The 140,075-nt window shown below is 53.5% G+C and overlaps 1 protein-coding gene across 2 annotated transcripts; it reads left to right on the top strand.

Moving 5' to 3' along the window:
* Positions 1-2,351: 2,351 nt before the first annotated feature.
* ETS1 (ETS proto-oncogene 1, transcription factor) lies at positions 2,352-69,347 on the top strand. 2 transcript variants are annotated; one of them, XM_067310002.1, is made up of 8 exons: positions 2,352-2,425; positions 47,665-47,784; positions 48,311-48,511; positions 51,930-52,007; positions 52,708-52,956; positions 56,521-56,781; positions 68,422-68,540; positions 69,071-69,347. In XM_067310002.1, exons 2-8 carry the CDS (start codon positions 47,667-47,669, stop codon positions 69,284-69,286), a joined length of 1,242 nt encoding a protein of 413 aa, XP_067166103.1. In that variant the 5' UTR covers positions 2,352-2,425; positions 47,665-47,666; the 3' UTR covers positions 69,287-69,347. The 2 variants fall into 2 exon arrangements, with proteins under 2 accessions (XP_067166103.1, XP_067166102.1); XM_067310001.1 differs by lacking the exon at positions 2,352-2,425 and adding an exon at positions 23,778-23,920.
* The last annotated feature ends 70,728 nt before the right edge of the window (positions 69,348-140,075 follow it).

Below are 140,075 nucleotides of genomic sequence, written 5' to 3' on the forward strand. Positions count from 1 at the left end.
GTTTCGCCGACGCCGTCAGCCTGCGTGCCGTGCCAGGCTTCTGCAGCAGGACACCCAACATCCGCTTCCATTTCCGCAGGTACCTCGAGGATGATGAGCTACTACATGGACACAACCATCGGCAGTCCGGCCCCTTACCCGTTGGCTCGCCCTGGAGTGATGGTAAGAGAGGAGACTGGGTTAATTTTTTAATGGCAGCGGAGAGTGGGTTTTCTCTCGGCTGGCCGAGGCGGCTGGTCAAGTGTAACGTGTATTAGTATGTAAGTGCGTGCGTGGGGCTGGGGGACGGGGCTCCCGGCGGAGCAGCCGCGCCGTGGGGCTCGGGGGGGGCTGCTCTTAGTGCCCCCGGTTGCAGCGGTCGCCTGAATACGACCTGCTTTCTCAGAGCATCTTATATATAAATATACATTATTTAGCCAGATATTATTTAGGCTGTTATTTAGAGAAATCGCGTTAACAGGCATTTATGCAGAGAAGCGCTGGCTGATGTTTCGGGCCCTCGACCAGGTCAGAGCTACAGCTCTGAGGCGAGGCGTTAGGCCACGCAGACGACTCGCTGCACAGCCAAGTTTTCACCAAATTAGGGACAAAAGGCCCTTTTCACACAGGAAAGATCCCTCACGTGGCTCAGCACCTCTCCTCTACGCAGGCCCAAGCACAGGCTCGGCATTTGAAGCGTTAATGGGAAATGAAAAAAAATTATTTTCCCTGGAAAAGAACGGTATGAATTGAGGGAAAAACAATATCCTGGATTTATATGTGTGAATATACATACACATGCATATATATATACACATAGACATATAGTATTTTTAATACATACATATGTATGTATATGTATATATGTATATATACTGTGTGTATGTATAAAATGTATATAAAAACCATCTAAAATATTTGTTTTATATATAGGTATAGTTTACACTTGCATATCTTATATACACACGCATATAAAATATGTAATGTATATATTAAATATATATAACATATTGTGTGCGTGCGTGTATATAAAATATGCATATCTATATTTTATATATATAAGAATATAACAAAAATGATATCCTGAGGTTATTTTTATAAAGTCTAATATATTTTTATATCTAAAAATATTTTTATATAATAAAATGTGTGTATATAGATACATTTCTCACAAAAATAGGTTATAATTCTTGTTACATACAACGTGTGTGTGTAATATATGCTATATATATGTATTACAGATAAGCTCTGTATGCATATATGCACATTTAATATATAAACAGATGCCCTACGTGTGTTTATAACCCTATATAAATCGTATAAGCAGTATATAAAATTTGTATTGTGTTTTATTACACGATATACAGTTATTTAATAATTATATTTTTTAACTCTGTCTAGCACATGTGCAGTAACGCGTACATAAGCGGCCTTCCGCTCACCTGGAGCCGCCTCACCCCGCGGAGGGTCCCTGTGGCGGCGGGGGAGGGGGGGCGGGGAGGCCTCGGGGAGGCCAAAAGGGGGCCTCGGCCTCCGAGGGGCCTCCTCCGTCCCCAGGGCCTGGTGGTGGCGGCGGCCTCCCCGCGGAGCCCCCGGGGCCTTCCAAAGAGCGGCCTGGCCGAAGCGGCCCCGCAAGCCTCCCCCGGGGAGGTTTCCTCCCGGGAAGCAACTGTATCACGAGAAAAGGGAGCAGTTGCAACAAATCGCAGCTTCCAGGGGGCCGCGGGCGGAGCGGGAAGGCGCTCGGCGCAGCCAAGGCCCGGCCAAGCGGCGGCACCTTCGCCCTCACCCCGCACGAGGTGGGAGCGGGAGCGGGAGCCGCTGGAAGCCGTGGGCTCCTTCCTCCCTCTGCTGGCGCGCGGCGGTCCGGCCGGAGCCCCGCATCCCCCGGGAGCCTCCGTGCCCCCGGCCTCGGCACGAGGCTTCCTGGCTCCCCGCCGCCCTCAGCGATCCGAGCTGGCGAGCGGCGGGCGAAGCGGAGCCGGCGCCGTGGCTGGGATCTGCCGCCCGCTCTGGATTCCTCGGGTCCGCGGAGCTGAGCTTGCTGTTCCCGGAGCCGCCCGCGTTCGGCTGAGGTTTCCTTTCCCTTCGCCCTGTGTTGCTTGGCTCGGCTTTTGGAAACCAAAATGCAAACCGTCGCTCCTTTTTGTTGTTGCTTTGCATTTGAATGGCGATGAAAACGCACGTTTTTGTGATTTTTCTGTGAGAAGGGCTTCTTCGGAGACCTGCCGCTGCCGGGGCGGCTGCTTCTGCGCTCGCCTGCCTGCCGAGCTGATGTTTTCCTCTCCCCCTTGTGCTCAGAAGCAAGGCGCTGCCGGCTCCTATGAAGATCCTTGGATGACCTGCGGGTTTCAATCCACCTGCTACCAGCAAAGGACGTGCTACCCAGGCTGGGATGAGGCCGCCATCCAGGAAGTGCCCACCGGCTTGGAGCACTACGGCACAGGTAGGACCGCCTTTCCGCGAAAACCGGGGAGAAGGAGGACGTGAGCACGTGAGCGGGGCAAGCGTTTGCTTTCCCTTGTGGGTGGGCCTGGGCAGCGTGTTTAAATGGGAAGAGGAGCTCCGGTGTCTCTGAAGTCCTGCTCTGTGGGTGCATCTGCTGAGGGATAAGCAAGATGCTCTTGCTTATTTTACAACACCAGCTCACGTCCTCCTTGACTCATTTTTCCTACCACACTCTGCATTTGCTTTTCTCCCCAGGCCTGACTTAACATAAGGCAGGCTGTAACAGCTGTGCATTAGGAGCATTTTATCCTCTAGCTTAAGTAGCAATGGGGAGTCTAACACAGTATCGCCGCTGGAAAGCAGACTCGTACCTGTCTCACTGCTCGCTCCTGGCCAACACTGTGTGAGGGTCCCCCCCAGTGGAGATGGGGCTAGAGAGCAGAAAAAGCCGTAACGCTGCTTAGCCTAACTAAAGGTTGTTCTCCTGCCGGAGCGGTGGAAGGGATGTGGTGAGTGCTGAAGGCCGGGAGGTTTGCTCCTCCCCTCCTTCGCGCGGGTGCCTGGCTGGGGGCAGGCCTCTCTGCTCTTCCAGGTGGTGACTTCTGCTGGGTGTGATTGCGTGCGTGTCCCTTATGGAATAGGAATTGCAGTTCTGGTTACAGCAAGGCTCCTCCGTGGGGCCTTGGCAGGCACTTGGTCTCTGAGAGGATAATGTGCGCAGGAGCAAGTCGGATCTGCCCACCAGCTGGGTGCATCCTCAGTGTTTCCAGCTTTCCTGATAGCATTAGCGCAGCCTTTAGCTGGACTGACTTCTCGCGGGTTGCTTTTGAAAGGCAGCGTGGCCTCCACGGAGCGTGGCGGGGAGCCTGGGACTCCTGAGCTTTAATTCTGGTGTTACAATAACTTGCTGGGTCTGCTTTCTGGGTCTCTTGCCCTTGTAGCTCAACTCTGTTCTCTTGCTCCCAGTGGTGGTAGGGGGGTGTTCAGGTGCTGCAGAATAACCTCAGCTGGAGCTGTGTGGGTCATACTGGGCTATCAGGGCTGCACCGTTGTGCAGTTAAGGCAATTCACTGACTTTGACTAGATGAAAAGATTCTCAAACGTATTCATAAATTGAAAGTCGTTACAAAATCGCCAGTGACTAATTCTTGCCCTGCACGTTGTTCAGCCCGTGAATCTTAAAGCTGAGCTTGCAGTTTGGGCTGCTTCTTGTATTACCAACTGACTCAGTGCAGATCTCAGAGTGGGCAGTTGGTACTCATGCTTGCAAGGGGGATGGGGCAGGGTTACCCAGAGATTAGGCTTTAGCAAAGAGCTTTGGACCTTGGTGCAAGCCCTATTTCCACCATGGAGTGTGCAATGTTCGCTGACCCTTATGATTTGGAGGCTTCCCCTGTCCACAGCAAGCAGGTCTGGGCTTGATAGTGGCTTTAGGAGGATGTGCCTCCAGGCCTCAGTTCCGCATACGTACCATGGCAAAAGAGAGGGCTGAGGTACACTGTGGCACAGGCCAACTATATAACTAAGTAAAAGAGCTCAAGTTGCATGAATGTGACCTTTGCGAAGGGCCAATATGAAGTTTATGTTTCGCTTAAGTCCCACATAAGCCTATCGCGAAGCACTTAAATCCCATGTAAGCTTTTGCATGGCATGTGCTGGTCTTCTGTGACTTGTTCCCGGCTCGTTAGTTATGCACATCGGCCCCTTGGGAGGGAAAAAGCCCTGATGTTTAGAGACTCTTTGCAGCTAAAGAGTTCAGCAGAACCAGTGACTATTGCGGTCAAATGTGCAGTTTGAAATCTCTCCTTGGCAAATATTCAGGCATTTCAGATTTTTTTTTCCTTTGGTGAACACTTGCGTGTTAGCCAGAGATGGACACAGAGAGCTGTGCCTGTGGTTGGAGCAAAACTCCGATGTCTATTCCCAGCCGTTCTTATTTCAGCTATTTGCTCAACTCCTGTGGGTGACCTCTCTCAGCATGATGTCAACTCTGCTCTGATGAAATTTGCCCTTGCAGCATTTGGATTTACTCAAACATTTTGCAAATCTGTGCCTGGAAAGTTCTCTTTGCATTTTTCCCTACCCTCTCCCCTTTTCTGTGAAAGTGCTCTCTCCAGGGACCAACATATCTACAACCCAGATCTTCATTACCCCATGCTGGGTCTGTGAAATCTCTTGCTGCAAAGTTTGGAGCCTGGTTCAAACCTCAGTAAAGTCAGTAAAAAAGCTGCTGTTGACTTCAACAGGTTTAGATCAAGCTTTCAATACATGGGAACTGGTAGAATAGGCCTCTAAGTCTCTTTCAGTACCTAAGAATGACTTTTCAGTTCTTCCGGTTGCAGTGCAAGGTACTCTTTCTCTGATTTTCTTCTTTGTGCTGTTGTTTCTTCAGTCTAGGGCATTTTCTAATTTTAAATGAGAGGAAACTCTCATTTGTATAAACTGCTAGGAACGTTCTTTCATTTCTCCTTTGTGCTTCGGTGCGCATTAGAACCATTCATTTGTCATCTATTCTTCTGATGTGCTGGAGGCTATTTTGGTTTTCATGGTCTTGGTGTTGGTAAGAGAAACAAGTCAACAAGGAAAAATGCAAGTGTGAATATATCCTCTCACAATAGAAACCCACAACACTTCTAAAAGTTGTAGAGTTCCTTGCATTTAGACAAGATATGTTGCCTTTGAAGCTTGGGTGAGTTTATTTACACTGTGCTTGAAGTCAGATAAGATTATTCAGTGATATGGATAAGGAAAGCCTGACCTGGATCTGGTTTGATCATGCAGACAAGATTTGGTTAGGAAGAGAGATTTTTTTTTTTGTAATTTTTTTTTAAGGCAAAAATTTGCAAAAGGAATATATTTGGTTTTACTTGTTAGTTTGCTACCACAATCTGCAGTGTATAGCATTACCGCCCAGAAAATCGGCCCAGATTGGGTCTGTAGCAAGTAAGGAGTGCATCCCAAAGATGAAGGAAAATAACTGCAAGACTGGAGCTACTGCTTGTTTATGAAAACTAGCTCTATCCCCTTGGATAGATGGGAATAGGAGTGCAGAGGAGATAGCGCATTAATCGAGCTGTCCGGCGGCCCAAAGTTAAGGGTGCTGTGTGTCTGCCGTGAGGCTCGTAGGCAGAGCTAAGCGGCGGCGCTGCCGGCGGCTGAGGGACGCTGAAAGTCGCACCTCGCACCAGGACGTCGGCGTGCTTTAGGGCAGAAGCGCCGAACGGAGCTTGTGCGCCGCTGGGTCGTTGGACCCCAGGAGATCAGCTCAGGCCGTTTCCTAGCTAGGAAACAGGGTTGGCTTTGTCACGCTGCGGAGGAAGCAGCCGGCTGCCTCCTCTCCTTGCCTATCTGGCTAAATATATTTAATCCCTTGGGTAGTAGTATCCTACTATTACCAGCTGGTAATAGCGTCTGAGATCTCTGCTATGGCTACACTGGTTATCCAGGGCTCCTCAGGGAGACGTGGCCACAGGGGCCCAGAAATTGCTACCAGCTACTGACACAAGTGGCTCACTTAAGATAAGAGATCATAAACTTGTTGCCCACCTGTTCATGGCCAAAACTGAGGCCTTGCGGCAGCCGGTAGCAGAACAGACCTTTCCCTCCTGTTGTCCAGGCATCTCAGGCAGGTTGGAAGATGCCGTGGGTCTCTCATTTGTTTGGTATCCAGAAGGTTAGGCATAAAAATGAAGCGGAGGGAAAGGTTTGATAACAATATTATGATTTTGACACTGACATAGTCCTTGCTGCGCTGCCTTTTTGAGCCAAGGTCATTTTGACAGCCCTTTCCACTATGAACTGGTTTATTTTCTGTAGTGATAGGGGAGATAAAACTGTTTTTAATGGCAAGAGGAGGATGAAATGACTCTAGATGAAGAAGTTTCTATGACTGTTGCTGTGCTGAATTAGTACCTTTGGACTGAAGATGCTCTCAGCCTTTCAGACGGTACGAGAGCATTTGCGGGAGCGATCCTGCTCTCACTGAGGAAAATGGGATTGGCTTGGGGATTTGCATAACAAGAAATGAAATTGAAGTCTTTACTAGAGGAGAACAGCAGTGCTGTGAGTTTGATTCTGCATCCCTGGCTAGTGCCACTGTGAAAGCTCATTTCAGTTAGACTTCCCGCACCAAGACACTGTCATGGGTAAAAGGCATCACCTTAAGCAGACCTGCAGCACCCAGTTGAGGCCAGATGCTGCAGGAGGGCATGGTGCATGGAGACTTGAGGTACCCGCTGAGGGTCCAGATGCCTTCTGGCCACGTTAGCTTGGTGCCATCTCTCAGCCCAGGATGTGTGGGGCTTTTCAGCTTGGGGATGGCACGTCCCCAGTGCAGCAAAGCTGCATCCAACCCCATGGTGCTTTGTGGGCATCTTACCTTGGGTCCCTGCGGGCCGAGCCATAGCAGAGTCGTGTTGGGTTCGGCAGAAAAAGGAGGCTTTTGTCTGCAGCAAAGCGTTGCACGGCATTGCATCGCCCCGTGCCCGTGGCCTTTGCCCCCACCCTGCTAATTTTGGCGCCGATCTTCTCTCCGAGCCCGGCTCTTGGCTCAGCCTGGACGGCCATCAGGAATCCCGGGGGGATTGCCTGCCTGCATCTGCGACGAGCCCGCCCTGCTCTTCCCCACGTTGCTCCCTCTTCTGCTGCGCGACCTGCTCTTTCTCCCTGCCTGGTCCCTAGTGGAGTTCCCCAGAGGAAAGTTGTTTCCGTGAGCGTTTTCTGGGCCATCTTCCAGGCCCACGCTCGGAGGAATGGGGGTTTGCGGAGGGGGGGGAGAGAGAGAGGGGGAAGGCGAAAGCCGACCGGGCTCAGCCCGATGGCTTCTCCAGCTGCAGCACATTTTCCAAGTGAAGCTTAAGGGGGGGAAAAAAAAAAAAAAATCTGCATTTTTTCATGTCCTTTTATCCTATTTTTAACTGCGGCCTCCTTCCTTTTCTCAGCCTCCTCCAACACTTCCCCCCTCCCCCAGCGCCGCTGCCTCCCCCGCACGCTCTCCGCCGAGATGAATGGGCGCCTTTTCACGGCGCAGGCACATCTGCTTGCGGCCGGGGCACCCGACAGCAGTTCTCAGGCAGCTCGTGACGGCTCTCCCGGACCGGCCGGACTGTCCTCTCCCTCCTTAATAAATGAGGAGTGGGCAAGGGAGGAGGTGGAGAAAGGTGAAGGGAAATGGAGTGGGGGGGGGGTGGAAAAAAAAAAGAGCCGCTCCAGCAAAAAGACGGGGTGAGCTGCCATGGCGGCGGGACGAGCGAGAGCCGCCGCCGCGGATGCTAATTCGTGCCGAGGCGAAACAAAAGCAGCGCACAACATCCTCCGGGTAGCTGCCTCTGCCCAACCTGCTGCTCATCGCTCCCCCCCTCCTGCATCCGCAGCCCTCCCCGGCCGGGCGCTGGCGGGCCGCAGCGGCTCCGGCCCACGGGAATGAATGAGCCCTTTCTGCTGGGGTCTGCTGTCGTCCTCCGGCCGGCGAGGCGGCGCAGCCTCTCGCAAGCGCCGCAGCCTTGGCGCTGCTTGTAGCCCGGCTGGAAGAGGTTTCTTTGACCCTTTTTCTTTCTGGCCAGCTTTGGGTGTTTCGCTGGCTCCGCTTTAAGTCCTGTCACACCTGCTGTAAATGGGCGCTCTGGGTCTGTTGGAGGACATGTGCAATTTTCTCCATTAAGAACATGGACTCTGATCCAGCAGTGAAAAGCAAAGATCCCTCTCTTCCTTGTGGATGAATTGCCAAACCATGGGTTGCCTGTGGTGTCCGAGTCCCTTTTGGCCCTTTCCCCAGGGGCAGGGGTGCCTTCTACAGGATGCTGAGCAGCTACGGATTTGCCCTTCATAAAAGCGGGTGCTGAGCTCAGTGTCTGACCTGTATTGGACCCTAGTTGTTTCACAGGCGAGGAAAGCAGGTGAAGGCCACCCTATGAGAGCTAGCTGCCCTCCCTCTGCATCCCCCAAAGTAACCTGCAAGTCAGCACTGGGAAGGTTTATTTGCACTGAAGCAACAGAATGACAAAAATCCAGGCTTTCACTTCTCTATTTGTTTCCTGCCTGACTCTGGAAAAAATCCCTGTCTCTCCTCTGAAAGCCAAAACCCAAGGGAGATCCCTGCATGTTGGGTCATCACCAGAGAACGAGCGCTGAGCTCCTTTCCCACTTGAGCTGGAGGCAGGAGCTGCGCTCTTGTGTCAGCAGGGATCAGCGCTGCGCAGGGAAGGATCCTGCTGGGAGCAGGGTGTTGCTCCTGGACGAGGCTGGGCGAACGCTGGAAGGATGCTGCCCGTTTTGGGGTGATGCTTGCATATTTGTCAGGGGCTTCCAGAGTGATGACAGGGGGTTGGGAGGGGGGTGGATGAGCAGCAGCACTGGCAGCTTCAGGATGCCACGGGGAAGGAACAGCTCGACGCGGAGTCAGGGAGGACAGGGGCTGGTCACTGCTCCCACAGTGCCCTTGAGGGTGACTGCAGAAGATGTCTCATTTTGGTCGTGGAGCGTGATTGATCCCTCTGTAGGGATGGGCTGCATCACCCTCTGGATGTACCTGTTTCTTTGCTTTTTCTGGAGGAGGAGGCTATCCTGCTCCACCAAACACTTGCTTCAGATGGGCCACACGAAGCACAGATGCTTTCCTGAGCTTTCCCACCCTTCTTGGCCTGCAGAACGGTGCTGGAACCCAGGAGGGCTCGCTTCTGGGGGCGCTGGGCAGCCGAGAGCCCTCTGCGGAGGGCTTGGGTTGGCTGGGACCAGCCCGTGTGCGCTCGGTGGGCTCTGCTGTGCTGGCACGGAGCAGGGCGGGCAGCGTGAGCGGGGCCGGCTACCTTCTTCCTTCTCTCTCCGGATGGAAAGAGCCGGCCGGGTGCTGCTTGGAGAGCAGCGTGCGTCTGTGCGGGGCAGGCGGCGGGGGAGCGGGGAGCGCGGGGGGCTGGGACCCTGGAAACAGCCTGTTTCTCTCAGCTCCTGGCAGCGTGAAGCACCTCTCTCTCCCTCCAGATGTTCACTGTGTTTATAGCTGCTGAGGCAAGAGACTGAACTCTCTCATTAATACGCTTCTCTCTCTCACATTGAAGCCAGAAGTCTCAGCTCAGAGGTTGCAGCTGGAAAGGAGCGGAGGGTGAGGGGTGGGAGAGGGAAGGGAGGTGTATGCAAGCCTCCCATCCCATTCAACTCCCCCTCTCCACTTTCCTCCCCCCAAAGCCTCCCAAAATACACATGCCCCGAAAAAAGAAAAACACTAGCAGATTTTTTATTTCAGAAAGTAAACACTTAGGCCATGGGGGTCTGGAGGTTATGGGAAAAGAGGAAACCATTGGGCTAATCAGGCCGGGACACACTTCCCCTGCTGAAATAAACCAGAAATCATTGCATTACAGGGCGCCTTCGTGGTTAACCCTGGTGCTGCCAACGCAGCTGAGCGCTGGGGAGCCGGAGAAAGCTCTTAGCCTGCCCACGCATTTTCCCCTGCTCCCTGGTCGTTAGCCAGAGCGAAGTGCCGATGCAGCAGGGGAGCCAGCTTTCTGCAGCAGCCCTTTGGCGTGCTGGCCCTTTGGGAACGAGTCGTTGGGAATTTTTAGTAGGAAATGAAACCTTTTTTCTATGGTTTATGAGCGTTCTTATAGAATTTCATAGTTATTCTTGCTTGAGAACTCTGCCTGTTGGTTCCAAACATCCACAGAAGAGGAAATCTTGCTCTGCTAGAATCAGTGAGATTTTGAGGCAGTTTCTGCAGAGCTTTGCACAGTTTTCAGGGAGCTTTCTTTTCCATCCTCATTAGATTTGCATTAGGGAGATGAATTACTAGGTAAGCTCTTTGGGAAGGAATTCTTCCTGCTTTCTTTTCCCCCTGGGTTTGTAGAGCGCCCAGTATATGGGACCCGGCTGTAGGACGGGGGACCACTGATACTCCTGCGGGACAAAGAATAGCTTTAGTGCTGGTGCCAGTGAGGTAGCAGGCCCTTTGTACCAACTGTACAAAGAGACCCCAATTTCCTGTCTCTAAGCCTGGCTTTGGACCTCTCCTGGCTCCTTGCGCAGTCTTTGAGTTGCATACTATAAATGGATACTCAGTACCAGGACTCCCACATTTCAAGACCACTGTGGCTATCTGCGTTTCAGGAAGGTTGGCTCTCTAAGCATTTAAGTTTATTACTGTAAATGAATATTAGAAACTGTCTATTATTGAAAACCCGGGTCTGTTCCGTCAGAGCTCCTTCGTGTGATTAATGTGCTGCTAACTCCCTTTACATCCCGCCAGGCTGAGGCTTTCAGAGAAGTCCGGATGGGTTTAGCCCCCAGCTCCTCACTGCATCCAGGCACATGGGCTGCTTTGGACACCCCTGTCTTAGCACGATGCCCACGCTGATAAGTCTGTGACAGAGTCCACAGCTACACACTTTTCCACCCTAACCTGGTGCTTTTGCTGCAAGCCTTCCCATTGCTAGCAATCACTGGGAATAAGGAAAGTCCAGCATGGAGCCCATAATAGCCAAGGGAAAGTGATCTTTCCAATGACACTGCCGAAGGAGGTTTTTTAACTCATTTATTATAGTGTAAGCGTTCGCGGTGAAAGGTGCCGTCACCGGTTCCTTGAGCCATCAGCCAGGCTCTTGCAACATTCCCACCAGAAGGCAAATCCCCAGATAGTACGTGATAGGCGAGAGCTGCAGACCTGCCATGTCCCACCCCGCTATCTCAAGAATGCATTTGAACAGGAGCTGTTGCTGCAGCTTCTGGAGGTTGCAGTCTCAGATGGAAATCAAGTTCCATGGAGATAGTCCCACAGGGCAAATCGCAGAAGTTTTGGAGTTGGTGTTCAGCTCAGATAAGCTCTTGAGAACTCAGATACTTTATCTGTACCTTATCTGAGCTATTTGCATCACTTGAGGCGGAGAAGCCGTGCTGGAAAACGTTTGGGGCAGGGGGCAAGTGTTCTTAGGATGGTCTGTTTTTTTCGTTGTTACTTCTAGTGCTCAGACACCTCCAGGAGGATTGGACTGTCCTTGTGCCACATGCAGCTCACAGAGTTTATTTTCTACGCAGACCAGATGAAAAGCAGGAAAGAGAAATACCACGCTCAGAGTCGCACAGTAGCAGGGACAGGGTTAGGATTTATGCTCCCTGCAAGCCCTGTAAGGGGGTTGAATCTCTCTGCTCTTTGGCTAAAATTGAATAGAAATAGGATTGATCTGCCCTTGTGAATGGGAATGCTTCCTCCTTTTCAGAGAAGAGCTGGATCTGAGCTTTTTCAAATGGGATGTGCTTTCCGTGCCTTGTTTCCTAGACCCTGTTTTGTGCACATGAAGCTTGCTCTAGACCTTGTCTAGAGCTCCCAGGGGGAGATCTGGGGCCTGTGCTCCCTTCCTGTTCCCTTAGCACCTCTCCAGCCTGTGGATGAGTTGCTCCTCTTCATTCCTGCTCTGCAACAAATCTCACTGTTTGCCTCGAAAGAGCCCTGGAGCTCTTGGTCTCTATAGAGCAACGTCCTCCTTCTTTCCCAGAGTGCAGGGCAGCTTCGTTCACCTGAACTTTCGGTCTGGGAGGGTGTTCCCCAGCCTCTATGATCTTTTTATGGAGGAAGGATTCTCAGGGATAAGAACAGAGGATTTAGGAGACTTGGCTGAGGTGACTGGGTCTAACAGCTGGGCTTTGAAAGACCTTGGCTACATCACTTAAAGCTACTTTAACAGAAAGTCGTTAGGCACCTAAAACCCATTGATTTCCATTGCAGTTAGAAGCCTAAATCATTCAAAAGGCTGTCCCTGAGCCACCGCGTAGCAGTTTCTCATGTCGAAGATGCAGATGATTAATTCATTACGCATTTTATTGCGATGCTTAATTCATTGAGGTCAGCCTAGTGGCTGGAAGTCTCTGGAGAATAGTGTTTTACAAGAGCTCAATGCTGTAAAATATATATATATAGAGAGAGAGAGAGAGAGACATCTTAAGCGATACCAAGCTGCTAGTGTGGCTGTCCCCTTGAAGCTATGTATAGTCCGCTGAGCACGTGCTGAAGTTTACATAGTCCACCGGATGGGCCTTCCCCTGTGGGGTTTTGTATCAATAGGCTTTGAAAAGTTGCAGCGGGTCAATTGTTGGCTTTTTCACAATGGATTAAACACAGTTTGTCTCTTTGCAGCTGGCGCAGGGGAAGGGAGGCTGCCTCTCTGGCAGCAGCCTGGGCTGGCGAGGCTGTGCGCGTGCGCGTCAGGAGGACGGTTTCCCTATCCGTCAGCAAGCCGAGGAGCCATGGGAGAGTTGCAGCGGGAGGTGTGCTGGCCTGAGAATAACTCGCGTGGGGTGTGGGAAAAGCTCGCGATAAAGGGTGGAGGTCGCCTGTGAGCTTATTTTCGGTGTTAGACTTCCAAAAAGAGATTCTCAGTTCGTTTGAGCAAATGTTGCTGTTTCGTCCGCTGGCGGACTGCTGCCCCCACTTTTCTGGCACGTGCAAACCTTGATCGGGGCATGGATGATCTCCTGAAAGCCAGGCTGAATGCTTCCGGGCCGCGTGAGCCCCGCGCCAAAATGTAGCCCTGGCCATGCTAGTATGGAGCGGATTCAAGGCCGGGATCTTTGAGCTCTGCGGTGTCTGGAGCTGGCTGTGGGGCACGGCGCAGCAAAAGCACTTGGAGGTATTCATGTTTTAAGCAGTGCAAGTGGGAAGCAGCAAGATAAATTGCTCTATCAAAGCATAGGTTTGATCTGAAGAAGAACTGACCCAAATGACTTCTCCCTAAATCGGCAGCTGTTTTTCTGGGGCCAGAAATTGAGATAATGCTTTTCTCCCCTGGTTTTCATGATTCACTCTCCACATCCTAAATTCAAGGGGGCCAGAGGGCACTCGTTTTTGCCAGACTTATATCAGCATTGAGGTAGAATAGGAAAAAAAGGGATGAAACGCCCCAAGGGAGCCTGTGCATGGAAAATTTCTGACTTGGTCAGTTCCAGACATCTCGCAGAAGATGCACTTGGGAGCTTTCAGCCTAGTTTTGCCAGCTCAAGAGGCTTGAATAATTACGGAAGGTAGTGATGGAAATAAAGCTGGCATCTTAGCCCTGGACCAGCTCTCCCCCGTGCTGCAACCTGGGGGTATCTGTATCTGCTGTGAAATGTCTCCGGAGCTAATCAAGCCTCCTCTTTCCCTGCTTTGCATCTAGTTACTAGCGAACCCTCCGAGACCAGATGCTTCCTTTGTCTGGCAGCTTGTGTTGTCTTTCTGTCCAGGCAAACAGCTATGACGTGAAAGTAGTAACAGTTTCCCGTGCTGTACAGTAATCAAAATGACAATATAACGAGGCAGCGCAGTAGCCTGCCTTGCCTTATGCTTGGTGCTGAGTTCCAGGCTGGGTGTCAACTTGGTCTCCTTTTTCGACAAAATGCTGCTTTCTGGCTTTTTCTGTTGTTGCTGCCAAAAGTGACTGATTGCTCTGCAGAAATCAATATTTTGTCAAAACAAAATGCAAACATTTCCAGCCAAAAGTCAGCATTTTCTGGTGTTGGCTCTGCTGATGCGAAAGCAAATCTCCGTGGGAAGTGCCAACGTGAAAAGAAAATGGAGAAACATGTTGGACTAGCCTGCAAAATATTTCCCCCTGGCTCTCAAACTCAGACGTGTATCGAGGCGGCTGCAAGGCAGAGAGCAGTTGAATGCAGGGGTTTAATCTGGGTCACTCTTCGTGGTTGTTCAGGCCAGGTCAGTTTAAGCAGACAGATGCCCCCGTAGCAAGAGCTGATGTGACAGCATGCACAAGGAGCCCTGCTCAGTGCAATTTGTGCCATCCAGTATGCCTGTACAGTAAGTATCAATGTTCACTCCCTATTTTCCGACTGTCAGGATGTGATGCTTCATTTGGGTTAAAGCTCCGAGCTAAGGAAGCCGATTTTTAAGGTTTCATAAATCTGCTCTTGTCTCGTTGCTTGTTCTCCTATCTTTCTTCCCTCTGCTTTTGCACCTGGTAAGACCTTCTGTCTCTCCGTTCGGTGCAGCAGATACTTCCATAACGGTCGGTCTTCTCAAATCCCTCCCCCGTGGCCTTCCAGCGCTGCAGCAAGCGAGGTACAGTGGCACGGTATCACGGTGGGAGGACTTTCCGCTCCACGCCCACCTGAAACGAAACGGTTTTATCGGGGCTCTCCCACGCCTGCCAAGTGCATCTCGACGCTCCCCTCCCCGCCGCCGCTGCTCCTCACTTCATTAGCGCCGGAGATGTTTATAAATGGAAGAGATAATATTTTTCGTTTCCAGTTTGGGTTTCCAGGGCAGCCACTTTCTAAAGCACTTAGGAAGTTTAGAGAAGAGGAGGTTATATAAACGATTTTTCCCCCCTGGGCTCTTATTAATCAAGTGGCTTGTGGAGCCATTCCCATAGCTTTGGGATAAAGGGCACTCGCTGGGTGAGGGGAGGCAGTCAGCTAATACAAGACATCTTTTTTTCGCTCTTGCCCTTTTTTGTACATTTGAGATGAATGAAGCAGTCAGACCTGGCTGTTTGGGTTTGAAAGCAGTCAAAGAGCTGAGCAGTGTGCTCTTAGGTTATATTCAGACTGTGTTTTGGGCTTGAGCCTTGTACTAGCCCATTGCAGGCCTTCAGGCAAGTCACGTAGCATCTTCCACTGATATTTTTACCTGGCCTTGGTTGATATTTCCCTGTAATTTGTTGTAAAATGTTTGCATTGCCTGACTTTAGAGGATGTAGGATTTCAGTAGTGATGGGCAATGAGTTATTCCTTGTGCTTTTGCTGTAAAACCCTACACACAGGCATACACATGCACTAATTAATACTTTTCCTGGCAAGCTCCAATGCATTTCTAAAGCTTCCCAGCATTTTCCCACCCAGGCTCCAACAGCAGCTGCTGCCCAGGATGGTTGTGAGCAGCAAGGGGATCTCGTGGGTTTGCCAAACAGGAGCAAGCTTCACGTTGGCTTCCCTCTGTTCCCATCAGCACGTAACCCAGCTCTGTCTCCTCCTCCGGGTCCTTCCTCCTGCCATCTCCCCTTGACGAGAGCCAAGGACTGGGGTCTTTCCGCTTTCCTTGGGTGGAAGGAGCTCTGGCTGTAGCAGCAGGTCCAGCTGTTTCAGGGCTGGAACCGCAGGTCCACAGGAAATCAGCTCGTTAGTCTGCTGACCCACCTTCCAGCTTTCCAGCCATGCTCTCCTCGTGTGAAAATAATGATTTAAATGGCCAGGAGTGGAAAATAATGATTTAAAGGGGGTAAAGGGGATATTCGCAACTATTGCTGACCGTAGACTTGGCAGAAGGAAACTGTATTTCTTCCGGGTCTGGGGAGCGTGTGAGATGTGGTGGGGGAAAGGTGTTGAACATCTGGAGTGATTTAGCAGGCTTGCGCTGTTGTGCAAGGCCGTTCGCTTACCGTGGTGGCCAGGCCTTGGCTCGCGTACAGACGTAACTCGCCCCGAAGAATCGCGATGGATTGATGGAGAGCAAAGCCACTCGCTTCTGGTGGCTGGAGCAGGTGCAGGTGGGGCTTTGCAAAGCGTCCACGTGGACCTTCTCCAGGGACAGACGGTGGGCCGCACTGGGGCATGCCCCCGGCCTCACCAAAACATCGCGCAGGCCATTTCAGGCAGCTCCTCTGTTTTTTGGTCCATCGTCTGAATGAATTTTCTTGACTTGCCAGAAATAATGTTCCAATTGGAAGGAAACGTCAAGTACCGTGTTAAAATGCAGAGAAACATATTTTGTTTCGTCTCACTTTTGGTGCTAGAACATGGTGTAGGCTTCCTAGCTAAAACTGCAGGTTCCTTTCAGCTCCTCTGTGTCCAAGAACCATGCCTCCCACCAGAAACCTCCTTGAAGAAGTGAACAAACTGGGTGAAAAGTGGGTTTGTTAAAGGATTATGTTTAATTGACTTTTTTTTTTTCATTTTGAAATTTCCTTCCATGTGAAAGTGCAAAAATGGAAAGTTTTAGCTCAGGTTGAATGACACATGATTTTCCTCGCTTTTATTTTCTTTGCGCTGCTTTAGCCCACTGAGAAGAGTGTGAAAAAAAAACTGGTTCTCATCGGCCCAGAACATATTTAGAAAAAATATTTACATATACTCTTTTCCTCCAACTACTAGCAAAGCAAAAAAAAAAAAAAAAAAAAGATCAGCTATTTGCACAACTTTTGCTGTAGGCAGTCGGGAAGCGGATGGGGAAGCAAACCAGTGTGTGTGCTGAACCCCTTGTATCTCTAGATCTCCATTCAACAGCTTTCAGAAGATAATTAAAAAAAAAAAACTGAAATAACTGGTGATGATGATAGCTGTATAATGGGTGACGATATTTCCACCGCGGTCGGAGGCCCCTACCGACCAGCTGTCTCTTGGCCATTTTCACCAGCAAGGATTTAGGACTGAGGCAAGCTAATCAGGAGACCCTCATGGGGAGAGAGGCGTGTTATTTAATTAGCTTTACAATGGACTGACTGGGAGGCACGTGGTGGCTCTAATAGAAGGAGATAGATGTCCTTTTAGCTGGGCTAATTGTTAGGAAATAGCAGAGGCTTTGTTCAGCCTCAGCATGTGGCCTGTGATCTCTCAGAGCCCAGGGGCTGCCCGCTTATAATTTTAGACAGATCTATTCAAGCCTGCTCTGTAGCGCAGGGCCGAACAAGACGGGTATTGTTGGAGAGCCAGGATCGCTGTCCAAGAAAACCACCCCGAAAAACCCAAACACGTGTAGAGCGGAATATTTCTCTGTCGTTTATTCACTATCAGGCAAGGCTGCCAAGTGGAGACAATTGCGAGCGAGGAGGTTTCCAGCGCCGGGCGAGGGTTTTTCTCTTTGAAACACATACACAGACGAATCCTTCATCGTGTGGGTGGTGCGAGCGCCTTCGCGAGCGTGCTGAAGGAGCGTCCCTGCCAGCGGAGCGTATCTGGGGCAGGGATACTCCTTCTTTTTTAGGGCTTTAATTGGCAGGGTGGCCCCCATCCGGCAATTCTCACACTAAGTCGCCAGCCTGCTCTGGGCATGGTGTGCATGGGCTAATCGTGCCCATCTCCCAGTTACCCTGTCTCCGTAGATTCGCTGTCTGCACGGGTTGTCTCATGATCTGCAGGGCTGAACGGTGCTTCAGGCCGGAGGGGTCTTGGCCATCAGGGACGGGGTGTCCGTAGCTCCCAGGGTGCTGTGTGACAAGTGACGGGAATCCCAGGTGTCTCTTTTGGGAGCTGTCCTCTCAAAGCCTTCCTCCAGCTGGACACCCACAGGTCCCCGTTGCTTGCAGGCCTGGGCTTTTCCTTAGGGACCGCCGAGCTGATGCTCCTGACCCTCTGTGAAGCAAGAAAATGTCGTTCCACTAAAGACGCAGGATTGTTGCGCAAAGGTTTGTGAGGGGCCATGTGGAAGTAGTGACCAGGAATTAAACTTCCATCTCTTGAGCCGCTCTGTCCCAGCTATGGAGTTAACCTTAGGGCCACCGCGCTCAAGTGGTTCCTTTCCCTGAGCCGACCACTTCCAACTGGCTGCGTGCAGCAGAGCTTTTCTGGTGGCTGCTGATTCTTAGGCTGCGAATTTGTATACTAGAGATTGGTTCTGGACTGAGCTTCCCTGGAAGGTGCTTGTCTGGTTCCTGGCACCTTCACGAAAATGAAATGTGGCTGTTACAGGATATCTCTTGCAGTGATTTTTTTTTTTTTTTTAAGATTGAGAAAGTAGGGAAGGGTTAGCAAATAGCACGTAGCTGTCCAGGAAATCTGCTTTATCGGGGTACTAGCAATGATCCCATTGCACATGGTAGCATTGATATATCTGAGAATATAAAATGCACTTTTTCTGGGGAAGAAGAGACCTGACCTAGAGGGTGGGATGAAGGAAGAGGCTGCGAATAATGCAAACTCTCCTTCATGATCCCTCACCTGTTTCCCAGGGAAGGGATTCTCAGGGCCGTCATAAATCAGCTCAGTAACCTCTGTCACCAGAGATCAGTGAATGCCGAGGGTGAAGACACGAGCGGAGATGCGTTGCTCAGGTCTGAGCTGACTGTATTTGTTTCTGTTGTGAAGGAGGCTGCCCGACAGACCTGGCCAAAGGAGAGAGATCCTACAAATAAGATTCGATGTGTATAGGTCCTGCGGGAGGAGAAGTGGCTGTGTGCGCTCAGAGTAATTCTGAATGGCAAGCGTTAAATAGCAAAAATCCTCAGGTTATGATTACCAGGAATTCAGTGCTGTTACTCGAGGAGGAGAGGGCAAGCGTACTGAGAGCAAACAGCACCGCAGAACAGCTTACACAGATTTTCCATCCAGCCAGTTCTTCCAGCAGGGTAACAAGTGAGTGACAGCACCCCCCGCCAACGAAATTCAAGGCAGAATAACATTGCTCGAGCCCAGATTAGCTAATCAGGTTAGGAATCAGCGTGGGAGCTGGGAAACCAATCGCAGGAGGCACTTGAAGATGCTTAAGTGGCTTGTGAGATTGCTGATTGAGGTGCCCGCGGCGTGCCGACCGGAGCTGTCACTCCGTCGCAGCCATGCGGCGATATGCGTGCGCTGGATTTCCTAACGCCTAGCTGGCCACAAAGATGCTTTTGTGAGCCATCTCCGCTGGGAAGCTAATGAGAGCAGGAGCCTCGGAGGCTCGGAGGCGGCTTCCTCTGCTCTCGCCTGGAGGGCGATCAGAGGACCTTATTGTGGCAGCGCTGCCTTGGCTGCTCGGGGCTGAACCGGGGCCGCAGCCCGCGTCTCTGCGGCGTGCACGGAAGAGGCTTGCTCCTAGCGCAGACAGCGCGGCGGACGGGGACCCTCCGTGACTCCGGCCCAAGTGCCATGCCGCAGTAAGGGCTCCCAGAGGCCGCAGCAATCCGGGGCATGGAGAGGCCACCACTTTCGTGGTGGTCACCATCTCCTGACCACAAGCCCCTAGACCTGAGAGCAGCCCGAATCAAAGCTCTGGGAACAGAGCGCCTTCCCCACGGACAAAACGGGGGCACGCACAGGCCGTGCTGACTAACGGGCTGTATTTCCATGCCTGCCCCTTACCCAGAAAGGGGAGGCCGTAGGCACCAGGATTAGTAACCCAGCCTCCTTTTACCAACGTAAAACAGCTCGCTCCGATACTTCCCAGCTATCACGGCGCTTGAAAGAGTTTCTCATATAATTTTAAATTCCAGGAAAGGTATCTCCCTGGGGAAGGGTCATGGCAGCTGCTTGCTCTTTCCTCTCATTGCAGCCGGCCACCTCCACGCCCAGAGCCACCTCCCTGCTCTTTCCTTTCTTGGAGCGGTGGCTGCTGCTCTTTCCAACAATGACCCCCTTACGATAAATCCTTTCATGTCTCCGTTTCTCCCTGGAATTGCACGACACTTTTTTTCCCCTTTGCTCCTGATTTTTGTCTCCTGCCCTCTGGATATTGTTTACTTGACAAAACATCAAACTGAGGCCCTGGCCACTCGCGGTCATTAAAAATCCCATGGCAGTTTTGGGGAAGGCTCCAATTTGGCTAATTACATTCTGCCATAAATATCCCCCTGCAGTTTTAATTGGATATGGTGTTCTTCATTTCCTGTCCATAACAGCTGGGTGGTGTTGCTCCGCGTTATTACGTAGCCGTTGTATTTCGCCCCAGAGGTGGCCGCGTTTTGGTAGTAGCGGTGCTAGGAAATGGCTGTCTTGGGGCTACCAGTAATACCTAATTCTGAGACTGCCGTTATGTCTGTATTGAAAGTTGGTAGATTGGCGGGAGAGGAGAAGCTGTGACGGCTATAAAACATCTGGAGGAGAGCCAGCAGCTGCCCGTTTGCAAAAGGGCTCTTGCAGGACCAAGTTTGGTCCTGCCGCACTGAAAGGGTCGGCCCCAGCTAGGAGAGCGGTCGCAGAGCAGCAGCGCTGCCGACACGGAGAGTTCGGAAATCATGGCAAAGGCGCCGGTCTCTTCAGACCTTTCCGCAGTGCAAAATTAATAATTATTCTTCTTCGTTTAACCCAACCGCAAGGTTAGGCAGCGGCCTGGGAACAATGTGGCATTATTGCCTGTCCTTTCTTTGTTCCAAACTGTTGGAAAACAGTCAGGCTGCATTGTGGAGGCAGGGCAGATGGTTATCTCCCATCAGCAGCCGAATCTTTTGACTATATTAATGGCAAGAGGGCTGTTCTCCACAACTCAGCATCCTCCCACGACAGGAGAGAGCCTTAATAGATATTAACGTTGCATGATGGCAGAGGGAGCGAGCGAATGGAAAAAGGAGGGTGAGACTTGGATGTTCAAGAGGAAAGATTTTTCTAAAGGCTGAGAACGGCAAATAGGAACCAGTTGCTGAGGCGAACTCGTGTTTGGCAGGTCTTGGACTCCAAATGGTCACATCCCAGCTGAAGAAACTAATCAATGGATTCCTTCCATGCCTTCTGCGAACACTGAGCCATTGAGCGGCTCAGCTGGAGTTCAGAGCCAGGGCTTTCATGTTGCAGGCTCTGAAGTGAACACAAATTAAGGCAGCAGCTAGCACTGAGGGCAGTTTGAAGCAGAGATTCAGCTGTCCGGGGAGGAAATTTCTGTCTGCAGCCTCTCAGTCCTTTTCCCCCTCCCTTCCTCCACTTTGGGGGGCTTTGCCCCGATGCTACTTTTGGAAGCTCGTCTAGTTTTCCTGCACAGAGAGGCTACATGAGCAAAATGATACAGAAGTTTTGGGGAGATGGGGCACGGGAGGAATGGGGGAGCTCAAAGCCTCGCCGCAGCCGTGCTGCACCAAGCTGCGACTTAACATCATCAGCTTTGCAGGATCAGGACTGAGCTGGGATGCCAAGAGTGTGTATCTCTTTCCTCATAAAAAACACACAAGCTGCAAGAAGCATCTTTATTAGAGTCTTTGTACTAGTGCAGAAGAGAAGAAGCCTCATTACAGGTGCGCTGGAATTTGGCCAGTCCTTAAGGCTGTAACACTAGCAGGAGAGTCCAAGCCAAGTGCATCAGCCCATGGGAGCAAGGCAAAGCCCAGGTACCGGCGAGGCAGGCGCAGCCTCCTCCGGTGCGACTTGCTAGTCCTGCTCTCGTTGACGGTGTCCAGGTCCCGCTGGCTGCTCCTGCGCTCCAGCCCAGACCATCTCCACTCGTGAGAACGTTCTCCTCCGAGATGTCAACAGCTCGGCCCCGTCAGCGCCCGCTCAGGCGAGACGCCGGGGCCTCGGTGCACGCCTCGGCTTGTGTTTCAGCCCGGGGATTGTGGTTTGCTGCAGGAGGCAGCGCTCGTTCTGAGCAGGGCGGATTATCGAGCAGCGCCGCGGCGGGGGAACGGTCGGGTCATTTCAATACGGCTGGGACCGCAGGTGCGTTCTGATGGCTTCAGCATCGCAGCCAAAAGCCTGCAGCCGGCTGCGTAGCGGGTCCCCGCGCCCCAGCGCGCGCACACACGCACGCACTCTCCCACGGACGGCCCCGCTCGCAGCGTGCGCGCGTGTACCCGGAGTCTGCAGCCCGGCAAGCGAAGCGTAGGGAGGGAAAGATTGTCAGGCTGGGATAGCTGCATCAGGTTTCTCTTCCCAAGCCTGCTCTGGAAGGAGTCGCATAGGAAGGCAGCTGTTTCTTCTGAATCCGCTTTTGATTTTGAACTGGAAATGTTCTGCTAAAAGTCCTCTCTAGAGTCCTTTCTTTCAGTCCCTGCTGCCCATTACATACTGTATTGGGAAGAGAGGAAGAAACAAAAATGAAGGACAGGGCTAAGCCCATTATCTTGTACAGGGAGAGGCAATGGGAAGCAAGTTTTCTCCTTACATCTATTCTTTTTTCACTTCAGATTTGCAGGTTGGTCCATATGCTAGGTTTTAAACAAGGATGTTTAGCCCTTGTGCCCTGCCTTTCCCCCTGAGCACAGCTCAGCGTGCTTTTCGAAGCCCACAGGAATTAGTGGATCACTAAAGGTGGAGAGCGGTGGAGAGACTTCCCTTTGGTCACACGGTTAATCATTCGTCCCACCCTGCTGCTGGAGGACCAGGTGTTCCACAGCAGTGAGGTACTGAACTTGCAGAAGGATGGTAAATCGGAAATACAATTGCATGTAAATGGGTGAGACACCTGAAAGACAAACTTTCAGTTGGAGCTAACTGCCTACCCGGCTTTGATAGCTTTCGAACTTCCTCCTGTCTGCACCTTGAGCTACCAGACTCTGTACAACTGGCCTTTCGTGTGAGAATCAGACTCTTGATTTCTAGCCCCTGAACCCCACAGCTTCTTTTAGCTGCATGAACATTTCTTCTATAAATATGCGTTAGGCGAATGAGAAAAGCACCACTGAAAAAAGCTAGAAGTAATTCTGAGCTGCGGAGTTTGCATCTGCAGCTGATCTTGAAGCAGGGTTGGAAGGTTTCTACCGTACTTGCAAGTAGGACCCAGGTTCATCCTATCGGTTAGCAGGCGGCTTTGAACCCTGGCGGGTGACTCACCCTGCTGCTGTATTCCCTCTGTTTACAGCCGGGATGTTCATTTGAGCCCATCTTTGATCAGAGGAGCCCGGGCTCTGCCAGCGTGTCAGAGACTGTTAGGCTTTCTGAGTGAGAACCACAAAAGCTGGTTGCTAATGACTTTTTTTTTTTTTTTTTACACTTGTACCGGTAAATTGACATCTGTGAGTCATAATCTCCTTTCTGTTCTGCCGTTTGTGGTCTCAAGTTTTTGCTACCTAAATATAATAAAACATATTTTATGTGAAAACCGATATTCTTCAGTTCGGTTAAGTTCGTGCCTCGCCGGCCCGATAGCGATCTTGCATCTTTAAAGCAGCTCCGAGGCAGCGCGATCCCAAAGCTTCCTCGCCTCCCACCTGCGCGGAGCCCGGGCGCACCCCGGGCGAGCGGAGCCTCCCCGGGCGCGGGCTCCCAAACGGGACCCGGCTTCCCCCCGCGTCGCCGGGCCCTGCGGCAGCGGGGAGCGCGGAGGCGGGCGCGGGCGGCTCCGCGGGGCGCGGCGCAGGGCTCCGCTCGGCTCCGCTCGGCTCGGCCGCCGGGGGCCGCCCCCGGGGCGGGGGCAGGCGGGTCCCTCCTCTCCTCTCCTCCCGTCCGCTCTCCCTTCCCCTCCTCTGCTCTGCCTTCCCCTCCCCGGCGCTGTCACGGCGCGGGGCCGGCCCCCAGCGCCCTCCCCTCGGCGGCTCAGCTCGGGCCGGGCCGGGCGAGGCGGAGCGGGAGCGAGGGAGCGCGGAAGAGGGGCGGAGGAGAGGAGGGAGCGCGGAAAGGGAGGCAGGCAGGCAGGCAGGCGGGGGGGGGGCCGGAGGAGAGGCAGGAGCGAGGGAGCGCGGAAGGAGGAGAGGAGGCGAGAGGCAGGAGCGCGGAAGGCGGAGAGGAGGGAGCGAGGGAGCGCGCAAGGCGGCGAGGAAGGAGGGAAGGAAGGAAGGAAGGAAGGAGGGAGGGAGGGAGGGAGGCGCCCGGGCGCCCCGCTCCGCGCACGGCGGGGCGCAGCCAGCCGCCCCCGGCCCCGACGCCCCGCGCCCGGCCGCAGCCATGAAGGCGGCGGTGGACCTCAAGCCCACGCTGACCATCATCAAGACGGAGAAGGTGGACATCGAGCTCTTCCCGTCCCCCGGTAAGCGCCGCCGGGGGCTTCCCTCTCCCGTCCCGGGGAGAAGCCGGCTGAATCCCTTTTCCCCCCCCCTCCGGTTTCTCTCCAGCTGTGTTGCAAGGCGCTGGGTGTGTGTGCGGGGGGGGGAAGACAACTATTTGCTTGGTGAGTTTGGCTTTTTTTTTTAATTCTTTTTTCTCCTTTGGAAAAGGAGAGGAAAAAGGAAAAGCAGCGGCCGGACCCCGCAAAGTTGCGGCTCAGCGCGGCCGAGGGAGGCGAACTTGCTTTCGGGGCAGTTTGAAGACTTCCCCCCCCCCCCCTTCTCCTAACTAGCCGTTGCGGCTTCCCCCCCCCCCCCCCCCAGCCGCCCTTTGCTCTCGTTCCTGGCCCCCGTAGCGGGGAAGGGCGCAAGTGCCCCGGGGCCGCGGGGCGCAGACCCCCCCTTCGCGGCTGTGCCGTGCGGTGCGAGCGGTTCGGGGAACGGCGCTGGAGCGGCACCTCCTCTGCGCGCTACGAGTGTACCGCGTTTCAACCAGAAAAGCCCGCTGCTTTGATTTTTTTTCCCTTTTTTCTTTTTTCTTTTTTTTTTTTTGGCCGCTCAAGGGCTGGCGAAGTTGCTGGACGAGAGGTGCTGAAGTCACCGCGGAAGATGCGTTGCTGAAACGAGGCGTGCTTTTTTTTTTAAACTGTGCTAGCGATACGCTTAGCTCCCGCTGCCTGTGGTTAACGCTAATAGCGGAGCCTTTACCATCAGAAGGGCTGTTGTTTGCATTCTAATGTTGTTCGGCTGCCTGCTGACCCCGAGCGCTAAACTCCCTTCTGCCCGGCTCCTGCTGAGGCAGAGGATGGTCCCTCCGTCGCAGGAGGGCCTGCAGGGACAAACTTTTCCTCCCCGGAGGTACGAGGGAGGGTTAAACGCAGTCCCCTTGCTGCCCTGCACTAATTCCCGCTGGGCTGAAGGGGATGTTCCTGTTTTGCGCAGTGCCGGCGCACTGAAGAAAATAATTGCAGTGGATGAAAGAAAGTTAGGGCTGTGCACTCCGCCAGTTAGCGAGTTTCTAGGAAAGCCCGAAGGGGGGCTACCCCCCTGCCAGTTGATACCGTTTCAAGCTGCATGTGGGAAATAAAATGACAGCTGAGTGCTGGAGTACAAGGGGGGGCCGGAGCAGCGCAGCGGTTAGCGCTCGGAGCTAAAATAGCAGCTTGCGGAGGATCAGCTTTGTGTGCCGGCAGCTCCAGTGTGCCAGCGCCCGCGTGGGTTAGCCGGGGTCACACGCGTGTGGGGTCTGCCACCGAACGGCCACACGGCTTCTCCTGCAGGGATGGAGAGGGTCTCACACTGGACCCATCTCCTTGCGTTACCTGCGTGCAGGGCCATAAGCTGATGGTCCGTTATAGCTGTTTTAGGAGGAAGCCGTGGGCGCTCTGTGCTTCTGACAGCTAAGCTGCTCCTGCCTTTCAGATGTGGGCTCTGAAGGGGCAGCGTTGGAAATGCAATACCTGACGGTGCCTAGGGATGCGGGGAATGCTCCTCAAAAGCCCCTGTGCAGGTTAAATGAAAGACTCCCGCTGACTCCAGCGGAGTTAAGGACCTATTTATTAAGGCTTTGGTTAAAAGAACCTTTACCTTAGGAGGCTTAATCCTGTGCTTCAGGTCATGACTGCCGCCTTCTTGCTTGCCGAGGAAGCAAATGCAGCGGGGAGCAAGGGCTGGGTCACTAGGGCAGGGTTGGGAGGATGTGGGGTTTGTTTGTTTCTCTGCTCGGGCCAGCGTCTCTGTTCAAATTTAAACGTCTCCTGGCATGGGTGAGGGCATGTCACTGAGGCGTCTTTGTCGTTTGGGTGTGCGGGGCTCCCGGGCAGGAGCCCGGGTTAACGTAACTGCCTCTGCCTAAAGTGAGGGCAGCGCTCTGCGTCCTGCGCTGCCTGAAGTTCATTTTCTTCTCTCTTCGATAGCCCTTCTTTTGCCTCTTGTGTCAGCAAGCAATTTTTAGAGTTGACCCCGAGTTTAAACTTTGGCAGGAAGAGCGCTGAGAAACAAAACCAGCAAGGTAAAAAAGAGCTGACTCCCTATCGACTTGAGTTGCAGTTGCTTCTGTTTTGGTGGTTGTACTAACGCTGTGAGCCAAAAAGGTCAATGTTGTCAATTAGCTGGCTTAACCTCATTTCCCCCGTAACTTTTTTGGAGAATGCTGCAGCTTTCTGGCTTGGCTGGATTTAATGTTGAGACAAGCAGTATGGATGCGGCTGGCTTACGATGCCCTGCGTGGGGGACAGAAGCGCTCTCTGCTTGTGCCTGGTTAGGACCACGTCCGAGGACTCACCCGTCCCTTGGTCTCTTTGCTGAATCCGCCACCAAACGTGCCCGTTCTTCTTCTTTTTGAAAAGGGTCGTAGCCTCGCTGAGGATACCCTGCGTCCAGCTGCTCGTTTGTTTACATGGCAGCGAGCAGTCATCTGATGCCGGATTTGGCCACGGTTAGTCAGGTTTGTGTACAGGTCCGCAAGAAAGTCAGCAACTCCATCATTCATTACCAGTCCCCACCCGTTTCATCTTCTTGCTTCCAGCTGCTCGGCTGGATTTGCTTACGGTGTCTTTACGGTGTCCACAGGGTTAACCTTGCATGGGGAGAAGTCTTGCAGCCATAGGTTTTCAGCTGTGCAAAATCTTTAATGTGCCAGGTGCCTGATGCCCTGTGAAACCGCACCGCAACACTCCCCTCTCCTCTGAACCCACGCTTGCAGGCAGCTTCCAGGCGTAAAGGTTAGCCGGGATCTGCAGTGCATCCAGAGGGTTTAAAAATAACTTGAAAGGGATGTGAAGTTGTACAAAGCTTCCAAAGTCGAGTCCCCCCGCTGTTGCCAACAAGGAGGCGTGAGCGAGGTGAGCAGCTCAGGAGCCAAGATGCCATGGTGGTGGGTGTCTCCTGTGATGCACAAACTGTATTTGAGTGGGGTTTTTTTTGGTATAACGGTCTGGCACAGTGTATGATAACATCAGGTTTGATTCCAGATATATGACTGATCCACCAGTGGGTTGGTGGGACTTAGTTTACCGGCTTTTTTTTTAATGACAAATGAACAAAAGTTTATCCATTGGAGTAAAAACTCAAAACACCGTGCAGCTCAAAGCAACGTGCAAATCCACCCTAATGGCAACTTAATGCTGCAGTTGGTAAATGCCGCCCTCTGCAAATCGATTTGTTTCCTTTGGTTCTGCAAAGATCGGTTTGTTATCTGTGGTCAGGGTTAAAAGCAGCTCCGCGGCCCTTGCTGGAAGCTGGCAGCGTGTAATTGGGACTCTGAAGTGCTGAGAGATAACTACATTTCTTGCTAATGAAGCTGCTGACTTGCTGCCCCGGGGCTTCCCGCAAGGTAGGCAGAAATGGCTCCTGCGGTGGCCCTGATGCGGAGGCAGAGGTGCCGGGCTCCGCGGCCTCCCGCTCCCCTCTGCTTCCTTTCGCCATAGGTGCGTCTCCGGGGTTGGACTCGCGAAAAGAGGAATTGGGCCGTGTGCGCGCGGCGTAGCAATCCCCGCTGCTGGGAGGAGGAAGGGCTCTTGCGCTTCCGTGCTTCCCGCGTGCATCCGACGGACAGCTGGGAGCCAGGCGCGTTGCTTGCCCCGGGCCGCTGTGGGAGGCATCCCAGGGGCGCAGTTTTGCCGGGAAGAGCCCTTCCCTCCGCCTAGCGCTCGGGACAGCGGGGGCTCGGGGCTGAAGCAAGGCGTCTCCCGCTGCGGTTGCTGCGGGGTCTGGGGAAGTGGCCGGCTTCTCCGCATTGCGCGGCGTAATATTTGGGTGTAGGACCTGCCTGCGCCATGCGGCTTCCCCTTTCCCTCGCCAGGCCGCTTTTCTCTTTGTCCTTCGCTTTGGATGCGGACGACAAGGGAGTTCGTACTTAAATCCTCTGGCGAGTGCACGCCCTCCGCCACCGTGCCTTGCTGCAGAGAAATGGCAAAGTGCTTTACAGCTCCAAATGTGTCCTCAAAACAAGTCTTCGGATGGGATTTTCAAGTTCGGCCTGCGAGGGAGGGCATGAGAGGCGGAGGAGAGGGGAGCAGCTTGTGCAATGAGGGCACAGGAGCGCTGAGAGTGGGTTTGGTGACTTCTGGCTGCCAGGGCTCCCCAGCATCTCTCTCATCCAGGGAGCATAAGCTTCCAAACATGCCTTCACTCCCAGGCTTTGGGAGTCAACTAAATAGCCCCAGATTGCTCTTTGTGCCCTGGGATTATTTATTATTTTTCTCCTTTCACATCCCATTTCTTAGGGGAAAAAAAAAAAAAGGTGAAAGCCCAGAGCACTGATTATTTGCAGTGAATCCTGGCTCTTGTCCAGAATCATAAATGCTGCTTGCTGGGATCTCGCCTTTTAATGCAGAAATGCAACGGACTGGGGCTGAGCATGGGGCCCCTTAGCAGAGACAGGCGCTTCCCCGGGAAGGGGGGAATTCTCTCTTTGCTGAGCGGTTCACTGAGCTGGTTGGGGCTGCAAGAGTGCTGCACGGTGACTCGGATCATCTTCTCTTCTGAAAAGGTGGATTTGCCTGGAGATTTTTGCACTAGAAATGCAGCAAGGCGTGGGGATGGGAACAGGTCCTGCAAGGTGAAGCTGTTTCAGGGCAGTGGATTTCAGGCCAGGCCACGTCTGACATCTTTTTGAATGCGGAGAGAAAGCTTTTGCTTCTGCACTAACGTCAAGGGTGAGAGCTGCTCTTTGGCTGTGGATACGTCTGTGCGGGATGAATCATCAGGCAACAGGAGCGAGAGTCTAATAAATTGAGGGCTTTGGGCTCCGGTGGCATTTTCAACGCTGATTGCCTGTGGAGGAGGTGAGAATTTGAACTGAAAAAGAGCAATTACCTTGCTATCCACTTACAAAATGCCCATCACTGTGGTATCTGCCTAGGATGGGGGAATGGGCACTTCCCAGGCAGGGAGGGGACTGGCTGCCCCTGCTTCCCATGATCTCCACCTTGCTGTCGGGGCAGCTTCTGGGGCAAAGCTGTGAAAAGAGGGAAGCCGATGCAAACCTGACAAACACAAACTTAACACGATGGTGTTTGCTGTTGCTCCAGACATCCTTCTTCCACGCATTCCTACGGGGATACGCTGACTAAAGGGGATATTTCCAAAGAAAAGGACCAAAGCCCCCTTCCTTCCCCTTTTTTCAGCCTAAACTCCCCGAACCATGTAACAACTGTGTAATTACAGTGTAGTTACATGAAGCGGCCTCTAATTTGCCATGTAATTACGGTGCGCTATGCTTTGATAGGCCTGATGAAACGAAGGGATAACGCGGTCCGCTGCAGGAATGCTGCGCTTTAGCGCTCCGAAGGGAGCTGACAGGGGGGTTGTATGCCGTCCCGCCGTCCCAAAGCCCCAGCACGTTGCTGGCAGGCAGGCGGCAAGTAGCCAGAGCGGGTGCGCTGGGCCGTGGGCTTTGGGAACCGGCCGTGCGTCGCGAAGGCGCTGCTTTGCGCGCAGAGTTAAAAGTCTGGGCGATGCCCCTGACTGCGCGAGCGAGCCGAGAAGCAAGCGCCCTTGGTCCGAGCGGGAGGGGACGGTGCGTATCTGTCCTTAGTGTGCGATGGCCCACGCGTGGGCTCCATCACGGAGCTCCACCTGCTTCTGCTGGTGGCCCGGAGCCTCCGAGCTTTGCAAGCTCCAATCTGCCAAAGCGAGCTCCCGTTTACCTCCAGTGGCTGAAGTCCTGCAGATAGACCTCGAGGTGCCAGTTTGATGCTGGAGGCAGAATCGAAGGTGGCTTGCTGTCCTCCAGCGGTTACTGTGTGGATGAGAGCAGATACGACTCAGGCACTTGGGGGAAGAGGTAGGTGTGAGCAAGACCAGCCTTTTTTCTGAAAATTGGTTAGTGATGTAACCTTGTACATCTGTCATCCGGAATGGCTGTTTTTAGTTGTACAGTATCAGCTAGGATTTTTGGAAGGGAAGAGAAGAACAAACCCAGATGGATTCGTCCCAAACCAGGAAAGAGGGGCTTCTCCTTTTTGCACCACCAGCTGGTACTTGCGCTGGCACGTGAACTGCCGCAGGTGAGCAGATTGCACGACTTCAGGAAAGCCGGTGCCGTTGCTATCCCTGGAACAGATCCAGGAGATGGAGCTGCTGGCACCTTACGGGCCGCAAAGTTTGCTCTGCGGAGGACCTGTGAGCCTGGCGGGATAACCGGAGGGAAGGAGGACGGGATGATCTGCTTTGCTTGGGCAGCAAAAGGCCCCTGCAGCCAGGTACTGACTATTCATTGCGCTGTGAGCGTGGGCATCCCCACGGAAATTGTGCGGATCGGCGTAGCTGCACTGAAGCCCGGAATGCACGCTTTGATCCAACGAAAAGCCTCAGCGCTGCGGGAGCCAGCGGGGCAAATCTTTAGCTGATAGGAACTGCACAGTTGTCTCGCTGCCAAAAATCGGGCCTGCATCCCTCTTCTTTTTTCCTTTTACCCACGACATAGTTGTGCATCTCAGCTCTTTTGTTCCTCTTCCGTGACTAAGCTGCCCACTGCCTTGTGTTGCTTGTGTTGCTTTTTTTTTCTTCACTGTGTAGTTTATAATCTTCCAACTAGATACAGAAAAAAATTTGTTTGCAGTGCTGGCCAAGAAGGCTCTGGTTTCACTGGCATCAGGCCATGCTTACATCTCCAGTCAAAATACTGCTGGTTAAACAATAAATATTTATTGATTCTCTTGCAAGCTCCTACATTTTTCCCAGGTGCAGTGGAATTTGGGGGGCCACTTGAGTCCCTAAAGAGGCTTTATTTTAGCTCGAAATGGCTGGGCTGGCTTTCTGCGGATTTGACTTTTGCTCCTAGCGATCACAAAATCGTGAGATGGCTCCGGAGACGGCGGCTCTCCGGTTGTCCTGGCTGCGGAGGTGACCCCGGGCAAGCTGGTGCCTGCGCCGCCCTACGTCCCCTTACGCTCAGCCTGCAGGTCAGCTCCGTTCTGCCGTAACCCAAGTTCGAGGGTCGGCGCCTGCCCACGTGCCCGTGACCCCTCTCGGCCCTGGTGGTAATGACGTGAAAGTGTGCAGATCTGCAAGTCGCTTTACCTGCCTGAATGTCTCCTTGAACCAGGGAGCAGCCCCTGACCGGAGGGGATGCCGAGTTCAATGCCTGCTCCAAAGGGAAGGCAGATAAAAATATGGGGGTGGTTTCAGTTTGTGCCTTGTTGAAAGGCTCAGCGTCTGCATCGCGAGACCCGCTGGATCCACGAGCACGTGCCAGAGTGGATTTATGGCTGTAACGCTAACAGTCTGCAAATGTTTGCATGCAAAACCTGAATTTCTGCAAGACCAGCTATGTTTAGACGGGGACAAAGCTATCGCTGCTTGCGTTCAAAAGTGCTCTGAGTTAGTCTGTTCCCTGGCCAAATGTGGTGGGTGGCACGGAGTGAGCAGTGACTCTGGCCTTGCTTAGCTCTGCAGGGGAAGCCAACGCAGGGTGCGATGCCATCGCTCGCCTCTTTCTCAACTGCGAAATGAAACCACACTTTTTCTTGTTTTTTCACCACTCAACGGGCAAAAATATGGGGCCTGGTCTTAACCCCTTTGGTCTTCTCCCACGTGACGGCTCTCGAGTCATCGGAGCAAGCCTGGCTGTAGCTGCAGGCGGTACCTTTTTCCTTGTCCCCTCCCCTGGCCTCGCTGATGGTGCACAACTTTTTGGCACGCCTCGAATCGCCGTGGACGCCTGCTGCCGGCCTGCTCCGGGCCGCTCTCCGTGTTCAGCCTATACCTGGCGCTTGCAAAAAGCCGGGGCGCCGCGCTAGCGCGGGCGTGCGTGCGGTTCCTGCAACCGCGCAGCCCGTAGAGGACCGCGAGCCGCCAGGAAAACACCCTCCTGAAGCTCAGCTGCTTGCAAGTGCAAAGGATAAATAGAAGCTCGCTTTCCCAGGGAGGAAAATTCCCTGTGGGCAGCCGGGGTTCGGGGATAACCTCGGAGGCTGGCGGCGTTGCGTGGCCGCCTGGATGTTTGCATCTTCGGTTCCCTCCGAAGCGCCTTGCAGCTTAATTGCAGATTTTAGGGGTCACCCTCTTGGCTTGAGCTGCTCGAAGCCCGTTGCAGATGTTGCAGGGCGGCACCCTCTCCGCAGGGAAGCAGGAGGGGCAGAGACAAGTCTCGGGACAGCCGGGATGCTCCAGCTGTGTAATTTCTCCTATAATGCCAGAAGAGGCAGAGGCCTCCGCCTTAGGTGCCGAGAAAACCTTATTATTCGAGCCCCGCTCGCTCGTCCCCCTCTCGCCCGGCGTCCCCGACGTTGGCGTTGCTCGCACGTGCCCTCCCGTGGGACGGAGGGGACCTTTCCTGCGGAAGGCCACGGAGCTTGTTGACGCAGGACCTGCCTCCCCTCGCGTGGAGCGGGCTTTAAATCGGCTCCGCGTGGGTTATGTGCGTCGTCGCGCTTTCCCGGCGGGCGATGGCACGGGGTGGGGGGGGATGCGGGTTTGACGAAAGAAGCTGGATCAAAAGCTGAGCAACGCTCCCCTCCCCATGCCCCCTTCCCCCCCCGGACCCCTTTAACGTATTTGCCACGAGTCCGAGGCTCTCTGCAAGCGGCCGGCGGAGGTGGGATGGACGGAGCGATGGACGGAGGGACGGAGGGGCATCGCATGGGCCGGGCAGGGGGCGAATCCGCCGCTCGGCATTCCCAGCGCGAGGTGCCGGTCACGTCCCGCTGGGGCAGGGAGGAGGCGCGCGGCGCGGCCCCGCGTGCCGGCCCTCCCGGGGCAGTGTGCTCCGGCGCTGCGGCCGCGACGTGCTGACTGAGAGGAAGCTGCCGCTGGACCCCGGGAGCCGGAGCGGGCCTTGGGAAGCGCCTAGCGGCGTGGGGCTTTTTTCTTTTTTTCATTTTTATTTTATTTTATTTTTTCCTGTCAGCTCCATCTCTCGCAATAATCAGAATGTGGCTTTTTGACCCACATGAAAGTTGGTTTTTTGTTTTTTTTTTTTTTGGTATGTATCTGCATGTGTTTGTGCAAAACCGCTTCGTCTTGGTCAATGTTCTGGAAGTTGAAAAGCAGCGAGTTTTTTTTTTTCTTCTTTTTTTTCTTCTTTTTTTTAAACCTTGCAGTTTTCAGCAATTGTTTACCGAGACCCGAACCCTCGCAAGCAGCAGCTCTGCAACGCAGAGCACTTCTGGCTTTTTCCGCTGAAAAATTACAAAAAAGGCGCGGTGGAAAGCGTCGAGCTCGGCGCCTCGCTTTTCACGTGCCGTGTTTGAAACTCGCTGCTGAGTGGCAGAGCCAAGCGCTTTCCCTTCCGGGGCGCTTCAAGGCGCCTTGTCCCTCCGCTCCGCTCTCCGGGCGGCTTCGCCAGGTCCGGCAGCGCCGTTACGTCTCCTCCCCGCGGACAAATCCGGGCTTGGTGTCCCCGGGAAGCGCGCTCCGCCGCTGGGCTGGGAAAGTTTAGCTTTCCGACGTCAGCGGTGAGGTTTCCGAGCTGTCACGGTAGCCTTGGCCCAGCGGGGGACTTAGTCACTGGCGCTGTTTTCCATCCCGTTAAGCGGCTCCAGATTCGAAGCTGGCTCCGAAGCTCGCGACTTGAAAGGCCCCGGCCGGGCGCGCGTTTCTCTTTCCGCCTGTAGCTGCGCGACGCTTGTTCCCGCGTCCGGGTGGCCGAGCCCCGGGCAGCGGCTGCCCTACGGCGCTTAGGGAGCAACCCAGCAGCGAAAGCAGCAGAGAAACGGTGGCAGCCCCCCTCCCCCTGGCTCGGAGCTATTTTGGGGGGTGAACTGTCCCTCCCGGCGCCCGCCCGACCCGTCCGGCATCGTCGGGGTGCCAGCGCAGGCTCCCTCTTTTCTGGCGTCCTTGCGAATTTGCTGACTGCCAGTTGCAAGTGCTGATCGGGAGCCAGCGTCGGGCCTCTGCGTATCTTAAAAAAAAAAAAAAGGAGGGGAGGGAAAAAAGCACCCGGAGGAGAAGGAAAAGCGCAGGGAGAGTGTGCCTTTAAGCAGCTGCGCGCCAGCGTGTGTAAGCGCGCTTGCGAAGCCGGTGACTAATTCGGCGCGTTGGGAAGCGGCGGCCGAGGGCGTGCGCTGCTGCGCACCCGGCCGCTGCGCTTCGCCCCGGCTCAGCCCGCCTCGCCGCCGCTCCCCCCCGGGGCAATTCCGCATTTCCTTACTCATCCGGAGGGCACAGCCCTGGCGGTCGCTTGACTCAGCGGGCCCGGGGCCGATGGGAGCCGCTGGAGCAAATTCCAGGGAAAGAAAGCGTCTCCTGCCTCGTCTCGGAAAAGGTTGTTCCAAAAAAGATCCCCGGCTGGTGACGGAGCTGCCGCTTCCACGCCGCGGAGGTTCCCACTCGGGAACTGGAGACGGACTAGGAGACCCGGCGGCTCGAGGGGGGGCCCGGAGCCAGTGCCTGCCCCCTGGGGCACGGCGCGGTGGGGATCGTAACCTGGCTTTCCCAGGCTGGCAGCCCAGGGCTTGGCTTTGAGATACTTTTTGCGTCATTCATCCTTTCCCCCACCTCTTTCCCAGGGTTTTTAACCCGTTTCTTCCCCCCTCTCCCGGGCAATTTTGGATCAGTGTTTTTGCCAGCTGCCTTTCGGACACCAGCGTACCTGCGGCGGACGGGGGAGCTGGACGGGGAAAAGCCGGACTTTCCCTGCTCCATGAACGCCTGATGCGGACGCCGCAGCGTGAACCTGGAGGCCTGGTCCCATGCCCAGCGTCCGCCCCTGGGGACGGGGCAGGATGAGACCAGGTTGCTGATCCAGGGTCTTGCAAACCTGCAGTTCTCCGGCAGGTCGCCCCCGGAAGGCGGGCTGGCTCCGTGCTATCCAGCCAAACCCCTGCTGAAGCTTCCCCGGGCTCCTTGCCGTTGGGTCGGCGGAGGATTCCCGGCGTTGCTGGCAAGGGCTCGGGGCTCCCGAGTAGCCAACCGCCACCCCCTCCGCCCCCTTCTCCGTTTGCGTCTCCTCCTAATAGCCTCTTGGCCTGAGCAGCCGAATTCAATCAGCCCTTTCACCATCTGCTCCCAGGCACTTCTGCTGGGGAAGGCTCGGGGCCAGGGAGGCTGTAATTCCTTAATAGCTTCCGGATGCTGCGTGCACGGTGGATGCGAGGGCTGCGAGCGTCTTGGCCTCGCTCCCCCCTCCTTCCCCCCAGGCTTTGCTCAGGCTTCCAAGTTCGGGCTTCCTCTGGGCAGATCCGAGCACCCCCAGCCGCTCCGACCTCTCCCTGCCGCCCTTCGCTCCCCCGGCTGTCCGGGCTGAGGCCAATAGGTGACATAATCCCTATCCCGGACAGCCCGGCGTGCGGGCCCTTGGCTGGCGCCCGGGGTTGACTGATGCTGATGGGGGTCCTGGCTGCCTTCCCCAGCTCACTCCCACCTTCCCGGGGTTCGTTTTGCCCAATCGCTCCGCTAGGTCCTTCCCCGGTGGGAAATTTCCTGGAAGTCGGAGCTGAAGAAGCCCACTGTCATTGGGGTCGTTTTTGGAAAAGCCTCAAGCTCATGAGCATGGGGCTTGGCACTGCTTGGCGATGTGGAGGTAGCCCAAAAGTGGCAAAGCCCACGAGCGTGGCCTCCTGTTCGCGCTGGCTTTCGGGAGACCTGCTCCTCTCACCAAGCTGCTGTCTGGAACATGACGTGGGAGAGGGACGGAGGAGGCTCCCTATCAGGGCTGTTCAGCTGCCTGTTGTGCTTGGGAAAATCCCCTTGTTCCTTGCCTTTGTTTCCTTGTCTGCTTAAAATTAATAGTGCCAGAAAGAGAATAATTCATGGGATGTTGTGAAACGAAACCAGTTTGGCACCAGTGTTTCTAAGGCACTTGGTTCAGCGTGGGCTGGAGATTATTGGTTCCCAGGTTTCTCTCGGGGCCATTTCTGGCCTCCACCACTGGAGGAATTGAGCAGCTTGTTTTACTCTTTGCTTGCTGTGCTCTTACCCCCATTGTACAGATGGGGAAACTGAGGCAGGGCCAGATTCATGCTTCCTGTGTTAAACTGAGGTGATTTACTGTGCCCTTGATTCCTCCTATGGCTGATAGTGAGGGAAGGTCACCTCCAGAAGATGTCAGCTCTCTGAGGAGCATTAAGGAGCAGCCACGTGGTGAAGCATGGCCTTGTTGCTTGCCCTCTCCCTACCTGGAGGCCAATGTCAAGCTGACTCTTGGGCACCGTTCTCCAGCAATACATTCATTTGCACGGCTTTCATGCCAGCCAAAAAATTCCCCACATTGGTGGCTGCTGGGAATCATCTGTTGCCGTGTCAAGCAGGCCTGTGCAAATGTTTAATGTGCCGGGGGTGGGCATTGCGCTTGTGCAGTTCTTGGCCCACGGGATGGCACAGGAGAGCGTGGTGCTTGCTGCGATTGTGGGCTACCTGTGCTCATAAGTGATGCTCATGGAGGTGGCATCCAGTGGCATGACAGACCAGCCCCATCACAAGTCGGTGGGGTGGCTTTAGTGGAGTCGCCACCCTGATGGGTGCCCGGTGCTCCTGGTGCAGGTCCCAAGGCATTGAGGAGAAGGGGCTTGCTCAGGCACGAAAGAGGCAACCTTGCTTTGATCATCTTTGGCTTCTTCTTGGATCTAGCTGGCTGTTTTTCCTGCCCTGTCCGTGATGTTGCGCTGAGAGGTTCAGCTAGCATCGGGAAGACACCTGGAGCCAGCAGCGAATATCATGAGCTGCTCTGGTTTTGATTTAAGCTGCAGGGAGCTACTGTGCATATTTGTGAGCCACTGCGAGGGAGGAAGGATACCTTCAGAGAGGTGAGGTCAGGATACTTGCAAGTGCAAATCTTCATCGGCCGTAAATCCAGTGATGCAAAGAAGCAAATCCATGTATAGTGCAGGGGAATTAAAGGTATGTGGATCATTACTCTACCTGCGATCTCTTGGCAGCAGCTAACAGAGTTGACTATTTGTTCTAAAGAGTTATAAATAATTCTGTTGGTTAAAACGATTGATTATCCTTGGTCTAATATTATTTAGTCAGAGCAAACAGTGCTGAGATTTACCAGCCGCACTCTGACCTTCCAACCCTGATCTGTTTGCAAAAGCCTGTGCAATTATTTGTTTGATTTCAAACCTGAATATACTAATCTCTTCTCCTTTTGGAATTGCAAAGAAAGCTGGGCAGCTCGGCCTGATAAGGCAGGGCAGCGGACGTGGGGGCTCCCGCTGCCTCGTGCGCGGGAGTCCTCACGCGCTGTGGCAGGTTGCTGGGCTGACGGGAAGGGGCGACTCAGCAAGGCAGAGGCTGGGTGGTCACTGCGGGAGCCCGGGGAGCAAGAGCAAAGCCTTCAGCTCCTCGTCTTCCTCTGCACGTCGTTGCCTTGCTCGTTGAGCGCTGTCTGTACATCCTGGGCAGAGCCAAGACACTCCCTGCCGTACAGAAAAAGATGCTATTGATAGCCTAATATTAGAAAACGGGCTGTCGCTGGGTAAGGTAGCAGTAGGGATCCCTGTGCAATCCACGGGGGTTGTGATACGCTGCAACTTGCACTGTCCCATTGAGCAACCGGCAGCGGTTTATCGCGCTCTTGGCTGTGCGTCTCGCTGGCGTTGCCCTGAAGCAAAGGGTTGGCCGGGGAGGTTGCGGAGGTGGGGAGCGGCAGGAATCTGCAGCTGCAGCGCGATGTGGCAAGCTTCGCCCCCGTACCTTCAGCCCTGGGGGCAGCGTGCGTGCTCAGGAGGTGACCCTGTGCCGCCGAGCCTCCCTTGCCTGCCACTGGTGAGCTCGGTCGCATCTGCATCTCTGGCTTTGTGCTTTCCGCATCCCATGGAGATGTCCTGGGCTTGAGCGCGGGGTGCTCGGCGTTGTCCACTCGTGACCTCTAGGCACTTACTGTACGGACACCACCAAGGTGCTCTCCATAGCAGGTCTGGCCCTTCCCGCTTTAATAAACCTTCTGGGTTTACGGACAAGTGAGCTGGCAGGAGGAGCTGGTGAGTGGAGTTGAGTGGCTTTGATGCAGAGGGAGATATTTTGGGGCTTAAACATCATCCTGGCTTGAGGGCACTTCAGACTGTGTCCTGCCATGTGGTACCCACGTGTCTGGCATGACGTGGCAAGGATTCAGCCTGAGGGCCAGTGCTAATGCCAGGACACAGAGAGATCAGTTTATGAAGGACTTGGGCTGAAAATCAAGTGAAGACTGGGGAATTCCAGGCTGGGCTTGGGACAGACGCATTGGAGGGGAGAGGAAAAGGAGGGAGTTGGCTCAGCTTCTGCATGTCTAATCCCGTTCTGATGCAAAGAGAATTAAGGCTCCTTTCTGGGAGTCTAGCAATGGACTCCCAGTAGCAGGGACACCTGTGGAGTCTATCCACATAAGTGTGTCATATCATGGTGATGGACACTATAAATGAGGGATCAGGTATTCATTCTGGGCACAGAGTCGTTTCATGGGACTGTGGATATGCAATGAAACCATCTCAAGTTGTAAACGCATGTATGGTATGACTACTTAAAAAATATACCGGCATGGCATGTTCTTCAGGTATGTCTGAGCAGGCTTAGGGAGGCTACGATCCATTTGTAGGGTAATGAAAGAGCTAAACACGACTGAACAGTCCTTGGCCCTTATCCCCACTGCTAGGGGACAGCTCTGCCAAGAGATCTCAGCCTTCCCTTTTCACACTTCCAAACCTGACAGCATCTTTCTCACACAATGTACTGCCGATTAACCTTACCCCTGGCTTGCAAAATCTCTGCTTTCCCTATTTTGGGAGACTATCATGTGCTGCTTGGCAGTGCTTTGGGCTCCCTGGAGCGGAGAGAGGGGCAGCAGTCGGAGGTGATGGAGCCAAATCCCCATTGCACGTTTTGTCCGTATCTTTGGAGGGTGAAAGGGATGGAGATTAACATCTGGAGGAGACTGAGGGCTTGTTTGAATAGGGAAATGTGCAACCTGAACTGCTTGGGTGTGATTACAGATTTACCTCGATAGCATCCTATGCATACTTTTGCAGTCCAGAGTAGGAATGGGTCATCATATTGGGGCACCAGTGCATCTTCCTCCAAGACATTAGGAATGACACTGCTGGCCAGAGATCTGAGGTGAGAACAACCTAATTCTTGTTTTTAACCTGGCTGGAAAGAAATGTTGCTGCTGCAAGTGGTGGGAGGGCAGGAGTGGGGCAGGGTGTGGATACCTGCCGACTCCCCCTCACAGCAGGGACTGGCTGCAATGGGAAGTGGATGGGGTGGAAGATGTGAACCGCTGTCTCCTCCTTGGAGCACCGGAGGCCAGCCATGGGTTTGCCTTGGAAGGGCTCGGGCTGTGCTCTCGTGGCTACGTAAACCTCAAGGGCCATTAAGGCAGGACGGTTGGTCTTACAGGATTTGCAGCCTCCCCAGAAGAGAGCGAGGAATTTCAAGAGGCTTCTGGGTGCAGGCGTGAGCCGTTTGAATACCTCGGGCACCGTTCCAGGAAGCAAATGAATATCTGGTTGTTTGTTCAGTCAGAATCGCTGGATTTTTGAAGGTTTTTTCTCATTGCTGTTGAGCAATTTGAGCTGTGCTGCTGGGGCTCGGGGTGTGAGAAGCTGGGTTTTAGCCGCGTGTTTGTGGAGGAGCATCTCCCGGAGCTGAAGCGCCGATGCAGGGCAGCTGACACAGGCATGACCCGTACTTGCTGTTTACACTTGACCTCCTTTCAGTCGGGGCTGGGTGTCCCTTACAGGCTTTGCTGGGTCCACCCTGCTCTCCCATTAGCGAGTGTGTGTGTGTGTGTGTGTGTGTGCACGGGGATTAGAGCTATTTAGCAAAGTGGTTAGTGGGGATTAGAGTGAATTATCGCAGGGGAAGCACGTCTCGGAGGAGAGCCTTAGGTTCGCAAGAGGCAGGGAGTGTCCTTCCATCACGGCTGAGGAGGGCTTGAAGGCAAACAAGCTGGAAAGTGAGATGCTAATCCTATCTTCAGAGGGGACGCCCTGCCTCATGTGATGTTTGCCTGGGAAAACAGGAGGGTGAAGGGCGATAAGGGCCTGACCACTGAAATCAGAGGCTTCGACTCCCAGGCAGGAGTGGTTTGGGCATGTGGAGATTATTCATTGCTGTCTCTGTGTTGACTCCAGCCTCCTAGCAACCTCCTGATCTGGCTACCTCCAGAGTGCTGACCTGTAAGTTTAGCCTACCCGCAAACATGCACAGGTTTGCGCCAGTTTAATTAGCCCCATACCATGCGGTCGGGTTAGAATAGGGCTTGCACAAGTCTTTAATTGCGATACTGCTAAATCTGAATCAATAGAAGCCGGTTCTGAGCCAATTTAAGAGCGGTTGCCTTTGCGGGGGGCTTGTATCGGGTTAACAGAACGGCTGTAACTAAACCGCTGAAACGCGCCTGCCTCGTAGGCATGGCCTAACCTCTGCCGTTGCTTCAGCTCAATGGAAAAAATCTTTTTGCTGCCTCCACTGACTGCTTTGCATAGTTTTGATGAACGTCGTTAAACTGTGGCCACATTCCCCAGCCCCAGAGGTGCCCGCATCTCCTCCGTGCCTGCGTTTATCCATCTGGGCTCCTTGCAGCAGCCGAGATAGGAAGTACTGATCGAAGGTCTCCACCGAGGGAAGCCCTGCTCCGGATTGCTGCGAGACAGGGCTGAGCGTTCAGCCCCGTGTGTCGTGTCCTGCCGCTTTGCTCTTCTGCCTGGCTTTTCTCAGAGCTCTTGATGGGAGTGTCATAACTCCTGGCAACATCTTTCCGAATATGGGGGGTTTCCCTGGTCTGCAGAGTGAAGATGAGGGTGAGGGAGGAGTAACCAACTTGCCCGAGGTTGCTAGTGAATCTTGTCAAGTCAAAAATATTCTTTTTTATGCTTTTTATGCTTTACCCCCAAGACACGCTCTTTGTTTCCGTCAAGTCTGGAAGCTCAGGTCATCCAGGATCCCTCCTGTGCTCGTGCTGGGTGGCATCTCTTTGCCCGCACCCTCAGCAGAGGTGAAGCTGGGGCAGCCAAACTGCAGGTCCTGTCCCCAGCCCTCTGGAGCTGGGGAAGCTTTCCCATAATTGCGGCAAACATTGACTTAAGCCCTGTGGTTTTGCTTCGCTGTGACCCAGAGGTTTCTTTAGCCCGTCTTTTCTTACTCGCCCCCACAAAAGCTGGGGAGGATCGAGGGAGCTGACCACGGGGCTGTTGTTCCCCTGCAAACTCCTGTGACTAAAAGAGATGCTGTTTTCCCAGGATCCGAGTCCAACACCCACATTATAAAGCCAGGAGAGAGAAGGAGGGTGGAAAGAAGCCCGAACAAACGCAGCGAGCAGGCTCGGAGGGAGAAGCAGGGTCCGCCCGGCCATTTGGCAGCGCGTGGGTGGTGGGTGAAGCCGCCGCCGCCGCGCTCCCCATCTCGCCGTGCTGCTGTTCCTCCTCCAGGTGCTTCGCACCCGAGCACCCTCTAACAACGACCGCCTGCACCTGCGCGAGAGCGGCTCCCTTTTGCAGAGGGGTAACGCAGCACCCTAACATCCGAGTCCCACCCTCATCTTAACCTTCCCCGTTCCTCGCTTGCCGCGATGCTGTGAGCGCAGAGGGTCCGAACTTAGACGAAATCCTTTTATCTGCAGTTTGCGGAAGACGGTTGTCGGGCCCTTTATTTGGTGGAAGAACTCTGCCCCCATGACACACCGCATCTCCATAAGAAAGCTGCTGAATGCCGGAAGAAAGCCGGCTTTGTTGTGCTTTCTGCAGCGCTAAGCAGTGTGGGCTTTCGGTTTCCTCTCTTGTTTTTCTCTTGAAGCCCAGCTTTCATCTCCGAGTATTTATTTTTCACTGCTTGAAGGAAAAAAGAAAGCGTTATTTTTCTTTTTTTCAAGGAGGGAAGAAATATATTTATTTTAAACGAGAACAGCAAACGTCTGTCCCTTTTGTGCTGCTCCTTGGAGAGAGAAGCGGGGCCGGTTTCTGAAGGCTTGTCGTGGGAAGGGGTAGCGAATCCCCCCTCCCTACCTGCCCGGCGGTCTCTGCCCTGTCCCCGTCGCCCCGGCCGTACGCCTCCCCTTGTGCTCGTTCTTGCTCCTCATCCGCCCTTGCATCCCGGTTTTCCCCGATGCCTTTTTGCAGCCTTCGGTCCCTCTTTCCCTTTCCTCCCCCTGAGTTTCCCTGCCCTTTCAGTCCGAGGAGCCCTAATTGGAACAGGCCGGCTCCTCTCCGGCTTCCTGCGTGGGAGTGAGAGGCTAGGCTTGTGAAAACAGTTCAAAAGTGCAGACAAATTTTTGCCTAATCCTGCCTAAATAACTGGGGCTCAGCTGGGGTTATTTGCCCCGGCGTTGCTGCCCTTCTCCGGCACAGGGCACCCAGCAAAGGCAAGGCTGCCCTGGGCTGAGTGGAGGTGCCGCGGGGGCCGACCCGTGCCGGTGCCTCCGAGGTGCCCGGGCTGAGGCCGCTCCGTCGGGGAGCGTGGGAAGGGTCTTAGCTCCCGTCCCCCCCCTGCAGCCTCCTCTTTTCGTGAGAAAGGTTCCTCGGCGTCTGAACCCTGCCAGCTGGGAGACTTTGAAAATCCTCTGTGTTTCCTCCTGCCCCCATCGCTAACTCTGCCCTGGTTTTGGTCCTGGTGAAAGCTGGGGCAGAGGAGCCTCGGGGCGAGGTGGGGACCAGCTCGGGCAGCATCAGGCTTGACATGAGCTGGGCTCGGGAGGCAGAGTCTTTTTTGCTCCTCTGGTGCTTGGTGGTCATGGGCTCATTGGAGGCACATGAAAGGAGGGTAGGACAGCAGATCCTTGCCTCAGCACAGAGGCGATTCCCTTCTTGCAGACCCTCTGAGATCCATCTCGCCATCGCAGACGTGCAATGGTGAGGAGCGTGAGCTCCTGCTCCAGACTGTGGACACCCCGAGTGGACTGGCACAAATTCCTGCAGTCTTCCCCTTGCACGTTCCTCCTGGAGAGACCTTTTCTTGACTCTCTGCAAATGGTCTGGTTTGAAGCCAACATGCATCTTCTCCCAAACTTGTCTCTGTCCTTCAAGCCACCAGGTCCCTGACCTCCCCAGGATACCAGCTCCCCAGCAGCCTGTGGGCTTAGTCTCAGCCCCAGAAGTGGAGGAGGAGGAGGCTGGGCAGGGAGCGTGCTTTTACCTGAGACAACAGCGTGCTGGGTTCCTGACCTTGGTATCCATCCATCAGAGCAAGGGCAGGAGGGGGCTGTGGGGTCAGCTGGCTCCACTCTGACCCGCTAGACATCCATTTGCACACAGGCTTCTGTGCGAAATAGTGGGGACCGGACAAGGACACACTGGGGCTTTTGATGGGAAACAAAGTGAGTGGCTGAGGGGAGCTTTAACGGGGCATTGACTTTGAGTGGAAACTTGGGAGAAAAATGACTTTGCTCCCGTCCTCCGGCTCAGAGCGTCTTTCTTTTTTTTCTTTCTTTAATGTCATTTATTTTGCTTATGCAGTCAGATGCTAATGTTTTGGCGTGCGGTGGAGTCCTTCGCATTTTAAGGTCAAAATCCCTCAAGTTTGTAAATCGTCGTCCTTTACAAATATCAAATGTGTAGAAACAGTTTACAAATGCGGAGCCTGGTGAGAGCAGCATGTGAGCGGGGCTGCGGGATGAACTCGGTGCTCTTGGCCTCCCCGGCCGTTTGCCTGCGGCTTCTCCCAGGCTCCATGGCCGCTTGCGCAGCGCCTAGCGCGACTGGGAGAGCGGATTTTGGGTAGGACCCCCCTCAGCATAAATACCGCCTGGGAATGAAGTGCTGGCCCTTGGCGTCGGCCCGATCGTTATCCTTTCGTCCTTCTGAGGTCTCATCTACAGGGAGCTAAGAGAACCGGAGGAAAAATAGGGTTTCGAGAAGCCTGGCCTCTGCGGGGGACGTCTCAAACTGAGCCCCCAAATCCCTCGTTGCTTTGGAAAGCTGCAGCCAGCTGAAGAGCCGTCGCTCTCCGCCTTCCCGCTGCGTAAGGCAGAGCACTTATCTCTGCTCTACAGATGCTGGAGATGATGGTGACATAATTTCCCAGAGCAACTGCAACTCCTGTTAGCATTTAAAAACCAAACCAGAAGACCCTGCCTGCTGTCCCGGGAGGAAGATCAAATGCAGTTCCCTGTCAGTACAGCGGCAGCAACTGTAGACATGGCATCTAGGCAAAAACCCGCACGTGGAAGCCGTGTAGATGAGGTTTTAATGGGCGTCGTAAAAACGATGCAGCCAGCCGAGCCTGGGATCCCGATGCACGGTCTCGGCGGCCCTCGCTGCTCTGCTTGCTTTGCGGATTTAAACCTGAAATTTCCGAACGACGCTTAGGTGTAACAGCTGGTTTTGGTCCGGGTTAATGCTCTTTTCCCACGCATTCCTTCCGAGCCCTTGTGTGTGTGTGCGTGCATGCGTGCGTGTGTGCCTGTGTGTACTTTGGGGACAGCAGGAGGTAGGCAAAAGGGGACATTTTATTTGTGTAAGATTTGATTAAAATCTTGGAAACAGGTTTCAGATGACAGTGAAAGCTGAAACCCGGGGAAGCTTAGCCCGGTCTGCTTTTGTTACTGCATTTCTGCTCGGCTCTGACCTTTGGGCACCCCAAACTGAAGGCGAGTGATTTGTCTGCGGGCGAGGGAGGGCTTGATCCTCCCGCCGCGTTCCTGGGATGAGACTCCGCTGCCGCCAGCAAAGTCACGGCGGGGAGAGTGGAGTAAAGCCCCGCACGCTCCCCGGGCCCACAGGGATTTTTTAAAAAAAGATTTTTAAGTAGCTTCTCTATCTCGAAACTGGAGGAGGCAGAACTGAGATAAAAACTGCCCCCCCCCTCCAAAATCTCCTCCAGATCACCCAGCTAGGACTCGTCCGCAAACACATATGCGGAGCTTTATAAGCGCATTTAATTTTACACATGTGACCTCGTATATAGATGTGGGACACTGCTGACTAAAATTAGGCTTCTGTGAGTGTTTGCAGGCTTGGGGCTTTTTGCCGTGTTTCGTTCTAAAGAAATTTTAACTAGTAGCTACTGGTCTGACAACAAAAGTGTCAATGATACTTCGCTTCTAAATTTGCCGAGCGCAAAATATTTTCAATGGGAAGTCTTGAAATGCACGTTTTGGTTTGTTTTGGCATTAAAAAAAAAAAAAAAACCCTCCTTTAGCACTTTGCAAATGCCTTTTTTTTTTTTTTTTTAATCAGAAGACAGACCATTTTCTTCTCTGGTGACCTCTCCCTGGGAATCGCTTTTAAGGATTCTGTGTTTTGACATTTTGTTTGTGCAGAGCTCAGCGTTCACCTTACTAAACTGAAACCCTATCCCCTGCTACTGAAAAATTGATTCACTGGGCTATGTGCAAGCCCGGCCGCCGGAGCCTTGCAGGAGAGCACAGGAGTGATTAGCGATAGAAACTCCCTTTCTTGCACCGCGAAGATAAAAAATGCAGTTTTGCACAGCCGAGCACCTCGCCTCCCCCCGGGTCTCTTGGTGGCTTGCCGAAGGAGGTCATCTCTGCAGAGGTTTTTCATGAGTGGTTCAGTGTAAAGCAGGGGTAGAAACGTTTTCTTAGGCTGACTCTGACTCATCTTCCCATAGCGACAGGGAGCAGTGAACTGCTGTTTAACCAGCCGGCGAAGGGGAGCGATTCCTGGGTGGTCCCTGTAACCACAGAGCACAGCAAGCACAGCATTAAAATGTAACATGAGGATGAAGGGAAAGGGGCACTGAACCACTTTCTCCTAGTGTTATCTCAAAGCAGCAGATGGAGAACAGAGATATCTAGGGTGCCTGCTCATTTTTCCATGCCCTCTCCAGCCAAATCCAGTAAATAATGAAGTGTAATTTGCCAAATAGCCCTTGAATGTATTCTTTGCTTTCGAAGGTCCAGATACTTCCACTGTAGCAGGCCAATTCCCTGATTTATGTGGCAGAGTTACGGAGAGGAACCAGGCCCCAAGAGGCCTGGAGTCAGCGGGAGATCTGTACAATTTGACCAGTGCTACCTGAGCAAAGAACTGTGCAAATCGTTACTGGAGTGACTTGGTGACTGATGGGAGAGGGAGCTGAAAAGAGAGAGATTTGGCGTATCTTTTACCCCAACACCATAGCTGGAAGGTGCAAAGATGGAGACAGAAAAGTGGCTTTTTTTGGTTTGCAGGCGGAATTGTGTTGGGGCCAGCCACTGGCTTGGGATTGCTCTGCAGATGGGTCGTCCGCAGAGCTAAACGTGGGCGCCTGGGACCGTTTCTGTGCTCTGCGGGCTCAGAAGCAACGCTTCAGCCTGCTGCTGCAACCGGGTCCGCTCACCCGGCCCTTGGATTTGCACTTTAAAACCCCTCTTGCACCCACTGGGCTTGAGTTTAGCTGGGCAGGACCTGGGTGGACCATGAAGTCCAGAGAGGCGCAGGCAACCTCTGCCCAGCAGCTGCAGAGCTGTCCCCAGCCCTGGCTCACCGGGGCATTAGTTCTTCTCAAAATAAGCCTTGGCCAACATTTTGCAGTATGATGGGTTATTAAGTCAGAGCCTAGGTTCACATCTGTGACATAGAGTTACGGTAAGCAAAGGTGGCTAGGATTTCCGCAAAAAAGGGAGAATTCTTTGCGTTTTGATGTCCGCATCCAGACAGTCATGAAAACACCAAAGAAGCACGCGCAAGTTGTCTTGTTTTCCACTGAGAACAGTTTTCATTGAAAAATGTCCAACAGGCTACAGTCACTCTGGCTCCTACCCTCAGGTGGAAGCTCTCTGAGATTTGCAATAAGACTGAGGAAGTTCGGTCATTTGAGACGGTGATTTTAGGAGAGGCCTGCCTTCTCCACAAAAGACGTTTTTCAGGAATGCTTAAAATACATGAAAAAGAGCCAAACCTTTGTTCCGACGGAGGGGATTTTTTTTTTAAGAGGGTTTATAAAATGCTTAGGCTAGAAATATCCACCCCCTTCCAAATAAATAAGCAAAAAAGAAGAGAGAAAAAAAAAAGAGGGGGAAAGAAAGCAAGCAAGACCTTTGCTTCTCACCAGGCCTCGGTCCAAGGCCCCGGCGCGCGGCCTGGCCCGCGGCTCTCCCATGGGGGCGGCTGAGCATTGGGTGGTGACTCACTCCGAATCGCGGCGCTCTGCTCCTCGGGCCGCACGTTATGTAACTCTGGGCTAATGTGGGATTTTCCAGCTCTTTGTTTTGCCTCCCTCCTTGGATGGATTTTTCTGCTCGTTCTTCATCATGCCTCATCCTGCTGTGAACTTACTTTTTCCAGGATTGCCTGGGATTCTTTCAAAACTATGTTTCCCCCTTACTTTGGCGGTAATTCAGAGATGCTCGCGTTATGGGACTGAGCAAGCCAATGTCCATAATGGTCTTTGATAAGACTGTCAACATAACCTTGTTCGTGGTTGGCCTGTAGGGAGACCATGTGCACCATGTAACTCAGCTTACCGGGCAAGGCTTGTCTCTGCCCTTCAGCCCCAGCACGGTGAAACACTTCAGCACAGGCTTCTTACGAGCATATGGTTATTTCCCTTGTATTTAAGCAAATCTACTCATGGGCTTGGAGTTAATAGCCGGTTTAGGGCTAGAGAGTCTTGGTGGGAAACTTTCAAGAGGAAAAAAGGGATTGTTCTGTTTTTCTGACAATTAACGTGGTTAAGGAGTACTTCTGATGTGTTGGGTGTGCATGAGGTGAGGAACGTGACTTCAAATGAAACAGGGAAATACTGGAACACAAAGGTGTGGGTAATCAGCCTGTGGGGTAATCGTCCCGATGGGTGTGATGCACTGCGGCGTGCCATTCTGGAGAGCTGCTGGGAGGGGGATCCCAGACTGGGCGTGAGGACTCCTGTTGTCTTTCCCGGTTCCCGTGAACTTATGGCCATTTTTCTCTCCTGCTTCTTTCAGATATGGAATGTGCGGACGTGCCTTTGTTAACCCCTAGCAGCAAAGAAATGATGTCTCAGGCATTGAAGGCCACCTTCAGTGGCTTTGGAAAAGAGCAGCAGCGGCTGGGAATCCCCAAAGGTAAGGCACAGCGCCCCAGTGAGCAGCCATGGGAGACACAGAGAACGTTTCCCCCTGCCAGAATCCCCGTCTCCAAATCTGCCATCTCTTTTATTGATTCGCTTCATGTAGTACTGCCTTGTTTCCCAGCAGCTTCAGCTGGAAAAGTCTGGACATACGGGCAAAATTTTTCAGACTGTGTCCGTCTTTTCTGCTAACAAAGTGAGATGACCTCTGCTACATGAGTGCTCTTGTAATTTTGGTGAGCTGCTCCTTTGGAGACAGCTCAGGCACCTCTATCTGAAAGGACCTGGTCATGTCCACGATATGGAGAAGCAGCTGGGACCCTTTACAAGAAGCTGATAACAGGGAGAAATCATGCAAGATGAAGAAGTGGGTGGGAGAAGGGGTCAGAGAACCATGGGGATGAAGCTGTGCAGGTGGCTTATCCACCGGTATAGCTGTAGGCTTGTTTGTGTCCTGTTTTCCTGGGATGATGTCTTGCGGTTGCTCACTAATGGGTCTCTTCCACAACCCCTTGGCGCAGATCCCCAGCAGTGGACGGAGACGCACGTGCGGGACTGGGTGATGTGGGCGGTGAACGAGTTTAGCCTCAAGGGTGTGGATTTCCAGAAGTTCTGCATGAACGGAGCTGCCCTCTGCGCCCTGGGCAAGGAGTGCTTCTTGGAGCTAGCGCCCGACTTTGTGGGAGATATCCTCTGGGAACACTTGGAGATCCTGCAGAAAGGTGAGTCCTGTTGTTTCTGGGGTGAATTGCTCCTGTGGTATTGGCTAGTCTGGTTTTGGGCCTTTCCAAACAGCTTGGCTTACGGTGTGGCTCTGCAATGAGGTGTTCACCTTGGGCTGAGGTACCAGCAAGGGCAGCTGTGTCTTTCCAGTAGGACTTAAATAGTATCCCAACCAGTACTGGGCAATGCAAATCCTGGCACTTCTTGAAAGAGGAAGGGTGTCTATGCTGGTCTCTGGCAGGAATACACAGCAGGCAGGGATATTTTGCTTGCCTGGAAACTAGCGGTGGGATTTTCCAAAGCATTCTTTGTCGGTTCACTCAGCTCCCGTTGTGAATTTTACTACTTCCTCCAGCAGAACAGTATCAACAAAATCCCACCCAGTTGCCACTGAAAGCTGCTCTTCTGTGGTTCATGTCTCAAAAGGTTTAATAACATTTGGTTGAGGGAGGCTGTGTCCCCCCCAGGAGGCTGCAATCTCTGCCAGTCCCTGCCTGCTAGCATTTGAGGGCATTAATTTTCGTTGATCTGGGGGGCATTGATTTTAGGTGTTGATTTTCGTAGTGTCTGGCTGAAGGATGCTCAAGCACCGCTTGAAAGCTGGAAAGGTTTATAAAGAGCAGGTGGAAAGTCTGAGACCTTTAACTGGGTCACAAACAGGAGCGGCAGCAAATCTGGGCTCTCTCTTTAGCTTGGTTTTGTGCAGGGCTGTTTGCTTTCCGGGAATATCCCTTGCACTGCTCTAGTGACCGTGCGTGCCTGTCACTGGGCCTGCCTTGGTGGCAGGAAGGAGAAGGGGGGCAAAGTTATGCCTTCCAGGAAACCATTGACAAATGGATGTTAATTACTGATTACTAATTTTACTGGTACCTGTGGTTTGCAAAAGGTAAACATGGTTCTTCCCAGGGTCTGTGGCAGGCTGTTTTTCTGCTCTTTGTTTGACTCTGTATCTGTTCGGTTCTTCTCTTTTTGCATTATTTTTATTGAGTGCTTATATCAACAGCAAGCAGTTTAACGAAAGCAAGATGACGTGGTCAGTTTGATTTCTCCTTGCTGTAGGCTGTTGCTCATAACATTCATTTCTTCATTTGCTTGTGCCGTAACCTGCTGGAGAGGGGTGCGTTGTGCTGCAGGTAGTCGCTGAGGCATCAGAGATCTGGGTTTGCTCCCATTCCTGTTCTTTCCAGACATATTCTGCAGATCCCCCAAGACATGGAAGTAAACCTGGCGCTGTAGTTTTGCTAGCTGTAAAGTAGGGATCATATTTCCTTATCTTATAGCGTTGACACGTGGGTGTTCAGATGCTGCAGTCGTGCATGTATAAGGTCTTAGATAGATAGGAGCTTTTGCGAAAGAAGGTGCAGACCTTTGTGTCTGTCAGGTTCTGGACTCAAAAGCTGCAGCTTTTATTCCAAAAGGGTGAAAAAGAATAAAACAGAATTTCTTTGTCTCAACACTGTTGACACAGCCCTGGGAACCAAGAAATCTCCATTCTGTATCCAGTTTTACTGGTGACTTTTGTCACTTCTTGCATAAGTTTTCTGAGATCTAGCTCCTGTGGTGGGTTCTTAACACATTTCCCAGAGGTGCAAAATCTGTGAAGTGTTTGATTAACTGAAAAGAGCTTCCAAGAAATAACCAGCTTCACCCCTAGGACTAATTCCTGTCCTTGCTAAGTCATGGGACTCGTCTTACTGGTATTACATCTCGAAACCCCAGACGAGGTCTGGGTTCTGTTGTGCTAGGTGCTGCACAAGCATAATGTGCCGAATAGTCCCTGCCATGTCCCTCGATACACAGGATGATGCTCTCCACTTTGCAGTTGGGGATGTGAAGCATAAAGAGATGAAGGTTTCCTCAGGCTCACAAATAAGAGTGAGGGTCCAACTCATCACTCCCCATCTCTTCCGTCCTGGCCAGCCGCCCACCAACATCGCTTGGCCCTGTGGGTGCTGGGAGCGGCTGTTAACCCCGATGGTGGGAGAGCTATAGGTAAAGCCAGACATAAGCAAATATTTGGCTTTACCTGTAGCTGTCCCACCACCGGCGTCAGGTCATGCTGGGACAGGCTGTGACCTCAGTGTCCCTCCTATTAACTTGCCTCCCTTGTGAGCTCTTTCCGAGAGAGTGACTCATGTACCACAGGCTGCTCAGGGTTTAAAAATGGCAGGAGCTGAGCGACTTTTCCCTGCATAGATTTGGGTATTTTCAGGCATTATTTTTTCCAAATTTCTGCCTAAAATAACCTCCTCGGTTACCAGCAGTCAGCAGTGCCCTGCGCTTGACTGTAAGCATAGCTGAAGGTTGCTCTCCTTCTCTGTGGTCACCCACCCTGCCCCTTGGCAGACTCCGTGGGGAGAGGAGCAGAGCGTTTCTCATTAGGTCTCTGTTTGCACAAACCCTCCTTTTGTTAGAGCATATTTTCCACCCTGCAATCCCCAGGAGAGGAGACCAAAATTAGGCTCCTTGCAAGCGAACGTGCGTTATCTTTGGTTGGTTTCTCTTAAGCCTCAGCAGAAATAAACAGAACCCGCCGTTGTCTGTGTTTTTTATTTTTGTTACCCGCTGCAAAGAAAATAAAATCTCCCATGCCGGTATCTCTGCCCGCATGCTGTGCTGCAACTGGAGCCCGAATGAGTAAGGTGCTAATGGAAAAACCGGCCAGGGGAGCAACAGTGGGGCTACTGAATGGGAAGGCAAACTCAGTGCCAAGCCCCGAGTACCAAGGTGCGGAGAAAAAGCAGTGGAAAGCGGAAAATCTCTGCTTTGATGTGCTACATACTCCTCCTTAGTGAATCATGCCTATATAAAGCCTGCAGCTGTAGGTGCTGTGTGTACATGCATACAGCATTGAGTGTGTGTCAGGCATTGGTTGATGGTCAGTGCAAGAATGCATTTCTGAGCATAGGGTCCTCTGCCGTCACCAGATGTAAGGTAAAAGGCCTAAAAATAGGGGCTTTTTCAGGAAAACAACTGTTCTTGTGTGGTGGGTTTTTTCATGAGCTCATACGTGTAACCTTGATAAACAATCATCAAAAGGACGAAAGACAACAAAAATTAAAGGAAGCAAGGAAATTATGCAACTAATATTTCAAAACCACCTGGAGCCTCTGATTGAGAAAGGGGTTGAGGGTTTTGTCTTGTTTTGTCTGGTTTTGTTTGGGTTTTTCTGCTTGTTTTGCCACGTTTTGTTCGTTTGGCCGTGCCTGAGACCAGAATTCCCAAAGGAACCCAAGCACATTAGGTGCTTGTTTCAGTGGGATTTCAGCACTTACCCCATTTCTGTTCCTTTTAAAGTCCCAGTTTAAACCGGAGAGGAGAATTTTAGGAAGTTCAGACCTATCTGCGTTACTGAAAGTTTTGCAAAGCTCAGTATGCCTATGGACATGTGACATTTGCTTCCTTTTCTCTTTGCAGAAGAGGTGAAACCGTACCCAGCAAATGGAGTGAATGCAGCGTATCCAGAATCCCGCTATACTTCAGACTACTTCATTAGTAAGTCCCAGTGCTTCAGGACAGAAAAGTGTCACCTATCGTAGGTTTGTCTGCATCATATGAGGACTGCACCATGCAGTTGTTGCCCTGTCATGGCAGAGCTGGCAAAGCATGTAGCTTGGTCTTTCCTCCTCTTTCTTCTACTCTTCATAGTGAAATGATTGTGGTAGCCTTTATCAGAAAGTCTCAGAGTTAATCTCCAATGACAGTTGCTGTGCCTGATACGTGCTTAAAAGTGTTGATTCAGGATATCTGTAAACTCAGAGCAAGTGCTGCTTTTGTCTAGTGTTTTGGGTCGACATTTTTAGAAGCCGTCTTTATGTTTCGGTGACTGACTTGGCAAGCACTGTTTGTTTGAAGCTGTAGCTCAACAGGTCTGGAAAGAGACCTGCTCAACACCCCAGAATATTGGGAATGTTTCTAATTTGGGAACTTATTAAAAAAAAAAAAGAAGAAGGGGCAGAGGGGAAGAGAGCTCTCATTCTGGATTGTTAGGTAGAAACCTGGCAAGGAAGGAGGTGGATGATGAGTCTGGACCCCTGCACTTCCCGTTGCCGTTGGTTTGGAGATTTTCTGTAAGAGAAAAGCATCTGAGATCTCAGTGTGCTGTGGGAGACTTGACGGGGAGTGAGCAATGCTCTGGCTTTCTTTGAGCTGGCCTGGTTCGGGCTGTGTCCTGACGTTCCCATTCTGCCGGCAGGTTATGGCATCGAGCACGCGCAGTGCGTGCCTCCCTCAGAGTTCTCCGAGCCCAGCTTCATCACCGAGTCCTACCAGACCCTCCATCCCATCAGCTCCGAGGAGCTCCTGTCCCTCAAGTACGAGAACGACTATCCCTCGGTCATCCTGCGGGACCCCGTCCAGACGGACTCCCTGCAGACAGACTACTTCACGATCAAGCAAGAAGTGGTAACGCCAGATAACATGTGCATGGGCCGTGCCAGTCGAGGTAAAGTCAGGCTTCTCCCAGGGTGCTGCTTGGGTTCTCGCTACCTCTACCCATGTCAACATGTACAAGCGCTGCATTTCCCTCTGTAGGAGATAGTCCCAACAGGGAGCCATGCAATGGCATTAAGGAAGCCTATTTCCCAATGTTTATATTTTGTGGGATTGAACCTCCCAGATAGATTCCTTGATTGCTTTGAGCCCTCCCTGCCTTTTTCTCAGGGGAAAACATTAAGAGGGTATTTCTCTTCTCTGCTCAGCTGCCTGTTTTTACAACATCTGCAAAAATACAACATTTCTGGCTCTCTACTTTGATGTCGAACTTGAGTGAAGTTGAAATAGGCTTAGAAGTTACTAGGGAGGACAGACTGCTGTGTGCTTGTATAAATCTCATTTTCCTAGGAGACCAGGCAAAAATCCACAAATCCTTCACAAGTTCTCATCAGGAATTACTGTCCAAGGCTCTGAAAGCTTTTATACATGACGATCTGAAGTCTTTATCCATTATCTCCATGGATTTTGATGGCCGTTTGCTTGAACTGATAATCTCTTCCAGTGAACTCAGGCCCTATGCTTTGTTAGGAGATGCAGATGTCATGTGTTGGGTCAATGACAGAGCCGAATGACCTCCTGAATTCTTGTGCTACAACCCTACATCTCCAAAGAACGATAGGTACATAATTCCTGTTTGAATCGATGGCAGTTAAATGCCTAAACGCTTTGGAGGATCTGAGCCCAAATGCCTTTTCAGTTAATATTATTAATTCTGAACACATGGGGCCCAGATGCCCCACTACATTGTAATTACACTGCTTAAAACTAGGCTGAGGATCTGGCTCGCGGTATCTATTCAAAGCTAAAGTTTGATCCATAGCACTCAAAGCCACTTCCAAAGGGGTATCATCATCTCCAGATTCCAGGTAGGGAACCTGAGGCCCAGGGAAGAGATCTGACCTGCCTGTGATCGTGCACTGAATAGAAACCAGGCATCCCCATTCCTAAAATTCATTACAGTGACGTGTTGCTGTGAGCCAGGTTTGATGCTGAATGTTTAAACCCATGCATACAGCACCGAGAGCGGAAAATGTGCTGGTTCCCCGGGAAAGCTGGAGCCCCTTGCAGGTCTGCATCACACATGCAGCGCTCAGTGGGGCTCATTTTAAGCTTCTCATTCTTCTTCTGAGCTGGGAGAGCTAATGATAGGAAAGTTATTATTTGTATTATTACCCCTGCTTCTGCTAGCTGACTGTTAATGTGTGAGAGATGGCGAGCCAAAAGGGCAGCTGTGTTATAATTTTAGGTAAGCTCCTTTTTCTGGGGTGGTTGTTCTGGCTATCTTTCATTTGTGTCTTTCCCTTTTCTTGACCTTCTCTTTCATGTAGGTGATTTCATAATAATTCTCATTGAAATGCAATGATTCAGGTCCGCTTTTGCAATTGTACCTTGAAGCCTGTTCTCTCTGGCAAGCCTAAAAAGGTTCAAGGGAAGAGAAGTAAGAGACCTTAACCTTGCACTGGGGACCAAGGGCCACAAGTGTTAGCAAACACTTTAACCGTGGTTGGGATTTAAGAAATGCAACAGGCTACGGTCTTGCTTACACGAACACTCGTTTTAGCAATGTAGAAGGGCCTTTGGGTGGTATAAATCCTCCCAGAGTGGTATAAAGAAGCCTTAATATAAACCAGAGTCCTGCTTATTTATATTTACATACATTTTTACCTTCCACATCAAGTAACTGCATTAAAAGATTAATCAGCCGCAAAGTCAAACACTTCAGAAGTGGGAAGGTCAGGATGAAGGTTTTCCAGGCAGTCCCATTCTGCCTTTCTTGGTGCAGGCATTAGGAGTTAATTCTGTGGTTCCCTGGGAGTTTTTTCCCCTCTGCCTTATCAGCGAAGGCGTCTCTTTGGAAAGTGTAGCTGCCAGAGTCTTAACAAGTTTCTACTTAGGAGGTGCAAGGTGTGATTTTCAAAGGCTCACCGCTAGGTCAAATTTAGGTGAGTTTTCAGTGAAATGACAAAAGTTGTGTCTCTGACGCTGCAGCCGTTCGTCTGGGAGATTTTCATCCCTTTTCTAAAGGAACTCATGCCCCAGGACTTCTCAGGGAAGTGGTTATGCCGATTAATGAATGCGCACAAAGCAGTGCATTTTCCCGTTGCAGGATTTGGGAAGTAATTGAACTGTATTTTGTGCAGTTCTCAAAAAACTGAAAGGAAAAAAAAAAAGAGTTTGAAGCACAGATACCAGTAGAAGCATTTGAAGTTTGGACCCATTATAAGTAACTAGCCAGAAAGCTTTTAAGGGGAAATGTTGGGCATTGCACTACACTAAGCCTCATGAAATCATTTTAAGGGGAATTTGGGAAATAAGGGGAAAAGGGGAATAAGGGCAACGCTCTGCACCCACAGTAGTTAAAGTCGTTTTGCAGCAAGTGCTCTTCAAACTACGACACAACAAATATCTGGGGGAGCGTGCCAGCGTTGCTCCACGGTCCCGCTCCCCCGTGATTTATTATCTGGGCCCAAGCTACGGGTAGCTCTGCCAATGGAAATTTCTCCAGGAGTTCTTGCACAATCTCAGCAGCTGTTTTTAGCCCGGTTTGGGAAATTGGTGAACTTGAATGATCCTGTTACGCTCTTAGCTTGTCAGTAAAGATGTTGAGCAATCGGCAGCGTAAGGGAGATCAGAGAGAGCAGTTTCAGCTTGTTCCTGGGATCCTTTTTTAGCTCTCTGTTCTTTTAAGTGCGGCGGGTATATTGCGCTGTCTCTGGTGGGTGTAAATCACCATAGCGCTGGTGAGGATCTGGCCTTTTGTATTCTGCTCTTTACTAAAAATACCCCAGAGAGTAGCCTTGATATGACCCAGCTGTGCTCACCTTACCAGAACTGGAAAAATAGCTGCTTGAGCTCCCAGCCTTTGGCTCTCCTCCTCCGTCAAGTCTGCTGCTGTTTGGGGATTTTGGGGGTGGAAGCTGGTTATAACATACGGCAATAAAAGGCTGTTGTATAGTTTTGTAGGAAACATGAAAAGTAAAGACGCTGGGTGTCCGGTGGCCTTGAATATGCCGGAGCAGCATTTATACGGGGTTGGCAGATACAGCATGGGGCTTACGGGAGACCCGTGTCTTTCTGCAGCAGGTGCTAGAAGCCAAACGGGTGGCCCTGGAGTGTACTAGGGTCCGTGTTAAGGCACCTGAACTGAGCTAAAGTGGAATATTTCTCAAAACAGAGGACAATTTCCAGTCCGCCTCAGGCCATCTCTCTTGGGTGGACGGTCAGGACTCCTGTTTTTTTTTTCCTGACTCTACCTGCCTTGCTCTGCAGCCGTAACTTCTCTGGGGCTCGGATGGCCCTGCTCTGAATTATGCAGATAATCAGAGTATCCCAGCTTCAGGGCTTGCTTTCGCATTTGTTTGGAGGCGAAGCGCGGTGGGACAGCAGCATTTGCCTGGTTGGGTGCCGCCTGCGCGGCGGGCGGGTGGGCGAAGCGCCCTTCTCCCGGCCGTGCCGTGCTGCAGCATCCCCCCGGCAGGCAGGCGCATCTCACGTGCCCCTTCCTTCTCGCCAGGTAAGCTGGGCGGCCAGGACTCCTTTGAGAGCATAGAGAGCTACGACAGCTGCGACCGCCTGACGCAGTCCTGGAGCAGCCAGTCCTCCTTCCAGAGCCTCCAGCGCGTCCCCTCCTACGACAGCTTTGACTCGGAGGACTACCCCGCCGCCTTGCCCAACCACAAGCCCAAGGGCACCTTCAAGGACTATGTTCGCGATCGGGCCGATATGAACAAAGACAAGCCTGTCATTCCTGCTGCTGCCCTGGCTGGCTACACAGGTAGGGTCCCGCTCTGCAGGAAGCCGCCTCTCTGCTGAGCGTCTGGGGCGGTGCGGTGAGGGCAGCGCCCACACTCACACCTCCTTCTGTGGGGCCTCCAAAGGGCTGCGGGTTGCCCAGGGTCGGCATCGTCAGCGAGTGAGGGCTTTTGGCGGTGCCCCTGGGGTCAACCACGCGCCCATGGGCCCGGTGCGGGCACACCTGCCAGCACGCTGCCCCCCAAAGGCTGTGTTTTCTTCGAGCGTGGGCACCCCAGAACTAACTCATGGAGAATCTAGGACCTGGCAGAGTGCAGGATTTTAGGCTCGTCTCGTCAGCCGCTTATATGAGCTCTCCAGCTGAGCTGTTGCCTTTTGCTGATGGCTCTCTCCTATTACTAATGCCTTGCGTTTTCATTTGTACCTGGATGCCTCCCGGTTGAGCCTCGCAGGAACTGATGTCTGCTTTGTGTTGCTGAGAGCGCAAGGTACTAGAGAGCCCTCACTTCCCCCTCCACCACTTTTATGCAACTTGCTGGCCGCTCGCTTGTGGTCTCTGATCTCAGGCAGGAGCGGCCGCATTTCCAGCATAGCTGTGTGTGATGCAAAATGATCTCATCCCTGTTTGGCATGGAGGAAGCACCTTATTTTGCTCTTTGCACTGGTGTGAGGCAAGGGGGGGACAGTGCCAAAGCAGACCCAAACATTTTCCATCCCCTGCACTGGGAGAGATGAGAAGGTGTGAGGCTGTGGAGACTACAGCTCTTTATATGACAGCTCTCAGCCCTCCAGCAAGCTGGCCATCTCCTGTCTCCACGGAGAGAAACCTGGTGCAATGGAGCTTCAAGCTAGTGCTGGGAGGATGCTTCCCCGTTCTTCTGTGCCCGTGTCTTTTTCGGGCACTATAGGTAAAATTTGCAGGGCAGCCTCCTGCCAGTTCCCCTTTCTCTTGTAAATGCTGATCCCTCCTGCCCTGGTTGGTAGCAAGCAGGGTTGTGGCCCAAAGGAACCAAGGGGTGGAAATAGTTTGTGCAGATAAAGATCGTCAAAAAGTTCAGAACAGATCCTGAGGTGTGACTGTCCCTGAAATCTCCTCCCACGCACCGCTCATCTTCGGGCTGATAACTAGTTTTTTTGTTGGGGGAAGCTGCAGAGGGGAGGAGAGGTGGAGAGATAATTTTAGGAGCTATGTGTAAAAAAGGAAGTGGTTTGTTGCTATATAGCTTTAGTTAGAAAGACAGCTCAGCCCAGCCTGCTGAATGGGACTGTTTGAACGAGGCCTATGCAAAATAAAAGTGTGCTCTGCCATTCCTGAATGGTTCTTGGCCGGGGGATGTGGCAAAGGAGGCATGAGTGGTAGGAGGGGCTGTGCCCCGGGACACACCGTTGCTCCGCAGTTTGGCGGAAGTTGATGTTCCTAAGAAAAGAGACCTGTCAGCACTAGTTACATTTTTCCTTCCTCTTTTCTCCTGATAATGCCTTTCACTGGGGCCTGCAAAAAGTGGTTTGGGTACCCAGTACCTTGGGCAGGAGCGATGCTCGCCTTTTGACAGATAGGGAAACTGAGGCACGGAGGTACTGGCAAAACTGGGGGCTTTGTTTTCAGAGCTGGGTAGCTGGACGTTTCGCTCTGCTTTTGCTCCATCTCATTAAAAAGAGCAGCCTCCCCCATGGAGAGGCAGTGTTCCCAGCTGCCTCCGTGAGAGAGGAGCCTAAGTCAGTGGCTGGACCCTGTGGTCTTGCCAAGGAGTATTATCACCCCAAAGAGTGTCCTTGGAGTCATGCCACCAGGAAAGTGAGACTTCAGTTCATGCCGTGCCAGAGCACAGTTGCAAGTGCTTTGTGCTCCTTAACATTTTCTCTTGCCTCATTTCAAACCCTGTTTGGAGCTGGGAAGATAATCCCTTGGCCCAAGTATTTCAGAGTGATCAATATTTGGGAGCACCTTATTTTTTTCATTGCTTCACTTGAGAAACCTTAAAAGGGGAGAGGAAAATTGGAGGCTTCCAAAATCACCAGTCACTTGGAAATCCTTGGCTTGGAGTGATGCTTGCTTGCTCAGTACTGAAGCAGCCACAGTCTGCGTTTACCATTGGGGAAGATCTTTGAACAGATAAGCTTTGCAGACATTGACTCCAGAGATGTCATCTACCCCTTTTTAAAGCCTACTGGCTTGTCAGCACCTTGTATTTTCTGCTGCTACCCCTGCCTGTGCAAAGGGAGCACAGCACGGGTGCAAAGTGAAGCCAGGTTGCTGTGAAAACAGGTTACAGCGAGAGCGAGCATGTTACAAGCCATAGGAGAACTGGGCCCTCTCAACACTGCTTTGGATTAGAGTAGTTCTGCAAAAGATATCCAGGCCGGTCGGTGAGAAGTGCAGGACCTCTCTCTTGGTGCAGCTGAGCAAGGAGCGCGGGGACTCCCGGGCAGAACCCCTGGGTTCTTCACTTTACTTTACTTTGCTTTTGCTTTACTCAGGGGAGGAAGTGCTGTCTAGTGGCTAGAGCAGAGGAACTACAAGTCTAGGCTGTCTTTCCAGCTCTGGTGAAGAGGTGGAGCCTAGTGAGTAGACCAGGGGATTACCAGCACCGGGTCCCAAAGCAGCCAGGACCTCTGGTTTCCATTCCTCACTCAGGTGAGGGCATGTCCAACAGCAGGCATCTGGTCACCAACCAGTGGAGCACCCAACAGATATCCCAAGGTGCCTCGGTGTGCTGTTTTAGGACGTGCAGAGCAGAGGTGGAAGAGTGAAGCCTGGAAGGTCATGGCATCCTTTTTCTCCAGGGCTCTCTGTGTTGACTTTAGGAACTTGACAACGTTGTTCAGATTTTGTTACCAAGGACCTGTTTTGCTGGTGGCCCTGGGAGGTGGCACTGTGCTTTATCACAGCCGTGGCAAAGCTCTGATGGTATCTGCCCTAGGAGGCGCATGCTTTGGTGAGAAGGTGCATTTTGGCGGAAGCTCCATTTGCGTTTGATGTGTTCTTCACCCAGCTCGCAAGCAGCTTTTCAAAGCTGCGTTATCTGCCCCCACATCTTGACCTAATTTAACAAGTTGCCATGGTTGCTCAGATAGAGGTTGATGCAATTTTCTTATCTATTTTGAAGGAGAAATGTAACTGCTCAGGAGTTGTTGAACTTCAGTTTCCATAGTTGCAGGGACCCACAGGGAGGGCAGTCTCTGGACACCTCTGGTTTGGGGGCCAGCTTGAGTCTTACGTTAAGCAAGATTTTACATTTTTGAAGTGACCTAGCAAATGGAGGCAGAGCGTCTCTATTAAAATTAAGCAAGTGGTACGTTAGGTTGTGTCTGCTCTTTGGGCAGATGTGCTAGAGCCCACGTTGACTTGTTTGAGCTAGTTTCAAACTCCCTCGTTCATGCAGCAGTGTGGTGTTTGGTGTGGGCGGGTGGCTGGCGCTAGGTGCCGTGCTGTCACAGATACCTAACACGCAGACCCAGATACCTCAGTCCTGGAGCCCAGCTGGGTTAAACAGAGCTCAGCTTTGCCTCTCTGCCACCTGCAGTCCTGCCTTCGGCTGTGTCAGAGCCGGATCCTGCAAGCCGCTGTCTCCTATGGGTACCACTGCTGCCCGCATCCTCTGTGATCCTCCACGTCACGTGGATAAACACCGACAGTCTATGGCAGAGAAGTGTCCTGCCCGCAGAGAGGGCAGGTAGTGTGGGTCTGACCACGCTGCCCTTTGTCCTTTCTGCCCTATTTTTATTTTTCCACTCCTCTGACCTGCTTCTGCTGCTGCCCTCCTAGTCAGGCAGGTCCAGAGGAGGTTCAAATCCTCCCGCTGGCCCTGTGGTCGTTCGCAGTCGCCACTCTGCGCTGAATTGTTTTGAGCCTTTCTTGAGCGCACGAGGCACTTGTGTGGGTTTAGAGGCGAGCTGTGGTGTTTGTTTGCTTTGTGGCGTGTAGAACCTCAGCATCTTCTGTGCAGGCTGGGGCTTTCCATCTCGCAGCGTTATCTGCGTCGCCACAATACCTAGAACCCCAGCGGTGGGGCTGTGATGTGCCGAGCTGCTGCTCTAAAGAGCTGAATAGACAGAGCAGAGCAGAGGTAAGGGGGGCAAGAGAGATGAAGTGGCTTGTAAGCAAATCTGCCACTGCTCGGGAAACCAAACCATGATCTCCTTTCTGCAGGGCCAGTATTGCAGTTGGAGTACTGTCCTTTGGTCTAGGCCTGGTTAAGAAGTTATTGATGCCTTTATAAATGAGCTTGACACCTAAAGGGTTAATGTCCCCTTCCCAGCTAATGTCACACATGACCTGGCTGTCTCTCTTAGTGACAGATTGATGTTATCTTCATTATCATGCTGCCCTTAAAGAAGACAGAAAGTAGCACAGGACCTCTCCGAGATGCTATCTCACCTAAGCACCCAGAAGCGTTTCTGTGTAGCGAAGGGTTTTGCCCAAGCCAGATCCAGCCCTGAGCCTTGCTGTCAGCCTCCCCGGTACCATGAAGATGTCTCCCAAATGCTCCTGGTAGACCCATCACCCCCGTCCAAACCATCCCAGCCTGCAGCACGTGCCTTCGACGAGCTTCTGTTTCTGGGTGATGCTTATCTGTGGCACAAAAGTGAAAGCGCGCAGCTGCTGTTTTGCAAGAAAGTAAAGTCAGTGCCAAAGAAAGTGGGTCTTTTGAGAGAGCTCGTGTGCTTCTTCCCCTCTTCTTGTTGCCTACAGTGCTGGCCTGAAGCTTCCAGGCAGCGAGCTCCCCACGTGTGCTCTGGGGAAGGAAGCACGCTGGCTGTCACCGGCATCTGAAAGCCTGCCAGCGGTGGTGTTCCCAGCCCCTCTCCTGTCACGCTCTGGAGCCTCGGCTGTCCTTGACATCCAGAGCCTGTGCAGTTGCTTTCCTAGAAACATCAGGCCTGCGCCCTGCTCTCACAGGTGGAGAAGCGTGCCGGGAGGTGAATCTGAGCTGCCTGGCATATGGGTGTCTGCAGGCTCTTGTGTCTTGGTCAGGGGAATTCAGAGATGCAGTCAGCTGTCCCAACGGTCAGAAGAAACATAGCAGCACCTCCAAACCCTGTGAGGTGCAGGTGATGGTGTCAGCTCGCTTGTTCTGGCTCGTATGCTTTACCTGCCCTTGCAAGGTGACTACTCAGCGGCTTCCCCTGCCCGCTTTCCAGTGCTCAGAGCCCCTCAGCTCTATGAACTAAGCGGGGCTTTTCTCATCACAAGGTGGGAAGCTTGAGGGTGGGGCTCAGGACTGCTTCAGTGGCTCACGATCCACCTGCCAGACATGTGCAAATGACAGTGAAATCAGCCCCATGCAACGCTGCCCAACCGTGACTGCAGCTCAGCTCTTACAAGAGCTGCTGCAGCCGCCAGCAGCAGCTTCTCTGCAGCCCGGAGATGCTGCCGAAGCGGCAAGTGCTGCTTAGTCCCTCCTTCGAGCAATGAGTCAGACCGTCGCAAGGCAGCTCCCGTGAGCCTTGCTGTGCTGGGGCTGAACTGTGCCTGCAGGACCGACTTCATGAGGGAGGTGGAAAGTTCACAAAGACCCTTTTGCTCTACCAGATGCCGCATGAATGAGAGCAGTCTTCCCAGCACATCCTTGCAATAGGAGAGATGCATAAGAAAAGCTGAACTGGCACAGAGTGGCCCATCTGGCCACTATCCTGTGTGTAAACATGGCCAAAAGCAGGTGGCATGCTAAGGAGGAGTGCTTTCTGGGTCCTTTGGGCATACTTTCTTCATGTCTGCTCTTCAAAGGTACTTTGATCTGAGCTTCGCTGCTGTCCTCCCTACCTATGCAAACTGGCACCTCACTGCAATGCGACTAACTGAGCCAGTCTGGGCAAGAGGTGGGGAGGAGGCAAGAGGGGTTAGTGTGACAAGGAAGCGATGGAGATGAGCTGCACCTTCCCCATTCCCCACGCTCACCCAGTGTGGTCAAGGAGGATCTGGCTCCTGCTGAACCTCCACCGCTGCAGTGCCGTCGAAGGGGGGCTTGGGCACGGAGAGCACGTGACGGGAGCAAAGGCTGTTTTTGAGATGTTGCTATGCCCAATTGTTTTGTTTGGTTGGAACCACAAACCACACAGTGAAAAGAATAGGTGCGCCGCTCTTGGGTTTTTTTGTAGTTTTTTTCTGTTTTCCTTCTTTCAAACGGAGGCCGTTGGGAGGGGTGGGGGTGTCAAGCCGGCTCAAGAGAAGGGGCGATGACGTGTTTGGTGCTGGGCCTTCCCAAGTACAGTGCCGGCACCCGTCTGCACATGCTGGGTGGTACCAACGTCACTGCTAGTGAAAGTGGCCAGCGTGGGTGTGTTGCACCAGGGTGAGAAAGGGCTTGAAGGGGGGCCGGGTGGCGTGCTGTGTTGCACTGCGGCAGCCCCCCTTGCTGCAGGGTGTCTCTGCTCGGGCACTGGCTGCAAGCGAACAAATGCAAAGCCGTGCTTTCTTCCAGCTCAGACCTACCCGACCTTCCCTACTTATTTTGTCCTGTTGGTCTCAGTTGTTCCCTCCCTCTCCCTCCCAACCCTTTAGGACACTAGAAGCTCCTCTTCATTAGTGAGGCTCCTAAAAGCCTTATAAAAACGAGGCGCCGCCGCAAATTGCGGCAGCGCATCCCATCATGGCCAACGCTTCTCTGTGACCAGGGTTTTGGAGTCACTTCTGAGAGAGCTGACAGCGGGTGGGCAAGGTGCTTCTCCAGGTCTGAATTTTAAGCTGGAGAGTCACAAACGCCACATTCATTTGACTCCGTGGGGGAGGTTTAGCTTGGCAGAGCCGTCTCGCCCAGCCTCGGTTTTGGTTCAAAAGCTGAGGCTTGCAAAGCACTTCTTGCAAAGGGGCTGGAGGAATTTTGCAGATTGTGCATTTTGGTTTCAAAGCCCTCCACAGCCCAGGGCTGGGGAAGGAGGTGGTACAGGATCTCCCAGGGTGGTGGAGTACCTTATATTGTGGCTGGGCGCTCTTTGGTAGGACCGAGCAGGTCCGATAAGGGCGGACTAGACGGGGACGGAGCGCTTTGCACCAAGCTCGGCGGTCCGCAGAAACCCGCCTCCGGCGGAGGGCCGGCGCGATGCCCGCCGAGGAGCGCGCACGGCGTGCACGCTCGCTCCCGCGCCCAGGCTTTGCTCGGACAGCATTCCCAGTGTAGCCGCCTGGCGTCAGCAGGCTTCAGAGGCATATTTTCCCCGTGACGCCGGAGCATTCCTGCAGGGTGACGCTCGGCAGCGGGCCCCCGCTGAAGGACCCTCTTCAGTGCCACCGAGGCGAGACAGGGCCCCCTTTGTGAAGCCCGTTTGGCGGCCGGCCCCTCCGGCGGGCGCTATTCTTAGCAGCCTCCCGCGCGGTGCCGGAGGTGGCGGCGGGGCGGCCTGGCCCGGACCAGGCTCCGGGAAGCCCCGGGATGCGTAACTTGGGAGCGGTGCCATAAAGGGTGGCTTGTGCCCTCCCTGCCTCCCCACGCCGGCGGCTGCGAATGCTGCTGCCCCGGCGCGGCGCGGCGGCCCGGGAGGGTCGGCTCCTCCTCACGGCCGCACAGAACAAGGCAGGCTTTTGCTCTCGCGGCCGGCCCGGCTGAGCCGTAGCCGGAGGCGCTGTCTGGGCTCCGATGGCTCCCGGCACGCTCCAACCCGGGAGGGTGCGGGGACTGGCTTTCCCTGGGGTCCAGTTCGCTTACGTCCGCCGAGGACCTGCTGGGGATGGTAGGACGGGAAGAAACGGAAGGGAGAGCCAGCATCTAGTTTTGGAGACAGCTAACGACACGAGGAAGGAAGTGTTTTCCAGATGAGATTGGAGTTAGCCCTGTGGCTAAAGAAAACGCTGGCGGCAGTTGTTTTTTGAAGATAACAAAGACGACAGCTCAGGGGCTGGCGTGCACCAGCCTGGCTACGCTGCCTTCGGTGGAGCTGGTGGCACCGTGTGGGTTTACACCAAGAAGGGATGTGGACCGGGTGTCTGGGTGGGGAATTCCAGCCTCGGTGCGGGCACGACTGGAAGGGATGAGGCAGAAGTGGTGGAAAACGGGCTCTGCTCCCAGGTGACGGTTCAGAGCCCGCGGATGGGCCCGGAAGCGTCGTGGTTGCCCGCCCAGCTTTGGAGATGCGATGCGAACGCTGAGGACCACTAGGTGGGTGGACTTCTCTGTGCGAGCAGAGGGCTTAGGTCGCAGAGAAATGCTCTTTTAGGCATTGCAGAAGAAACTCGTTGCTGAAGGTAGCTCTCCCGGCGCTAATCACAGCTGTACCAGCCAGACCAGATGGTGCACAGATCCCCCACGCTTGCCCCACCACCCCTGCCCCACTCGTTTGGGCTTCTTACAAGAGCCAGAGAGGTGGAGCGGCTCCCGTGGTCTCCGCAGAGCTGCTCTCAGGCGCGCAGGCTCGTGCATGTGCAGGGGCTTGGTTCCTGCCATCTTGTGCACCGCTTGCCTCGCTGACGTTTCGGAGTCATGCCCCAGCAGCGGCACATCTGCAGGGCCTCCGCTGCCTTCCCCTCTAGCAGGCCGTGTGTTTATAGGAGCCGCAACATGCTTGCGAGCTCTGCAGTAAACACATTCTTAACATAATTGCTTGTCCGGCACGGAGGAATTTGGGGTTTTACGCGCGTCCCACAGGCGGCTGGGAATAGACCTCGGGAATCCCTGCTCCGAGGCACAAGCCACCGAACGACACTGCTTCCTCCAAAGTCCAGAAATACACCCGGCGGAGCATCACGCCGCGCGGCGGCGGCAGCCTGCCTCCCTTGCAAAGAGAGGGTGATAAATTGCCGGGTTTCCCGACACCTCGCCATGCCAGCTGGCAGCCGAGCACGCGAGCACCAAGCGTGCGCTGCCCCGGCCGCTTGGCTCGGGGTTAAGGACGCTTTTCTCAGCAAGCCTTTGAAACCCTGAAAGCCTCCAGCAAAGCTGGGGTGGCCGGGAGCTGTTTGGAGGACAGCCTGTCGTTTGCAAAGAGCCTGGCTCCCAGATGATAAATTTCCATCCATTTTACTTTGGGGAGGGAGTAAAAAAAAAAAAATCCTTGTTCTTTGGCTGGGAAGGAGGGAAATCGATGAGAAGTGACAGTTCTGGTGTTGCTTCAATCTTGCGGCCTCAGGATGTTTCTCCACTAGCCTGGCTTGGGCACTGGCTGCTCTGCTGCACCTAGGGAATTGGTGTAAAGCTGGATGGGGCGGGAGAAATTGGAGCCCCGTGTAAAGACACCTGTGATTCCTTTTGGGAAGCCTCAGGAGGCTGAATGGACCTTTAGCTTCATGTACCCCCAAGGTTTCCCTGCATTTGAAGCTTGGCACTATTGCTATAAATAGGCCTAAACTCCGCCCGAGGCGCGGTGGCATTTCGGGTCAGGGTTTGGGGTGCTCCGGACGTGAGGGCGATGCCTGATCCGACCCTCCTGCCTTGCTTCGGCACGGGTGGCATGGCGCAGCTGCGACTCCATCGCTGCCGGAGAGGCAGCGAGCGGCACCGGCATTGAGTCACCATCCCGGCAAGCGTTTCCGCCGCGGACACCTGGCTGGAGCCTTTCCCCGCCAAATGTTTCCTTCCGCCCGTTCCGATTTGCAAGCAGGGAAGCACTGCGAACCCTCCGCTCCGTCTTGCCTGTGAATCCATGATAACCCTTGCGCTGGCGCGAGAGGCTAGTGGATAGACAGGGATCGCTCGCATCCCATGGCTTGGCGGAGGACCCCGGACCCGAAATCGCCCGGAGTGGTTCCTCGGGGGCGGCCGGCGTTCGACGGTGCAGGGGGGCCGGGGCAGGGTGCAGCACCACCCCGCGCCACCGCTGCCATTTCCTGCTCGCCGGCAGCTCGCCCGCGTTTGACTCATTTTAAACAGCGTGGCAAAGGGGGAACACCCTGCTCTTCCCTCCGTGGGTTCTTCCGCAGCCGCAGATGTGACAGCCTTGGTTGGCATTTAGGGAAATACACTGCTCTCCATCCCTTTTCCTGCGTAAATAACTCCTTTCCCTACTTGCTGCTCACACTCATTGCTGTCGGCAGGCTGTTTCACCCCGTCCTGCCCGCTGTCTAATCCAGCCTGCGCAGCTGTCGTCACGGTAAATCATTTCCTCTAACCTCTGGCTCTGATTATTGTTGTTATTATTGTTACCGATATTTTCTACGCTCCATTTAAATGTGTCCAAACCTTTCCCGAAACCCGTTGCCCTGAGCCGAGCGCAATGTTTCGGGCGCGGCCACATTTGAAAGTTGCTCATCAAAGAGGTTTTGGCTTGAGGGCTTCTCTTTTAGCTTTGATTGGGACACCAGCGCAAAGAAGAGATAAGTGTTTTGAAATCCCCCGGTGTACAGCATTAATCTAGCCAAAGCCAGGCTGCAAAGCCACAGGTAGTGCTCTGGGTACCGCGCGTGAGCCACGCTGAAACGTGTAGGGCCCCGGACCTCGAGGCATGGCAAGACACAAAGTAGAGGGGGTTGTTTTTTGGAATTACCTTTTCGGCTGACGGTTTTGATGCCAGACCCTGGCTACTACTTGTTTCGTGCAGATAGGCAGGCTCTGAATGACGCTGGGTTGTATCAGGTGGGATTGGGGAGGTCAGTGTCCTTCGGAGGCTTTGGAGCATGGTGCGTTTGGAGGTGTTTCTTAGCCCGCTTGACAAATTGCTGTTGGCCAGAATGAACACCCAAGTGAAATATGGAGGCAATGGCGTGAGGAGAGGCTGGTCGTGACTTGAATGTACGTGGCAAGGGATGCTTCGCAGCGGCTCTTGGCTTTCTGGCTGGATTAGGAGAACCGGCAGCCGCAGGGAATTTGCTTAGACCTGGTTGGCCTGTGCCAGCTCTTCCGTCATGCAAAAGCATTCTTAGGACGGAGGAACTGCTCTACCCGAGAGCTGGGGCTTGCTGGATTCCCTGGCCAGAAGGTGCATTTAAAGAGAGTGATGGTAACATCTGCCAGTCCCGAGCTAGGAGACCTCCCTCCCACCCAGCACGCGGGGCTACCAGCCTGCCGAGCTAGGCAGCCCCTGCCTTGCTGCGCTCCAGCAACCCGCTGATGCCGGTGAGCTGATGCAGCCCGTTCCTGCAGCGACATGCCCTGGAAGGAGGCCAAATAATTTTCATACCTGGGTCCCCTTTATCTCAGTAAACAGTCACGGAGCAAAGAGTCAAGGTCGGGAAGCAGGAGTCTGCTGGAGTTCATGCAATGGCCAGGAGCTTTTTGGCACGTAGGAAATGGTGGTGCTCTTGTGCCAAAACAATGACTCCTCACTGTTCGGATGCCAGAAAAATAATCCTATTTATGTAACTCTGAGTGAAGCATTCCAGTGCATGAATATTCAGCTCTTGCTGCAAATAGGAAACTCTTTTACCTGCAGGATTTAACTCTCAAGCTGTCATCTCAGCCCAGATCTTGCCCTTTGGCCGCTGATGCTTTTTTTGATAGTGGAAGGGTTTTTTTTTTTCAGTTAGCGCCGTTTGCTCTTATAAAGACTGACGGATGGAGCCCCTCGGGTTAAGCGTGGAGGAAATCAGAAACCCCAGGTTTCCAGTGCGAGGCAGATGAAAGGGTGGCGGACCTTCTTGTGCCAGGGACGTGGCAGAGCTGCCGGCATAACTCAGCGCAGATGAATGCGTGTTCTTTTTGCGTATGAATTTTTTCCCCCGGGTGAGCCTGGGTTGGGCCAGAAGGGGCCGTTCCTTTCCTGGCATTAATGTCTCACGTCTCCTTTGCATTTCTAGGCAGTGGACCCATCCAACTGTGGCAATTCCTGCTGGAACTGCTCACCGACAAGTCCTGTCAATCCTTCATCAGCTGGACGGGCGACGGCTGGGAATTCAAGCTTTCCGACCCGGATGAGGTAGAGTGCCCTCGAATTGAATGCGCAGCCCAAACGCTGCTGAGATGCTTGCGTGGCCAACCCTCCCGCCCTCCCTTCGTGGCTGCGATTTGGGCAGTTGCGTTATTGTTGTCCTGTCCATGTGTAGAGGAAAACGGTGGCTTAGAGCCTAACTGAGCTCTCGTAAAAGAGCAGCTCTTAATTGGGCTGCAGTAATACCTAGGAGGCATGATCCAGGCCCAAAGTCGAAGGGGAGCAGACGAGGTATCATAAAAAGAGGCACAGTGCCAGCGCTCTTCGTAGAGGAGCGAGGCGTAGGCAGCTAAGAGGTGGGACTTCCCACGGATGTCCCCTCCGTTGCCTTCCTTGCCTTATATATCCTCGTGGAGCCCTCCCCGCTCTCCCCGAGGGTCGTTCCTGCCGCTGAGCGGAGGTCGGGTTTCCTAAGCTTTAACGCTCGCGTCCCGAGTCCGTCCGGCGGACGAGGACAAGCCCTTTCCCGTCCCTCGGCTCCGGTGCTTCTGCTTGACTCTTGGCCACCCCTCTCCCAGGTGGCCAGGCGGTGGGGCAAGCGGAAAAACAAGCCCAAGATGAACTACGAGAAGCTGAGCCGCGGCCTGCGCTACTACTACGACAAGAACATCATCCACAAGACGGCGGGGAAGCGCTACGTCTACCGCTTCGTCTGCGACCTGCAGAGCCTGCTGGGCTACACGCCCGAGGAGCTCCACGCCATGCTGGACGTCAAGCCGGACGCTGACGAGTGAAGCCGGCCGGCCGTCGCCTCGCGTCGTTCCGGAGAGTCGGCGGGACTTTTTTTGGGGGGGGGGGGGGATTTTTTTTTTCTTTTTATTGTTTTTTTTTTTTAAAGAGCAACTCAGATTTGATGCTTTGAGGATGTTGGGAGAGAGGGTGGCGGAAGAGTCAATACTTTTGCCGGGAACCAAAAAAGTTTGGTTCGGAGAGAGGTGGGCTTTTTTTTTTTTTTTTTTCCGGAAAGCTCCAAGACAGGCTTTTTTGGGGACGAAATGCTGAGTTTTAAGGAAGCCAGAAAAATGTAGCTCACTTTAAAAAACAAACAGAAAAAAACCCCAAACCCTCCCCATCCCTTGCTGTTTAGAGCAAATATCAACAAACGGATCCCTTCGGTTATTGTGTTTTTAGCACAACAAACTGACAGTTCAGGAAATGACAGTATTCCTAGGGATTTGAGGATTTTAAACTTTTTTTGGGGGGGGAGGGATAGGGAAAACAAGAGTGAGTGAAACGTCCTGTTTTGGGGAGGGGCAATAGAGAAAAAGAAGAACCGTTTGTCGTTCTTGTTACGTTGCCTTTCTGTCAATGGTCGTCTTTTGTAAAAAAAGACAAAATTTTTTGCTAGGAGGGATCAAGACTTTTTTTTTTAAATTTGTTAAAGTTTTATTTTATTAAATTTTGTGCCAGTATTTTTTTTTTAAATAGTCTTAAGCTCTAAGATGGTCTCAGTATTGCAATATTGTGTGTGTTCGTTTCTGTTATGCCAGCAGAGAGTTTTATCACAGCGAGGGGGGGAAAAAATAAATCCGTTTATGTAGACCCCACTGGAGGAGCGTAGCGCTATGACTCGTGATCTCTGAATTGTATGTGAAGGAAAATTAATCCCAAACTGGCTACTAGGGATGCTGGCTGGGTGTGCCGCTCTTGCTCAGAGGCCGGTATGCTTTGCTCTGTCGTTTGCTGATAAAGCTAGTTGAAATTTCCGAAAGCGCTTTTTTTTTTGTTGTTGTTAAAAATAGGTCTTTTTTTTTTTCCCCTGACATCTGCATTTTGTGCACAAAACGGCTTTCCAAAATGTGTCGACAGGCACGTTGAACATGTCATTCACATTTTCCAAATAGGATTTTTTTTTGTTTTATTTTTTTGAAAGGAACGCTTTGGCGCTTTGAAGAACTTTTTTCGAGGGGCAGGGGAGGAAAAGGGAGGAATTTCCACATTTTTAACGCGGTAAAGGGAAAATATACAAGTCGATTACGGGGTAAAAAAATCAGCAAAACATGGAAAAACTGCAAGTAAGCTGCGAATCGTTTGGGGAAATGTTTTTTTCTTTCCTGTTTTGAGCAGCTCTGTCTTTATGGCCGCGTGTCTTGGGCAGCCTGGGTCCGTGCGGAGCGGAAATTGGCCTTGCGGATGGCTTCGGCGCCGCGCTTTGTAAGCCCCGTCCCCGCCAACCGCGTCGGGGGGTGATTAACGTGAAGCATATGACCGGCGTCACCGGGATCGGTGAGACGTCTCGTGCGCTTGCCTGAGCGCGGGATTGCCGCCGGATCAGCCCGCGGCATGGGGCGGCGGGTGGACTCAGGCGGGGCAGTGGGGGCTTTGCACCCCGAGAACCTATGGATGTTTTATATTTAAAGTCAGTATTATGTATTTGAGCCAAAAGTACCTTTTTTTCTGCGGGGGGAGCAAGCTGGCCAAGAGCGTGCTCCAGCCCCGGGTGGCGGGAGCAGGCGGCGGTTTAGGCAAGGGAAGTTGTGCTTTTAGGTCCCAGCGCTGGGGCTGCACCTAATCCCACGGGACGCAGGAATAAACAGGGCCGGAGGGACAGAAAGGCAGGAAAAGGGGATAGGAGGAAGGTGAAAGGTGCGTGCAGCAAAGGGGAAGAAAAGAAATGGGGAAGCTGCCCGCCGGGGAGGTAAAATTTCCCCCGGGCTCCGCGAGCGCTTGGGGCAGCCGGGAGAAGCGGAGTGGCGCGCGGTGATTTCCCGCAGCGGGGAGCCGGCTGGCCGGGGCGGCAGCTCCCGCAGCTGGAAAAGGGAGTCGAGCAGGCCGTGGCAGCCCCAAAACGCGCGGCAGGGCGCGGGCTAATAGCCGGAGGGCCGGGGAGCAGCGTGGCTGCGTTTCCCGCAGCGAGGAGCGCCCTTTCCAAGCAGAAAACAGGGATAATGCTTTATTCTGGCTGCAAAAAATGCAGGTGCAGGTTGTGCCCCCGGCCAGGCGCTTATTTTCCTTAAACGTTTCCAAAATGTCCTGTTGGCATCCAGCAACCTGCTCTGCGCGAGCGGTTAGCGAGGGCGAGCGCCGGGAAGGGGCTCCGGTTTTGGGAAGCGGCCGTGGCCGGCGCCGCCGCCGCCGGGGGCAGAACAGCCCTGGCGCCTCTCTCTAGCTGCGCTGACGATTTGCAGCTTTCCGCTACTTATTCCCGCACCCAGAGGGGGCCGGGGGGGCTGTTTATACACTGGAAATTTGCCGATTCGTCTGCTTTTGGGATTGTTGCTTGCTTTCTTTTTTTTTCGGTGGCGTTTCTGGGCTGGTTCCTTTGCGCGGGGCGAACGTCACCCTCGGCGATTCACACTCGGAATTTAATTTTGGCTCATTTGTGCCGCGGATTCCCGATGTTTTCTGTGACTCACCGTTGCTGGGTTGTTTGCTGGCCTACGGGATTTTTTTTTTTTTTTTTTTTTTTAGGCAAATTTCCCAAACGGGCCGTTTTGAAAGATCAGGAGAAGGAATATTTTGTGCAAAAAGCAAGCGGGCGCATCCAGCCTTTTTGTTGCCTGTCTCTCTCCCTCGCCGCACGTGTCCCGCGTGCAAACCCATGTGCGCGTGCAAGGCTCGATCCATTTTATTTGCACGCTACTAACATCCAGGTCCGGACGCGTATCGTAGCTCAGTGAGAGGTCGCTCCGGAAAAACAGCAAAGCAGGGCAAAAATCAGCAGATACTTAAAATCCTCCAAAGCTTTCAGTCTCCTCTATTCCCCAAGCAGCGTCTTCTCCAAGAGCCGGTCCCAAAAAGCACCTAAAAATGTGGCTGCTGTGGGAAACACCTCCGCTTTCCGACTCTCGCGGAGGGGTTTTCTCGGGAGCTTGGCCGCTTTTTTCCTTGCAAGCGGCGCCGGCTCGGATCGCTTGGCGCGCTCTGCTCTCCGGTAGGGTCTATGTAACATCGGTCGAGCTGTTGTCTACATTCCAAAGAGGTTTTCAAAGAAATGATAGATCTATGTATACATATATGTTATAACGGAATATCTCCAGGAATTAACTGCCTCAGTGTAAAAAAAAAAAAAAAAAAGGAAAAAAAAATTAATGAAATGTCTTTTTGTTCTGTTCTGTTTTTACACATGGGATTTTTTTTTTTAAGCTGATAAACATAGAAGAGAGAAAAAAAAAAGAGATTGTTATATTGTGCTGTTCGACTATTTTCCAACTTGTATTTTCATATAATTTATATTTTTTAAAAGTGGAAAAAAATTTTAAAAGCAAGATTAAAAAAAAAAGGAAAAAGCAGGTGCTTTTTAAAAAAACTGAGCTGAGGTAGCTTAGAGATGTAGCGACGTGTGTGTGTGTCCGTGTGTTGTGTTTTGTTTTGTTTTGTTTTTTTTAAAGAATACAAAAAAAAAAAGTCCCTCCTGCATTGAATCCTTAAAGAAGGAGGGGGTTGGTCTTGTTTTAATTGCTGATGCTGGCACATCATTTTGCTGGAGAGTTTTTTATATACTGTAGCCTTATTTCATATCGTATTTTAAACCATGTGAAATTAAAAGAAGAATAATTCATAACGCTCGGCGTCGGTGTGCTTCTTTGCTCCCCTGGGCCGGGCGATGCTTTTACGGCTTAAATTCGGGTAACACAGCGTAACGACGGTGCGAAAATTTGCTGAGGAAGCGCAATGGCTTTAATAAGAGGGGAGGTGGTTTGGGGGCCTTTTGTGTGCATATATATATATATATATATATTTTAATTATTATTATTTTTTTTTCTTTCCTCCTCCTGAGTTGTTTTTCCCAGTGGGTTTTTTGCTGGCTCAGGTACCGTTTTCTCCTGGGCGCGGGAAGTCCCCGCGGGCCGGCTGCCCCCGGCGCTGCCGGAGGAGGCATCCTCTCCCGGCGGGAGCAGCAGCCCTGGAGCGTTTCTCCTTACCCTTAGGTTTTGGGGTGAAAACGGAGCGTTTCACAGCGGGAAGGACATCGCAGCCTGCTCGAATCCCGCCCCCCCCAGCCGGATCCCCTCAATCCTTCCCCGGGGGCCGGGGGCAGCGGAGGGTGGCAGCTCTGCCGCCGCCGTTTCAGGGTGCTAAAAGCCGCTCTGGGAGCTCGGCGACGTGGCGGAGCGCAGGGCGGCCCCGCGGAGCGCCCGGCCCGAGCGCGGCCGACATCTGTTTCCAATCCGCCCGGCGGCTCCGTCAATATTGCTGCTTGGTGGACCCGGATAATGACGAGCAGGTATTTTGCAGGGGAATATTCGCCGGGAGCGGAGAGTCCCATCGCCGCGCTGGCTGGCAGCGCCCTGACAGCTTTTGGCCTCCAGGAGTCCCGGTATTTACAGCCGGAGCGGGGGGGAGCTGCAAAATTGGACGCGATTCAGAGCCGAGCTAGGAAAATGCTTGGAATGAGCCTCCGCCAACTTCATCTCCCTCCATAAGGAAAGAAAACGGCTTATCCAGCTGGCAGGCCGAGTGCCTCCGCGGGGAAGGGGAATTTGGCCGGGCAGGAACGGGCGATTCCTCAGCGAGCCGGCAGCAGGAGCGCGCGGCGTCGGGAGCCGGCGCTAAACCGACTGGAACTGGGAATGAGGCGTCTTCGCCACTGCAAAAAATTAAACTGAGCCTGCGCGGCTTTTGTTTCGCTTTTCCCCAAAATATTTGCTCTAGTTGCAACAACTGAATGGGGAAACCCAGGCAAAGTCCCGTCCGGTATTAATCCCGATCCGCATTGCATCGCTTTTTCCTTCTCTACAGGACTGGGTGTGCAAAGACAGAGGCAAGGCGATCCCTGTCCCGGTGCGATTTCCGTAGCAGCCTTCCCAAACGCGGCCCGGGGAGCCGTGCAATCGCTCGCTGTTAAAACGAGCGGTGAGGAACGTGCAATTCCTGACGGCCTCGCTGATGGGGAGGATAAACAGAACCAGAGCGAATACAGCTTTAGGTCCGCGCTCAGAAATCTCGGCAGCTGGAGCACTCAGTTCCCCCACCGTGAGCATTAGGCTTCGAGGAGAGGGGGAAAAACGTAAACCCCAGCCTGCTTCCAGAAGTTGCACATTTTAGCCAAATTAGTTTAATAAACAGTTTGGTTTGTGATTCCAGCGTGCTTAACCGCATGAGCAAAGCTGATGCGAGTCAGCCGTAAGCTGGTACGTGCGCGCCGGCTCGCACGAACCCCGAAGGCAGCGCCGGCTCCCGGGCAGCCCCGCGCGCCCGTCGCGCTGCTTAAGGGAACTCGAAGCCGGGGCCCCAAATTTAGGGCACCATGGCAAAGACCCTGTTTTGAAAACCGATGCCCCTTGCTTTGGGGCTGGAGGTGATGTTTTCCCCCCTGGTTTTTTTCCACTGATGTGATGAGTGCGGGAGCTCTGCGGGGGTCTGGGCGAGAGAGAGGCGCAGATTTTCGTACCGCGCTGAACCAGGGGGCGAGAGCGCCGGCGTCTCCCCCTTCCTCACCGCTCTCGGTTTATCTCCCGCCTTCCTGCTCTTTCCACGGGGAGCTGTAGTATCCTCTGACAGAGCTAATCGCTGGAGGTTCGGGCGATTAGGGTAGTTATCCGCCTGGGAACGCCGCATCGGGGGCTCTGGGCCAGGCTGGTCTATCTGCGCTGATGAAAGCTGCTGCATGCCAGAGATGCAATGGGAATTCAGGTCTTGCCTTCCCTGTTTTCCCTCCAAAACGCTGAGAGTCTCTGCGGAAGTGGTAAGATTGAGATGTCCGATTGCTTTTCTTGTGCTCTGGTGGCACAGAGAGGCCCAAATTGCGCCTGTCCCCCTTTTTCCGACGGCCAAAGCTGCTCCATGAGATTCGCCTCTGGCAGCTGCAGCTGCCAAAACACCCTTGGCCCCCGACTCCGTCCTGAAGCCGCAGTGTGGGGATGCACCTGGCACAGAAAACCATGGGGACGGTCATGGACCCTCCTGGGTGCTGGATGGTAGCTTCGAAGGAGCAGGATCCACTGACACAAAAGATGCACCATCGCTGGGCAAAAGATGCAGCGTTTTGGGGACAAAAGATGCAGAACTGCAGGAATTTAGCATCCTGCATCTCCAGGTGCCAAACCCGTAGCATCCTCCAGCGGACGAGCTCTTGGCCACCGGCAGACAGGGGTTTGGGACCATCCCTTGGAAAGAGAAGCAGAGCCCGGAGCAGAGCAGCCAGCGGGAAGGGAAGGAAAGCCCAGCAAACAGGATTGGAGCTGTGAAGATCTCAACCCACCCGTGGGGCCGCCTAAACCGAACCAGATTGCTGTAGGAAATAACTCTCGGCCATTTCCACCGCAAACTATGCGCCGCTGCTGCTTGGAGGGGTCCATACGCCATCATCTCTATTTTTTCCCCTTTTTTCCCTTCCAAGCATTGTTGCCCGCCTGAAGACAGTGCCTCAGCCAGCCGGGCTCCCTGGGAAATAACCTTCCCACCACTTTCCCTCTCCCCGCGAGGGCCGCGGAGGGAGGCAGACGAGAGCTCTCGCCTGCGGTACCATGCAGGTGTACGGGCTGCAAGGCTTGGCCAAAGTCACTGCTTGCACCGGCGAGAGCCGTCTCCTCCCTTTCCTACCCGGGACAAAGCTCCGGCATGATTCCTAAGCCGCGGGGAGAAAGCCGAGCGCAAAATCAGGACAGAGAAGAGAGCGTTCGGTTGCTTTCCAGGCACGGAGGTGGAGGAAGGATGTGCGCGAGGGACCGTGACCTTGAGCAGAGCAGAGCTGAAGAGGCCACCGTGGCGCCAGCTTCCCGCTCCGGATGCTCGGAGGCCCGGGATGCATCCAACCTGCGGCCCCGGCAGCCGTGGCGGCGGCGGGGGGGTGTCCGTGAGGCTCTGCCAGCTTTCGGGTCATTCGAATCAGTGAATGAAAGCAAAGCTTGAAGAAGACGCAATTTGCATTCCTGGAAAAGCTCCCTCCACGCAGTGTCGCAGGCAGAACCGGGACAGCTGATAGATGAGTACTTTTCTGGGAGAAACGTCTGCTTTCTGTCGAAATCCTGGGATTGGCATTACAAAGAGGAGGCAGCGCAGGCTGAAACTGAAATCCTTACTGCGTGGGAGTAAACCAGGTCGAATTTGACTTTTAGCTGAAAAATAGCAATTTTTCTGGGGGTGGAAAGGAACCAAACTAAATCAAAACGGGTTTTGGGCAGCGCTCTGAAAAATCCCAGCGTCTCACTCCCCGAAGGGCTCCTCGGTGCTGCAGCCGCTAACCCGAGCAGCTCCCCGGGCACTGCACGGGCTCACTTTCGTCCCCCCTTTTGCAGCTCGTGTTCGCCGTGTAGCTGCTGGCTTGTTTGGGGCTGGGGACAACGGGAGAGACGGACACCTCTGGCAACCCGGCTTTTTGCTCCAATCTCTCATATCAGTCCCTACAGTGAAAAACGTATGGGAAGAGTTTCCCCCTAGACGTGGGCTTGCCCCCAGGTCTCATCTCCGGGCAGCTCTCAGCCGGCTTGGCCCAAGTCCCGGGAAAGGATTTATACAGCCAAGAGCGGGAGGACAAGCTGCACCTCTGAATCGCTGGCAGCTAAAACTACCTGCAAGAGGAGACTTTATTTCTTTAACGCGGCGCTATTTAAACATCTGTTTTCAAAGGCATTTGGGGAGCACGGGCATTTCCTCATCGGGCTCATCCGATTCACCCGGCTCAGAGCCACCGTGGCAGAAAGCTTCACCCAGCCGGGCTCTGCGGGGCCCTTGGACCTGCTGGTCCCCGGGGGATGCGGGAGATGCTCCTCTCGCGGCCGGTGCCAGGAGGGCTCCAGCAGCATTATCCTCATTTTGTACATGGGCAACTGGAATTACAGGGGGATTAAGGATATAAATATGGATTTCCAGGGCCTAAGTCAGCTGTGAGTTGAGGGGGGTCAGGAAGATGCTTGCACAGAGGTTACTATCTGGCGGAGCTGGCTTCAAAACGCCAGCCAGTAACGTGAACCCGGCCGCCCCTCTTGCAGCTGCCCGTTAGCAACCAAGTATTTTAGCAGGGCTGGTACCCAAATTCCCTCAGCCCCTAGCCAGCGTGTAAGCTCTGGGAGTCTGAGCATGTTCCCTGGCATTAATCACTGGTAATAGAAACCAGAGCTGGCTCTTGTCCCCGCTGAGTCAATGCAACCCTTCACGACGCGTTGGGAAACGCAGGCTGAGAACAGGGCATGAAAGAAATTCCAGGCAGGGCTTTTTTTTTTTTTTTTTGCAACGGAATTTCGAAATTGGAAAAACATAAAGGGAGTAAAAATAGAAACAACAACAACAGAAACCTCAGGCCTCCAAAGAGCTGCCGGCCCCGAGCCTCCCTCCTCTACCTCCCTGGCTGCCTCCTCCCGCCCCCTGCCAGCGACTCCAAGACCAAAGGTTGAACTTTTCTGGGGGGGGATAAGGCAGGATCTGGTGACAGAGGAATGACTCCTATAGTGTGGTTGACAAGCTCATGCAAGAAATGTAGCTTGCAAGCGGTTTTGGTGGGGTTAGATGGGGCCGATGGCACCCCGGAGCAAAGGGTGTTGAGACAACGTTATGGTTGCGCCATCCAAAGGACCTCAGGAGCCCCCCTGTTAGCTGAGGTGCTACTGCTTGAGACGAAAACCTCCCATCCTAACCATTTCATCAACCTAAATGCTGTGAGAAGAAGAGGGGTCGCCCCGCAAGGAGGGTTTAAATCCTCCCCTCTCTGCCCTTGGGCATGTTGCAGCTCCATGGATAGGTGCTGTCCAGCCCCATAGTGGAAATGGGGATCCGTCCCCGTTTTGCAGCCGTGATGCACGATTGACCTCAGAAAAAGCTTGCGGAGAGACTAATTGCGGTCCCAGAGACCGCACGAGCACTTAAGAGAGAGACGGACGCGCCGAACACTTAACGAGGCTCCGCTAAATGGTCTCCTTCCTCCAGTATTTCGGAAGCGATCAATGGAGGGTCGTGATGGGGAGATAAATCTCTCCCCGCTTTTACCGGATGGTGCCAAAAAGCGAAAGGATTGCTTGCGATTAAGTGGCCGTAAGCGTCTGGAGTCACTGGAAAGAAGCATCAGGGATCTATGTCCGTACGAAGCAAATTGCAATCGAGAAAAAACCCAGCTGCCTAAACAGTTGCCACCTTCTCTTGCTACAGATTTTCCCACCAGAAGAAAACTTGGATATTGTATAGAAATGTGAAAAATGTGATGACAGTCCCAGCCCCCGTTCCAGCCTTGTGCTGATCCCTGGAGGGATGTTTCACTGCAGGCTTCTCCAAAACCGCCCCGGCTCCTCATCGCCCGGGAATTATCCCTTGAGCAGAAGTCCCGATGTGCAGCAGGAGCGATATGGTGCAGTTTCCCTTTTTTCTTTAAATTCCCACCCAGCTGAAGCTAGTCCGGTGACAGGAACGTCATGACCCATGCTGGGGATGGCGCCTGGAGAAGAAACGCTCCTATTAGGAAGCTCACCCAGCCCTGAAGCTTCGGCATCTCCCTAGGACAGGCAGGGAAACTGAGATACACACGGGGCCGCGCCGGGACGGTGCTGAGCGAGGAATTAGCGGCCGGAGCCCACTTCCCGCCGCGTCACTCCCGGGAGGAGCCGAAAGCTGAGGTTTGCTCCTGCTCTTCACCGTTTCCTTCATCTGCAGCATCTTCTCCCGTTTCCCTAAAATATAAAGGGAATGCAAAGCGGCTGTCTCCTCAAAACTTCGTTATCAAAGATTCCTTGGAAAGCGCTCGTAGGATGTGTCTGCACTATCACGACATCTAAGGGCCTGGCAGAGGGAAGAGGTCACGTTTCTACGCAATCCGGGAGCAAAGCGAGGCAAAAAGATGCTTCCTGCCCCCGCACGGTGCTGTTGGAAGAGCCGCTCAGGCCCAGATGGATGCAATTAGGGGGAGGCAGCGAGACAAAAATATTACGCAGGTGCTGCGGGGTGATTCTGGAAACTCCAGGTTTCCTAATGTTTGAAAAACTGGTGCCACAATTTGCTGAATTGCCTGGGCCCGGGGTCGATGGGGCCCCCCGGCTTGCGCCGGACACCCGGAGCCTTTCGCCGCGGCCGTAAGGGCCTCGTGGTCCCGCAGCTGAGGGAGGACGCAGGGAGGCTGGCGATGAGGTGCACAGGGAAGAAAAAAGCAGCTGTTGGCCACTAAAACGGGAGGGCGAACCCCGTCCGTGCCTCAGTTTCCCCACTGGAAAAGCATTATCTAGAAGGAGCTTCTCTATGCTTTTTTTTGACAGAGGCGTCCCCCAAACCCTGTGTTTTAGGTCCAGGGCATGTTCCCTCACGCAGAGGAGCGGGTCCAGCGGAGGAGGTGGAGGAATGAGAGAAAAACAGGGAGAAATCCTATTTTCATTCACATGCAAACTGCTTATCGCTTGCAAACCTCCGCTCCCACGCCAGGGAAATCCTGCTCCCTGAGCAGCCTGGAAGCGAGGTCCGAGCCCTGCCGGGGATCAGCGCCACCGAAAAGCCCAGCGCGGCTGGCAGGAGCCGAAGGTCGGTCTGACATTCCTGGTGGCCCTGGCAGGATGGGGTTTTGCAGGGACGAGCGGAGCCAGTTTTCCTGCCTCCGGGTATTTTTAGCGGCTGCCGCCGCTGCTCAGCTCATCCTAATCAGTTAGCTGCCATCACGCGTTAAGAAATCCCAGGGACGAGGCATCTTCCTCGGGGTCATTTCCGCCGGGGCAGGCTCCCGCTGGCCACGGCAGGGCGGCCGGCTCCTGCCGGCCATCTGGTACCGCTTCGGCCCCGGCCTCGTGGGTCAGTGGCTCTGCCCGCCGCCTCTCCCCTTTCACCTCGGCCCGCTCGCGCGCGGCGGCTTCGCGCCCTCGCCGTCGCGCCCAGCCGCTCCCGCGCTCCCCGGCTGCCTTTCCCCCTCCGGCCCCCGCGCGGGGGTCATCGTGCAGGTCACCTTTGGTGGCGGTGGCCTTTGCCCTGTCCCTCCCCGTGGTGGCACCTCGCACAAAGCAAGCTGCTCTACCCCCCCAAAATGAGCAGGGCGTCACCATCCGTCCCGAGCGGGGCGGTGCTGGGCTGCACAGCCCCGTATTAGACATCAGAGAATCTCCGCCGCCACTTTGAGAAGCTTTAAATGGAAGATTCAAACCCTTCGCTAAACAACGCTGCTTAAAACACATTTGGCCCGCGTTTCCAGGTAATATAACTCCACTAACGTCAGCAGCAATGGACACGCGGTTGGAAAATCACTGTCAACAGAATTGCAAAATGACCATCGCTGGCTCCCGGCTTCTTAAAGGGAAACGGTGACCTGCGGGTGCTTTAGCTCCGACGGCTCCCCCGGCCCCCCGAGCGGCCCCGGGTGCGCGCGCCGGGCTTTCGGGTGCCGTGCAATGCTGTGCTCGCTGTGGGAATGGGGCTTTTTCAGGCTCAACGGCTACGGGAATCTCGCTCTTTCCACCGCTGCTGCTCGGCATCCAGCCCTCGCTGCTGGAAAACAGCCCTCGCGCAGCCTCCGCTGGCTGCACGGACGCTGGGAGCAGGAGTTTCTCCCAAAGGCGACGTTGCGCAGGGCTGGATTTAAGGGCCAGGAGCCCGCTGACTCGGAGCAAAAAGCACGTGCGCTTTGCATCTGCTCGTTTGCACAGTGCCTTTCGTCTGGGCGTTTTTCGGCACGGACGCTGCCCCTTCGGGCTGACCGTTCCCACCGCTACGGGTGCCCGGCTCCAGCCAGGGCGTTCTCGCATCCCCCGCGGTAAAAGCCATCGCGGCAGAGAGGGTCTCACCTTCTCCCACTGACCTTGGCGGTGGAGGACAAATATTTTTCTGTATAACAACTCACAGTTTTTATTCCCTTTATTCCTTTCTATTCCGCCGCCTGCAGCTACTTGGCCCGGGCCATCCTGCCTCGTGCACGAAGCGCGCGGGAAGGCAGGTGCGGCCCAGAAAACAGCCGCGGACGCCGGGCTGCGGGGGAAGAAGCAGGTCCGGCCCCGCCGAGGTGTGCGGGGAAAAGCTCGGCTCCTTTTTCCGGCCCTCCCGCAGCTGCAGTTGCCTCTGCGCAAAGTCTATGCGATCTATGAAACATCTCAAAGAAGGATTTAATTTAGTTTTAATAAGACAGTTTGGGAGATGTTAATTAAATTGAGTTATTAAAAACACATGCGCTGGGGTTAGCTAATACGTTTCCTTTTTTATTAAGTCCATTAAAAAATAAGGAAAGATGGAAGAAGAAGGAAAAAAAAATAAATAAAGCTGGCTTTAGATGCAGAAGCTCCTCCAAAAGGCTTCTTTTACGTTGCTCAGTTAAATATGTCTCAAGTGCACCCAGAGATGAAGAAACAAATAGGAAAAAAAAACCAGCGAGGGGAACTCGAATCCTCCTGGGTACGGCAAAGAGTGGGTGAAAATCGCGCCCCGAATGAGGAATCCCCTCGAACCCAAGCGTCTCGCTGCCTGGCGGACGCTCGGCCGCATCAATGCCGGCAGCGAGGCCGGGGCCGGCGCTCGTTCCCGTGTGCCGTGCCGGGCGGCAGCCGGCAGACTTGCACCGACGCACCTTTTCGTCATCCTGCCTAATCCGATTGCTTCCCACCGCCGGCAAAAGCGCTGCTGGGAACCTCTTCGGGAGACTGTCAGGGTGATTCGGTTAAGCCGAAGAAAAACTCCCGCATGCCTTTAACATGACAAATATTTTATTAGGTGGAAGTGCAACCAGACGTAATTAGATTAGCAGCCCCGAGTTAATGTATCTCTAAGCTTTTGAGGATACGATGCACTGCTGAGACAATCAAAGCGACCTGGATAGGAAACTACGGTTTCCAGACCAACCTATACTTTCTGCCTGGGTTATTCATATCCAGCCTCTTAATCCTGCCAAAAAGGCTGCAAGGGATGGGGAAACCACCTGGGTTTTATTCCAGCCCGGCCACCGACCTGCAGGGCAATTGCGGCCATACATCGTCCCGTGCTGCTCGTTTTTTTCCCCCTATATATCTGGTCAAGAGAAAATATGCAAATATTTGAAAACATGCAAATAACAGCTTTCCTCACCTTCCTTCGGGAAAGTTTTCTGAGCTCTGCGAGCAGCGTAGCAGAGTGAAATGCAATTAAAAGCCGGGGCGTGCGTCTATATGGCCGAGCCGAGTCTCGGTAACCCGGCAGCATCGGCTTGCAGTAAGCACGACGGAAAGTCGGTGCGATGGAAAGTCGGAAAATCAGAGTTTGCTTCGTTTTGGGGGTCAAGTTTGGAAAAAAAAAAAGGGAAAATAGCTCGGGATAAAGAGGGAAAAAAAAGCACAAGGTTATTAAAGTTATTAATAGCACATTGTTATCGGCAGGTCTCACGGCTCCCAGCTGCAACGGCTGGGAAGGTAAAGACACCTTTTCGGATCAGCCCGTGGGTAGAAAGGGCTCCTTTTACTCCGGAGCAGCAACGGCAGAAAAAAAGGCTATAAAACCATTTTCTATCATGCAACGTGCTGGAAAACAAGCCGAAGCGACCCTCTCTTCTCCTTGCCTGCCCGCAGGGGCTGTCGACGGCGGAGCGTGGGGAAGAGCACGCGTCCTTCCCCACCAGAGTCTCGTAATGGATTTATAACGGCTCTCGGGGCGGCAGTGATTCCCGTCTGCCGGAGAGCAACGCCTGGCTCCGCTGCTGCCAAGAGCAGGCTGTTAAATGGCGGAAAATGCATTAAAAAATAATATTTATTATACACACCCAATGTGTAAAGGGAGAAGGGGGAGAGGGTAGGGATGGGGCTGGGAGGGCTGCTACGGTCGGAAACGTTACCTTTAATGTTACCTGTTAAATGCTGCCTGCGAAGCGACTTTTATTTTCCTGGGGTGGGGAAAGGGACGTTTCAACAAAATGCAACTTAAGAGTTTTGGGTGCATTTGAGGAGGGGCACAAATCTAGTTTTCATCAAAATCTCAGCGATTTCCAGGGGACCGCTTTCCCCACCCCCCAAAAATAATGGTTAATTTAAAAAATAAATAAAGGAGGCACGTGGTTTGGGGCCAAAAAATGCGAGCTTATTTTTAAAATCCCACAGCTGCCCTGAGTGCCCAAGTGCCTGCCCCTGGCAATCCTGCTTCACGAAGGTACGTGAATATTTATTTATCTAGCAATAAAGCTATCTATATAAAGCAATAAAGCAGTATTAGGCGAGGGGCTAAAAATGGTGCGTGGGGGAGAAACGTTGCCCTGGGTCAGGCGCCACTCGCTGCCTTGCCTCAGTTTTCCCAGCTGTAAAATGGGATGATATGATCACCAGCACGGAAAAAAAACTCTTTGGAGAAGAGAACCAGGCCTGGGTGCTGGTGGGTTTTCGTGAGTGGTGTCACGCTGTCCGGACCAGCCGTTCCCTTGGCTCACGGACAGGTTTTAGGTTTCACGCAATTGCTCCCTGCCGCCAGGACCCGGCTTCTAATAAAAGCTGCTGAATTTACAAACGCGCCGACGTTTACTGGCAGCCCGGCAGCGAAGGGCTGGTTTCCTGACTCATAGCAATAAACCCCGGCGCGGAGGAGCGCGCGTGGGAGGCCGCGACACGGTTTCGGGCGGTTGCAGCGCTGGGATGCGCAGCGCGGCGGGCCGGGGAGGTTCGCTGCCGCCCCTGGATCCGGGATGCTCGCCGGGAGGAGGCCAGCGCCAGCCGCTTCGGCAACCTCGGCGGCCGCGAAGCAGCTTGAAACCGCCCAAAGAGTTTCATGGCTCGAACTCTAACGGCGTCCTGGGGCTCCAGGGGATGAGCGCTAAGGAGACATCCATTTTTTAGGTGGCAGACGTCAAGCAAGACGAATCCCACCCTTAGCAAGCGAGCAAAGAGGAGGACGCACCTCTCAAAGCTTGCGTCTCTCTGTCCAGCCTTTCCTCTAGACGCCCGCAAGATAAAAAGCCACAACTCTGAGTGTTTCTTTTGAATGACCTGAATACAAATAAAGGGAAATGCCACTTCCTGCAGCTTTGGCTTTCTTGCCTCCGCTAACCCCGCAGCAATGGGGAGCAGAAGAAGGGCTTCTGCCCCTCACTTTGTGTCAGGTCCTGTGCAGATGCTCAACATGAACCCAGATGGGCTTGATGTCCCATGGGGCCTGAAGCCTCCACAGGTCTCCTTTGGACACGGACGGGCTACGGTTTTCCAGTTATATCCCTAAAACGTGAAACTTCTCCATGCTCCTCCTTATTTACTGGGGATGGGGTTCAAGTCCCCTGACTCTAAGGTTTATATCTGGGTATGAACTCTGATATCTCCAAATTAAGGAAAGAGCAGAGTGTGGCAGGGCATCGACACAGGGGACCCAGCCAGGCACAGAGGGAGAATTAACCCCAGGACAAAATCCTTGCCGTAAAGCCATCGCAGGAGTCTCACACCTCTTTCTGGAGCCACCATCGGGACGAAATATTTGGGCAGCTGGATCTCAACTGCAGCCACACCAGCTTTGCCATGGTTTCCCTGCTTCATGTGACATGTGCCATGGGCACCTGCCTTTCATTTTGTCCTGAGAAAGCTCATATTCACCTTCCATAACCTCCCATAAGCACCAGCTCCTTGTTCCTGGAGGAAAGGGGGTCAACCCACGCGATTTCTTCCACCAAGAAATGACACCTGTCTGCAGAAACTTGCAAGAAATAGCTTTCCTTCTGCATTTTTTAGTTCGAAAATGGAACAGCTTAGAAAAAGGGTATGAGAAACATTTTTCTGTCCTGCTTCACTTAGGTATCACCTTAGTCTTAGCCTGGTCTCAGCGGAGCTGTGTCTACCGAGAGTGTCTAACAGCTGAAATTTGCCCTCTGCAGAAAATTGTGCCAATTCGCGTTTTGTCTTCACTTAGAATCCAGCCCAAACCCCCAAAGACCTGTTCTGCGAACCGGCCCCCGTAACGCCTCTCGCGGATGGCGAGGCTCCTTTCATTGAAACTGCCCCATTTGCAAGCACCTACCGTATTTTGCTTTAGAATTAAAAGAAAATTTGAAAAGAAAGCTAAGTTTGAAGCGCGAGCGCAAACCTGTTTGTTCCCATAAAGGCAACCTGGAACGTTCGGACGTTGTCAAAAGCCTATTTTTTATCTTCCTCCCGAGATCTGGTTTCGCCAAAATCAACAGGCTCCGATTTAAGCCAAATCTCAGCGAAACCCGGCGCAGAGCGCAGAGACCGCGCGTGACTCGGAGGCTCGCTCCCCACCGTGGGGCTGCCCCGGCCGAGGGCTTCGGGTAGGCTCGCAAAGGCCAGCGCTGCTGACGCCGGCGGCACGTCTCCCGGTGCGGCGACGGAGGATTATTCACCTTCTCCAGCCGCCTCTGGCCTCCCCTTCGCCGTGCGACGCCCCAGTTTGGCTTTTTTGGGCTGGTTCGCCGGGTTGCGGAGGGAGGTGGCTGCGGAGGAAGCCGTTTGCGATGGCAACCTGAAAAAACACAAAGCAGCCTGATAAACAAGGAAGCGCGGGAGATTTTGTTTTGCTACTAAACCTTGATTAATAGGAGCTTCACAGGGGGGGAAAAAAAAAATCTTTTTTTTTTTTTTCTGTTTCGCTTCTTTTTTTCGGTGCAGCTTGCGTTCCCGGGCAGCACCTCCCTTCCCAGCGGACAGACCCGGGGCTACCCCGGGCTCCCGCGAGCGCAAACCCCCGCTAACCTTGGGCCTCGCTCCGGGTAGGAAACATCTGGAAACCTATTTGCCTCGCCTGTCACAGCGAGATAAAGACCAAGTGTTAAGTGACAGCTGGCGGGACCGCGGGGCTCGCCCGCCGGGGGCTCCAGGTGGAGCTCGCGGGGGATCCTTCCCAACCGGCGGCTCGGAAAGGGAAAAATACCCCCCAAGCGTCGAGTTTTGGGAGCAGCCGCGGGGCCGCCCCAGCTGGAGGGCTGCTGACGCAAGGCTATTTTTTGCCCCGCTGCTGTTTGCATCTCGGAGAGGGGAAAAAAACCCTCCCGCCTCCCCGCGGCGATGCCCGGCCGCCAGGCTCCACCTGGACTGCGGGGCTGCGGAGCCGGGAAGCGGCGTCCAGCAGCAAAGATAAGGATTGACGCAGCGCCGGGCTAGCGAGTGACGTCGGACGGGGGCCTCCCGGCGCGGTCGCTCCAGCCGGCGTTTGCAAGGCAGAGATTAACGCCCGGGAGGGTTTTGTTTTGCTTCGTTTAATTCCCGCCGCTGGGACTTTCGCACGTCGGGAGGCGACGCCGGCGCGCTTTTGCGGCCTGGCTCGGCCTGCCCCTGCCCTGTTTCAGACGTCTACCTGCGGATGAGTTGATCGTTTCCCAAAACCACCCGTTTTTCCCCGTGTGAGGGGTCTGATCGGCTCGGCTGCCGGTGCTCCCCTGGCATCTCGGCGGCTGCCTTCGCCCTCCTGGCTGGCAAAGTCTTGCCTCCAGCAGCCCCCTCCGAGCAAACGTCCTGCTTTTTTGCAGGAAATTGCAACTTGGGGGTCGGCCGGGAATTTTTTTCAGAGGCACCACATTGATTTTTCCAGGCTGAAACCTAGGTGGAGACCGGAGCCGAGGCCGTGGCAGCCTGCATGGGCGCTGCCGCTGCTCAGCTCTGCCAGGCAGGGGAAGAGATGCCGGGGACGGGCACGGTGCATATTTCGGACTTTGCAGAGCTGAGCAAGTTCCTGCTTGGGGGGGAGGTTGCCGGAGGCCTCCGAGGAGTGGCCGGGGCCGGCTCCTCCCGAACCCCGTAAACAGGAAGGCGAGGAAGCGCCACGTCGAGCCCCGGCTCATCCCGGAGCCGGCGGCGGGCAGGAAGCGGGGCGCGCGCTGCGTCTGCCCGGCGCACAATGCCGCGGCGGAAAGCGGGGGGTCTATAAATACCCGGGGTCAGGGCCGGGCCCCGGCAAACAATAGGCGAAAGGAGGGCGGAAGAGGCCGGCAAGGCCGAGCCCGGGGGACTGACAACGGCCAAGGCCGGCGGCGCGCGGCGGGGGCGGCCAGCGCGCCCTTCGAGCGCGGCTCCAGCGCTCCCACCTCCGGCTCTGGGAAAGCATCGCTGCCCGGCAGGCTGGCGCGGTGCTGGGCGGTGCAACACGCACGGAGCTTTTGGCCATGCCGGTTGCCGCCGTTGCATTCCCTCCTGCACCGCGGGACCCGAAATTTAGCTGCGATCCTACGTCGATGCAATTTTCAGTGCTCGTCGTGGAGATATTTGGTAGCAAGGGAGGCGGCAGTGGAGGATCGGAGCGTCCTCGGCTGCTCTTGGAGCTGCAAGGCAGGCAGGGTTTCCCGCCCCGCTGCAGCACTCAAAAAGCCTCTTCTTTAAGCAAAAGCCGTGCCCATTCCCGGAGAGCCGAGCCGACGACGTCAAGGAAGCGAGCGCCGCGTGCCGATAAAAGCGGGCAGGCGCCGTGCCCTCCCGCTGCCCGGCTCCGGCTCGCCGGGGCGCGCGCCGCCGGGCGCTCACGCGCTGCCGAAAGTGAGGTCAGGGCTCTGGCCGGCGCGGGAAGAATCGCAGGAAGCGCCTTGGCCGCTCACACCCGCCGCGGGAGCACGGCGGCGGCGGCGGCGCTGGAGGGGCCGCTCGGCTCCTTCCTGCGCGGGGCCCGTCCGTGCTCATGGACGAATGGGCGTCGCGGTCCTCAAACGCGCTTGCAGGAGCCGCCAAGAGCGAAGGGACACGGGAGGGGACGCGGGCGCTGCCGTCAGCGCTGTGACGCCCGGCGGGGACGCTTGGAAAGCCGCTTGGCTGGGAGCCATCTTCGCCCTCAGAGGTCCACCTAGACGTCAATACTCCGTCCTGGCCTTTCAAAGAGGTGCAGCACTAAGTGCGATGGCTCCGGGGAATAGCGGGGCATCCGCATGTCCACAGGGACCTCTCCAAGGCCATGCCACCACGTAGGAAAATGCCCAAGCGCTGCTGCTGGCAGCGCTCGGGAGCATGATGAAGTTGACCGTGGAAGCCCCCTTCTTCAGATGAGAAGATGCGCCGGGGCTCTCGCTCTGCTTTGCAGGTCTTGCGCCGTGAAATCGGACTTTCTGACCAACCCGCCACGAGGCTGAAGTGCCAACAAGAGCGGCATGACCCCACCAAAAGGCAACACGGAGCTCGACGCTGAGGTCCCCTGCAAAAGCCTCCTCAAAGTCAGGGGGCTTCGTGCTGGGTGCTCCCTGCTTTGGTGAGGAGCCTAGGAGATGAGTTGTCCTCACGGGGCCACAATGGTGGAAGGAGGACGGTGTGACATTAGGCAGGTTTCCGAAAATGTTGGTTGAAAACGTGGTATTTCTGATGGGATTTAGGGCAACTTTGAGGGTGATCCCCAGACTAAAGCCTCAGACTTTTCCAAGGTTCAAAACTGTTCGGAAAAGGGGGCCGTGCCCCGTTACCCGTGCCCACCACTCCCTAGGACCTGACCGTTTCTGGGCACCTTCTCCGAGATATCTAAAGCCACTTCTGCTCCGGCTCGCCCCTCGTTACCGCCCCCATTAAAGGCTGCATTTTCCATCTCCTCGCCCCTAACGGTGCCCCCGAGGAGCAGCCGCTCGCCGCTAATGCCTCTCGCCCGCTGCGGATTAGCCAAATGACAGGGTTAATTTTGGAGGGGGCAGAGGAGTCGGGAGGCGGCGAGGGACGGCGGCTGCAGAATCAGGAGCCAAATATTGCAAGGAAATAGCGCACTAAAAAATATTCCACCTTTTTTTTTTCCTAATGAAAAGTCAATCCACCGAGGGAATTAAGAAAAGCAATTTAAAACTCTCCCGAGCGATAATTCTTGGTTTGTGGCTGCAGCTGATTGGAGGCAACGGGGTCCCGCCACGCAGGCGCTACGCTATTTAACCGTGGCACGAGGGGCAGCGTGGTGGCATAATTATACCCCAAATAGCCGAATTTCACCTTGGAGAAAGGGAGGGCAAGTTACACTGATGCAAAACAACTTTATGCAGAGATGAATATAGCCAAATTGCAGATTAGTGTTTGCAACAATTAGGAATTAGTAATTGCAACCATGGTATAAAACCCCTAAGCACAGGCTGTTGCAATTAGGGCAAGGTTATAAAGTTGGAGTCACTCTAGCAAGATCTTTCCCAATGACCCCCGGTACCTTCTTATTCTTAGCTCTCTTTCTCTTTTTTATTCTTTGTATTTATTCAGCTATTAAAACAAATTTTTTTGGGGGGGGATGGAGGGATACACAAATAGCACTGCCGTTTTTAAGGTAGCGGTTATCGAAACGGCGCGCAGGAACTCCCCAGTATCACTTCAGACTGGTTTTGGGCCCTCTAGCGGTTTGCACTGCACCGGATTTGGGTTGAAAAAAGGTGCCTTTGTTCCAAGCCAAAAAAAAAAAAAAAAAGCAATTTCAGTAGTTTGTGCTTTTGCCCCGAATGGGGATAAAAAGCCCAAATCCTCTTTTTCTTTTTTTTTTTTCCTCTCGCTTTTCTGCAAACGTCGCGTATGGCAAGAGCAGGGCTTCCGGCTGCCCGAGACATTCATTCTGCACCTTCGAAACCAACGAACGCGCCCGGCCACTCATTTCAAGAGCGAAAAGCCATTTCAAAAGCCGAGGGCGGGCGCACGCTGCGCGGGGACGAGCGGAGGGCTGGCCAGGGGCGCAGCCGCTTTGCCTAACCTGCTTCCCCCACCACCACCCCGTGTTCACCTCTAAAGGAAGCGACACTGCCATTGAGCGTGATTTGATTGCCGAAAGGCCGCTCCGCTCGCCGGAAGGGGCTGCGGGGAGCACGGTCGGCCCGGCGGAGCAACCGCGCCCAGACGCCGGGGTGACGGGCTGGCGACGGCGGGGACGCGGCGGGGCGCCCGCTCGCCGGGGCCTGTGCCGAGCCGCCGTCCTCCGCCGCTTGGCATTTCTTTCCCCCCAGCCGTGTTTCTACAGTAGGCCGGTGTTTATTTGGGTTGCCAGGAAAAAACATTGGATTTCCGGTCTGCGCTGGCAGTTGCGCGCCTTTTAACAAAGGCGAGGACGGGGAAAAGCGGCTTGAAAAGCCCCCTCCTTACGCTTACGGAGTATTTTTTGTTTATGAAATTAGCCCCGTATAATGAAATCATCCCCGCAAGTCACCCGGTGTGTCACATCCTGCCCAGTTTTTCATGGAAAACGGCTCGCAGCTTGTTCTGCCCCTATCCTGCTGGCTCCGCGCACCGCTGGCTGTGCTGCCACCGCGTTGCCGGTTCGGGGTGCGATTCGGGGCCAGAAATAGCTATTTCTCGTGGCGGCAGCAAGCGCGGATGGATGCGCCCTCTCTCGCGGGGGCAGACCCATCTCTGCGGGCTCGGAGGTGTTTCGGGGTGGCTTTCGGCACAATCTGCCACAGCCTGAGATAAAATGCTGCTAAGGCAAGCAAGAGCTTTTTCTTATTATTTTTCCGGAAGAAAAACGCAGGAAGGAGGTAAATCAGGGCTCAGAGGCGCTAACCCCGTGCTCGAGGGACCGGGGGGGTTATAGTGGCACAGGGCAGGGATGCGATTACACCGGAGCATCGTTAAAACGCCACCATTTAATGTGCAGAGCGGCCAAGACGGTACCCGGATTGAATTTGATCGCACCTTCCTTTGGAGGCCTTTAAAATAGTTTCCCAGCACAGGGAAAACCTCAGGGCTGGTCGAAAAACATTTTAGCAGTGGGAAAATGCTTTCTACTAAATGCAAATGATCACCGAGACCTGCCACCTTGCTCGATGGAAAGGCGAGGGGACGCGGCCCCGTCCGGCGTCACCGCTCGTGGGCGACTTCCCAAGCGAAGGGTTTTGACGCCGTGCCAAAATTCCTGTTTTTCCCCCCCGGGAACATGTTGCATGGCATTTGCATTCACCTCCCAAGGATGATTCTGTCGTTTCAGCTTTGCCAGCTGATCCCGGTGAAATCCTGGCGGTGAGCGGGCTGGCGTCAAATCCGGTTGCTGCTGTTTTTGCGTCGGCTTGAAATTTCTTCTTTTCCCTTTTAACGCATGTGGTTGTTTCTGAGCTTTTACAGGTCACGTTTTCAAGCGCTCGGCTCCAAAACCGGGACCTAAAACTCCTCATTGCCTTAGTCTGTCACACGCTAAAGACGAGATTTGCTTAGAAGGCACATTTGCAATTATTATATAAATTATTTCACCAAATCCCCTTCCCAGCTGCTGACACTCGGAAAGCCGAGCGGCGTCCTCGCTGCCAAGCCAACGATGCTCCATTCGCCGGGTTCATCCTTAATTCCCATTTAAAGACAGGTCCCCAAACCAGTCCCTTCCCTTTCTTTCCATCATTAACTGCTTTCCCCAAATAACGAAACAATTGGTTGTGACTCTCTTTGGTTTTTGACACGGTTCTGGTCACTTATTTGCTCAGCACTGTAAAATTTGGGGTGGAATTTCAGTTTCTGAGGATTGCTTTCCCTTTGAACACCTGTAAGGTTACATCTTTATTAGGATGCTTGAAGAGTCCCTACTTGTGCAGACAGGGGTTGTCACGTCTAGGAACCCTTGCCAAGCGCTTTTTTGTCTCCGAAGCTGCTGAAGACCAATTCCTGCCGCTTTCTACCCGTCAGGAGGGTCGTGCACGGGCCAGCGCAGGGTGCTGCCAGCCCCGTCATGCCCGTAGCAGGGATGCTGTGAGCGGCCGGTCTCTCCTCTCCCGCTTTCTCGCATTTTCTCTTCGGACACTGGAAAGCGATTTTTTCTTCCCTCCCCATAACCCTCATACGAAAAATGACGCCGTTAAAGGCTTCGATCTGCAAACGGATTCAAACCTGCCCAAAGAAAGCGTATTGCAGCTCTGGGCCGCAGGCTGCTGCTTTTCCAGCGCTGAGCTTGTCTCCTGCCGGCGGGTTTCTATTCATCTGCAAGTTTTTATGGGAAAGGTGCTAAGCGTCTATTTGCAAATACAAGCCCGAGAGAGGACCTCAAACCCGTAACGTCTTTGGGGCCGGGACTGCCATTTTCTGTCTTTTAGCGTCGCTCGAGAGTAAGAGCAGTCGTCCTAAGGAGCCGCTCTGATGTTCAGCCTGGCTGCTAAAACTGCTGCGGTTAATAGTCCTTTGCACCTATTTATTTTGTTTTTTTCCTATCGCCGTTGCTCTACATTTCTGGGCGCAACATTTGCAAAAAAAAAAAAAGGGGGCAAAAGAAATGCACGGAGGAGCCTGCCTTTTACGATGGGCTGTTAGGAGCCTGACCTGCAAACGAAAACGAGCCGTAGAGCTGTTTTCGCATGTGCTTGTAACCGATATCGCACATAAGTCTGAGTCACGGCGCTGTTTGCCCCGGGTTTTTTGGTTGTTTTTTTTTTTTTGGTGTGTGTGTGTGTACATGGCAACGTTTAGAAGCTCAGCTTAAGGCGCCTGGAGCGCTATCTCTGCTGCATCTACAGCGTTTGATTTTCGGAGAGGTGAAACGTAAGAGATAAGACGAAGAAAAAGCCCCGCTGTGCCTCGACGCGCGCCGAGGCGCCTACCCACAGGCCTCCTCTGCCGGAGCGCTAAGCAGCTCGCTGACGTCGCCAGGGCCGTGTTTTAAGAAAACAAGAGTCTCTCCTGGACTTTTTCAGATGCAGATTTCTGAGCGCGGCGTCAGGTGCACGATGCACGAAAAATTTCAGTCTGCAGCGGCAGAAACTTGGGTCGCGACTTTGCAATTTTTTGCAATTTCGCTCTGCCTCCGGGCCGAGCCGGGTCTCTAAGAGCAGTCCCCGATGCCGGGACGTCGCCGCGCCGCTCGGCCCGAGCAGTCTCGCTGCAGCTGAGCCTTTTTTTTTCTCTCTCTCTTTGTGTCTCTTTTTCTTTTTTTTCTTTTTTCCTGTTAGCAAATTACCTGCAAGGTGGTTTCTGAGCTGTCGAAAGCGCGTGTGTGAGTCAGACGTCTTTCAATCCGTGGGCCGCCGGCAAACTGCGCGTCCCGGGTGCGGGGTTTGCCGGGGCAATAAATGAAAGTCACTGGGACTTGGGCAACCAACGGCCACTCGCGCCTCCGAAACCCTCCCACGGCAACTCCGGGCGGGATTTTTTAAAAGACCCATGGCGACCTGGGGGCCCACGCGCAGGTTTTCGGTGGGATTCAAGCCCTTAAATCACTCGGCGACCTCGCCCCTTTGAAATATATAGTCTCCGTAATATCTCTGATTTATTGCAGGGTTTTATTTCCATTCCCACAGTGACCCGCTGATTTACCTGCTCGGGCTCATAGTAAGAGTATTCTGGGGAATTGCTGGATAAACCACCCCCGGCATGAGCTTTTTTTTGAGTAATCATGTTTTTGGCTGACGAGATGGGACGGGGAGAAGAAAAGGAGCCGCCTGGTATTTGGGCGGCCGCGGCGCGGGGCAGGAGGGGGGAGCCGAGACGAACGCAAAGCCCCGGTTCCCGCGCGCTTCTTTTCGGGGCTGCTGCTCCCGGATGGGGTGAGCACATCCGATCCCCACTGGCTTTTCCGTGGGGCTCAAAACTGGGCAGTAATTCCTTGCTTTCGAAAGGTTTTGGGGCTCATTAGGAAAGAAAACGGTCCGAACACAAGAATTTTTAAGGCTGCGATATCCTGCTGCTCAAAAAGCGTTTCCTCTCCTATTGAGAAGTGAAGGGAATTAATTTTGCTGAGCTCCGTAATTCCCCCTTCTCACAATTTTTTGATGCAGAACAGCCAGGATTTCAAACAGCTCCAAACACTCGGGTGAAGCGTGGGACTTTAAAAACACATCCCTTGATCTCGAGCTTGTTGATTTTGGCTGCCTGCCTCCCTTCGCATCCCCTGATTGCCCTGAGTCTTTTTTTTTGTTTTCTTTTTCTCTCCTGCATTTTCATTTTTGTCCCTCAATGGAGAGAAGCAGCGGAAAGCAGGCCGAGCCTGGCGGGGCAGATCCCGCAGCAGACGGGCCGCGCTCGGAGCGCCGGCGCTGCTTTTCCCGCGGCTCTGCCTCGCCGGGCAAAGCTTGCACCTGCTTGCAGAAACCGTGCCGAACCCTGCGCCGGTGCCGCTCGAGATGCTCTCGCCGCCCTTCGAACGGAGCCCTGCATCACCTGGGCCTGCAAGCGGAGGAAAGACATCCCGGAGCCGGGAACGAACCCCGATTCGCTTGCGCCGCGGGAACCGGGGTGCGGGAAAGAGGAGCCCGGTGGTCCTCCGAGCCCGGCACCGCTTCCCCAGCTCCCAGCCCTTTCTCCTGCTCCTGCAGCCTTTTCCCAGCCTGCACAGCAAAACAAGGAATTCCACAAGGAATAGGTCCCCGGGTGAATATAATCATGGGCCTTGCGTTTCCACCCACACCTGATGCTATTTTAGGACACCTTAGGGCCCTGGAAGTTGTGGAGAGTATTATCTCCTGCAAAACAATACTCCTTGGCCGAGGGCTGACGCGAGGCGACAACAGCGGCCAAATGCATAAACTTAACTAGGAGGGGGGAAAAACAACAATTCCTGCTTCTACCTATTTTTAAAAGCCACGTCTCTGCTAGGTGGTTAATTATAGCCGGAGCGGCAGGCAGCTGGGCGCGGGGCTGTGCTGCTGCTGGGACGGCTTTCCAAGGTGCTTTGTGCATCCTGGTTCATGGGAAAGGATTAAACATGAAGGTTTGGAGCCATCGGAGCAGCTCTAAACCCAGCAATTCCCCCCGGGTACTGTGCGAGCCCCCCAAGCTGGGGCACTGCTTGGTGGCGGTCACAGCGCGGCCGTGTCAAAACCTCCGACCTCCATCCTCAGCAAGGTCCTTCTCCTTCCTCTTCCTCGCCGAAGGTCCCTCCTGCCCGGCCCGGGCTCGGCGTTCGGCCACGTCCCTCCGGGAGCTGCTCACGTTGCCCCGGAGAGGGGCATTAGTAAAGTCGAGAGGATTTTGGGGAGGGAATTTGCCCCCTTATCAGCAGAACTTGCTGGCCAACGACGGGCAGATGCGAAGCGGTGGGGCTTGGGGTCCTGCTTCTTGGTGGGGTCCTGACCTGGCCCCCGCGGGCCCCGGCACGGGAAGGGGGGCTTGTAACGTGACGCCGGCAATAACACGCCACGGACAGCCGTGACGGGCTCGCCTTGCCCCGCGCGCCACAGCTGGAAACGCGCCGGCGAAAGGTCCGTGCAGCGCCCGCGGAGCAGGAGCGGGGCGGAAAAGGGTGCAGGGGAACGGCAGGGCCGTGCAGCGCAGCGTCGAATATCCCCGGGAAAGGCAGGCAGCGCGCTGAGCCTAGGGGAATTTGGGGAAAAGCAACACGGGGTGGAAAAACCAGCGCCCTCGCTTATTAATAGAGGGATTTTCCTCCGGAGCTGGAAAAAGCCGGGAGCAGGATGAAAAGGCTTCGAATCAGATTTGGCAACTCTCCGTCTCACGAACGTCAGCGATATTTGGCTTTTGAACGTGCCTCGCTGCTCGGGGAAACGGGCTGCAAACAGCGAGACGTGTTTCTGAAATGCGGCGAGCAGCTCGGGATGGGGGACGTCACCCCGGGGATGAGCCGGCAGGGTCAAATGGTTTCTTCCCTGGAAACAGGTCTGGAAACTTCCTCAGTTAAAGAAGAGAAAGCGGGCAGGGAAGGGATCATCCGTGTTTTTCCATCGCTGCATCGAGGCTGAAATTTCCCGGGATGCTGCAACCGGCCCCCAGCAGTGGCCACGTCCGGGGCTGAGCCCGGAGGCTGCTCGGAGGGGGATTTGGGGTGGTGTGGGTAGCACCCCTCTGCCTCCCCACCCTGCTTCGCACATGCTCTTTCTCTTGGCACCATCTAGTGGCTATAGGAACGGAGAGCCCCGGTCGGCTTTGGGGCCAAGGCGCCCTCGAAAGCAGGGTTAAACTTGGACATGCGAAAGGAGAAGAAAGAAAAGCAGTGAAACCTCATCTAGGTTTATACCAATCCAAACGGTAGGGTCCAAATTAGCCCCAAATTCTGCAGAATCCAAAATGCCTGAAAGACAAGTATTTCAATGCACTGGAAAATTTCAGAGGGGAAGGGATGGGCGACAGCACTCCCATCTCACCTGCTGCCTGCTCTGAGACCTTGCCTAGCCCTGGAGAAGGGGCTGCTGCTTACCTGTAACCTCTGTGTTATGCCCATTCTACAGCTGGGTTAACTGAGGCACTCTCCCCAGGGGATCCGGTGCAGTGTTTTCTGGACTGCTCTGCCTTGCACCAGCTCTTAGGAGGCATTTTAAGGGGGATGTTGTGCAACATGTCAGCTACTCAGATCACCTTGCATTTCGTGGTGGCATTGCAGGAGCACCCGGACCCCTCCCTGGGCTCCCAAACGGCGTGGTGGCACATGGGTGCCGACCAGATGGTGCCTTCCCCCAGACTCTCCCCCAGCACCCCTCTTTGGGACTTTGCATGAAGCCGGCTCCCCAGGACCATGTCTGGCCACCCCAGCAGAAGTCCTGACCGAGCCCTCGCGGGCGCTGGGACCCCCAGGAGGAACCCTGGCTCCAGCGAAGGCAGCTGGCCGGGGGCCCGGAGGAGGCAGCGAAGGATTTAGCTGTGTGTCTGCAACCCGTCAGGGGGACGCTGCGAGCAGAGAGGACTCCCCTCAGTGATGGATCGTACGCAGAGGCTAGAGGCAGCGTGATATATGGCTGCGGTCGAGGGCGTCTGCTTGCAGGCTGTGAAAGCTTCGTGATCCTCTCCCGTTTCAATCACCGCCCTGCACTCTGCGTAACCCAACAGAGAGGTCCGGATGCTCTCTGGAGAGGGAGACTGGGACGAGGGAAACCCCTAGAAGAGGGCAGAGGGTACCAAAATTACCCACCGCTGACATGAACTAGCATCTCTGGACCTTCTCCGGCCGCCTGTGGTGCCTTTGGCCCATGCCGGTGGTAGGGGAGAGGTCCTTCTTCCCGTCCCATCCCTGGTATTTTAATCGGCCACTGACGTGTGGCAGAAAACCCCAGCTCCATCGCTTCCTATTATTCAAAAATAAGAAACAAATGTTGGACTGCACATCCCCGAGTTCAGATCAGGGGAAAAGCCACAAATCTCCCGGCCGTCTGGGGTCTTTTGTTTATCGCCGCGGTTAATCCCGTTTTTGGGTCTTCCAGGCTCAGCCTCAGAAGAAAGATGAATGAGGTGCATCAGAAGCTCACCTGATTAGCTTGGCTAATTCAATGATTTTGTTTCTTTTCTGGGGCCGGTTTGGCAAGGGAGCCCGGGCAATCTCTGCACGCAGAGAGGCGAGTCGCCAGCTCGCCAAGGGGAACGAGCTCCTTGTGCAAAGGACAGCCGGCCGGGAGGACATCAGCAAAAAAGAAAGGCAAAAGCAGGTATTGGGGGAAAAAAGCCTCTCTGCCACCGCTTCGTGGGCCTCAGCCTCCATTTGGCCCCAGGGAATAGTCTAGCAAGGCGAAAACCCTCCTTTCACCTTTTTTTCCCCACTGGGATGCCTCCAAGCCAGGGTTGGTCTTTGCCACTGGCTTCTATATAGCCCTGGGTGTATCACTTTCCCTTTCGATAGCACAGAAAATAAAGGAGATAATCTTCTATAAGGAGCTTTTTGACCTACTGCTAGGTGAGGATTGGGTTCTCATTGCACATCAGATTAAAGGGAGCATTTGGACTAGGGAGTCCCAGAACAAAGTTCCCATAAAGCCAGCGCGGCATGCAACACCCTGAACCAAACTGTGAAAAATATTGCAAATATTGCAAAACTAGTGACTTCTGTGGTGTCGGTCAGAGATCTGCCATTGCGATGGCGCAGTGGCACACGCCGCGTTCCCTTTTTGCTGAACAAGATCGTCAAAAGAGGAAATTTCACCACGCTGTTTCTGGGGCTTTTGCTGCAAGAGAAGGGCTTTGCATGCAAGACCCGGCACCCTACGCTGCAAGCTGTCACTTCTGCCAACCCAGCAGTTGTCCCAGCGGTGTGCAAATGGAGCCAGGAGACTTTGCAACGCCACGACCTTGGTGCCGGCGAGGCAGGATTGGCCCGGGGAAGCTGCTCGGGGCCGCTGGCCTCGCAGGGAGGCGCGGGAAAAAAAAGAAAAAAAAAAAGCGAACTCAGACCTGGGTACTGTCAAGTCTCCGATAAGTCGGCTTTTGGAAACAAGAGCGGATTAACTCTGGTTCCCAGGGTGGAAAAAGCCCCGGAGTTATTACTGTCCAGACGCTGGCCCGTACCAGCCCTCCTCCCCCGCGGCCGCCGGCTTGGCATGTCCCAGCTGCAGACAAAAGCCCTTCTGAAAAGGAGCAGGAGGCGCGCGCTGACTCCAGCCGGCGTGATTTATCGGAGCCGCTGGCATCCCATCCCGCGAGCTGCAGACGGCGGGCCCGATCCGGCACCTCCCCGCGGCGCCCGCCGCCCTGGGGCAAAGGGGGTGCTCCGCGCCGGCGAGCATCCCTGCAAGGATGCCTCTCCCCACCTTCTCTTCCCCTGCCGGGGCGCCTCTCCTGCCTTTCCGCAGCCAATCTATTTTAATAGCCCGAGCGCTCCCGCTCCCGCTCGCTCCCTCCCCGAAAACAGCCGTCGCCTCCCATCTGGTTCGGGTTAGGAGTTCACTCGCGGCACGCAGGGCCGGGGGGGCGCCGGGCTCAGACCCCCTCGGGTGATGAGAGCGCGGGGCTGCTGCCGCCGCTCGCCCCGGCCCCTGCCGCTCTCGGCCCTCGCCCGGCCCCGCTCGCCCCCGTGCAACGAGACGCTGCCTCCCACATCTGCTTCCAATTGCCGCTCCGTTGCACCAGCGCTGGGAAAAGGGAAGCTTTCGCCGCGCTTTGGGGTCTTAAAGGCACCGCGGGCGGGCAAAACCCGACGCCTTCGTCTGCTGCCAACCCCGCGCTAAAAAATATCGCGCTGCCGGGCAAGTGCCGGCAGGTTTTCCCGTCGTTTAATACCAAAGTGGGGGTTCTTCTTCTCTTTATGCTGGGAAATCAATGCAGAACTGTTTTGACTCTCCGAAAAACTCATTTTTCTCTGGCCGGATCCTCAGGCCCAGCAGCAGAGAAGCAATGCACATACCTATGTGCTTGCAGGATTCGTGCCTTTGCAGCTCCTCACGAATAGTGCTGCAAAGCCACGGAGAAGACAAGTCTTTGGGCTAATCCAACAGCAGCAGGCATAGCATAGGCTTGCTCTTAGGGAAGGCTGGTAAGGAAGAAAACAAATACATTTGAAAACAGAATACATTTAATCCAAACCATATTCTGCCAAGATACAGGGCCTAAGTTTGCATTTGCAGCCAGTGGGCATCAATAGAAACACGGGCTTGCAGTTAGTATTGTTGTATTTGGTGCATCATGTACAACCATCACTTGCTTTTCATTCAAGTCGTTTCTGCGCACTTCCCTCATGCTTTAATTCTCTTAAAGGAAAAAACTGCCGCAATTTCATCACAACACTTCTTCGGCACGGAGCGAAGAGCGAGAGCTGAGACCTTGCATGCTGGGAGCAGCATTTGACCTCCTTCCAGCCAGGCACCGGCCAAAGCCTTTCCAGACCCATCACAAGAGGGAGACAAAAAGCCAACAGGAGCAGGAGATTTGGCCTGGAAACATGGATTTGCAACAAAAAATGGAAATGTTTCATCTCCAAAATGAGAAGCAGAGTGTTTCAGCTCTTTGTGTGTTGGGGTCTGCATAGGAAAATGGCATGGGCTGAAACCATCCCTCAAGTTCAATATACATTTTCCACAAAATGCAGTTTCTGTGTTGTTCCAGGCTCTGTTTCCTCATGAATAAAATACTTTGTCTGAAAAACCTGTGAACCTTACTAAGGGAAAAATGTGCAACTATCAGAGAGAGCTGCAAGGAAGAAGACTGAGGGCCTTTTACATGTCCAGAAGATACTTGCATGCACCAGACCTCTGTCACGATGGATTTATGCCGCTTCACAAGAAGGAAGCAGACATGTCAAGCTTGTACTTCTTTCAACTTGATCTTCTCCTGCACCCGGTGATGTTAAGCAGCATCCTTCACCCACCGCTGATACTGCAAGGTCTGCTGACATCCCTCTCCTCCACCCCGGGAAGGTCATCACTGTCCAGCGTCAGCCAAATTAGCCACGTGTGCAGCCGACACATCAACCACGGGCCAAAAGGCCTCATTAGGAGCTGTTTGTCTTCATCCTTGTGACAGATAACCTCGACAAAATGGGCATCTGGGGTCACACGCTCTGTACACTCCTGTGTGGAAAGCCCTCCTCGGATGGGCGGCTTTTGGGCTGAGAAAGCCCAAGAATGGGGTGGGAGAAGAGAGCTGCCGCGCTGGGAAGAGGACCAGAGCCGCTAGACCAATGTGGACCCAACGAGGCGGCAAGGGAGCATGCCATGTCCCACCTCAGACCACCACGGAGCAGGCACGGTGGTGACGTCCCCAAATCCATGCCGCTCGGCGGAGTGCTTTGGCGTTCGGGCCACCAGTCACTTTTAAGCAAAGGAGCCTGCAGCTATATTCGTGCATTAAAAACTGGAGAGAGTATGAAAGAACTGTCTTTAAAACACTCAAGATGTACTCAAAGCTCAGATGAAATGAGCTGTGAAATCTTATGGCAGCGCCAGAATTGGGAAAGAGCAAGGGGAAAATCTGTTCCAGAGGTTCAGAGGGCCTAAAACTTGTATTTTGTTGAAAAAAGCACTGCATTAGACTCCACACTGGAAAAGTTCTTCCTCCTTCTCCCCCACCCGAGTGAGATCAAGCACTGGAGGAACCTTCTGGTGGGACCGGTGGAAAGTGGTTTCTAAAATTAGGCTGGACAAAGCTTTGGATAACAGAGCGAAAGTGTCTACGTTGACACAAGTGGGAAGGCTTAGCTAAAAATGGGCAGTGCATGATGCTGGGAGCCAAGACGTGCTCGGGACCCTCTTCCCTTGATAAGCCACCGCTGGGTCTGCATGTTCAGAGTACGTGAGATCCTCATGACCAGTTCCTTTTTTTGCACTGCTGAGGCCAGCAGGATGAACGGGCTCCTATTTCTGGAGGATGCTGGAACCGCTCCACGGTTTCCTTCTCCCTGTGCGCTCAGCGTTTTGCTTTATTTTCCTAGAAATTGAAATGCCAGGAGATGGCCCATCGTACCAACCGTCTGCCTTGCTGATCCAGCAGGGAGAATTACCGCTAATATTAATAGCTGCCCTTTATTTCAACTTGCTGACACCGTGAAGATGGTTTTAATTAAAACTCATTAGCGGCAACCTGTTACTGAAAATGAGCGTGGCTAACCCAATTACGGAGCTGGCTCCATAGCAATCCTGCTCTTTCCAGAAACCTGTCCTGGGTGCACGCGTACCCTGCCACCCTCCTCTGGAGGGACCTTGATCCCAAGGAGAAGGGGGTCTGATAGCCCAGATGGGAGGAAAGCTGGACTTTTGGGCATTGCAGAGATTTCCTGGGGCGCTGGAGGTGGCTGGGGGCTTGGATGCAGGCGGAAAGAGGGCAGGGAAGCACCGAGACACCTGCGCCTGCGCCAGCTGCCACAACCACGTCTGGGAAGGAAGGAGAAGATAGACGGACGGACAAGAGACAGTGTGGAGGTCAGGCAGACCCTACAGACCCCAATCGCTTTTGTAGACGGTCCCCCCCGAGGGCCCAGTTGCCCCAGTTTGCCCCAGACTGTGCAGAGCAGTGATTTGAGCTATGGAGCAAGGTTTGGGCGTGGAGGACCTCATCCAAAGCACCCAAAAACTTCAGGTCTGTCTCGGCTGGTGGCCGAGCAGGTGGGCAGGCTGCGAAACTCGGCTGCCGGGGGCCCGAGCATCCCCGCGGCGGGGCCTTTCGGACGCCCCTCCGCCGGCTCCCGCCGAAGCCTCGTGCAAGGAGCAAAAAAAAAATTGTGAATGGCTCCTTTCCCCCCGCCGGCTCCCCCCGCCGGCCCCTTTCACTCGGGCTTCGCCGTCCCCCGCCGGCAGCTGGTTCCCATTACCGTAAAAGCTGACAAGGTGCAGGGCTGCAGCGGAGCCTCCCCTGGCAGGTAATTTTGACGAGACGCAGAGGGCCCCGGCCGGGTGTCTCTGATGGGTTTCCGGTGCTGTTATCAGCTCTGCCCGGCCCCCACCCCTCGCCAGACGTCTGCCCTTGGGCGGCGATGCGGGGTGGAGGGGGGAGAGACCCCTGTCTGCCCAGCGGTCCCTTCCTTGGGGCTGCACCGCTTGCTTTTTTCCGCTTACGCTGCAAGCTGCGAAAGGGGATGGGAGGAGGGAAGGTGCCAGGCGCTCGCCGGGGTGTCCACCCCGAGCCGGGGGGCTCGGCAGTGCAGCCGGCCGTGCCTGGGGGATGCGGCGCGGTCCCCCTCCGGAGATGGGCACCGACGCCAGCCCATGGTGTGTGCGCACACGCCGCCGCCGCAGTTTCACCTGTCCGTGGGAAGTATATCTCTGGCGCACCTGGCTGAGACACATTTACAGCCTTTCCTCTCCCTGCAGCAGGAATAACGTGGCCACGCGCTGCAGAGGGATAAGCCAGCCCTGGTGTCTTCCCAGGCCACGGACAAGCCACCGCAGCATCCCCTCCGTACAGAGGGATGCGGGAAGCCAGGTACCCCCAGGGTTGGATGCACTGCCTGGCTTGGCCAGGAGTGGGGCTGGCCGCTTTGGGTCAGGTGACAGACGTCCTGGACCAGGGCTTGGGCGGCAGGAGATCACCGAAAGGGCAAAGAGAAATACCGAAAGGGCAAAGGAGGCTTTCGAAAGGTGTACGAGGGTCTGAAGCTTTTTGCAAACCGGTGCTTGGCGCGTCCCAGAGGGGTTTTCCCCAGCTTTGCATGCAGCAATGAGCTTGTAAAACCTCAGCGCAGCCTTTCGGTCCTCCCCGTGGAGGCACCAGCAAGATCTCCCACCCGGCGTGGTGCCCTCTCCGGGTGGCTCCCCGCGGCCGGCCAGTGGGGCTCCTCCTGCAAAGCGGGGCCGCGTGTGTAATCATTAAACATTGCTTTGGCTCTCAGGCTTTTTCTGAACAGGCTCTCTATTCATCCAGGAGGTTAGCTTAGGCTGTGAGGCCAGTCAAGGCTTAGCGATTACGTGTATTTATTTAAAAACCAGAAAAAATAAAGAGGTGTCCCTTCTTCTGGGAACCTGTGGAGTCGCTGCCACAACCCGGGATGAAAAGCGCACCGCTGGGCTGCGGTGCAAGCAGTACCCCCGTGCCCCCGGATGAACTAATAACCTTCCTCCGAGTCTGACACGTTAAATATTATTTTGTAGTTCTGGAGCAGGACTTAGATGCCTACAAGCTTGGACACATGACTGAAGCTACAGGAGCTGGAAAACTGATTGCACAGCGGGGGCAGAAGGAACCGCTGTTGGGGTGCATGGGGTGGAAATGCCGTTCGGCATCACCCTCTCTAATGCAGGCTGTAGTGAGTTGTATTATCTTGCATTAACTGTGGATTAAGGGCATGTGAGCAGGTACCCGCAGAGCTGCGGTGGTTCACCTGACCGGGGGTGACTTGGGAGGTTATCCTGTATCTGAGCCTGCAGCCCTTCGCACCCCAGATGCCTAAAACCGCTTCCCAGCTCTCTCCCAGCCCGGGAGAAAAAAGGCATTTTCCTTTCTAGGTTAGCATGTCAGGTGGCTAGAGCTTCCCTTTCCCCTCAATTAACTCCCGCTCGGGTTAGATGAGATCACGACAATTTTGTCTCCCTAGAAACTCCACGGCCGGCCTCGTTTGCCTTCCCAAGCAGAGCTGATCCATTTCCATTGTGCTTCATTAGCCGATAATCGGATAATTGCGTTCCCTTTATCTTCGGCGGGGGCCGGGCAGGCAGCTCACCAGCCTTCTTGCACCCGCTGCGTATTCCACATCGCCAATCCGATTAGCGGCGGGTCGTCATCCTTCTCTGCCAAACTTTCCGGCAACGGCTCTTCAGCCCGGCTGAACCCTCTCCCGGTGCCTGCTCGGCTCCCATCACGCCGTCTTGCAGGCTGCCCATCCTGACGACAGAGCCTGGCAGGGGCCGCGGCAAATTTTCAGAGCTGCCGCGGGGCTAAAGAGGCATCGAAGAGCTCAGCAGCTCCCGGAGCCAAAACCTGTCCCACATCAGCGTTTGCAAGGTCCTGCTGCACCCAGAGCCGTCTTCCCCCGGCTCGCGTCCCGCGGGGGATCCCACGCTGCAGCCCAGCGCTGAAAGAGTGAACACTTTGGGGCCAATCGCCTCTTGGTGGCGATTTTAAGGAAAACAGAAGATTAAAATCTGCCTGAGCTGGAAGGATCGAGTTCCAAGTGCAACATGTGAACGGGGCCTTTCGCACTGAGCGCTCTTTGTGCGGCTGCTGTGACCTGCCCGTGAGCTGGAGGATTTTCGCAGCCGAGCCATACGAGCGTTTGCCGAGTGTCAGATTTAATTACGGGGAAAGGGAGTTTTTCCTCACCCACATCTAAGGTGTTATCTGCTTCTTGAAAACCAGTGCAACAGGAAGAGCTAAACTTTGCAAAAATGCCTTGTTTGTGGGTGAGGTTCTTCATCTCATCTGAAGGAGGATAGAAAGAGGAGCTCAAATGCTTGGGGTCCGGCCAAGGACACATCAGCATATCCCTCAGCTTCAGGCGCCGGGGGCCAGATGCAGGTTTGCAAATGCCATTCGCTGCAGCCCAAAGCCTGGTGGTCCTGGTGATGCTCAGCTCCAGCAAGCCTGGCAGCGTTGCCTGTGGGATTTTAAAGGGTAGAGCATGCAAAGCCCTTTATATCACCTGCAGAGCTGCAACCGCGGATTCCTGTTCGCTTTAATGTGGATTTGGGCAAATGCATGCCCTAGACCTGCAGGGTTTTAATTCTGCATTTCGGCCAAGTGAGGGGCCCTCTTTGGGATCCCCTGCTGGAGTCCTCAGGCCTTTCTCGACGGCACAAGCAGGGGCTTCTCGTCTACGAGGTCATTTGTGGGAAAGCGTGGTGTGAACGCATCCTTCGCTGCTTACTCAGGGGGGTCAAAAGCCTCACGGCGGATTTGCAAGCTCCGAGAGGATGTTTAGGTTTACAAGGCGTCACTCATGCCGCCGAGGAGCAGGAGCACTGCCACGTCACGGAGCGAGCTCATCGGGTGACTAACGGGGCAAATACTCACGCAGACGGACAAGAAGAGGCAAACAAACCGGAGGCCGATTTGTCCGCACATAAACAAGCACGAGCTCTCCCGGGGGGAGGCTCCTGCGGGGAGCCGGGCTGCCCTGTGCCCCCCTCCCAAAGGCACCGCGCTGCCTGAGAAAGCAGGAGACGGCACCGATCCTGCCCTCTTTTCCATATGCGGGCTGCCACCCGCAGTCAAAACCCACGTGCCTGGGAGCGCAGCCCCAGGCCCTAAATCCTTGCAAGGGTTGTCCCAAAGCAGGACCTTCATCGGATGCGTCCCGGCCTCATTGCAGCCAGGGTGCAGCCTCCCGGCTACGTCATCGCTGCCGGGCAAGGCGAGGATGTTTCCCCTCCTAAACTGCTGCGTAGGGGACCCGTGCATGCTCCAAGCGTATTACTACACTGCTACACGTGCTGAGATTTCACTTATTCATGCGGGTGCTCAGCACTGCGCCCAAGTCTCCCAGAATTTGGCCCATAAAGCAGACCCGCGCTAGCCCAGACGAGGCCGGGCTCCAGCGGTGGTCTTTGGTTTGTCAAGCACTTCAGGATGAAAGGCAGGCGGGAAGTGTCAAATATTATGCTAAATAGCGGCGCGAGAACTCCTGGCTGTTTTAGGAGGGCTGCCAGGCGGCGAGCTGAAAAAGGCCCAACTCTCCCAGCGTATTTATTTTCCAAAGCTTAGAGTTGTTTAAACAGCAAGGTTGCAGCAGATAACGGGGCTGAGCACGCAGGTGCCCAGGTCGCTACCTCCGTATGCGGGGTGGTGTGGAGACCCTCCGCACGAAGCACTGCAAAACTGGCACGGGTGACCCCCCCCCCAAAAAAAAAACCAGAATGGCAGGAGAAAAGTTGGGGTCCATCCAACAGATCGGTATGTTATTTGCAGCAGTTTGCTATAATAAATCCAGGTGCAATCCGAACTAGCTATCTATTACTAATCACGGGGATTACAGCTTTAATCGCTCATGGGCGTTGCTATTTTGGGGCACTAAGCAGGGAGCCTGGAGGGGATTCAGCGCTCTGCGGGTGGCCCAGGAGCCCCAAACCTGGCCGTGACATCTTGGGCTGCTTCCTCTCCTGGCACTCAGTTAAGGACATGCGACCGGGGCTGTGTCAGGGCACCCGGAGGACGCAGCGGCAGCCAATGGAGCCGCTGAGTGGGGCCGAGGTCGGGCTTGCAAAACTCCCTCCTGTCATTTACTGATGCTAATCAGGCTGCAATAAAACCTGTGATTGCCCATCTCATAAGCTAGATCACAGGGAGAACAGGAAATGAGCTAAGTTAATCAAATTAGATGAAAGACAAGGAAAAAGGAGGCTGAGAATCCCATATGGGGAGCAATTTTATTAGTGTTTTGCACTCCTGTGGAACATTTTGATGGGAAGAGCTCAGGCATTAATTTGTCCGTCCAGTGCACTTAGCAATAGCACTGCCCGAGGTAAGTGCATAGAGATGAGCACCATTTCCACCCCTGCACTTTGGGAATGTGCAAGGCAGCTCATTAGGAGGGGAAGAAGGGTCCTAAAAAAGGTTTGAGATCTCACCATGACAGGTGAGGACCAGGCTGCCACTTAGGGCTGCAGCATGCATCTGCCTTGCAGGGCACATGTAGCCCATGAAGACATATTTCTTGCTGCAATGCTCTCCTTTTGCTAAAATTCAAATAAGCCCATGCTTCTCTTTGTCTTAGATTAGGAAGGGATTTCTCGTCTCTCCCATCAGAGCCCTCACCCTGCTTTTGCTATTTAAGACCTCGCTTCGGATACAGTGTTCAGCGTGATGGTGTGGATGTAGGCTTCTCTGTGTCCTGCTCTCCTGCTCTGGGTTACAGAAATGCAGATGTAAAGAGCGGGACACATCTTCCTGTCTTGATCTCACATTTGGTTCCTTCTTCCTGCCTTTTCTGAATTTCCTTAACAGAAGGAATGAATATTTCATTACATTCTTTCTGACACTGAATTCTCTTGCAAGTCACCACAAAAGCCTGGCAAAAATATAGAAGACGAAAGCAAAGTATTGTGCATGCATCACATTAAACCCATAACTTTTAGACCACCCAATAATACAGGCTTGATACTGAATGGCGACTTAACCTTTCCGTTTCTTATTAGTTCGGGAATCGTGCTGCTGCGTATTGGCTTATTGGGGTCCCCAGGACAAGGGGTGACGTTGGAGCTTTACAGAGCTGGGATATCCTGGTGTCCTTCTATGGCCATGCAGGCCACATTTAGCAGCAGTCCCTGCTGTGTTCTGGATAGTGTTGCCTTTTCTGGAGGAGACACCTCAAAGGAGCATCGGCTTCTCCTCAGTCGAGGCTTTCTGCATTGGGAAAGACAGGTGTTCCTCCTCTTGAAGACCAAATCTAAGCTGAACAAGGTGGTGATGGTTTGAAACCAGGCCAGGATTTGCTGGTCCCATTTCTAAGCAAATAAAGGAATAATATCCCCAAATACCTATGCTGTTTGTAACCCGTTCACCTCCCCTCTGCAGAGAGCTAACACACAGATCCTCTGCACCTCGAGTCTAGCGTGAGCTCTCGCACTGGTCCTTCACACCTCCCGCATTGCACCTGCCGGACAAAAGCCCTGGACGAGCCCTCGCCTGAGCACTGCCCAAGGGCACCACTGTCCTGGAGATGTCCTGGCTCCACCAACAGCCAGCTCCTGTGATCCAGGCTAGGAAAGGAGGAAAGCTCTTTGGAAAGGGATCCCATCTGCCACTTGGTTAATGAATCCCACATGTGGGCCAGCTGAGAGTTATCCATCGGGAGGTTAAAGGGCTGTAACGGATACTACACAAACACAGCCTTCCTCAGCGTCACCGCGAGGCAGATGCTTCTGTGCACAGCAGGTTGGGATGGCTTCTCCTCCAGCTCCAGGGCAAAAAATGCCGTGGGTTAAATTTCTCTAACTCCTGGAGTGGATTCATTGCAACTTATTTGAGAGATGCTCCAAGGACCAGGACTGGAGTGTTATGCGAAGCAGGGCTATTTCCCTCCGAGCTGATGGCCAAAAAATAATCTGGATGTTCATGTCAGGGACAGCTCAAGGGCTTTGCAGTTACCTGGCCTCAGGGATGCTCTTGGCGGAAAGGTCAGACATGGAGGTTGCTGTTGCAGGACCACTGATTCACATCTTTTGGTTGGCTTATCTTTTAAAATGGTCAGAAAGTGCTAGCTCATCAAAACTGAAGCAGCCCAAGGCCTGAGCATGATCTTGGCGCTCAAAACAGTCTGTAAATGGTGTACGACGGGACTGGATGCAAGGACATGCAAGGAAGTGGCTTTTTCCAACATCACAGTTAGCAGTAAAATAAGCAATAAGAGCCAGAATGAAATGAAGCCTTGGCCATCTTTCTGCCCTGTGCAAGAGGTCCTATGTTTTAGTCTACCAGGAAACCCCCCAACTATTCTTTTAGCTCCTTTCACCTGTCTTCAACACATTTCCCTCCGTGTGCAAAGAGGGAAAGAATTTGACTTGCAAATGCTGTTTCAGTTCCTCTTTGAGAAAGGAGCCTTTTGAGTAGCAAGGTGTTGCACCAGAATTACTCCACTGTCTATCACTGACCCTCCTGCAGCCCCCAGTCCCCCCACCGCCCACGCAGCCAGAGCAGGGTCTTTCATATGGACCAAAATGGGGTGAAGAAAGCGGATGAGCGAGAAGCAGCTTGTGCACAGCAGGCTGGAGAGAGGGGTGTGATCTCCTCCCTTCAGAGCAGCTTCATTTTGAGTTGGTCCATGCCAACAAGCAGTGTTTCTAGTGCACCAGCATGACTGTGGGGCTCTATGCCCAGCGTGGGACAGCTGGCCAGGCTACGTGTCCAACACTTTGTGCTGTGCACATGGGCTCAGAGCTGAGGCACCTCCAAGGCAATGACCCCCAGAGGTCCCCACTGCCGGAAGAGTTTGGGTTGGTGCATTGACCTAGCAGCCCTGGGGATGCGCATCTTCCTCTGGGTGGACGTTAGGGCTGTCTGCCCCATGCTGGTGGTGCCATGGAGAGCAGCTGGGCTGCAATAGGTGTCATGCCCAGCTTCCCAGTCGCTTTACTCGCTCAGCCAGACCTTATTTCCATCCCCCCACGTCAACCACCTCCTCTTCCATGGGCACATTGGCCCACCTAGGTCCTTTTTTAGGTGGCCACCTTCTGTGCCAGGCACAGCGTATGGATCCTGTCCCACCTTCAGTGCAGAGCTGCCTGGCAGAGGGGGTTTTTTTGTTTTTTTTTTGGGGGGGGGTGACGCTTAAAAAAAAATTTGTCAGAAAGCACTAGTTTTGTCAAAACTGAAACCATTCACAGGAAAGGGCTTTTGAACAAGCTTCCTGTCTGAAAAGAAAAAAAAAAGAAAAAAAAAGCTTTTAGAATGCCCTGAAATTGTCAAAAACATCCTGTTTTGACATTTAAAGAAAATTTGTCTTTTGGTTGGCAGTGAGTTTGTTAAAAAATAATAGTTTTCTGAAAGAGTGAAGGAAAAAAAAACCCCAACCCCCAAACCCAAGTCTGCTTCAAAATAAAAGATATTAGTGAGCCCAATATTCAGAGTTTGGGATTTTTTGATTTATGAAAGGTAAAATTTAGTCTGCTTGCTTTAGGAAGAGACAGGGTGTTCGATGTCTCAAACGATGTTGTTTCACTGGAAAAAAATCCCACAGAACTGAGATCACATGCATAGCTGACTCATCTGATACTGTTTGAATCCAGGTTTATGCAGGAAAAATCCATTAATACCAGCATCTGTTACCTGCAGGCCCCGGTTAGCAACCAGATACGGCTTTATCCTCCAAAACGAACACAACTCTGCTTTTTAGGAAATATGGGAGATTTGGGAAGATTAGACTTTAGGACCTTGAATTCGCCTCACCTGTACCTGATGCTGCAGGGCTTTGAGCCCTGGAAGCTCTCGGGGATGCCCAGGACGGAGAGTCCTTAGGATCAGCGTGGATCTGCCAGGCTTTCACACCCCCTTCAAACCTGGGTGCTCACAATTCCCATTTTCAGAGCATGAGGATTGGAGATGTGGGGGGGGGGAATCCAAGCACCCTTTTAGAAAACATCAAGAAAAAGAATGGATTGTTTGGATGATTTAGCCAAATTTGGTCAAAAATAAATTCAATCAGAAAGTGTCGCGTTTCCTTCCTCCGCCCCGCCGGCCTCCATAAAAATCTGCCACATTTTAGCAAATTTGAGCACCTTACAAGCCAAAAGGTTAGGCCACACAGTATGTCCCCTGGTGGCTTTTAAATGCTTGCATGGCATTTTGAGATTTTGTGGTGGCAAAGCGGGATACTAGCAGCTAATGAATTTAATGATTTATAAGCCACGACATGCTAAATTAATTAAGAAACAGTGGACAAAATGCAAATATAGGAATAGTGAATTAGCCCCTGTTACTAACCAGATTTCAGATGATGAATATCTAAGCTCATACATGATGAAAAAGCAAAGCTATGAGAAGTGTCTGCAGTCACAAAACAAAGTCTATTAAGCCTACTTGTTCTGGATAGTATTGAACAAAGCTCCGGAGAAAAAATTGGATAAAATAAATGCTTTTGATTCTCTAATGTGTTTTGAGCCAAGGCCAAGGACTCAGATGGTTTTCTGAAGAATTACACTCGGTTGTTTGCAGGGAAATAGCTCTTTACATTCGAACAATCTTTGGGGCTGGTGAAATGCTTCCCAGCTGTTGCCTGTTGAATTCAGATGTCACTTCGGGCTTAGAAAAGCCTTCCCCAGTCACAGATGTGAAAGGGCTTATTCGTCAGAGCACTTAATATTAAGCAACAGCCCTTAAAAGAGGGGTTAGGTAGTGTACAGATCCAAAATCGTCTCTGAAGCAGAGATTTTGCAATAAATTGCCTGCTCTGGGCAAGCTGTGAGTCTGCATAAGGGGACGGGGAGGAGGATGCTGAGCGCGGCAGCACAAAGCAACCCCGAGGCAGCGGCGCTTGGAAAATAGGATAAATCTCATGTCCCTCCCAGGGCAAAACTCCCCATCGGATATCTCTGATTGACGTCCGTGTTACTCATCCCACCCGGGGACCCTCCTTGGCAGGAAAGGAGGTTTTGGAGCTGCTGAGAGGAGGGATGCAGCAGGGAGCTGGGCAAGACGGACCCGCTCCCCGTCAGCAAGGACCGGCCGGGTTTGGTGGCCTCGGGGACGTGAGCCACGATTCACCCCTGAGGATATTGCCTCCTGTGGCAACCTCTGGACACATCTCTTCCACGTTCTCCTTTTGAAGGATAGAACTTCACTACTCCTTCCCCTGTTTCTTCTCCACCACCACCCCCCCGCCAGCCGTCTGGCCCAAACCCTTTTGCCAACATATTTCCTGCTTTGCAAATGAGAGCGAAAAGGAGGTTTTGGGGGGGAGAGAAGTGATCATCTGGACATTTCTGGGCCTCTGATAAAGGGATGGGGGTGCTGGCAGCTCCATCACGCACCGGCTGATGGTTTTGTGATGTGGGCTGTGCAACGTCCCATCTGGGAGAGAGCCGAGGCCAAGCTCACCCACTCACATATTTTCCGGAGACGTGTGACTGCGCATATGTTCGGAAGACAGGAGAAACCTGGGGAGGAGACAACCTTGCCGCACCACAACGCCTGCCTTCCCTCTCGGCGGTCTGCTCCTCCTGCCGGAGCTGCATGCTGTTCCCCGAAGGAGCCGTGCACCGTCTCGGCCCCACGAGACAGCAGCCTCCAGCTGGGAAAAGCCGAGGGAAAGCGTTTGCCAGCTTCTGGACTGCGTGTTAAACCGTGAAGATGCTCAAGAGAGAGCAGGGACTTGGAGCAAGGCTCTGTCTTGGGTGCAGCCAAGCTGCGAGGAGGTTGCCCACGTGCTTGGTGCAAACCGCAGGAGGATGGGAAAGAAGAAATATAGGTTAGTGAAGGGCTCACGGCAAAGCACCTACTCCATTTTACATAGGCGAAAACCGGAGAAATGGTCCGTCACTGGACTCAGCCAAAAATAATGCGGCTAACTGCAGGCGGGATAACGAGCAGGCTATGTATTTTCCATCCAAGTAGCATCTCTGAGCGCCGGAATAAAATCCTACTGCGTTCAACGCCGTCCAGGCAGAACAAGAAACAACACGGATTCCCCAAAAGGCTTGGGAATGACCTCCATTTTCTCGACGGCCTCAGCTCAGATTTCCAAACCGCCGTTTGCAGAGGACCTTGGCCCCGAGCCCCGGGGTGCCCTGCGCCCCCCAGAGCACAGTGCCCCGAAACATGCCGCATCAGCCTCCCAAATACTCCGTGCAAGGCAGAAAGCTGTGCTGAATGCAGAGGGGATGGCCGTCACGTGAAGGGGAACTGAGCCTGGAGGAGCCCCGAGGGGAGAAGAGTCGAGTCCAGCACATCTCAGCTTCATGTGCAGAATCGCTGCCTGCGCAGCCGTGGACCTTCGCTTCCTTGCACCCACGTGCACATGCAGACCGTAGCGCACACGGGTTTACGTGCTCTTCCGTGACCATTTGATGCCCTAGTCTCCTTTTAGCATATGTTTTAGGAGAGGTTCAGAGCTAAAACCTTCAGTCTTGCGGGGGGATGTAAGGACTTGCTGCTGGAGAGCCCAGATGGAGCTGGAAAAGGAGGGTTTGGCAAGTGATTTTATCACCTCTACTCATCTCAGGGGCCGGCTGCCAGACTGCTCAAAGGTCAGGGAATTAGAGATGGATGTGAGAGGAGTATCGTTTGCATCTCTCGCGCTGTTATTATGGAAAAATGTTCTTGTTCATCCATTTCATTTTACACCAGGGTATAGCCTGGCTAGCCTGAAGTTGGCGGTGACCTGTTCTTCAAGCGCCAAGACTCTTTTACACACATGCAATAAAATAAATCACTCGAGCGAGTTGCATTTCAGCTTATTGTCTCCCCAGTCTTCGGACCAGGAGGCCGGAGCCCAGATCCGTTCCCGGGGGGCGCACAACCTGCGAGCCGGCCTTCGCCCCTCGCGCCAGCTGTGCGCGGAGCAGCTTGCACGCGGGCGCTTGGCGGGTTCCTCTGCATCCTCGGCTCGCGGTTTTATGGCCTGTTCACTACAAACCATTAGAAGGCCCCCTGTGCTCTTTCCTTGCTCTTAAGCTGAGTTAAACTCTTCTGAGTTGATCTTTGCATGCAGTGAATCTGCACGAGGGGCAGGTGACGTAAAAAGATTGAGGGCACTTAAGCAGGCAATGGGCTCGGATAACACAGGCAGGTGCTAAGCTGCAAGCCACCAACTTTAGGGACCTATTTGCTCCCTAAAGCAAAGAGCTGGATTTGATCCGAATTTGCAGGAATTGCGGCTGGTTTGGCACACGGCGCTGTCGAGGTGCCGTGACCGTGGGCTGGCGGAGGGCATCCCAGGTCGCTGCGGCAGCCCACCGCGGTGCTCCTCTCTCCCTGACTCCGAAAGGAGCTTTGGGATCCGGGCGGAGCAGCGGGAACCGCTTGGCACGCACGGCCGCGCTCCGGGAGCCAGCACGATCCGCGGCGGATAAACAAGGGCTGGCTGCGGGAATGCAAACACACGCCTTTGCAGCCCGAGCTATAAAAGCCTCCGGCTGTCGACTCGCTGGGGCTGCGCGGCCGGGCTCTGCCAAGCGACCCGGGCACTGGCGGCTCGGAGAGGCGCCCGGCAGGCACTTCGCGAGGACTCCCTTGCTCCGGCCGCCGTCGGCTCCCGGGCCAGCGTCATTCACCCTCGAGAAGGGAAAGGCAGACAGGTCGGGGCAGAGGCAGCCGGCCAGGACAGCCGGTCCCTTCCAGATTTATTTTGGATCGCGGAGGTGCATGTGCTCGCATTTATTACGTGCCGGGTTGGAAGCAGCGGCCGCAGAGGTTTTGCCGGCCGTTTCCTCGCTCGGCTTTCAGGCTGAGAGCTTCCACCTTGCCGCCTTTCTACCGACCGCAGCCAGGCGCTTCCGTGCCCTGCGTTAGGGAAAACGCTGACGTTATACGGCTGCGATTAACACCTAATTTTCCTGAAATCATTCTTTCTGACCATTATAGTTTCAAGGGGGCAGTAATTAGGACAGGAGGTGCCTCACTGGGTCACTATGTCCAGTCCCCAGCTATTGCAGGCAAATGCACTAAATAATAAATTTCTCACGCTCCACACTAGGCTTTTCCATACAGTCAGTACTTAAAGCTCATGGATTTCCATATCAGGGCCAGATACTTACCCGTTTTTCCACGATAGCACTTTTGACCTGCTGTGGGAATAGCTTTCCCTCGCATACCATTCATAAGCTTCTTGACGCAGCCCTGAATTAACCCGTCTCATCAGGAGCTTAGCACTAACCCAGCCACCTTTGCACTAGCATCCTAAAGGTCCAAATCTCAAATAACTTATTGGCTGGCTCTGAAAACGCATAATTCCTTGTTTTTCTGAGCACTGTTCCAAGTATCTAGCCTCAGATATTTCTGGCTTGCTGGAAAAGGAGCAACAGCACCCATTAATAAAATGATTTCAGTGCTTTTTCAACAGCATCAGTAAGAGTTAGTAGAACATTTTCACATCTTGTGCCACAGAGAGCAGTGACTTTCTGCATAGGAAGGCAGCATCCTTGGATGTGCAGATGTGCTGGGGCTTTCTGCTATGCTAATAGTGCATGAAAGCAGCTTATTAGCATGCAGCGGGTAACTGCAAATCTGGGATTTGTTCACTTAGCTGCCTCCTAATACACAGATTTTTGGTTTGTGAATTCGCATTAGGCATTCTCCGCATGCACATCGAATGTGTGCAGAAATGTGCTCATGCAGACTTTGATGTCTGCAATCTTTAACATCATCTGTTTTCCGACAAACTTGTCTTCTGAGCTCAAGATTTCATTCTGGGATCCTTCTGCGCCATGCCTACATTTCTTACAACTTTGGGCAACATCTGGGGAGTTTAACACATGCTCAGGAGGGCAGCACGCTATTAATTGGACATTAAGTGGCGGGCCATGTCTGAGGCTATTGCACATTGTATTAATTACCGAGTGGCTAATAACAACCTTCTGCCCCTGGTATTTATAGAATAATAAAATCTATCCATGACACTGGCCTCACATCTGGTGAAACTGGCAACCACATTTTCATTTGCCTCCCTTTCTCGAGCGTGCTAATAGCTTTCAGATTGCCAGGGGGACAACTGGAGATCTTAGCGTATTACGGACGCATTGCTAATGGCTCTGGAGTGAAGGGCGAGCTGAGATTTGCACTTCAAACGAGGCCGCAGCCCCCATTCCCGCGACACGGTGGCAGGCAAAGAGCCGAGGCACTGGCACGCTTCACCAAACAAACTAGTTACAAACACTGCAGGCCAAAACGCTCCGGGTTCGAAACTCTGCCCATATTGCCGGCACGAGGGATGCTGAGGGTCGTGCCGGGCGCTTCGTTCCCGGGGATAACCCCAACTCGCGGCGGGTTTGCTCCCTGCTGCTGCTGCGGGGCATGGACCTGCTGGGCAAACTAGGATGGGGAAAGGGCCAGCTGGTGCCAATCGCCCCATCTCCTCCGAGCTGCTGGGAAATGGGAGGGCCTGGGGCTGTATAAGGCAGTTATCACCCTTTCCCTGGGGGAGAGGTAGCTAGGAGGAGAAGTGCTTTCCAAAGCTCCTGGGAAAATGCAACTTGTGCTTGCGTTCATAGCAGCGTGGTGCCTTGTTTTCCAGGGGATCGCTAATAATGTTCCAGCTGTCCTGCTGGCTTCATAAGCATGGCTGGGAGGATGCTCTTGCCCTCCTTCCCCTCTCTCCTCCCATGAACAATCGCTGCTCTCAGAGATAGAGTCCCGGTTTGTCTCCGTTTCAGCCTCTCTCGGTGGAGGAAGTTACATCACTCTCCAGGAATTGCTTGGCAAATGCAAGGAGATTAAGGTATGTCCCCCTTGTAATCATCTTTGGCAGCGGGCCAGAGTCCCCCACGCTATCAAAGGCTCTCTGTCATGGTCCTTGCCTCTTGCCTTATCATGAGGCTAGAGGGCATGATGTAATTCAGACACCAAAGCAGGAGCCACAGAGAAATCAAGTATTTCAGTAATCCCCTCGTCTCTCAGTCAAAAATCTTGCAGTTCCTAGGAAGGAGCTTCTCACAGACATTCAGATGGCCTGTTTGTTGGACAAGCTGCCAAAAATAGCCTCCCATGGGCCATTAGTCCTCCCAAGCATGAAGGCCACCACTGTGTCACCTCAAAATTGGGCGGGCAGGCGAGGCCTGGTCCCAGTCTGCAGCTTGGGAATGGAAATGGCTCCTGACAACAGCCTAAAGCTCTGGGTTTCCGTGCTGTGGTATCTGCTGTGGGCATTCGTGGGTTTTGTTGGAGAGCTCAAGTGATGGCCTTGAGACGCTGGGTATGGGCATGCACCTAGGATGGGAGCTACCACCTTCTCAGCTGAGGTGCTTTCGGTGTTCCTGCTCCCTTGCAAATGGGCGTGAAATAAGATGATAGAAAACCACCTCCGAAAGACAGGCAGACTGTCCTTCTGGTGGTCTCTGTCCTCCTTTTCGTCCTCTATGGAGGAAACCACTCAAAAAGGACTACTGATGTTGCCTTCACCTCTGTTTTTCCACTGGAATTGAAGCACTCGGTGCGGAAAGAGTTCTCATCTGTGACAATTTTAACCAGGTTTAAAGTTCCAGCACGGGTTTAATTTCTGAAATCTAGGGGATAAAAGGCAATAAAGTTTTGCCAGCTTGCCTTTCTCAGCAATTTCTTTCTCTTTCTTGTCTTCGCTCTCCTGCTTGGCAGTAGCTGTAGTGTGAGTGGGTCTGGTCTTACTTAAGTTTAAATATGTGCACATTGAGCTTTTAGCAGGATAAATGCTACTGATTCACAGAATTTAGTGGTATCAAGCTAAAATCTATACATTTACATAAGTTGTGATTCTAAAATGCCAGTTTACTAGAGCAAGAGAGACTTGCCTTTGAAACTTTCAGGTTTGCAACAATTGAAGGAGAATTCAGGATCTTTTTTTTTTTTTTTCCCAAAAACAGGAGGAAGGAGAACGGCAAAGCCTTTTATTCTTAGTTTTCAAAATTCAGAAAACACATCTGATTCTGCATGGATTCAAATGATAATGAGCAGATGCAGCAAACCATCTTCTTTGTTTTCTTTATACTTCTTCTCTCCTATCCTTTGTCTTTAAGTTGGAGGTCCCATATGTTTTTTGGGGGGGAAAGCCTATGACCACTCTATGCAGTGTTCTTCCAGTGGCTTTCACTTCCAATCAGCTAAATTAGACTTTTTCACTCACTTCCCTAAGTTTGCTTCCTTGCATCCATGGGAAGCCACCTAGTTTTCAGCTCTTCGGCAGTCATTTGATGACCCACAGTAAAAAATGCTTTGAATTACGAAGGAAAGTGCCCAAATAAGTAAAAAGCCATTTTTAGCAATGAGTGGCGTTGGGCTGTGCCAGAGGGCTGCATAATGTCTCTCCTCCCTTGTGCTCCTGCTGGCTTCAAGAAAGCAGATGGGCTTGATGCTTTCCAAGGAACCGTGAAGAAGAGGTGGCCCAGCTTCTTCTTGACCAGTGGAAGGATGGCCAAGACATCAGGCCATGTCTGGGAAGACAAACATCTTCTGGCCACCTCAGAGCATCTCCAGTGTTCCTGTCCCAGGCCCTGGAGAGCGGCGAGGCTCTCGGTATGGCAATGGGGAGCACTTGACTAAGGCAGAGTGTTGGTCCTTTGAGGCATCCTGTCTAAAATCCCCTTTCATCTCTTCCCCTCCCCGACGCCTTTCCGCCCCACACACGCTTGTCACCACTTCTTCAAGCTCTTGAGACATCTGCTCTGCCCATGGCCTATAGAAATGCCGAGGGGAGGGATCGCTCGTTGGGAGAAATGTCATAGTGCTCGCTGCCTTTAAACAATAACTTCTGAAAACATCTGAAACAGACATAATTCTCCTTTTCAAGAGCCCTATCTGAACAGCTCCCCAAATGCTTGGCTCTGGCTTCAAAGTTGGTGTTTTGCTATAAATAAATAACATTTCATCTAAAAAAAAAAAAGAGAGAGAGCAAAATTAGCCAAAAAACCTTATACAAGCAGAAGCTTAACCAATGCCAGAAAATGGGGCAATATGGATTTTTATTTTTATCCACATGGACCCATGTGCTCTTTATCTCCCGCTGTAATTTATCCTTATGAATAAGGTTCATGATATTAAAATAACATTATAGAATTTACCTACCACAGAGAAAGGCAGTGGAGTTTCATCAAGTGCTTTGAGATCCTTAGATGAAAGGGACAGCGACCTTGACCGCACAGCCTGTTGCTTCTAGTTAAATGCACACGAGCACTTTGTCAAGTAGCAAGGATGTGTTTAAAGATGAACCTTAATTGGCCCGGATGGCAGAGCACAAGAACATCAGCAGATTCGCATCCATCTAGCTCAGGACCTTATCTTGGGCAGATGCTTTAGGGAAGTGAGTTAGGCTGACGCGGGGTGAGGAGAGCTTGTTGTTACTGCTAACGCCTGTCCTGAAGCTCAAGGTTTTGTTCTCCCTTCCACAATAAGTATTTGGTTAGCTGTAGCATCTGGTGGTGTGGTCTCCTCTCTCTCCCCAGGCCCTGCCTGGGTGTCATCTCTACCTTCCTCCTACCTATCAAGGTGCCTGAGAGCTTATTCTTACCCCAGGGCCTCATCGAGCAAGGGCTGTGCAAAGTGTACAGGTATCTTTGCACCTTCTCTTGCCTTGCCTGCTATGCCTGAAATGCCCTTGCCAAAATGGCCTTGTAACCATCTTTCCATCCATCAAATCCTCCTGCCAGAGCTCTCTTTGCCTCTTAGGAAGTTCTCCTGTGCCACACGCAAAGACACAGAGAAAATTATCTGCAATTACCTACACATTCGCTTGCTTTCTGCCACTGTCTCCTGATGCAAAACAGCCCTTCCAATCTCGATCCCTCAGAAAGTGTCTGGAATTGGACCCTGAAAAGATGTTGTGGTGGAACTGGGTCTTCTCAAGGTGGCCCTCGGCACGTTGTGGGTGTCCAGCACCGAGTTCAGCAGTGCTCTGAACCCATTAGTCCTTTGGACAATCTAAATACCTGAAGGAGATCACCTGTCTTTACATCTTTATCCAAACTGTCTTAATGCAGTAAAAACCTTCTCATTCCTGATCTTTCCAAACTCTCATGAGAAACTTGGCTTGTTCAGGTTTCTGCTGGTCTTTGTGAAGAGCAGGGAGAGAAAAATAAAAAGTTCCTCTGGGGTCCCACAGCTTTGAGCCGAAGTTACTGAGCACCATGTTGAGGTAGGGCTGCCACAGCGATTGCTTTGAAGGAGCCAAAGAGGAGCTCTCCTTCACTCCTGCCCAGCTTCGCATATTCCCCGCGTCCCACGCGGTGCATAGGGGACAACGGTGGCGCGAGCAGCTTGGACGTCTCTCCCTGGCTGCCGTAAGCTTCCCCTCACCCCAGCGTCCTCCCTCCTTCCCCCGGTTATCAATCACACCCATCCCAAACCTGCTGCTGGAAACCCGAGAGGTCTCACAGCCTGTTATTTATGGGCCTGGCGACTCGCGGGTCAATCCGCAGACCGTCTGCAACAAGCCCTCCGAGCCGTGGCATGCCGCTGAGGATTTAAGGCGAGGATGCCCGTGAAGCAGGACCTGCGAGCGGCCTGCCGGCACGCGGGGCTTGGCAGAGGCAACGTGTATGAAATCACACGCTCCTGTCGGGGCTGGATTTGCCTCATCGTCAAGGGCTTGCTGCTTTTTTGGCTCATTACCAGCCTGTGTGGATGTGGCACCTGTAGCGTTCTGCTTTTCTGCAGGTCGTACGTCACTGCGTACAGAACACAAATTTGCTGCTTTTTTATCAATGCCCGGATTTTCTCTAGCCTTAATATTTCCCAAGGCCTTTGACACAAAGGAATACTTGTTTCTGACTGTTTTTCCCACAGATGCATCAGTTTGGGATTTTCCCTTCTCAGTCTTATTTACGATGCCTTCATCCAAAATGTGCACACATTTAAAAATCAATCCAGGCCTTTGACTCCTTCGCTTTTTCCCATCAATAATGAGAATTCAGACTCAAATAGAGAATAGATGTGTTTCACTGACTGATTTCGACTGCCTGGTAGTCGACCCTATCGATTTCAGGGATTTCGCTGTAAATCACCGCACCCTGGCGCTGCAGCGCCCGCGGAGGCGGGAGACCCCGAGCTTTGCCCCTTGCAGCGGTCGGCCCCGCTCATCTGGAGACAGGCTGCACATCCCGGTGCAGGATTTCTCGGGAAATCCTGGGAATTTTAACCCTGTCCAGATGCCAGCGTGAAACGTATCTGCCACTTTCTCCCATGCTGGGTCCTGAAGAAAGATATAAGTAGTTCCTAACTGCAAACATAGCTCAGGCTATTAATATCTGAACTGCAGTGGCATCCTCTGGAAGCTGGGCTCTCTGCAAACCTGCCCAGAAAACATGCGGTTTTCTGCCTCAAATAGGTGCTCTCTGGGTCTTTCCCCTTCTTTTTCCCTGAAAATTGAGTGTGCTGGAAAGCCTGAGCGTGGCCTCTGTGGTATCGCCCTCAAAGTCGCATCATCGATTGCCAAGTGGTGTTTTAAAGAGCCCCAGACAAAGAGCATCACTAGACACTGGGGATTTCCAGTGACTCATATCTAGTACCAGAAACGCTTTAAGATGTTGAGGAAAAGCAAGCCGAAGTAAACGGGGCTGGTTTTTACCTGCAGTCACCCACTTACCAAACTTGCCTTGCAACCCGCAGTAAATTTTGTTTTTTTCTCTGAAAAACGCGCTCTGGAAGGTTTCTTAGAGTGCACCGCAGATGCATCTGCGGAACTGCCGGGCGCCGAATAACGCACCCGGCCCGCGACGGCTGCGAGTGAGTCTGGGCAGCCCAGGCTCACCCACATCCTGAAGCATCCCAGGCCGAGCCCGGGAGAAATGAGGTTATTAGGGATGAAACCGCCCAAACCCGGGTGCAGATGACTTCCTGTGCCTTGGCGACGCCGTAGGTAAACCTGCAGCTAAAGCAGCAACCGATGCCTAGTTTGCAAAGCGAAAAATGAGGGTTTGCAGATTCGCGTCTTGCCTGTGCCGCGGTGGGTGGAAGCACCTCCGCGCACCTTAGCGTGTCCAGTGGCGGAGCAGGGCTGAAAATCCCCGGTGCCGAGCATCCACCTTGCCCGCCTCTGCTGCGGGCAGCTCGTAATTTGTTTTTTGGCTGGACGACGGGCTCTCAGCGCCACCTCTTGGGCCCCGGGCGGCCGGGCGCCCTCCTCGCCCCGCTCGCCCTGGAGGCTTCAGCCTTGGGTAGGACCATCTCCCCGCCGCCTGCAACGCGTTACGGCGAGGACCGCGGCAGATACACGGTCCCGGCGTGGAAAGGGGCCGGAACGCGTTCGTTACCGGCAGAGACGCCGCTTCTTGCCTTGACCCGCCTCGAGCTTGCTTGGGGCTTTCGTGTTATCTATCAGCACCTTCCGCGCTTTATTGGGAATAGCTCGCTCAATTCCTCCCCTTGACCTGCCTCCCCCTCCTGGCCTTAGTAGCTGCTGCAGGGCCTGGCGTGTCCAGGGAACGGAGATTTTTCTCTTAAGAGGCTTGTGCTGCTCCATCTCGATGTCCACCGAGCAGGACAGCCCAAAGAAAAAGCAATTATTTCTGGGCAACTTCTTTTTTTCTCATTTCCGGCGGTGAAGATTTGGGCAAAAGCCAAAGATCTCCCTGTTTTTTCCTTTTTGGTGCTTTAAGGCAAATTGCTCCCGGCCCCGGCCGTAGCCCGGCTAATGAATAATGGAGCATCGCTGCTCCTCGAGCGACTCCTCCGTCCGCCGGGCGCCCTATGCGAACGGTGACCTCAGAGCGCTAACAACACCGCCGGGCTCCCGGGGGCCTGTTTGAGCATGTGCGCTTTAATGCAATAACCTTTGGCGTCTAAAATGTTTTCCCCTCTTTTCGCTGCTCCTTAGGGCTCGGAAACAACCGGGTCAGCTCCGTCTTGGAGCGAAGGGACGCAGACAACGCTGGCTTTAATGCTCAGAGTTATAGCGTCAGCGGTCAGGGAGCACATCCTGCTGTCTTTGCAAAGATAACTCCAGCCCCCTCGCTATTTCCCCGGTCCCTTAGAAACCTGGCTCGGCGCACAAGCCGGAGAAGCGAGAATACCCAGCGCAACATCTTGCATTAGTTATGCGCTTTTCAGATGAGCTCCAACTCATATTTCATATCGTTCCCCCCGTCAGGAGAGTTGCGTTTGTCACATTTACCGAAGGCGAAAGTACAACCATGTTTTATTCATTAGCCGTCCCCGTCTCCGCAACAAGCACCTGCAAAACATTTCGGAGCGAGCCCGGATCAGCAAGGCTTCATTAGGCATGACACTTTCTCCCTGGCTCGGAGGAGGAAGCTACATTTTATCCCCGAACTTTTCGGCTGTAAAATCGCTCTGAGATCATCACCTTGTAAGAACACAGCCTCCAAAGACCTCTTGACTCGGCTGGGGGAAAACATGGATCTAGGTAACGATGCAGCCGTGAGCGTTGCAACGCGAGGGGGCTTTGACAGTTGTTTCGAGGCATTTTATCCTTGTAGCATCCAAAAGAAAGCGCAGTCCCGCTCTGCCGAAGGAGCAGAACGACGTACAGAGCGACTCGCGCGTAGTCACGCAGGGAGTCGATGGAGGCCAGGGAGGAGCAAAACCCGATTTCCGAGGTGCTTCGTCTTCGTGGTTAGCGGAGTTGCTGTTTAAAGCAACCGGAGGGAGGAGCAGGCAAGGGCATCCCTGGCCCCGGCGCGCCTCGGTTCGGGCGAACCGGTGGCACGTGTCTATTCGGTGCTAAAGAAGGAAGCTTAGGCGCAACAAAAGCGAGACCCTCTGTTCTGGTGTTGCAAAGCACCTAGCACGACGCCCGGAGCCCTACGGCTGTGTAATTAATGCAAATCAATGATTATCCTGAAAAATCAATGATAATACTGCAAATCAATGATAATCCTGGAAAAAAAGCTTGCTGTATCCTCCCAAACCCGACAGGCGCCAAGCACAGCGGGGTCGCAGGACCAGCTCGACGCGCTGCTTTTTGCCCTGCCCCGAGCGCAGCATTTAACTCACCGCAAATAAGTGCGTTTTTGTGCATGGCAGTGGGCTAACAGGGGAAACATCTCTTTTTTTTTTTTCCCTTTCCTCCCTGTGCTGCTCAGGATGGTGTTTTGCCAGGCCAAATAGCGGCCCGGCGGCCAGGCCTCTGATTAGCCGCGTCCCTGGGGGCATCGCAAAGTTTTGCTTTTAACCCCTCTTTGCTCCCTGCCCTTCCCGCCGCATCCCCTGGCGCAGCCTCCCTGCCCTTTCCTGTTATTGTCCTGCCGGCCTCTGATAAGATTAAATACGTGCCCTTCCAAAAAAAAAAAAGAAAAAAAGCCCTCTTTTTCCCTCCTCCCCAAACCTTATTGTTCTTCAAAGAGATGGGGAAGACAAGATCCCGCGCTAAACTCCCGCGAAGAAAAGCTCCCGCTCTCCGAGGCTCAATAAATAACCTGGAGCCCCCGCGGGGCGCGAGACCGGCGTCCGCCGCGGGAATCGAAGCGCCTTAACGGAGACTCCTTGCTTCGTGCTCCCCTCATGCAGTCCTGGGGTGGTTGGGGGCTTTTTCTTCCCCCCCTATGAAAAGTGAACTAAACTCGCTCTCCTTTCCCAGCGGCTCACCTCCGCAACGCCGCGGCCGGCTGTCAGGGCCGGGAGCCGCCGAAGCGCGGGAAGGGACCGCTCCAATGAAGGTAGCCGCTTATTTATAGCGCTGCTCCCTAAGGGCTTCGCTGGAGATGAAGGCACAGCTGTGGCAAATGGAGTGTGCATGTAAATATCTATATCTATATATATATATATATCAGATTTTTACCCTCAAATGCTAAAAAGAGGAGGCAGGTGCAGGTCAGGGGCTAGTGTATGTTATTTTCCCAGTTCTGCAGCCGAGGAGCCTAAAGCATGGCGAAATCCTTGCCTTTTGCTAGCGCTGAACGAGGATTTGGTTTCCCATCCCACAAGTGCTTTTGCCATGCTGGGACCTTTCCCTTCCGCTAGCGCGCAAACTGGACAGCGTTTCTAAACGTTTTTCCAAAAACGTAACGGCCTCCGGTGCTTCTGGTGCAAAAAGCAAGTGGGATTAGAGGAACGAAAGAGAAATTTAGGGGAGAGATGTCACGGAGCAGCCCCCAAACTGGACGTTGCCCCTCCGCAGCTCTCCCACAAACCGGGTTTTGGAGCGTTTCTTCTCTTCGATACACTGCGCAGACAGGGAGTGGTTTTGGAAAATTTTTGTCCAGCTCCGTTCCCAAGGCTTGGAGTTGGGGTGTGGCATGGAAAAATGTCCGAATGCCAAGGTACTTGGCATGCCAAAGCCCGGAGCTTCCGACGGCGCAAACCGGCACAGCTTTACTCATGTCCCTGCTTTGACGCTGGCCTCCGCGGCACGGCAAAGGGCTCAGCACCCTCAGTGGCATCTGCAAGCAACCTTGCATTTGCAAGGAACGTGCAAACATCTAGCTCTTTAGCTAAAAAAACTCCTTTTATTTCCTATCTTCATTCGTGCGGTTGACTTCAGCCGTTCCCAGCCACAGCGAAGGCGGTTTGTCCCGCTCCTGCATTTGGGTAGGACGCAAACCCCTTTAGTAAAGGCTGAACGTGCCAGCTCTGCTTTTGCAGCCCGCGCTCGGTCCTGCGCGTTACAGACGGCGGCAGGGGACCCTGAACGTCCCCAGCTCTTTTGCCTGTGGACGGCAGGTAATAATTTACCCAGAAACACCACCTTGCCTTGCCGTGCTCCTTGCAAAACGGCTGCTGGAGGCCCTGGAGCCCATGGAGCCAAGCATTTTCCGAGCTGCTCCCACAAATTCTAGGTGAGAAAGAGGCAAATAATGAGCTTTTACGAAACAAATCCTCAGCTGGTAAACGCACCTCTCTCCGAAGAGCCAGCTCGGCCCTCCGTGCCAAAACCGATTGGGAATTGCAATTGCTGTCCCGCAGGAAACTCCAGCATTTCACTCAGTCCTGCATCGGGGAGGGGAGAAAAAGATTGAAAACAGCTAAGCTGTATTTTGTGCAACCAAACGTCCGCCTCGTTTTTTCTTTAAAAAAACCCCGAGGCAGTTCAAGCTGCGCTGATATAAATGGCAGCGCTTGCCGGGGCGGCCGTGGCCGCGGGGGTCCGAAGCCGGAGGTGCCGTAGGGGAGCGAGCTCCTGCGAGGCGCCGTGGCCGTTACTTGGCCCTTTGCTGCAAAATCTCTGCGAAAATGAGCAAACTGCCCTCACTGTAAAATTCCCCAAAATTGGGACAGGGCAGTTTGCTTTCTAGTGCAACCAAAGGGCGCAATCGCCTCCTCTCGGCACCACGTTAAAATACCCGGCTTCCCACTTGACCCAGCTCTCCCCACCCCTCGGGTAAAAAAAGATTACTGCGTAGCCAACATATAATACTCCCCAGAGCATGTTCAGGGCTTGACAGCCTTCAATAGGTTAATTTTTCAAAGCGGTAAGCTGATATTTCTGCATAAAATGCACATCTGCAGGGTAAATGCTATTAAGTGTCGGTGAATTATGGTCCCAGAGTACAGATCACTTGAGCCTTAATGCTACAAGCACCTTAATGTTTTCTTGAATGAAGTTTCTGCTAATTGCTTCCATATGATTTCTTCTTCTTTTTCCTTTTTCTGTTTTTTTTTTTCTCCCATAGTTTTTCCCCCACTGCGTGCAACGCTGCAAAGAACGAGCAAGGAAACGGCACCTTAAGGATGGGGCCGAGGGTAATACATGCTCCGGGACAGGCTTTCGCCTGCGGCCAGAGGCACGGAGCACCGGCCCCGCAATATTTCCGCTCTCGGCTTCTGGAGCAGCCCGTTTGCTGCATCGGATTGGACCGGCACAGCAAAGCGGTCCATTAAAGAGAAGCTGTTTGGACCCAGGGTCGCTTTTATCCCGGAATGCAGATTTCACGAGAGCTTTGATCGCATCTTTCTGGCTGTAAACTTTACTTGAATAGCGGAAAATAATCACAACCTCCCTCCCTGCAAAAAAGCTTTCCAATCTGTTTTAATTTACTGGGGGAAAAAGCGGGAGGAGCGGCACAGGTTCCTACAGCTTTCTCCGGACCGCTCAACTCACGGGACTGCTCCCGGAAAATTCCCGCGCTGCCCCGCTCCGCTCGCTAGAGCTGCTTGCGAAACGGGGACACGGCATTGCAAAAAAATCTTTTATGAAAACGCTGAACCTTTTTTTTTTTTTTTCCCCCCCCCAGCCAAAGTCAACACATGAATGAAAAACTCGATCCACCCTGCAAAGCCTGAATAGTGTCCACCAGCATTACGGAAGAAGCAGAAACCCGATTTCTTCCTCGCTGTTTCTGAGTCACCTTCCTGAACCGTTCGGTGGGTTCGGGCAGAGGGCTTGGGAAAAACATGCACATCCACACACTTCTGACCCTGAAATGCTGCCTGCACCAAGCATCCCTGCTCATGACGCTTCCGGAGCCGCGGAGGGCCGAGCTCGAGCGTCGCACGTGGCGCGCCGGGGACGCCGAGGGCTCGGCAAGGCCGAGGGCAGCGCTGCGCCCAGCCGCGCTCGGAAAGAAAGCAGAAACGGGTGGGGAGCGGCGCAGCCCGGCCCCGGTGCTGCGTGATGGGACCTTTGATTTACAGGCTGTATTTTCATCACCAGGGCTCGGGGGGTTGCAGATACGACGTGATAGCACGGCCCCAAAGCAGCCAACTGAATTAGCGCCATTTGGACGATAACGAAAGGCCCACGGGCTGCCGGAGGCTGCTGCTCTGTATAACCCCCTTCTTCAAAGCCTAAAGCCCTCGTTGCAGTCAGGCATAGCTGCCCCTCCGTTGCCTTTAATGCAATTAATTTAATTACTCGTCGGTACCAGTGTAACAGAGAACAGGATCCGGCCCAAAGGAGCGGATAAGATTTTTAGCCGTTCCCCAAGTTCAGCTCAAGTCACACCGCTGGTGCTGCTTGCGCTAAGGGTGGTATTTAACTCACTTGCAGCCAGCGAGCAGTAAAAGCAATCAGCCCGCGGGCACCGAAGGGATGCCGGGGCGTCCGCCTGCCCTCCGAGCATCCCGCTCGGCAAGGCGGAGAGGTCGAGCCCAACCCAGAGGAAATCCGATGCTATACACAAATCTCGAGGACCGTCCTGGCGGCGTCCAAGCGCCTTCCCCCGGGTGGGAAGGTAATTGCGGGTCCCGTGGAAGCGGGTTTTTTGCAGATGTCGGAAATCAAGAATGTCGTGCAAATAGCGACTGAAAAAAAGCATCAGTGTGCCAAATCGCATGGAATTTCTCCTGCAGTAATAGAAAACAACCCCAGGTGTTCACGAAACACGTTTTTCTGCCAGGATTCGTTTTTTCATTCACCTGCACTTGGGTTTCTTCGAGATGCAATTCTCTCCCGCAGGGCGGCTCTGCAGTCTGTGCTCAGCGTCCCAATGCAACACGCTGCGGTTCCCAGAATACACACACGTGCACGTATATACATACATATGTACATCTCTGTTTTACTTAATAGCTATGCAAAATACTTTAAAAGCTCCATCGTGAGCTGTCCCCCCCTCCACGCAGGAGGGGGACCAGAGCATCCCACATGTCAGCACCGAAAACCACCTCTCCCCCGTGCAACCTGCCAGCCAGGCTGATGCCACCATGCGCAGCCCAAATCCCTCCCAGTTTCGCTGGGAAACAAGTCCCTGGTCCCAGTAGCATCTGCTGTGAGCTACAGCCCCCACGGCAGGTGCTGGCTGCGTGTGGAATGGCACTAATTTAACAAAAAGTGAGATTTAAGTCCGATCTGACTTAAACGGAGGCAGAGCGCATATGAAGGGTTAAGTCTTTGCTATATAGGGAACTTAATTTGGATTAATTGGAAGCAGGGTTGCTATTCCTGATGAACTCCCTGCGCGGATGTTCCCTGTCTGAACTAGGAGCATCTGATTCTGCAAAAAGAGCTGATTCACGCTGAAAGTGGATTAAGGTTGTTTGCAATACCGCGTTCACCCTAACTCCCACGGAGGAGTCCTTATTCGAGGGTAACGTGCTGCTCTCACAAGAGCTGCGCTTAGGCTTAAACCTGGCTGCTTTGTGTTTGCGTGGCAATTCAGAACAGGTTTACTTTCAACCACAATAAACACGTCCGTGTAGAAGGCCACGTTGCATAAATTGTTTGAGCACGGTAATTAGCTAGGAGGCAGTTGAACCCAACCAGCAAACCTTAGCGGACAGGGAATTCATTAAACATCTATTCTGCAAGCGCGGGGCTGACTTTGCAAGTCAAAGAAGATTTTAATTGTATTTTCTTTAGCTTTTTTTGCCAGGAAAAAAGTCTTGCGTGTCATTCGCAAAGGCTCCTGCAAGCAGCGCATGACAGAGACGGGCGCTCCGCTTCCCGATAGCTCACTTCTTGGCAGCAGCAGCGATCCTTCTCGCTTGTCTTTTAATTCAGAAGATTTATTGACTCGCACATGATACAATGACTTCCAAAGCATGGAGTAGGGCGCTGCAGATTGATGCTTCGCACTGTCATCCCCGGCGGGATTTTGCAAAGACCGGGATGGCCCTCGACTTTCAAGGAAGAGAACGGAAAGAGCTGCCTTAGGGATGGTTTTTTGCCTTTCTGCTATTTTTTTTTTGCATGGTATTTTTGATCCCTTTCTGCTTACGGGCTCACACAGATGAGCAGGGTCTCTGGCCAAGCAAAGCTGGTGGCTCTTTCCGCCCGTTGCTCGTTGCTCGCCCGCACACCAGCGAACCCTCGCGTGCTGGTTTCCGGCTGCTGGATTGCCAAAATGAGAGAAGTCAAGCAAATGAGAACCTCGGGGTGAGGGGAAGGCCTCCATCATCATCCTCGTGGTGGGGAAGGGGAGGACTTCACTGTCTGCTCTCAGGCTGTCCTTAAGCATGGGGCGTGCGGTGGGAAGAAGAGAGAAATTGGGCAAACTTTGACGGCTCTGCAGCCTTAGCATTCCGCCCGGACACCAGATGAGGTCCTCCAGGAGGCTATCGGGAAAGGCCCACGCACGCAGCCAGCAGCACGTTTGGGGTCGGCTCCTTTTAGCCCTCATGTTGGGCCTGACCTCGGCGGAGGGGGGCTCTTTCCCACCGCCCCTCCGCCTCTTCGGAAAAGCGCTAGGGTGCCATAAATAATACATCCCTGGACAGGAGGTCGAGGCGGGTCGCTGCGCTGGGCCTTTATTGACTCCCTCCCACCGGCAGGCGAAGGCTGGAGCCGAGCCAAAGGTAACAGCAGGCTCGCATACCGCCCATGGCGCAAGGTTTCCAGCAGGACAGGCGAGCGGGGAACACGCCGACGCTTCGTGGGGGGGGGTGTCCCCCCCAGCGCCCTCCGTCCCCCTAGCCCGCCACCGGCTCCAACATCAGGAAGACGGAGGAGCGGGAGATGTGCCTGCAGCACCACGGGGAGGCTCTCGCCTTCCCGGCTTGCGGGGTCCCATCTGCTGCCGTTGGGGTGAGACGCGGTCCCGGAGGAGCTGAGGAGCAAGGGGATGGGTGCTGACACGCAACGCTTGTATCTCCCCATGCTTTCCATGCCCCACCAGCTAGCCGTGCCTTGTCAGCGTTCAGCCCAGCTACGTGCCCGTAATTGCCACGTAACGGGAGGTTTTTGCACCTGGGCAGCAACGTAGGGCCGTGTCGAGTGGCAGCACCGTAAATTAGGCATTGCCTCCAGCATCTGTGCCCGGCTCTCGCTGGGATGGCTGCGAGGGGTGCAAGGTGACCTGCTGTGCTGGGCCCTAAATACTGGATTAAATTGCAGTGAGCTGGGCTGCAAGAGTTACAATTTCCTCTCTGCGTTTGCTCTTTCTTCCCAGCAGGGTTGCGGCTAGACAGAATTCAGCTCCCAAATATCTCCATCATTTGGGGGCGTTAAAAAGTCAAACTTTTCCTTCTGAGAGCCACAGGAGGTGGAAAACAAAAGTTTTTTGGGGAAAAGGAGTTTTTGGCAGTCAGCCCCCGCTCCTGGCTGGGTTTAGGAGAGGGTCTTGGAGGAGACGGTGCATTTGAAGGGCTGCACTGCCATCTCCAGGTCTGTCCGCACAGCCGGAGACGTGTCTCCGGGAGCTGGCGGCGTCCTGGTTTCATTCTGCAGCGGGTATATTAAGCCAAGCGTTAAAATGTTTCTCTTGGACCAATTTTTAGCTCAAGCCCCCAGTTTGGGGTTTTTTTTCTCCTCTGTAAGAATGAAAAAAAGTCACCACGGGCGTTTTGCCTTGGTCTGCACAACGTGTTAACACTTTCAGCAGCAGCCCAGCGCGATGCCATGATGACACCGCTCTGGCCCAGCACCACGGGAATTATTCCTTGGGAATAACTTGGCATTTCCCTTTTCCATACCCTGCTCTTGCTCGATAGGAATCTTCCTTGTGAGCAAGCCGGGTGCAGGGGAAAAGCCAGACCAAAAGCCCGGGGGAAAATCAGTTCCCTTGGAAAATCCCAGTTTTTATGGTTTTCCCAATGGGTTGGGTTCTTTTCTCAGCCCACAAGGTCCTGGGGTGGCTGTCTGGTCCTTCTCCTTTACCAGTACCTCCCGCAAATTGAGGAGGTCGTGGGAGAGGAGGCACCTTCTGAGGAGCACGGGAGCTTTGCTAGGTGGAGGTGACGGATGTCCCCGTGTCTCCCACCACCTTGGGGGGGCAGCAATAAATGCTCAGGGCTCTGCTGCCGGGATGTTGGATGTCAGGGTCCTTGGGCAGAGACTGGCGAGTTGTTGACCTCACCCGGGTGCAGATGGGACCCGTCACTGGGCTCTGCATGGGGGGCTGGCAGCGGGGCGTTGGGTGCGTTTTGGGCTGGGTGCCCCGCGCTGTTGCACACACACACACACGCACACACGTCCTTGCTCCGCTCCGGCGTATCCTTCTGCACGAGCGCCTGGATCCGGCCTGGCCGCGTGGGCGCCGGGAAGCAGCGGGGCTGCAGCAGCGCCGCGCACCCATGAGATGGCACTGGAGCCGCGGCATCGGCACCCTCCTCCTCTTTCCCACCACTTCTCGGCTTGAAGGATACATGGAGACAGTCTTCCTTTTGGTCCAACCTTAAACCAATATTGACGGCTTTTATTTTTGCCCTTTATCCGTATTTGACGGGAGCCCGTGGGGTCCATGCTCACCCCGCTCAGCTTCAGTCCGGCGCCGGGTGGGTTTTTGCACGGTTATGGCCCTCTCTGCTCTGCTCAGCGGTGGAAAACACCTTCTCAGTTTTTTTGGGCTATTTTGTTAAGTTTTTTGAGCTCGTTTCCCGTTTACGTAGGGTCACATTTGCTCCAAGCACTCCTGAACAGGTTTGCCAGTGCCCCAAATCCTCCTTTCGTCCCTGCGTTTGCGGACGGGGTGCTCCTGCCTCCCAAAGCCCCCATGATTTCATTCACCTCTTGATGCCATTCAATGCCCATTTCGGGATTTCTTCCCTCCACGCAGCCACAGCAACTTGTGGCTCAGCCCTGTGTGGTTTCCTGCACATCCTTGCATGCAGGACATAAATCCGTTGCATTTTTTTCCCCTTCTTCAAAGTGCATACATATATATATACATATATGCACATCTGTACAACCAATGTGCTCTGCAAATGGAACATCAGCAAGCTATATCTTGGCAGAGAAGCATTTTTATTATTATTATTGTTTATGAGGCTCAGGAAGAAAACAATTAAAACTTCTCTTTAGAAAAACTGCACGAAATCGGAGCCCACATTTAATCTACGGTCTTCAAAAGTTTCTTGGAAAGCTTAATTAAATGGTAATTCATCTGTGCATTGGCTCTGTCTTGTGAAGCCTGATAATGCCGGAGCCTTAATTAAAAAAAACTAATGCAGCTTTTAGTTTTTATTCTGCCAGTTCAAGAGGAAAAAATCACCAGCCGGCGCTGTCAATAGAGCTGAGAGATGCCTCAGCATCGCATTGATTTTATTCTGTTTAAATTCCCGATGTCAGTTCAGGTAATCATATTAAAAGTTATGCTGCTTTTATTTATTTATTTGCTCTTTGGGGGCGAGATGAAGCAGCGGGCACTGGAGGATTTTTAACGGCTGTAAATATTTAATACAAAAGCTGGGTGAGTGAGTGTCCCTCCTCGGCTCCCCCCTTCCTTCTCACACGTTAATTCTCATCTTATATATAATCAGGAGCAGGGAAAGATGTTGAGCCAAGAGGCAGCGGAGAAGAGACCAAAATGGGGTTTTGCTTGCTGGTGGAAATGGGGAATAAAAGCAGGGCAAAAGCCAAGGAAGCCCCAGGAAACGGCCGTGCCCTGGCGCATCGAAGCCGCCTCTCCGTCGTCCCCCGCGGCCCAGGGAAACGTGCTCTTTCCCGCAGTGCTCACATCGTTTCCCCGGCTCTGCTCCAGCTTTCCGATATCCTTTTAAAAACAGGACCGGCAGCGATTTTGTCCCACGTCGCCTTTCCCTGCTGCTGGGAATCGCTGCGCTGTGCCGGGATTGAGGAAAAGGAGCGACGGCCAGCCTGGGATCACCTTGGTTTTCTCTTGCACGTGCATCATCCAAGGCCATTGCTTCCAAAATTCGGACCCTGAGCAGGTCAGACGGGTGACGTTTCCCACCAGGCAGCATCTGCCGGATGGTTATCCGTGCTCCGGGCCGATCCTCACCTGGAGCGCATCAGGAGGTCGCCTGGAGCAGGACATCCACACGGAAACCTCCGCTCTGCTGCCGACGGTGCAGAAGCCGACGCTTTGGCTCCGGTCCCCGAGGAAGTTACGGAGAGTCTTAAACGGATTTACCAGCTTTGGTGGGTTTAGGTAACATCGCTCTCGTCACAGCAGGGCTTTGGCGTCTTTAATCGCGTGCGTTTAAAGGGGAGAAAAGCGGTGGCAGGAAGAAAGAAAATGTTGGTTGCAGGGAAGCAAGGTCGGGGCGAAGAGGCAAAGGAAGGAAGGGCGGAAAAGGAAAGGGCTGGGAAAAGCCGCCGGGAAAAGCACCCAGGACGTGCACCCCCTTCCCCTTTGGTGCCTGTTTTATCCTAGCATGAAATGAAGGCTGCTGCTTTCGCCGATGCTCGTGTTTTCCTTTCCTTTGCTCCCCTTTTCCTCCGGCTCGGGCTGGAAATCCCCAGAGGGTCTCCACCTCCCGGAGCCGTGCAGGAGGGCTTGCACAGATTTTCCCGGCTTTACACGGATTTCCTCCCTCTTCCTTCCGCCCCGGCGCCGTGCTTTGATGGCGAGCGCGGGAAACTTTGCCCGCTGGAATCGCTCCCCTTCCAGCTACAGACAGTGATAGAAGGGCCTCTTTAATGCTAATTAATGCGATGACACAAGGAATTAATGCTGTATGAGGCAGAGCTGTTAATTATGCCCAAATAAAACAAAAAAGGCAATCGGAGCGGGGAGAAGTGACAAGCGGCGCTCGGCTTCCTTCTCGCCGTCTTCCGCACATACCCCGTCGTGGGTTAGCCGAGGGGGGAAATCGGCCGCGGGAATGTTTTCCTGGCCTTTCCTCGGGGCAGGGGGTTTCATTGGGAAGGAGGACGAGGTCGCCGCTTCCCTTTAAATCCCGCCAGCAGGAGCCTCTTTCCGCGCTCGAGGCGCTTTGCCGAGGACGGACGTCCTCATCCTCGTTTCGTAAACGGGGGGAATCGAGGCCCGGACAGAGGAGGCTTTCGCCCGCCTGCCCTCGCATTCCCCGCTCTCCCCAGTTTTCCAAGTTATTTTCCGGCTTCGACAGCGCCCTGCTTGGGCTCCGAAGAGCTGCAGATGCCGGCAGGGATTGAACCTGGCTCCTCACCCCATCTGCACCAAGATTTCTGGGGAAAAACAGGTTGAAACGGAGGAGAGAGCAAAGCCAGGTGGCACGTTTTTCCCTGCCTCGGTTTCCCCATCCTGGCACTAACGGCACCGCTTTAGGAAATGGCTCTTTGCATGATTTGCTGGCTTGCAACACAGTTATTTATAACACCTCAGTGATGAGCTGGAGACGATAACCTGGACCTCGCACAGCCTGCTAGTGACCCTTCTTTCTGCCGCTTTTCCGCTCCCCTGAACAGCAAATAAACCCGAAAAGGTTAAAAAGCTTCCTTGCCAAATTGGAATTAGACGATGCTAATGTGGGATAAGTGACTGTTCAGGGTAATAGCAGGAGAGAAAAATTACATGGCACGTTATTTATAAATAATAAAGTATAATTTATTAATAATCCTGAATTGAACAAAGAGTCTATGAAGCTTAATTAATTATTACTCGCAAAGTGCTTTGGAGATTATTGGATAGGAGCTGCTGTAGAAGTAAAAGGTATCGCAAGAGCTAAGCGCCAGCCTTGGCATCTCCTATGGCAGAAAGGGTCTCGGCAGGCCGGCAAGCGGCCCAGGGCCAAATCCTGCCGCCGGCAGGGCAAGGCCACAGGGGTCCGTGTTCACTCTTCGGTGTGAAAGCCGGTCTGAAACCGAGCCCGTTAGGAAAATTAATCCACGCCTCCTTCGCTTCTGTTTTTACTAGAAAGTCAACGCGTTGCCCATTTGCCCTCTCGCCAGCAGCATCCCCCGGAGAAATGAAGGGAGGCATCGCTGAATAATCTGCGGGCAACAGTTATTAGCCGGGTTGCCACTTTTAAAGTATATATAGCTGAAAAGGGGAAGGCTTTGGGGAGCTGAGAGGGAGCACCGGGATCTCTGCTTGCTGGGGGAAGCTCTGATTCATGCTCGAAAATGTTCCTCTATGTTTTTCGGAGGAAACGGAGCAGCAAAGGAAAAGAGGGGATGATCTGACCCTGGAGCCCGTCTCCCCGCGCGGCGGCCGCCGGATTTTTGCATGGACGCAATCTCTTACGTTAGTTCCCCCTTCACGGACCTTGACCCAAACCCAAGGTTTTTCCACCATTTAGGTGAGCGGAGCAGCTGCCGCAGCCGAAGGCAACTTGGATTTGGATCGCCGTCTCTCCAAGCAACGCTGTTTCCATTTAGCGGATTGAGAAAGAGCCTTGACGGGCTCCGTGTTCTTACTAACCTTGATTTTGGGAGGAAAACAAGCATGTGCTCTCTAGTAATAATAGTTTTAAAAAACAAGCAAATCTGTCCAAGCTAATGAAGGCCACACAAGCAGCCTGCCGGCATAAATCATGTTATTTTGTAGAAGACATTGACAAACGACAGCCAAAAGTGCAGAAGAGAGGGAAGCCAACGGCACGATTCCCCCCTGCCGACACCTCTGGAAGGGATGCAAAATTTGGGAAAGGCATCAAATCCCCCCCCCCGCCTGTGCAGCTGTGGGTCTGCTGGATAACGGGCCGGGTCGGCAAAGCGGCCGCCGGGAAAGAGGTGCTTGCAGCTGATTTAATGCCGGGATCAAATTGACGTGTGAGCTATCGGGGTTAGAATTTGCCTGACTTTAAAATCGGCTCCTTAAAACTCATGCATCTTCCTTAGCTTTCCGCGAGCCATCATCACCCGGCCTTAAGAGCCATTTCTAACGTCTGTGCAATGGAGTTCGACAGCTCTGCGGCTCCGTTTTCTGCTCTGAACCGTCCCGAAACGAGGCCTTTCCACGCTGCCGAGCAGCACCGTGGTCTTTGGCTCGCTGGGCCTTTTTTTTTTTTCTCCTTTTTAACTGCTTTTTAAAGTGCCAGCGTGTTCTTTTGGAGTCATATTAACCATGCAATAAATTTGCATAATGTGGCTCCATAATGTTTAATCAAAGCCTCTCCGGAAGGCAGTTATTGCCCGTGAGCTCTCATAAATTCTCGCTATCGCCTCCACGTTAAATACTAAAGCTGCTCAGGGCGTATCGTGCGCTAATCGCCTGCACCACCACGTCTGAGAAAAAGGGGGGAAAAAAAAAGAGAGAGGAAAAAAAAAGGAAGTTTTTACCCAAAATGTGGATCGGCCCCTTTTTGCTGTAAACTCATCTTAAAGGCAAATAATTGCTCTGATTAGCGCTAATGTCTGGAGAAAGGATAACCGATGCGTTCAACTAGTCTTAGATTTGAAGTTTAGGCTTAGGAAGAAAAGTTTCTTTCAGTGCTTTCGTAGGAAAATAATCCCTTTTTGGCACTTTCTGCCCTGCTAGCTCCCCAGCAAAAACTGGCCCGACGTTTTCTTCCCAGGCATCAGGTTCAGACCCAAACCGATCCTTCGATAAATGATTTTATGCGCTCCGTCCCCAGTGAGCGGCAGACGCATCCGGTGCCAAAGGCAACAGAGAAAACTTCCAGCGGGAACGAAACCGGGAGCGGTTTCGGTGAACCGGCTGCGCTCAGAAATTTGTGAGAAAACGGAGAGGAGCAGATGTTATTTTTCCTGTGGCATAGATTTCCTTTTTTCCTTCTGCTCCACCCAGATCGAAAGGTTTTGCTTTGCTCGGCTGCTTCTGTTGCATCCGCTTGCTAATTACTCGCGTTAGAATTAAAGCTGGCTCTCAAAAGCCTGCATTTTGAAAGAAAAAGTGACGCGCTCTTGAATTTTCACCTTTTGTCTCCGCTTTTTCCCATGCTGTAAACCCTTCGCCACCTTCCAGCCGCTCTGGGAAACAGCTCGAGCCGACCCCGAGCTGCGCTCCTGTGGGTTCCCGACTTGTTCAGCCCCGAAGCGGTGCTCCCCTCCGCTCGAGGATCGCCTTTTTTTGCAACTTTTTTTAATTTATTTTTGCCCGCCGTTCCCCAGCAACAGCCGACGCTGCCGCAGTTACAAAAAGCCGGGAAATAATTCCGGCTTCGGCGCGAGGAAGGGGCGATAACTTAAGAGATTAGGCAGCCGGGCGGACCCTGCGCTCACCGCTGAGTCGAAGCCAAAGAGACGGCGTAACACAGGCATCGAATTAAAAAAAAGAAGAAAAAAAACCCTCTTTTTTTAAAAAAAAACATAGTTCCTGGAATAACCGTTTGCAGACGTGCTGCCTGGCCCTACCCTGCGCCGCCGGGCTGCGTCACCGCCGCGGGCCTGCTGACGAGGCGATGACTCCGTTTAATACTATCTAATTTTTATTGCAATATCAATAAGGGGAGCTGCCAGGCAGCGGCGCGGTTCGGAGCGCGTTGGCGCATTCGCCTCCTGCAAGCCGGAGCATCCTTAACGCCCGGGGACGGCAAAGCCGCTGGGCGCTGATGGCATCGGCTTCGCCGCAGCGGGGCCGCGGGGAGCTCGGCCCCCGGAGCGTCATAAATCAGCGTCAGGGACAGGATTTCGTGTCCCCCTCCCCGCCGCCGTGGCCTGGCAGATCCGTTTTCGCGGCTGCTCGAATTATGACGGACTAAAGAGACCCTTTTCATCCGGAGCGTAAGAAATTGGATATTCCCGGAGGCGAGACTTTCCGGGCTTGATGGATCCAGTTGGATCTGGTAGAGCGAATCCCAGGAAGCCTAAAGGTTGAAATGCCTTAAAAGTTTAAATATTACAAAAGCACAGATTTATTACACGGAGTGACCTTTAAAACTTGTCTCATTAAACTACATCTCCTGGCCCTTCTGGGCCTCGGCGCCTCTGAAGATGAGGCTGGGAAGTTCAAAGCAATGAGCAAAAATGGTTAAAAAATGTCACCGCTTTATAGGCTTTCCTGCAAAACCGAAACCTGCACAAGGAAAAAAAAAAAAAAGAGTGTTAATTCCCCTTTGGGCCTCCACCATCATCTGTAATAATATTCCCTGTCTCTAATGATAATAATATTTTCTGTTGCTGTTATTGCCTTTTTTTTTTTTGAGGAGGAGTTGAGGGCAACTCGTTCAACAAGAGGAGGAAATATTTATTTACGATGGGCAGAGCCGCGTGTAACGGCCTCCCCACAGCGGTCACAGATTTACCTCTTGCTGAAGCAAAGCTTTTTGGAATTTTTTTTTTGGGGGGGGGACGAATTTCAAATTTCACCTTTTCTTGTTCCGATTTGGAGCAAAAAAACCCCGTGCGGCGCTGCTGGAAAATTCAGCACCGCAGATGGTCTTATTTTACATCTAATTTTAAATCCTCATTTGCAATTCAGATTAAAGAGGGATGGGGAGGGGGAGGTTGTTTACTTGTGATTTGTCTACGGCCCAGGTACCTCTGCCGTTCGGAATAATTAATCTACGAGAGAAAAAAAACGGAGCCGGCCTCAAGTTGGCTGAGCGCACCGTCGTTCTTCGTGTTCACCTGCACCGAAAAAATCAGGCGCGCCGCAAAATAACGCGATCGCTTTCCCCAGCGCAATTTGCCGCTCTTCCCCGTAAAATCAACCTAATTGCAGCGGCGCGCGTTAAACGAATGTCAGATACGGGAGGCACCTGCGCTTCCACGTGTGGCGCCGGGGTCTGGCGCCTTCCGCAGCCGGGTCCGGCGGGCCGGGCTCAGCTCGCGCTCGTGACACGGGTGGAGCCCTGGGGAAAAGCCAAGTCCCGAGCTTGCGTGCAGGGTACGTCGAGGTTAGTTTGCACGGGTAGTTTTGGGAAAAGCCTTGATGTTTGGCAAGTTTTTTGCGGTGGGACTTGTGTTGCTGTCTAACTCGGGCTGGACCCAGCACCTAGATCCCTGGAGGACAGAGTGAGGTCAGAGACCTCCTGAAGCTGAAACGACCCATCCCGGCAGCATCCGCAGCCTCTCCGGCCTCCATCCTTGTTCCCCTGGGCTTCCAGCGTGAGCCAGGGTCGAGGTTTCCACGTGGACCTCTGGGGCCGATGCTCTGCCACCGGGTTTGTCCGTGTTTCCGACCAAGCCCGTCTTCCACCGCAGCAGAAACCTCAGCGCGTCTCTCTGTCCTACCTCGGCGCGCAGGGAACCCCGTTTCCCTCCTTTTTTTCCCTGAGAGCGCCCGCGCCGGAGCTCACGCCGGCGTTTGTGTCTATGGAAACCATCAACCGTCTCCAGCTGAGCCTCCCGCCTGTCTCCGCCGGTGCGACTGTACGCCCGGGACTCGAGTTGTGGAGCAAAGCCGCTTGCCTTCTGCAAGGACTGGGGCAAATTGGGGCCCGAAACGGTCCCTCCAAGGAGCCAAGGCCACTGCCGCCGGAGACCGGCGTGCCACCGGCACGCTCAGAGGTCCCGAAACGCCCGGCGATGCCACCTCTGCCACCCCAGCGAGGCTGGTGTTGCCCAAAAGATCTCCCCAACCTTTAGCTCCTGCCTCCCGTCTCCCTCCCAGCCTAACCTCCACCAGCCACTCCAGTCTGCAGCTGCTCGTTTGATTTTTTAATTATTCTTCATTATATTTAAGGCAATTTTGAAAAGAAGGGGGGGGAAGTTTAAGGCAATTTGCTCCGCTTTGTAATTAGAGACGGTGATTAGAGAATCTTTGGCTTCGTGATGAAGTTTTCCTTTAAAAGGGGGGGGGGGGAAATCAAAAAAGAGGAATGAAAAAGGGCCGCCAAAAGAGCTCAAAGACTAGAATTAAACAGATTATATCTCATTACTTCCAAATGGAAAGGAAAGTTACAGCTTATTAGAGCGGTTGCATCTGCAGCTGAGCAGGAGGGGAAGCAAATTCCCGACGCGTTAGCAGGCTCCGGCGTGACCGCGGCGTACGGAGCGGCGGCGGTGCGCAGCCTACGCCGCGACGCGCCAACGCGCCGGGGCGGGGGGGGTTCGCCGGCCTTAAAAGCCAAAGAGCACGTGGCAAGCAGGAGGGAAGGACGGTGCTTCCCGCCTCTTCCCGCGTCGTCTGGCTGGGAAAAATCAGATGGCGCCCCTCGTCCGCGCTCAGCCTCGAGCTTTAACCCAGCGCGCCGCGGCCGGATCCCTGGAGAAGAGGCTAAAGCCAAGCAAGCGGCAGAGCTCTTCGGATGCCTTGAAGAATAACAGCATATTGATTCCGGCTTAATGGCGTTCCCATTTCTGCGCTATTTTCCCCCAAAATAAGCAGCCGGGGAGGGGATGGAGAGCTATGGAGGATTGGCTTCGGCAGGCTGCTTGGCT

This window comes from Apteryx mantelli, chromosome 23, assembly GCF_036417845.1.
Source record: "Apteryx mantelli isolate bAptMan1 chromosome 23, bAptMan1.hap1, whole genome shotgun sequence".
NCBI lineage: Eukaryota > Metazoa > Chordata > Aves > Apterygiformes > Apterygidae > Apteryx > Apteryx mantelli.

Coding starts and splice junctions, on each gene's coding strand:
- ETS1 (XM_067310001.1), top strand. CDS start 23,839: ATGAAGGCGGCGGTGGACCTCAAGCCCACGCTGACCATCATCAAGACG. Junction 23,921..47,664: donor CGAGCTCTTCCCGTCCCCCG/GTAAGCGCCGCC, acceptor TGCTTCTTTCAG/ATATGGAATGTGCGGACGTG. Junction 47,785..48,310: donor GCGGCTGGGAATCCCCAAAG/GTAAGGCACAGC, acceptor CCCTTGGCGCAG/ATCCCCAGCAGTGGACGGAG.